General features: G+C 40.2%; 1 protein-coding gene across 5 annotated transcripts; it reads right to left on the reverse strand.

Moving 5' to 3' along the window:
- Nucleotides 1–14,174: 14,174 nt before the first annotated feature.
- On the reverse strand, nt 14,175–94,790 carry LOC149143566 (Calcium-binding EF hand family protein). Of its 5 annotated transcripts, XR_016264154.1 has the most exons (9): nt 93,922–94,790; nt 32,095–32,200; nt 31,851–31,916; nt 16,354–16,536; nt 16,138–16,234; nt 15,367–15,518; nt 15,155–15,272; nt 14,941–15,029; nt 14,175–14,397 (listed from the first exon to the last, which is right to left on the reverse strand). XR_016264154.1 is itself a non-coding variant. In XM_089447097.1 (7 exons), exons 1-6 carry the CDS (start codon nt 94,490–94,492, stop codon nt 15,396–15,398), a joined length of 1,146 nt encoding a protein of 381 aa, XP_089303223.1. In that variant the 5' UTR covers nt 94,493–94,790; the 3' UTR covers nt 14,175–14,397; nt 15,367–15,395. The 5 variants fall into 5 exon arrangements, 2 of the variants coding, with proteins under 2 accessions (XP_089303223.1, XP_089303222.1); XR_016264152.1 differs by lacking the exon at nt 15,155–15,272 and having other exon boundaries at nt 93,922–94,789; XR_016264153.1 differs by lacking the exon at nt 14,175–14,397 and having other exon boundaries at nt 14,486–15,029.
- Nucleotides 94,791–144,179: the final 49,389 nt, after the last annotated feature.

Below are 144,179 nucleotides of genomic sequence, written 5' to 3' on the forward strand. Positions count from 1 at the left end.
AGACAGGTTCTGCAAAGGCCGGTGCCTCCATGTATTATTATTTTTTGTTCCATTAATAGATTTAGTCTTATTTAGAAAAATAAATAAATAAATTCTATTTATTTTATATTTTAATATATATTTATATTCTCTTTTTTTTATATTTTGACTTCTTTTAAATAAGTTTTATATTTCGACTTCTTTTGAATAAGTTTTCACAGTTTCCAATTTATTTTACTTGTCACGATTTTAGGAATCATATTTGCAACGACGGTTATACGATTGTCCCTTAATTGTTTTATTATAATCAGAGGGATTGGGTGTGCAGCTGTGATTAATGTAAATAAATAATAGAGAAGATAGAGAGTCATTGGGAGATGAACTGAATAGTCACTCCCTCTTGTACATAATAATGAACAACCTGAATGAATAATATGAGTTTTGATTTGAGGAGTTACCCCCTGGTCTGACATGGTATCAAAGCAAGCGCCATTTTTTGGCTTCCTTTTTCATTTGTACTCCTATTTTATTTTGCCTTTTTTTTGCATCTTTTGCAGGCTGACATTTCTGTCAAATCCCTACGAAATCTCATTTATCGTTTAATACATTCGTTGAAGTGCATTGCATTGGAACTAGCTGTTGAAGCTGAAGGTGTTGTAATGACTTGGATTTCCTCCTGTTCTAAGTATGGTATGTATACCCTTTCGCATTAAAGAACCATATATCCTTTTTCATATTCACATATATCCTTTTTCGTATTCCCTTGAGCCGGATCTCAAGTATTATAAACCCATATATATAAATATCGTCGGGTCCGCTTTTTAATCGCATATCGCAAATCTCTTGCCCCGATCAATACCGTTGCATGTTTGTGATGCAATCATACCCTTCATTAAACCCACTCGGACACAGTTCCCGAGGTTTCACTTTATCTGGCTTGTTCTCCACCGTTGATCTCAACCTCCAGATCCGACAGCTGACATTGATTTCGAGGGGGACCACTTGCACGGCGGTTACCTACCCGAAAAGTGCCTTTTAATCTCCACCGTTGATCATCACCTCAAAATCCGATGGTTTATAGCGATTTCGGGTGCATTAGTTGCACGAGAGTTACCCACCCGATACGAGCAGTTTTTCTCTCTCCCCTAGTCACTACGTGTCAATCACTTAGTGGAATCGGGCGCTCCCCTCTCAATACCACTTACCGTTTTTTATCCGCCCGAAATCCCGCTTGTAACCCGAAATCCACCTTTAGCCGTGGTTATCGCCCCGACTTGTTTTGCTTGCGATAACCGTTGATCGCTTACCATCAACGGCCCTCCTTCGTTCATCTCCTCCGCTCATCTTTGCCATTCATCTCTTAACACCGTTCATCTCTCCGTCGTTCATCTCTTAAACGTCAAACTCTTGTATACGGGTGAAAGAAGGCAATACCAGGTTGAACGTTGTTGGTATAACGATATGCATTCAATCATATCTATTGTGGGAATAGTTCTTACTGGCAAGGAGAACTATCCTGAGTGGTCCCAGAAGATAAAACACACTCTCATTTTTAATGAGCTATGGAAAGGAGTGTGTGTTTGAGAAGGAGACGAAACGCTAAAACAGCCTACCTCAGACAAGGAGCTCGCAATTTTGGAAAATAAGAACAACAAGGCCTATGCACTGATTGCAACATCCATAAGAGAAGAGGTGAGCCGACATATTTCGTCATTTTCAAATGCTTTCGAAGCCTTACAAAAGCTGAAAGAACTCTATGACTCACACTCTGCACTTGAAGTTGTTCAACTCATGATTAAACTCTTCACCCTTGAATTACAAAATAATGATCCTCTTGCTCTTGCATCCAAAGTAAAATCTATAATGCATGATATCAAAGTCACTAAGGTTGAATTGGATATTCCTCTTATCGCTTTTCTCGAGACACTTTATCCTACTTACTCCAATTATCTTGAGTCATTGCAAGCAAATGGAAATCTCAAAGATATTATCTTTGACTCCCTTGTGAAAAAATTTGTTGAAAGAGAGAAAGCTTTTGGGAAGAAGACAGCGCTTGAATCCTCTGAACAGGTTGTGTGCCTTGCTCATAAAGAAAATAATCTTGCCCAAGATTCTTCCAGAGGAAGAGGTGGTCGAAGAGGAAGAGGAAGAGGAAGATATTTCAGAAACAGGGGGGGCAAACACTCTCAAGGAGAAAAGTCAGATTTGCATTGCATACACTGCAAAATAAATGGATCACATGATGCGCCACATGCAAGTTACCTTGGGACAAAATTGAGCAGCAAAGAAACCAACCCGAAGGTAAAACTAATGACACAGACAAAGGTAAAGCACCTGAATCCGCTCATTATGTTATGGCACAATGTAATATTGGAGTAAATGAAAACTTATTTAATGCTTCACTTGCTTCTTCGAAAAATGATTGGTTGCTTGATTCAGGGGCAACTTGCCACATGACTCATAGAAAAGATTTTTTTGAAGAATTTACTGACAATGTTGATGGAGCAGTATACTTTGCAGACCAATCAAAACTCAAGCCATCAAGGCTTGGCACAATCAAGCTTAAATTGTCTGGTCTTCTAGACTTTCTTCTGCATCATGTTCTATATCTCCCACAGTTGAGGAGAAACTCGCTATCCTTGGTCCACATCCGCCAACAAGGTCACTCCATTCATATGTTTGATGGCAAGCTTGAGGTGAGAAAAGCATCTGGCCACTCACTTGTCATGACAGGGATAGAATAAGAAAGGCTTCTCAAGCTACAGGGTACCTCTGCTCGTGCACAACATTTCTCATACAATTCTCATTATGAAGAAAGTACACTTCCATCAAGTTTATTATGGCATGCTATATTTGGACATTTGAACTATGACAGCCTCCGCTTGTTGAAGAAAACTGGTGTTTTTAATTTGCCTACAATTCCTAGGAAGCTTAAGCAATGTGATGCTTGCGTTCTAGGAAAGCATAGCAAACAGTCCTTTCATGATTCACACTCTAGAGCACATAGAAAACTTGAACTCATTCATCCAGATTTATGTGGTCCAATTCCTGTGTTTTATACAAATGGAAATAAATATATGATGACATTTATTGATGACCACTAGAATGTGTTGGGTTTATTTATTGAAGAACAAATCTGATGCTTTTCAAACATTCAAGAACTTTTATACATGGATTGAAAATGATGCACAGTCTCATATTGACTCTATTTGCATTGATAATGAAAAATAATACACTTCAAATGAATTTGAAAATTATCTTCGCCAACATGGGATCAAACATCAAACAACTCTACCTTATAATCCCCAACAAAACGGTGTAGCTGAAAGAATGAATCGGACAATCTTAAATATGGTACGCTCCATGTTGTTCTTCAAAAATGTAAAAATGATGTTTTGGGTTGATGCAGTTCTATGTGTTGTATATACAAAATAGATGTCCATCTAATGTTATCAGAAACAAGACTCCTTATGAAATGTGATATGGGCACATTTTTTGTAGGTTTTAACCCTGTACAGAAATTACCTGCATACGAATTCTAAAAAACACAGTAAATAAACAATGCGAGAGCATAACACATAAAACACATATATACAGATATTTTCCCACTTGATCCCAAAATCAAGACTACCAGCTTGATTTTTCATTATGTTCCTTTCAATGTTACAATACATATTTATACATGCCGAAGCATCCAATACCATGGAGCGAAAAACCATCACGTCCAAAACCATGGACCGAAAACCATCGCGTCCAAAAACATGTGCGAAAATCATGCACAAAACCATATGTGGGTCCGCCCAACCTAACATAGGGTCCAAAACCAAAATTTTCTGGGTGAGTGGGTTTACGGGTGCCCCTCAAACCCCCTGTGACCTCCCCCCCTCTAACTCCTGGTTAACTACGTGGGCTAATCGTGGAAAGAATATAACACAACCCAACATTCCTTCGATAAAGCATCTCAGGGTCTTTGGTTCCAACTGTTATCCCTTGATACCAAAGATACATAGAAACAAACTTGGTGCAAGAAGTCGTAAGTGTATCTTCTTGGAGTATTCAAACACCTCCAAAGCATACCGTCTCTATGATGAAGTCAACAAAAAGTTTGTTGTATCTACAGATGTAACCTTTCTTAAATCATCCAAAACTGACAATGTTGTTGAAAGACAACTTGATCGCTTGGATAGATTCACAAATACAAAATCATTTCAAGAATTTGATAATCAGATTCCACATCTTGAAGGGGGGATTCTTATACTAGATCAACCTGTGGAATCTTCTTCTGAAGCACTCTCTCCCCTGCATGAAACTCCAACAACGGATGATACTTTGAGTAATGTGATTGACAGAATTGGGAGACTCAATCTTGATTCAATCCCAACTCAATTAACAGAGCAACCTGGACCATCTGGGAAAGGTCCCCCAAAGTGGCTGACAAAGACACTTGAAAGTTTTCATCCTGATGAGGTTGGAAAGACGGGAACTAGAAATTCAAAGCGGCAAAATGGAGGTGATGTAGATGACTCTGATTCACCTGTTGATATGGATGTTTCTTATGATTGTGAATTGAATTTGTCTACAGATTTTGAACCAACTTCCTTCAAAGAAGTTGCTTCTCATGATGACTGGAAAGAAGCGATGCAAAAGGAGTATCATGCCCTGATAAAGAATGGCACTTGGAAGCTGGTTAATCCTCCATTGGGAACCAAACCAATTGGCTGCAAGTGGGTCTACAAGTGATCCGGACTTAAATAGGAACGCAACAAATTACAGAGATAACCATAAACACAGATATGCAGCGGAAATAATACTTCATTTCATTAATGTAAAATACTGAAATATGCTTACAAATAGTAATGGAAACAAACTAGCTAGGGCGTTGGTAGCTTATCTCTGAGAAGAGATGTGGTGGCTACATGCCTCTAAACTGTGTTACAATGAGGCTCGAAGGCCTATTTATTGTTGAGAAACAATGGAAAACCCTTAACATTCCAAAACCTAACCCTAGAAGATGAAACGCCAAACTATGGGCCCCGTTTGGGTAAATTGGTACACCAACTTCCCGGGGTCGTAACTTTGGCATACGATCTCCGTTTGACGCGTACAATAGCTCGTTAGAAATATCTATCCGAGCACTACCACTTTGGGAAGGGCAACATCGGTCCATGGACCCATTTTGCCCCCAGATTTCCCAAAAAACGTCGTTTAGGGCCTCAAAACGGCTCCGGAATTTTAGGACCCGAAAAACTGCTGAAAATAGTAAGTTGTGCTACAATTAAGGAAACTGAAAATGCTGAAAGAAACAATGGTGGGGGTCCAGGTGGACTTGGCAGGTGGCCACCAATATCCACCTGGATCATTCCTCCCCCCTTAGGAAGCAATGGTCCCCATTGCGTTGAGTTCCTCCATGAGATGAGGAAACTTTTGTTGCACTTGTTCCCTAGTGAGCCACTTGCCCTAGTGAAGGAGTTGGCCTGCTTTGACAACTCGATACAGTTGGATATTCTGTTGGCGAGTGTTCTTGATCTGTGTGTCCATGATCCGATGAGTTCCAGCTTGTTCCATGCAATCTGGATTTAATTCTGTGGGTGTGCGCTGTTCTGCAATGTCGGATGTGTCTAGCAATGGTGGAAAGTATGGCCGAAGGCGGTCCACATTGAACACTGGGTGCAGGCCAAGGAATGGGGGAATGCTGAGCTCAAATGCATTGTCTCCCATAGCCTTAGTAATGGTGTAAGGACCATATCGGAGTGGTCTCAGTTTCCGATAGGCTCCAGTAAGGCGTTCCTTTTGCAAATGCAACCAGACTTTATCGTCCACCTGAAACTTGTGTTGCACCCGATGTTGATCATGTCGCTGCTTGTACTTGGCATTTGATTTCTCCAAAATTTCATGGACATACTGGCGAATATGTTGGATGCGCTCAATGAAGTTGGTGGCCTTATCTGTTTCGGACTGGACATGCGCTGAATTTATGTGAGTAGCTGCAAGTGGCATGGCCACATCAATGGGGCATAGTGGCTGGAATCCCAAACCCACCTGAAAAGGGCTATGGCCAGTGGAGCTGTGAAGAGCTCGGTTGTAGCTGTGTTGAACATAGGGGAGGCTCTCGTCCCATGTGCGTGGATGCTTTGAGTTATACATGCGTAGAATGTGCACAATCATCCTATTGACAACCTCTGTCTGGCCATCAGTTTGAGGATGGAAGGTTGTGGACTTCGTGAGTTTGGTGTCCAGCATTGACCAGAGACTGGACCAAAATGTGCTGAGGAACCGACTATCCCGATCTGAGATGATAGACTGTGGGATCCCAAAGTGCACCCAAACTCGTTCAAAGAAGAGTTTAGCAGTGGCTTCTGCTGTGATATTCTTCTTGCAGGCCGCCATAATGGCCATCTTCAAGAACCTGTCGACGACCACAAAAACACAGTCATTTCCATGCTTAGTGGAAGGAAGGCCTGACATGTAATCCATGGAGATGGATTCCCAAGGTCGACTAGGGGTAGGCAACGAGGTATAGAGGTCGTGTTTCTTGATGGTTGGTTTGGCAATGGCACAAGCAGTACATGATCTGATGTACTTCCCAACATCCTGTCGAAGATTCGGCCAATAGAAATAATTTTGCAGTACTGCCACTGTTTTCTTGACCCCGAAATGCCCAATAGCCCGACTGTAGTGTGCTTCCCAAATCATCTTGGCACGCTCACTTGAAGGAACACAAAGGTGACCCAGGTGGCATAACAGGGCATCCTGGAGGTGAAAATCTGGAACATGTCGACCCTCCAAGAGTGTCTGGTATGTGTGGTTGAATTCTGAGTCGCTTTTGTAGAGAAGTGGCCAATCAGAAGTCTCGTGCCCACAAGAGTTGAGCACGGTGGTTAACGCCATGATCGGTGGTCGACTGAGGCAATCTGCAACATTATTTGTGTTGCCATTCTTATACTTGATATTCAAGTGGAACTGTTGCAGGTATGTAGACCACTTCTGATGGCGATCATCTTGCAATTTCCCTTGGGTCTGTATGAACTGCAGGGGTCGGTGGTCTGTGTGGATGACCGTTTCCTTCCCCAAAATGTAATGCTTCCATTGTCGGCAGGCCTGTACAATGGAATACATCTCTTTATCATAAGTGGGGTACTTCCGGACTGTGCCTGAAAGTGTTTCACTATGATATGCCACTGGATGTCCATGTTGAGTAAGGACTGCCCCAATAGCATAGTCAGAGGCATCTGTCTCGACCTCAAATGGTTGTTGTAAATCTGGTAACGCGAGCACTGGTGTCGTGCAAAGGTGATCCTTCAACTCTATGAATGTCTTCTGTTGAGATTCAGACCAAAAGAATTTTGTTTTCGCCCCTCCCTTGGTGACTTGACTCAAGGGCCAAGTAATATGAGAAAACCCCAACACGAACCTGCGGTAGAAGTTGGCAAGACCTAAAAAGTTGCGGAGCTCTGTTAGAGTGGTTGGAGATGGCCAATCCCGAATGACTTGGATCTTGGCTGGATCCACATGCACCCCCTGTTCATCAATGATGTATCCCAGATACTGAACCTGGGTCATGCCAAAAGTGCATTTCTCCAAATTGGCACATAGATTGTGTTGCCGCAGTGTTTGGAAAACCTGTCGGATGTGGTGGAGGTGCTCTTCCCAACTCTGGTTGAAGATCAGAATGTCATCCAAGTATACTACTACAAATGAGTTGGTGAATGGCCGCAAGATGTCATCCATTACCCTCATGAAGGTTGCAGGAGCATTCGTCAATCCGAAAGGCATAACCAACCATTCAAAAAGGCCCTCCTTGGATTTGAAGGCAGTCTTCCACACATCAGAGGATTTGATTGGTACCTGGTGATATCCTAACTTCAGATCGATCTTGCTGAAATATTTCGCCCCCTTTAGTTGGTCCATGAGGTCATCAATCCGCGGGATCGGGTACCTATTATGGACAGTGATCTTGTTCAGCGCCCGATAGTCAATACAGAGTCTCCACGTCCCATCCTTCTTCTGTACCAACACAATCGGGCTCCCACAAGGCGATGAACTCGGACGGATGTGACCTTTCTGCAGGAGCTCCTGAATCTGCCTCTTGATTTCATCGTTCTCCAGAACGGAGCGCCGATAAATTGGTCCATTGGGTAGCGGCGCACCTGGGTCAGATCGATGGAGTGCTTGACCTGACAGCGTAGAGGAACCCCTGCGGGGGAGGTGAAGATGTCCTCGTACTCCTCCATGACCTTGTCCATCTGTAGTTGTCGTGCAAAGGGGCCCTGTCTGGAGGCCGCGGCCACTGTCTTCTTCTTTCCTTGAGGGAGTATCATCAGTAAAACAAATTTCGTGGTTTTGGAAATGAGCTTACTGCATTGTTTTGCAGTAATCAAAGAGATGGTGGTAGGTGGTGCTACCTCTGGTATCCTGTACGACTTATTTCCCAATGTAATAATAACAGCACGGGGCCTTGATTCATACACAGCATGTCGCTTCCACAAGTATGGCTGTCCTAATAATACATCACAAACTTCAAGGGGAGCAATGTCACATAATACCTCATCCGTGAAGGGCTTGATGTTGTATGGAAGGCGACACTGCTGGCTCACGCGAAGATCTCGTCTTTGGTGAAGCCACCCAATGGTGTACAGTTGTGGATGTGTTGTGGTCGGTAAGCCCAACCACTTCACGACCTCTGCCGAAATGAGGTTCTTTTGACTCCCGTTATCAACGATGAACTGTATCGGGGAGCCCTTTACCCACATCTGGGAGTGGAAGAGATGCTCCTCCTCTTCTGGATCTTCGGGTTCATTTTTCTGGATCTTGGCAGTAGCAACAGTGGCGTTGGGATCCGCATCAATGATCTGCTTCCTTTTGTCATTCCCCTTATCGGGTTCTGACTCAGAGTCAGAACATGCATCTGATTCTGAAACCTTTAGCTCGGCCACCAGTGACTGCTTGGCCCGACACTCACTTGTGTTGTGAGTGGAGCTCTTATGGAACTCACAACATTTTCCCGTGTCCTTTTTTGGCTTCGCGGTGTTGTTCTTTGCTTGCAGCTTTGACGGGTTGTCTTGCGCTGCCCCGCCTTGGCTTTGTCCTTTGTTCTGTGGTTTAGGGGCACCTTTCCCCTGCTTTGGATTCGCAGATCCAAAGTCTCGCTTCTTTTGTTTATACTTCTGTTCGACCTTGACGGCATATCGGTATGTTGCGCCAAGCGAGGAGATGTTCAGGAATTGTATTTCTTCCTGGATGTACTTGTGCAGGCAGCCACGGTATTTGAGTATCAAATGTTGCTCTGAATCCTTGATACCCAACTTTGTGTGAAGGGTATAGAAAAGATTGGTGAACTCCGGCACGTCTTGGTCCCTTCCCTGCCACAGCGTGGTCCACTTTATGTATTCATCCTCATAGCTTCCGATAGGGTAGTACTGCTCCTTGATGGCATCCCGGAATGAATTCCAGGTGGGTGCGGCTGAAAATAGTGAGCCAGTACTTTCATCCTTTTGCTCGCAGTAGGTTTCCCACCAGTCCTTGACGTGGGGGGCTGCGTTGAGAAGAGCGAAAATAATATTTTCCCGACTCGAATATTCATGAACAGAAAAATAACCCTCTAGCAGATTTAACCATTTATCTACGGCATCTGCGTCTATCTGACCCTCGAATATGGGGATTTCAAAATTAACTTGTACCTTAAAGGGCGTGGCGTTTCCAGAGTAGCTGCTGGAAGCCGATGCGTCGCTTCTGGGTAGCCGCTGAAGGATCTAGGAAAAGTTGTCCATCATCGCGTTCCGTTGTCGCTCGAGGGCTTCTTCGAGCAAGATTTTGATGGGATCTCCTGCCCCCTCGTCTTTCTTGTCATCCATCATGGGAGGCCGTCGAGATTTGCGATGCTGGTCTTGCAAAGGTTCGACCAGTTCAAGCCCTAACTCCTTATATCCCGACCTTGTTGGGGACATGCAAAGAAAAACAGAGAAAAAGCAAACCGCTCTGATACCACTGATCCAGACTTAAACAGGAACGCAACAAATTACAGAGATAACCATAAACACAGATATGCAGCGGAAATAATACTTCATTTCATTAATGTAAAATACTAAAATATGCTTACAAACAGTAATGGAAACAAACTAGCTAGGGCGTTGGTAGCTTATCTCTGAGAAGAGATGTGGTGGCTACATGCCTCTGAACTGTGTTACAATGAGGCTCGAAGGCCTATTTATTGTTGAGAAACAATGGAAAACCCTTAACATTCCAAAACTTAACCCTAGAAGATGAAACGCCAAACTATGGGCCCCGTTTGGGTAAATTGGTACACCAACTTCCCGGGGTCGTAACTTTGGCATACGATCTCCATTTGACGCGTACAATAGCTCGTTAGAAAGATCTATCCGAGCACTACCACTTTGGGAAGGGAAACATCGGTCCATGGACCCATGTTGCCCCCAGATTTTCCAAAAAACGTTGTTTAGGGCCTCAAAACAGCTCCGGAAGTTTAGGACCCGAAAAACTGCTAAAAATAGTAAGTTGTGTTACAATTAAGGAAACTGAAAATGTTGAGAGAAACAATGGTGGGGGTCCAGGTGGACTTGGCAGGTGGCCACCAATATCCACCTGGATCAACAAGAACAAGTATAAAGCTAATGGCTCACTTGACAAACACAAAGCCAGGGTTGTGGCAAAAGGTTTTGCACAGAAGGAAGGGGTCGATTATGAAGAAACTTTTGCCCCCACAACAAAATGGGCTACCATCCGGACACTCTTTGCCCTAGCAACTCAGAATGGTTGGAAAAATTGCTTTCTTGAATGGAGATCTAAAAGAAAATGTTTTTATGTCCCAACCTAAAGGATTTGCTGTGAAAGGAAATGAACATAAAGTATGCAAACTTGTGAAATCCTTGTATGGCCTCAAACAAACACCACGAGCCTGGTATGAAAAACTGACTAAGCATCTTCTGAAACTCAATTTCAAACATTATGATCTTGATGATGCAACTTTGTTTGTCAAGAAAGTTGGCAAAACAGTTATATATCTTGTGGTATATGTAGATAATCTTTTGATGACACGGAACAATGAAAGCTACATTGCATCCATAAAGAAGGAATTGAAGAAAGGTTTTGAAATGATTGATTTGGGCTATGTTCATTACTATCTTGGTCTTGAAGTAACTCAACATCCAAAATCCATATTCCTTTCTCAAAAGAAGTATATTGGAAATCTGTTGAACAGGTTTGGTATGACTGAATGCAATCCTATGACTACTCCAATGGAACAAAACTTAAAGCTCACATCCATTGAAGGAAAATAATTTGAGGATGCAACAAAGTATAGATAGCTTGTAGGAAGTCTCAACTACCTAACCACTACCAGACCAGACATTTCATTTGTTGTTGGAATCCGCTCCAAATTTATGCAAAAGCCTTGTGAGGGACATTGGTCTACTGCAAAAAGAGTTCTAAAGTACTTTAAGGGAACTCAAGACTTCGGAATCAAGTATACACAGGTGGGCGTCTTCAGCTTGATTGGATACTCTGATTCAAACTTCGATGGAGACAAAGAAACCGGGTTATCTACTTGAGGTTATGCTACAAGTCTTAGATCAAGGGTTGTCTCCTGGAGATCACGCAAACAATCAGTTCCAACAAATTCCACAACAAAGGCAGAATATGTGGCAACAGCTGAGGCAACAAAAGAAATTGTGTGGCTCAGGAAAATTCTTGAAGATTTGTAGGTAAAACAAGTACAATCGACTCCACTCATGATTGACAATACCTCTACAATAAAGTTGGCCAAGAACCTGAAGTTCCATGATCGAACAAAACACATCAATACTAAATATCATCTGATTCGATATCATGTTGAGTCCAAAACAATCCATCTCCGCCATTGTTCCACTAATGAGCAAATTGCAGACATCTTCACCAAAGCACTTGGAAAAGAAAAGCTTAAAAGATTCAGAACGATGATTGGACTCACCAACATCCCTTCAAATTAAGGGGGGAATGTTGACACCTAATCAGAGGGATTGGGTGTACAGTTGTAATTAATGTAAATAAATAATAAAAAAGATAGAGTCATCGGGAGATGAACTGAACAGTCACTCTCTCTTGTATATAATAATGAACAACCTGAATTAATAATATGAGTTTTGATTTGAGGAGTTACCCCCTGGTCTGACAATTTTATTGCTTTAATAAATTATATTTATTTTATTTGTGTTTTTTTCTTCTGTTATTTTTCATATATATATATATATATAATGGTCGAAGGCCTAATGTTAGAATGGAAAACCTCCAAACAAACTTACTATGGCTAAAAGTCTTAATCGCAACTTCTTAACTACAACAAAAACAAAGTGTTGATGGCCAAAAACTGAATCAAAGTGACTCTATGCATCAATTGAGCAGCCATATAGTTGCAACAAAGACAAAGTGTTGATGACCAAAAACTGAATCAAGCAACAAAGACAAAGTATTGATGACCAAAAACTGAATCAAGCAACAAAGACAAAGTGTTGATGACCAAAAACTGAATCAAACTAACTCTATGCAGCAATTGAGCAGCCATATAGTTGAATTGCTCTAATAACAATATAATGAACAAAGTTAATTTATTTATACCTCTTATAACAATAAAACGAACAAAGTTAATTTATTTAAATTTATGCAAATCAAATAGTGCAAAATATTTTGAATATAGTAAAATAATCCATTTTAAGCATAAAAAATATATTTTATAAATGTATGAATGAAGAGTATCTACATTGCAGATGAGGGTTGCTTATATACTAAGCAAGGTACCCTTCCAGAATAGTCATGTCACATGTCTGAAAATAACTCATTATTATTTACTTAATCATTATTAATTTTTTTATATATTATATTCATTACACAATGGATGTGGATTTTGCAAGATCTTGTGATCTGTTTGACCAAATGCTCTCCTTACCCATTCATCCCGACATCCATCATGTGGTCACCCTTCCAGAATAGTCATGTCACATGTCTCTTAATAACTCATTATTATTTACTTAATCATTATTATTATTTTTTTATATATTATATTCATTACACAATGGATGTGGATTTTGCAAGATCTTGTGATCTGTTTGACCAAATGCTCTCCTTACCCATTCATCCCGGCATCCATCATGTGGTCAAAATAGTTATCCCAAGCTTCGTCCAAGCCTGGAAGTAAAGATTGTCCATGTAGGATACTTTTTTGGTACAGTCCATGCAAGGATACTATTTTAAAATTTCAGCCTTCACTTACAATACACTCTTTAACCAGTAAATCACTTTCTAGTTGATTACAAAGGGAAAGCTTTCTCTTACAAGTTAAATAGTTCTAGCAATGCCTTTTTGCATGATAATTCCCTCATTCACAGCAAAAATTGATGATAAGTCCAACAACTGGAATGAACTAATGAGCACTACGAACTTTGAAATATATTTTTGTGCGGTTGTGGTGTATTAATCTTGAATATTACTCCATTCTAAGTCGTAAATTATCTGACATAGGAATAATAGAAATGTTAAATTTCGTGTTTGTTTCCCTACCTGTGGTGAATATGTTTGGTACATTGCAGGTAGACTCTAAAATCTCCCGTAAATAAAGCAGGTGTACTATCGGACTTGTCTCATGGTGAATGTACAGCCTTTCGTACAGTCTGAAACCTATCTATTCCATTTTTACTTCGCATCTTGCTCTTCTCCTTCTGCTCAAATATATATGTGTACACGTTTTGTCTGTTAGCTGACACGTCGGTAGAAAACAATATTACGAATAGGCTATCAATGAATATTTCTCATGCACAACCTTCTGTTGCGTGCTAACTTTTATACATCCCCTCTGCTTGTACAACGAAAATTATCATACATGGATGCTTTCAAGTACATAAGATACTCACATTGCCTCTCCAGAATAGGACATGCCAGTCTTTCGAAACCTGCATGGTGATGGGAAAACTAATATCCAGGAATCCTTTAATTGTTACTCTGATGTGTAGATGCCATCATACAAAACACTCATGTTACTGGGAAAATTAATATACACGGATAAGTTGAAATTCAGCATGTAAAAAAAACTTCAAAATATGTAACCAATAAAACATTTTTATAAAACTGTTCATCAGGAAACATTTCCATTGTATTGATCTGCCTGGCATGGCGCTGTAATGATTGTCATCAAATATATCTACAATATACCATCAGTTAAGATTTAGAGAACACTTATTCTACAGAAACAAGATCAACTTAGATCAAAAATACACTTACAATATCTAAAGATTTCTGATTAATTTATAGAATAACAGATCTACAATAATTATCAAACAAAATCTGAGAAGAGGCATTGGAATGTTAATCCCAGATACAAATCCCCTTCAAGCTTTAATGGAAATGGCATGTTGAAACTTGAAAGTTGAAACTAACCTGCATCAGTAAGAAGGTAGCACATCATCAATTGATTTGCGGAGTGGACATAGATCAATAACACAACAGCAACAGGGCGAATCAAGAATTAATCTTTTGAATCCTTTTTTTCCCCAGTATTGGAATAAATTAAACCGCCATCCACATGTTACACTATGGTGGGTATGCGTAATGGCTACAAGGAATAGGTAAAATATACCTTTGAACTGAGTAAACATTTATTTCAAGTGACAAACACAGGTATGCACGAGGACTAACATGGTGTCTAGGCAAGCAGATACATGTTTACATTTTTCCCAACCATAAGATCGGCTGCCAAAGCCCTCAATAAAAGTGAATAACAATGAGAAATAATATATCAACGTGGCTTCTTATGATAGCCGATAGAAACCACTAACAACTCTACAAAAAGTCAAACTTTGCATGGAAAACCATGTTACAGTGTTACAATTAACCAGCTTCCACTAAATGACTTACTGTGAAAACTGCAACTAAGATTTGGACTATTATTTGCTAAGACGCTAGGTACCTTGGAAACCCTACCCAAAATTGTGCGAAGGAAGATTGATCCCAAGCTAATAGATTGCCTACGTGATCTTCAAATATTGGTACATAACAAAACTTCAGCAGACCTGATGCAAAACATTTAGTATCAGTTATTTTGTGAATGCATTATTCAAAATCATCTTAATATAGGATTACGTTGAGAGCACAAAGGTCACATAGATAGGCCTTGATTGAAGGCAAAGAAGATGACCTTATCAAAATAGATAATAACAATGTTATCTGTAGACTAAGCAATCAAATCACTGCATGGATGGGGTCCCTTGCCCACAAACAAGGGATCTCATACATCAATTTGGTGTTTAGCTAGGCTGTGACATTCAAATTAGACATCATCATCATCATTATTAAAAAAACGAGCGTAACAAATAAATGGCTTTATCTGAAAAGGAAGGAAACTTAAACCTTGAAACTTCCCAATTAGTCCAAAGATTTTAACGGAATTCGTCATGGTAATCATCTTCATCATCTTCATCAGTGAATATGGCACTATAGAAAACATACGGGTGGTCTAGCATCTCTTTCAAACTCAGACGCCCATCTTTGTCAGCATCAGCCTGTCATGGTAGAAATATAAGAAATCAACACAAAAATCCATGTCCAAGAAATTTAAGCCCAGTCCTGCTGGAAAGCAAATCAATAAATGCAAAATAAAACTGCTAATCAAAAGATAATCAAAAAAGAAACTAGTAATATTCAAATGTCAGACTTTAATAGCAAGTAAAAGGGACAAGATTTTAGAATGCAAGGAAAGCTTATTGACAAGATTTTAGAATGCAAGGAAAGCTTAAAATGGAAAAGCTGCAAAATCATCTTGAAAAGGAAACAAAACACATGTACGTATGTATTCAATAGAAATAGGGGGTTGACATTCCATTGATCACATTTTGTCACTAACGCAAAGCTAACACAAGTTCTCAACTTCAGTTAACATTCTTAGAAAAGAGATTCATCTATATAAATTCCTTGTGCCCTTGCATTGCACAGGCACATCAAATCTTGTTATTTTCTGTTTATTCCAATTAGAAAGAACACAAGTGTGAAAAAACAACTTCATATGTATACCTCCTTGAGACAAACAGTAGGAAAGAAAATAGCATGACAAAATTACTGTCACTAATTAAACAAAATATAGGGAGATGACAATGGCAGAGCACTGATCAGGAAAAATCCAACCTGCATTATCATATAATCTGCCTGCTGTTTCGCATAGTATTCCTCTCCTGGATGCAGCCTGTTAATAACAGGCTGCAACTCATTTTCCATCAAAAACCTAGTCATAACATTGCAGCGAGATTAGTAACAAGACAGTACATTACCTTGAATGCAAGAACCATCTAAAATGCAATGTTTGATATCCCAAATTTAAAGCGCTTTTTGTCATAAGCATACCCATCATGATTCTTGTCAAGTTCCGTAAACAACTTCTTTGCTTCTGCCTCTCTCGTGGACTCATAGTCGTGGGAAACATGGGACTCATTGAAAATGTTTTCCCCGTAATTGCTTATGAGGCTGTATAATCCATGATAGAATTCTGGGAAATTCAGCCTCCCATCTTTATCACTATCTCGTTCCCTACAGGGAAATAAAAATTAGAAGGCTTAGATCATTACAATTTATAAAATGGATCCAGATTCGAAGAGAATTCAGAAAGATGTGACAGCAGCAAGATGAAGTTCAATACTAACCAGACCTCAATTTTACTACTATATTATCACTCGTACAAGTATATATGCTTTGTACATATCAGGAGTTGAATGAGTAGACAACCCAATGAAGAAACTTATAGACAATTTCAGTACTACATTTGTCTGTGATATTTGTATAACTTCAATAACTGAAACTTTATATGTATGAGCAATCTAAATAAGTCAAAACCAATGCTAATAATATGTTCATGAAAATCAATAGGCATCAGTTATATGTGAAATTTTCCCTAACCCTAGGTGGCTGCTATCCTAATATTCCATTAATTTAATAACTCAGAAATTAATTTAATTAACAGAAGAAATTAATTTATAAATATTGCAACAATCACACAATAACTGGAAATCATAAACTGCAGATAACTGGAAATAATAAACAGCAGAAGCATAAAACAATTCACACATACAAGTAATTTTTCTCGTTCAAATCTGCTTATCATTCAATTAATAAAATCTTACGAAGCATTACACCTCATATTGTATGAGGTTCCACTTTGTGATGTTCATCACATTGATGGAGATTTGCTCCTGGTTCCCTGGGGGTCTTTGGCTTGGGGGAATCTCACTTCCTGTTTGGATGATTGTGCCAGCTGCTTAGTGGTCTTCTCACATGTGCTTGCTTTGTTGATCATCCTTTATGTAGAATTTCCACGAAATTCTGATCTGCTGATAAGAACAATCTGAAAAACACTTTCTTTTCTTACAAACACAGAATTTATCTACTCAATTTGCAGCGGAATTAGGAACAAAAATAAACCACAGTTACACAATTCAGGACAATTTTTATACTAGGGAACCCAACTGGGGAAACCCTCTCCTTGATGAGAATTTTATTGATAGAAAAACTGACCAATAGATCTTTTACAAAATACAACTGTTTCAGTCTGAAAAACACACTTGTCTCTCCTGCTTGTTCTAAGCTTGAAACCCTTGCAAGATTGCTGATCTCTGCTGCTCTCTACCAACCTGTGCACAAGCTTCTCATGCACACTCTTCCTATCACAAGCTCCACGCACAAATTTGTGTTTCCTATTGCTTGGTCTCATCAACTCGTGGTCACCAAAACAATGATTAAACGTGTGCCTTCGTTCCTTCTTTTAAAGGCAATTTGAATGGTTAAAATTAGTGAGTTTTCTAATTAAGGAATTGAACTGAAGTTTTTCTAGTTAACAAAAGTCAATAGAACTAGTTAACTGGATCCTCCTAAAATTTAGGAGGCTAACTCCGCTTAAGCTTTCAGTTCCCAATTTAACTCACTAGAAGATCAAAACTTGAAATTCAACGTCAACACATCAGTTAACTGCCTTATGCACTCTTAATTTTTAGGGAACTGCTAAATTTTAAGAACTCGACCTTGACTCCTTGGATTAAGGCACAAACCAAGGAATCACTTTTCTCGCTAATTTTCAACACTCCCTCTTAGCGAGGAAGGTGTTCTGGGAGAACCTCATCCACCTAGATCTGTCTTCAACTCTACCAAGTTCTTTGTTGTTGTAGTTGCTCCCTCTGAACTAGAAGGCTTCCCTACTTTCTTTTGCGGAACCTGCTTTGAAGACCTGTTCTTTCCCACCATACTCTGCGAGCACTGCTCCTCCTATTCATCATCCTGCTGGTCAGCCCAACTGCCAACAGCTTTGACTCACTCTGAGATATCGGTTGAAGCTCCATCTTGAGAGCTTTATCCTGCTCTCACTCAACCATCACTTCTCTACTCTGTGCACTTTCTGCCTTGTTGCTCAAAGTTGCTCCCTCTGAAGGCATGCATGTCCAGCACCACAATCTGCCACTATCAATGATCACAGCTCCTTTTGTGTCACTTAACTTTGGCTCACTGATCTGCCCACTAGCAACCTTCTAGCTCCATTAAGAAGTTTGCACATAGGGTCTACTGGATCTTCCCTAAACGAGGACTCCATCAATCTGCCTCCTAACAGCCCATCGCTCCTTTCATGCATATTGTACTTGAGGTCTTCAAGTTGCTGCATACTGTCACTCAGCCCTCCAGATTTTCCCTATCTTTGTGACATATCAATTGCTACTGTCACTCTTCTTAGGGATTTCAGATCTTCTCACACAGTCACTCCTTGACTGATCTACGACTTCTGCAATGAGCACTCTTATCTTTGATTTATCAAACACCAAACTAGTGAACTAGGGCAGCAAGACCAACCCACTTGACTGCTCTTGGTTGCTGCAAAAGCCAATCCTTAGGGTATCAAAATACAGCCCACTTGTTGTGACAAGTCTGCCACTTGTCCACAACACTTAGGGCAACTAGACAACCACTAACAGGCCTCCAACACACTGTACATAGGCTGCTATAGAACTGTTGTTCAATACTCTGAACAACCCTCATCACCTAGCATTCAATCAACATAAAACTTGGAAGCAGAATCACCAACCTAAGATCAAACCTCCTTCTCCTTATGCAAGATGCACTTGTGATGACCCTTAAATTTGTTCCAACTGCTCTGATACCATGATACTCAATTTGCAGCAGAATTAGGAACAGAAATAAAACACAGCCACACAATTCAAGACAACTTTTTTTACTAAGGAACCCAACTGGGAAAACCCTTTGTTTGATGAGCGTTTTATTGATAGAAAAACTGACCAATATATCTCTTACAAAATACAATTGTTTCAATCTGAAAGACACACTTGTCTTTCCTGTTCTAAGCTTGAAATCCTTGCAAGATTGCTGATCTCTATTGCCCTCTACCAACCTGTGCACAAGCTTCTCTTGTACACTCTTCCTCTCACAAGCTCCACGCACAAACTTGTGCTTCCTATTGCTTGGTCTCACCAACTGGTGCTCCCAAAACAATGATTAAACTTGTGCCTTTGTTCCTTCTTTTAAAGGCAATTTTAATGGCTAAAATTAGTGAGTTTTCCAATTAAGGAATTGAACTGGAGCTTTTCTAGTTAACACAAGCCAACAGAATTAGTTAACTAGATCCTCCTAAGATTTAGGATGCTAACTCCACTTAAGCTTTCAGTTCCCAATTTAACTCACACTAAAAGATCAAAACTTGATGTTCCTAATTTTTAGGGAAACTCCTAAATTTTAGGAACTCAACCATGCACAAAAAGGAACTCGACTTTGACTCATTGAATTAAGGCATAAATCAAGGAAACACTTTTCTCGCTAATTTTCAACACTTTAGTTGCACTTATGGATAGTTGTGGAGCATAGTATCTCATTATGTTGTGATTTGAATATGGATGATGGTTCTAGGCTTCTAGTCGCCCAAGGGGTTAGTTGATGGTGTTAGGAGGTAGATGCTGATGACGTTGGTATCACTAGGAGGGTGATCTTTAAACTGCCTTGGACAATTCATCACAACAGATCTGGTAAAATTATGCTTAAAATGTGAAATTTGCACTATGAGAGTTTAATTCTCCTTAGATTTTTGGATCAGTAAATTATTGTTTATTGCATATGCATGCAAATTATAATTTTGCAAATAATAGAGGAGCGAAATAGAACTCACAAACCACAAATTAACACAAAATATAAACTAGGAAACCCTTTCGGGAGAAAACCAAGTTGGAAGGTGAGATTGCTCTGCTCTCTTTCTCTAAATGGAAAATGGATGCAAGTACAAAGAAGCGAGGCTTGTGGCTCGTGCGCTGCTACATGCACAAATCCTCTCTAATTGCCCTCTCCTTATCCATTCTCGGCTACTCTACTCATCCATGGAATAGAATGCACTCTAATAGCATGGAACCCCTTTTCCTCTTAGTGGCCTAGTTATAACCTGTGTTGCACAAGTTTGCGAACCTGTCCCGAGTTCCCATCCCCATGTTCTGGATGCTGGAACGAGTACCTCTAAGACAAACCCTAAGGAAACAAGTTCAGCTCGCAAGAACCCGACACTTCGCATACCTTAGACGGGTCCATCCCATGTAGTGGGTGCGTCGAACCTCGATAATGTGTGCTTGGCAGGTTCATCAGAGGCGGAGGGTGCTAAGACACATGGGACAGCAGCAAGATATGGCAAGGCTAAGGGGACAGCAGCAAGGTATACCATCACTGTTAGGGACAGCAGCTACAGGAATATATATAGGCAGCAGTGGCAAGGGACAACTGAATAGTAAATGGGACAGCAAAGGAATGCTAAGGCAATGTTCAATGGGACAGCGGCATGATGAGACAAAACAATAATGGCACAGCAATGACATTGTGCAGCAGTGGCACAATGGGACAACAATGACATTGTGCAGCAGTGGCACAATCGGACAGAAAGCATGAACAGCAGCAATCATGTGCAGCATGGCAAGCATGGATAGCATGGTGCAGCATGGCAAGCATGGACAGCATGGCAAGCATGGTGCAGCATTGCAAGCATGGACAACATGGATAGCAGTGGCAAGCATGGTGCTGCAAGCACATGAGACAAGATGTATGACAACATGGTTCAACAATGACACATGGGACAGCAGTGCAGCATAAGGTGCAGCAATATGATGTGTACATACTATAGCATGGTCATGAGGTGCAGCATTATGATGATGGGTGCAGCATGGTGCAGCACGGTGAGGTGCAGCGTGATGATGAGATGTAGCACAATGATAGGTGAAGGAGTCACCTTCAAGAATCAGTTGAAGTAGCATGCCTTCAACTGATCTCATGTATCATCTTCTTAGAGATGATCTATGCTCTTATCTAGATAAGTCAAAGTGTTGGCTTCTGTTGTAAATGTACTCTCTCTCTCTATCTCTCTCTCTGTGCTGAACTATTGAAGAACATATAAGAAGAATTGATCAAGGGTTTCCCCACATTGGGGTTTGTCTCTGGCTAGCGCCACATCTTGTGTCCTCTTGTCTTGGCTTGTCACCTGCGATTTATGTCTATGTTCTATCTGCAGTTTACTTTAATGTTGATGTAATTGCTAATCTGGAAAAGATATTGAGCTAACTGTGAAAATTGAAATAAATTGCTCTAAGCATAGAACATACCTAAAATTAACATGGTATGAGAGCTGAGGTGAAGACAAAGCCCAAGCAAGAGTGAAAGACCAATCACCAAAGACAGTTGGGTAAGGACAAAAGGATCAATGGATTCCTCATCCCTCTTCAAATTCACCAAGGGTGAAGTCGAAGCAGTAAATACTAAATATTATTCAAGTGGTGCAGCGGAAGCATCTGATGGCCCACCTAAAGATCACTTCAATGGGAAGTCCGAATCTAAGGGTGGAAGGAAAGACAGATGCCTTGTTTGTAATAAGTTCGACTATTATGCGAAGGAGTGTCCGAGGTAGGGACACATCACTTGATGATGATAACAATCATTCCAGGGACATCTTCAATGATCGGAGGAATGACAAGTAATGCGGGTCATCAAGGAAATAGCCAAATCTTCAAAGAAAACAAGGAACCCCTGGTATGAAGAATCAAATGTTGTTTCTAATAAGATAAAGAAGCATTTTCTTATATTGGCCCTGTCATTCAGACTCTTTGGGAATCTGGCTTATTGATTGTAGTGCTTCAAGGCATTTCATCGGATCGAAGGGTGCTCTCTCTGATTTGGTAGAGATGGAAACAATCGTGGGATGATACTTGGAGTCGATGCCACCTATCCCAGAAAGGGTGTAGGGAATGTTACCCCTCAATTGAATGAGGGTAACTCGATTCATTTACAAAATCTGTTAAATGTACCTGATCACAAGAAGATCCTGGTGTCCATTTCGGCAATGGAAGTCAAAGGTGTCAGGGTGGCATTCATTGATGGAAAGGTACATGTTTGAAAATAGAATTTTCAAAGATGCTTTTGAGTTCAGGGTTGTATCAAGTTGCAAGATGGTCCATTGGGGACCATGTCAATTTACACATCTCATCTATAGCACCGGAGGTCTACTTATAGGGCCCTACCCGATGTGAGTCAAATGGTAACTCGGATGCCTGAATTCAAGAAGAGCATGAAGGCACATGTCTGAGATGTACCGAAAGAAATCTTAAAAGGGGACCATTCCCCTCATGTAGCAGGTCCACAAGTTTGGAACAACCCGAGGGGTTTGAGATTCGTGATCGAAAATCTCATGCATGCAGGTGGAAGTAAGCCCTCTATGGCTTGAAGCAAAATACCCAGACGTAGTATGAGAGGATTGATCGTTGTTTGATGAAGCTAAGATTCGCTAGGAGTGAAGCCGATCCAAACCATTGCTTGAAGGTTGTAGATGATAGACCTCTCATACCGGCACCTTCTGAGGACAACCTCTTTCTGACAGGTGCAGACCCTCCCATTTGCAGAAGTAAGAGGAGTTGGATTCTGGATGTGGAATGGTAAACTGCAAGCCGGTGACTACCTCGAGGATCTTAACTTTCAAAAGTTATGTGGTAGTGATGCCGGACCAGCTTTGGGAAATGCCTCTGAGTTTCATAAACTCATTTGCATTGATGTTCTTGGTGAACTTCCTTCCGGATATATGTTTTGCAATTAGCATGTTGGGCTCATATTTTGTTTGAGCCTCACTAGATTGGTGACAAGAATCTTCTCAGATATCTTCGGGGCACAATCTCTCATGGATTGAGATACACTGCCGGAAATATGAAGTTGCTTGATTATTCGAATGTTGACTGGGCAGGCAATGTGGAGGATCTCAAGAGCACTCCTGAGTGTTGATTCTCTTTGGGTTCTACTCGATATCCTAGATGAGAAAGAAGCAGAAAATAGTTGCTTTGAGCACCGATGAGACCGAATACATAGCTACGAGTATGATCTCGTGTGAAGTTGCCTGGTTGTGGAAGCTCCTTAGTGAGTTGTTTGTATACATGATGGATACCACCGTGATCCTCTGTGTCAACTAGGGGGGGATTTGATTGTTGAGGAATCCCGTATTCTATGATTGCTCTAGTATATAGACATCAGATACTACCTTATCTGGGATATGGTACGTCAATGAGCGAGGAGGCTCTATCGCATTAAGACTGATGTACAGGTCCCAGACATTCTGTCAAAGCCCCGGGAAAAGGTCAAATTTGTGACTTTCCCGAACGACTTGGAGTTGTTGTGAGACCCTCTTATGAGGGTCCTGCATGATGCATGCATTAAGCTCTGGGAGCTCCGGGGGGCTTGGGGTACTTCTTGGAGACCTTCTTATGAGGGTCTTGCATGTTGCATGCATTGAGCTCTGGGAGTTCCAGGGGGCTTGGGGTACTTATTGGAGCAACAAGCGACCATAGGGCGACACACTCTTGTGGTTTGAGTCACTCTCTTCTGATATTGATCTGGGATCAATGAAATTGACTTCGGGTCAGTAGAGAATGGTTTGGATCAGTATGAGTGGTTTGAGTCACTCTCTTGTGATATTGATCTGGGATCAATGAAATTGACTTCGGGTCAGTAAGAGTGGTATGACACACTCTCTTCATATGGAACTGACTTCGGGTCAGTAGAGAATGTTACGAGACATTCTCGATCAATTCTTCTTCTTCATGGTTCAACAGAGTAGAGCAGAGTAGAGCAGAGCAGGGCAGGGCACTGATGGCAAAGATAGTATAGTCAAACAGATGGATCAGCGAATGGAGTTCTCCCTAGTTGAGAGGGAGTGTTAAAATTGGCAACTAGAGCCAAACTCCATGTGGGTCATCTTATTTATGGTAGTTGATATTTGTCTTTAATCCCTCTCATTGGGAGGTGTAGGATTGATCTAAAAATCATCCAATTCCAATAAGTATTCATGGAGTTATGAATTTATTTGTGTTATAAGACAATTCGTCAAAGGTCGGCCAGCGACCAAATAAACCCCACATGTGCTCAATGTTTTAGTATAAAAGGAGATGACTTGAGAGTCATTTCACATACACTTCTATCTTGATTTCTCTCCACTTGTCTTGGGTTTTAGTGGAAGAGAAATCTAGGAGAAGAAGCCCTAGAGTTGGAGGAAAAGAGGCTGCCCTAGCTGCAACAAAGAAGGCAGGCCAACAAAGTGATGGAAGGGTTCTATGCGTGGACCTAAAGGTAGCCCTAAATGTTCTCCTAAAGGCAGCCCTAACGCAGTCCTAAGGTAGCCCTAACGCAGTCCTAAGGCAGCCCTAACGTTGTCCTAAAGGCAACCCTAACGCAGTCCAAGAAGGCAGCCCTAAATGCTATCCTAAGGCAGCCCCAACCTACGCTATCTCAAGGGTATCCTAGCTGTTGTTAAGATGAAGATAGACATTGTCCTAAACATACCAATGGTGCCCTAGCCGCAGGCATATGGTGCCCTAGATGCAAGCCTAATGCGCTAAAAGGGAGGACTGTTTTAAGGCCTAAAACAAGGCACCAAGCAGCTGAAAGGAGGCCGAGGGTAGGCCGAGTTAAAGAAGGGTTGTTTGGGGCAGCGAAAAGGTGGGTTGTAGGTGACAGCGTGGGACTGTGGTAGGCCGCAGTCCTAACCACCTCAAAACAGGGACAGCATGGAGAGTTTGAGGGCTCAAACATGCCCAAGACAACAGTGCTAGTAAATGGGACAGCTGGGCTACATGGTGCTACTAAGACACATGGGACAACAGCAAGGTATGGCAAGGCTAAGGGGACAACAACAAGGGGACAGCAGCAAGGTATAGCATGACTGTTAGGGATAGCAATTACAGCAATATATCTAGGCAGCAGGGGCAAGGGACAGTTGCATAGTAAATGGGGCAGCAAAGGAATGCTAAGGCAATGTTCAATGGGACAGCAGCATGATGAGACAGAACAATAATGGGACAGCGATGACATTGTGCAGCAGTGGCACAATGGGACAGCAATGACATTGTGCAGCGGTGGCACAATGGGACAACAAGCATGGATAGCATGGACAACATGGTGTAGCATGGCAAGCATGGACAGCATGGCAAGCATGTTGTAGCATGGCAACCATGGACAACATGGATAGCAGCGGCAAGCATGGTGCTGCAAGCACATGAAACATGTTGTATGACAACATGGTTCAACAATGACACATGGGACAGCAGTGCAGCATAAGGTGCAGCAATATGATGTACAGCATGGTCATGAGGTCCAGCATTATAATGATGGGTGCAGCACAGTGAGGTGCAGCATGATGATGAGATGCAGCACAATGATCGGTGGAGTCACCTTGGAGAATCAGTTGAAGCAACATGTCTTCAACTGATCTCATGTATCATCCTCTTAGAGATGATCTATGCTCTTATCTAGATAAGTCAAAGTGTTGACTTTTGTTGTAAATGTACTATCTCTCTCTCTCTGCTGAACTATTGAAGAACATATAAGAAGAATTGATCAAGGGTTTCCCCACATTGGGGTTTGTCCCTAGCTAGCACCACATCTTGTGTCCTCTTGTCTTGGCTTGTCTTCTGTGATTTATGTTTATGTTCTATCTGCAGTTTACTTTAATGATGATGTGATTGCTAATCTGGAAAAGATATTGAGCTAACTGTGAAAATTGAAATAAATTGCTCTAAGCATAGAACATACCTAAAATTAACACTATCTCATCTGATACCTCAAAGAGTATCGGATGCCAAATTATTACCCGACCCTCCATTCTATCTTCCCAGGTGAAGACCAGAATGATGTGTCTATCTCTCCCTCTCAATTAGGGAGGACATATCTATCCCAATAAAGGAATGTACTCATTCCTACAGAAGGAATGTACCTAAGCCCCCTCTTGGCTTAGGAATTTTCAAGTTTCTTCCATGTAAGAAATTTCTTTCCAAACTCCCTCTTAATTAGGGACCTACAGTAGCTCCTCAGCTTCTTAAAGAACTCCTTCCTTCGATGTCATGACTTTCTTTGTCACGGAGTCTTCATCTTTTGGGACTTCTTCATAGAGCATAAACCATCCATCACTTTCATCCATGAGTCAGTCAAGTCATCATTCCTCTTATCAAAAAGTGATCTATCAGTCTATTTCTGGCATTGCTCCATGTTATGTTACCTTCATCATGCTTTCTTCTTCGGAATAATCTTGCATCCTTCTACATGGTTCTCTTGGAAGACATCCATAGTTCTTCCCTTTGGTAGCCCTGCATAAGCCCATCCAAATAATAGTTCATAAATAATGAATCACTTAAACCATAATTACCTTTGTGATGGTCTTCATCATGACATCTTCCTGTAGGCATCAGCGTCTAGCGTACATGTTGATACATCTCCTAAAGATATGTATAGTCAAGGGTCTCTATCTTTTCCAAACTTCCATCAAAGTCTTCATATCTTTCTGGGAGATATCATAGTCAAATCTTCTTGGTCTTTCGGATGTTGACTACCTTTACCATTGTTGCTTAGTCCACGATCTCTTCCTTTCTTTCTTCACATATTTCATTCCCAGGAATTATGTAACCTTCTTTGGTACAGCCTGGGCCCTGATCATCCCAAGCTAATTGTTGAAAGGCCACTATATCCATTGGTTTTCCTATCGTGTAACTAAGTTTTACAAGGGGGTGTTCTCTTTGGTCCAAGTCTAGATTGTCATAGGATGTTTTGTTTCATTGTTAAAGTTTAAACATCTTTATTCACTGTGGCATAACAAAATATTTTTCATGCTCGTAGACTTCATAACCTTCCTCCAGAAGGGGAGTGTTCACCATTACAGAGATGTAGGATAGATCCTTTATTAGATGACTTAAACTAGAAGAGCCTAGAAGGATTATTTTTGGTTCAAAGGCAGAGGAACGAGTCATTATTGAAATGGTAGATGAAATTCCACCAGTTAACACCAATCTTCCTTTGACCAATCCTTTTGATTTGGTATTCCTTAGGGTGGGTGATATCTTTTTGTGAACCTTTTTCACTCTTCGATCATTCTCATCAATGTCTGGTGAGGGTGGAGGTTGTAATGTGGGCGAGATTGAATCCTCCTCATTGAGTGTTCTAGGGATTTCCTCTGTGATGTCTTCCTTACCATCGATCAGTGTGATAGGACCAACTTCCTCCACATCTACATCTACAACTCTTTTAGTGTGGCGTATCATCGGTTGTGCTAATAACCACAGTTGGTCTCCCTAGTCTCTTAGTGTCCCTACCCCCAACTGGATTTGTCTTTAGTGCTGGGAAAAATCAAAGCTCGCAACCTGGAGTTGAGTGGTTTATACCAAGCTCTATTGTACCAACAATTAATGTACCTTTATCGAGCATTGGTCAATCATCTTTGTGGGGTGGGGGAGTAGGGAGGTCTATGCATGTTCCTAGCAATGTCAGGTGCAGTAATGTTTTCGAAGGATTTAATAATTCATGGGGAAATCAATCATTAGGAGGAACGTTATTCCCTAGAAGCCCTAATGCATTTGGAAATTGGGAGTAACCATACAGTTGGAGGCAATATCCTCATCAGTGCCTTTTACTCTGAAGATGTCCCTACACCCAGGGGTGCTTTCACTCTTGGGAGTTATGCTCCCATAGCTAGATATGGTCCCATTGGTAGGCCTTTGGGAGTTTCTTTGTCCCTGGGGGAAATCCCTCTAGAGGCAATAATCCTTTTGGTAGTACCTTTGCCCCAAGGCCCCGAAACCCTGGGAGTAATAATCCCGTTGTTAGCCATTAAACCTCTGGAAATCAATCTATGGGAGCACCACATGGTTTGTCTAGGGTGCAATCTCTTCCCCCTAATCCATTTGTTGGATTTTAAGCACAATCATAGGATCTAAGAGTGAAAAAATACTAGACTAGCTACCTCTAAGACAAGAAAGAATAGAGAATGAAACTTCTAAGAAATTGACTAATGAACTAAGGAGACGACTCAAATTACTCATAAAATCTGAAGATGTGTTATTATTGAACATGAATACAATATATAGACTCTTCAAGAGGAAAAACCAATTTGAATTAGGTTGGGGTTCCATGAGCATACACTCAATGAACTACAAAGGCCACTTAAACTACTTGGCAAGTGACTCTAATTTAGACTAGGAGACTCAAAAATAGCAACATATCATAAAATGGAGTAAACTGGAAGTGGAGTTATAAATAAACTAGTGTAGGTTTAAGTTTTTAACCCTATACAAAAATTACTTGCAAATGAATTCTTAAAAACAAAAAATATACAATGGTAAGAACATAAAAATATACACAGAGATTTTCTCCTGGAACCCGAAACCAAGGAAATCAGATTGATTTTTCATTATATGCCTTTCAATGTTACAATACATTATATACATGTTGAAGCGTTCATAAACCCTAACCCATTAACCTTGGATTAGAACATAACTATAGTTCCCTGCTAGCTGCTACAAAGTAGGGAGGAAGTGTGTACTCACTCTAGGAAAGCCTATGCATGCTGCAGTACAGATTAATGGGGTGGAATTATCCATATTATCTTCGAACCAATGTCCAATCAACAACACATGTCATCCTAGGTGGCAACCCCGCTAAAAATAGACCTAATAAAATAAAAATTAAAAATAGAAAATGTACCATATTATAGGGAATGTCTAGTAGTGAATGAAAAATGGTCATATGTGCCCCTAATATATAGAAGAGGGTCTAATGATGGCCAGTGTGCAGGCCCTGTTACCCACCAAAAGAGGGTAACCCATAGGAGGATTTTTTTCTCCTAATTTGACAACCAGCCAGTAGCCTCATGATGGTCAGCACATAGCATGATGCTAGAATTATTCACCTATTTCTAACATTTCTTCTCAAAGGACGGTGGGTCATCTCTCAACAAGTACTCTAACCATTCTTGAAATCAAGTGCTTCCATTTAATGTTATGGGCATATTAATATGGAACATGGGGCAAATTGAATGGTTGACCGATCTCGATTGTATTTTGGTTTCCACACTTTATATGGGAGGTTAGTCTTTGACTCCATTCCAATGGGACCTCCTCTAAGGCCTTAGGGTTTATGGAGTGCACTACTGGGGAGACATTGATTGATCTAGCGTGTCCAAGGTAATCCATACTTACCAGTTTCCATCTCTCCCAGTTATCCATCTCCATCCTTTGGGTTTGTAGTTATTAGTCATTGGGATTAGCACCCTTTATACAAAACCTTGAGTCAAGGCCCAAAAACTTAGCCCTCGAGGTTGATGCGGCGAAAAGAAGGTTAAAAACATATAAAACCACTATGAATGAAAATGTAAAATGCAAATATGGTTGGGACAGTATTTAGCACGTGGAAGAAAGCCATGCATGAACTCTACCCGCTTATTAGACATCGCCCAATTCCTCAAAGCATTTAATGCTTCATCTCAAATAAATGAACTCTTGAATGTCCCAACTCCAATGAGCAAGAAACTACTACATCTTGAAGGGGTATTGGAAAAATATAAAAGCAAGCTTGGGCTCCTGAGCTATGCACTAAGTAAATGTAAATCATTAAACTAAAAGGCGCACCAGAGGAGTGGAAAAAGCATGATGAAGAAAGGGGAAGATCATGCCACCATGATTGCTCCCTCCTTCCATCATTACACTTGGGATGTTGGACACCCCATTAGTTGGTCTCATTGTTGTGGCACCTGCCTTGAAGTCTCTCCCACTCCATGACCATTATTATCACACACACCTATGGATTCATGGACTGACTTGGGACTTGTCACTCCCCTTGCGGGTTGGAAACATTTAATAGAGTTGTTGATCTTATCATCCCTAACATAAGTGGAGTAACTTGTTTACAAATCTTGATCTAGTTAGACATTTGAAGGTGAATTTTTGTGAAGAATTATTGTGCCCTTAAAATTAGATATGGTTCACTATGATGTTTTACTGGTATTATGTCCCTAATGAAGTTGGTCTCACTTGATCTTGAAAGGTTTTGTTTAGGTGGTATCACATATGCAGCAAAGATCCCTTAAGGGATACAGCTCCATTCTTTTTTAGCACCTTCCAGTGGGTTCTTTGCTTCTTTTAGAGAGAATACATGACTTTGGGCCCCAATATTGGCCCTCCGAAGAAGAGCATTGCGCATTGAGGTGATTCCACATGATGCTACATCACTTGATGAACCTCCAGATGCTGAGCCTAAAGGCTTGGGCATTCAACTGTTTGATGGTGTGCCACAAAACCAAAAACCTCCAATGTCACCACAAAGAAACACACCCAAACCAAATATGCAAGATGTAGCCAAGCACACCCAACTTTCCTAATTCCTCTTTGAATGCAAAGGAAAGAAGTACTAATCACTCAGCCAAATCAAACAGCAAACACTCAGGAACCTGTTTAGATCACCGCTCACCAAATAGTACACTTAAGCAAACAAGACAACAAAAATGAAACCAAAGGCCCACCCAAGAGACAACTAAATTCACTAATCCTTCAGAGATCTGAGAATAAGAGAAAGTTTTAAGACTAATCACAGAGAAATCAAGTCCTCAAGGGGCTCCTAGATCTAGATCAGTCCAAACAGAGAAGAAAAATGCCAAAATCATAGAAGAACACTCAATCTCTTGTTTTTAACATTCAGTAATCCTAGTTTCCTATATTGCTTAATCTCTCCCTAGCACCTCTTTTTGGCAGGATTTGCCCATCTAGTCTCATGGGTCTTCAGCGCCTTTAAGAAACATTCACAAGTGTACATTTTCATTGAACCATAGAGTCCCTTTTATCTACCTGCCAAATCATTCCCAGATAATTCAACTGTCTATTTGTTAGTAGTTGACATGACATTTTTGTCTGCTTCCTGATTCCATTCTCAAATTCCCTATAGTTTTACTAGATTTTTTATTTTTATTCTTGATGCAACTGCATATCATGACCTTCCCTCAAGAGTATGACATTTTCTTAAATAGAGAGAAAAATGAAGGAGCATCTTGACTCTTGAGAGAGCATAAGAATGAAGGCATAATGAACATAGTCCATAAAAACTTCGAAGTGGCATCAATAAGATCTAAACGATATTGATTAGACATAACAAGAAAACTTTACAGAGTGAGTCTCTAGGGTATTGAAACGATAAAAAATCAAATCCAAATGAGAGTTTCCAAGTTGTTGCTTACGAGAGAAAAACTCTTACAACATTTATTATGCTTACTGACATGCACACTTGCATGGAAGTTGTCTTAAGTTAAAGATAGTATGAAGCTAAGAAACAAAAAAGCATCTCATGCATAAACCATGGATTCTCCTTTATTGTTGTTTCACTAAAATAAACAAAAAAGCATCTCAAGCATAAACCATGGATTCTCCTTTATTGTTGTTTCATTAAAATAATCACTACCAATAGCATACTCTACCCTGAGAGCAAATAGCGAACTCTAATAATGAGCAACATTTTAATGTTATACAATAAAAGCATACCTCACTTCCTCTTTGCATAACCATTCAATCAACTTTGGGTTGATACTATCTGCTGGATGTAAGAAGCTGCAAATAGAAACCATCATATCAGGATACAAAATGTCCAAGCTAAATTAAATATTTATTATATCAATAGAAGTAACAAGTTGACTTCTATGAGACCACAGCAGTCAATGTCATTTATATTGTATACAAATCAGATAGTAGAAAGTAATGTCTTCCAAAACTGAGTCACTTTACACACTTGTTAAATTCTGAACGATTTAAAAGGCCATCCCCATCCTCATCGGAAGCATTGAAATGCTCCTCCATCCACCATCCATTCTCAATACCATAAGTACTAATGTTCCCTGCCAATAACATCACCAAAAACAGGTAAATAAGATTCTTAACGTAGTCACTGATTTATAGCCCAACAGGAATTCTTAACGTAGTAACTGATAGAAACCCTACATAGGCAATATGATCACCTTACTCGTGCCAATCTTACAGAGAAGATTAATTTAACAAGAAGAAGATACAGCATGCAACAATCAAGAATAATACCTTGCACATCACAAGATACGACCATTACTAAAATAATAATACCCCATGTCGGGGTCCCCTGGTATGCAGAAATGTTTATGTTGTGTTGTGATGTAATCAAACAGATAGGAGCTCATCAGTAAAGGCCCCTTATTAGAAATTATTTCATAAGAGACTTTATGATTTAATGTTGTAATAGAAGGGAAAAACCCATGTGACAAAAATATAAGCAAAATGACTTCCTCAGAGGGAAGGAACATGGGGGAGGGCCTATCTGTGATAAGTGGCAAGAAAAAACTCCATATAATTAAACCATTCTAAATGTGGAAAGAATATGCAATCGCATTCTCTTGCCTTTCAGTACAGGAGCTCTCACACTTCAGTGTTAGCATTCTTGGAGAGCCAGCTTTTGCATATTTCAGCCTTGGTCTTGCAGGGTGTTGGTTCTGTTGTCGCCTAAAGCGTACACCTAAGGCACAACGCTCAGAGTAGGGGTTCTCACTCTGATCCCTACTCACTCTGTTTAGACTCTCTCCTATCTAAGTCAAGGGAGGTAGTCCCTAAGGATGATTAATGAAGGAAAACTTGTTGAAGCAACAAGTCTAGGAGATTTAAGGGCAATGCAATAATTATTAGTTTAACTTGATTATTAATTAGAGCAAGCATAAGAGTTTATGAGTAATGTATATTAAGACAAACACAATTGAGATCAATAAGGCAGATGCAAGATATAAATGTGGTAGACCAGTGCCTTCAACAATGCTCGATGTAGATGAAAGTACTTGCAAGGAGATAGATACTTCAAGTCACAAAAATAGCAATGCTGCAAGAAAAGTTAGCACAATGAAAGATGGTTTCTATTGCAAGTAAGATATAATGCCCACAATGATAGTTATGCCACAAGAGATGAAAAGTTAGAAGGATGGAATGCAAAACTAAACTAGGTGGAATGCAAGATCTTGGTTACTTTTAGTTAAATGCCTAATCTAGATGAATCCTTCTCAATTGTTTTGAAGTTAGTCACAAACACAAGTTGTAGAGAGAAGGTCTGGGGAAGAAAGCTAGGGCTTTATTAATGATACCTCCCCTTGCTTCTAACTACCCAAGTGCCTCTGGCGCTACAGGGACTGTGGCCCTGATGACTGCAAGGTCACCTGTGTTAACCATGAATGAGGGTCTAACTTCTCAAATTAGATGAAAAAGGTGGCCCTAAAACTTTCTATCAACCAAGCTTAGGCTTGGAGGTAAATTTTATGATGCAGCTCTAAAATTTAATATGCAAAATACAGATGCAATTGCTTCAATTAGGAAAATATGCTTCAATAACAAAAATGCTTAAGACCAAAATATATGCAATAGCACTTAAAACACAAGATAATTAGCTTACAATAAAGACCAACGAAGCAAACCAAACGTGATTCAATGAAGCAAAATATGCAATTAGATTTAGAGCAATGTCTCAAATGCCTTAGATTGACAATGTTCCTCAATATTTTCTTTACTTATTAGACAGTTGAACAAGCAGAGAAATATAGAGAAACTTACAATTATTAGATGGCAAATGAGATTGCTAACAGTGATTTTGAGAGACTACTTAAAAATCTTTGAATGCAAATGAAGCAAGAGAGTAAGTATCTCAATGCAATTTAACCAAGTAGCAAGGCAATGCAATGCAGAGAAATGATTTTAGGATGCAATGCAAGAGGGACTAATTAGAGTTAGTATGTTAGTTCTCCCTTTTAAATAAGGAGATGTGGGATACCAGGGGAACTAAATCCCAAGCTCGCTAAAAAAAGGAACTTTTATTAATGAGGTTTACAAAGAGGATGCCCTCTATACAGAGGAGAAGGAGTCTTACAACAGGAATGAACAAAGATTTCCTCAAGAACAAATACCCTTCTTGAGATGCTTCAGAAATTTTCCATCGGACAGACTTCAAAGTGCTTTGGTTCTCCAACAAAAATAATGACAGTGAAAAGTTCTCGGCTTAGGGAGAAGATCTCAAAGTTTTCTTCAATGCAATGATTCACAATTATGATGAATTTATGCTGCAAGGAAGGCTTGTCACTTCAATGATGGATAACCCTGCAAAACAAAGATTAGACTTCTGAAAAACACCAGTGACTAGACCTTCTTAACTTGCTGCCTATACAGAAATGAACTCAAGAATGAATAATGAGTTTGGTCACAGGGTAACTTGAAATATTCAGTGAAAGATCTTTCAAAAATCGATGGATCAATCCCCAAGTATTATGTTTTCTTCAGGTCTGAAGTAGCTAGTTGCCAAGCCAAGATAGGTAACAGAATTCCTGCAAACGATGGATTTAAGGCTGCAAAAACACCAAGGATTGGTCTATTCATCTTATACATCAATTTCAAGACCCTTAAATTTTATTATTGATGAAGAAGAAGCCCTTGAAGGAAACAAGAAAGGTTCTTCCAATAAACGCTTGAAGGCTACAGAATATGATGGCACTTTAATAACAACAACTCCTCAAGCTACTGAATACCAAAGAGGAAAGGCACAAGGTTATATACTTCAGTAGTGAACGCTTGCACTAGACCTTCCAAAAGCCCAGGGACTTGATGATTCAGTTCACAAAATACGCGGCCAAGCAAGGAAAGAAGGCTAGAAAAATTAGTTAATTTTATATGACAATTTAGATGTGTATTCAAGCCTTTTAATGCCTCAAACCAATGTGTAAAACTTCCTGATATATATATATATCAAATCAGAGGGTGTGCGGCCTTCTAAAAAGGTTAGTCATTAAATCCAGCCTTTAAAAAATAACCCTTTGTCCAAAATTTATGATGAATCCCTGCCAAACAATGATTAGATCTTGCTGCAAAAAGAGGGTTAGTTGGTCTTAAACCAAAGCAAATGAAATAAGCTTGAAAACCCCACAGCCTAGCTCTAGAAGGCAGAGAAATGCTTGCGGCCTTGTAAAAGAAATTTGCAAATTAATTATTTGAGCCACAAAAATTTGAAACACTAATTTTCTAAAGCTAGAATAATCCTCTGAGGGCTAGCGGCCTTACAAAATAAATTTAAAATAATCAAAACACCAAGTGAAACCTTAGAACAATTTGCAAAAAAATTAGGAGGCCAAACCCTTGGAAAAAAAATTAAATTTGCAAGTGGAAATAGCCCTGAAAACCCCTGAAATATCTTTCAAATAAATGATTTATCTCTGCAAAACAAGTCAGTGTTAGAATTTCAAATAAACAGCAAAATTTAAATCCTTTGAAAAATCAATTTTTACACCACAGATCTGTGAAGAAAACCCTCTTAAAAATTTAATGAGACACGTGCAAAAGAAAAGGGTTAGCAGAGATAATTAAATAACAAGGAGAAGAGGCCTGTAGAGCCTGCGGCCTATAAGAAAGAGTAATTTTCAGACCCTTGTCAAAGCTTGTGGCTGCCAAAAAATGATGTCAAAATAACTTCAAGACACAAATTTATAATAAAACCCTTACGACCCTCAGAAAAAAGGCCAGACGACCTCTAAGAATAACTCGTTTACTTCACTTGCTTTCTTCGAAATCGCAAATGGAGATACCTGCAAACAAGAAAAATAAAACCATATGCTATCCTAGTCCTAGATCTGCGAAAGATAACAAAGTTAGCCTACAAGGACTATAAAGATCTATGCACAAATCATTTACAAATTTACAAATATTTATAATGATATAAGCTCTTTAAGTAGCAAAATATATCAAATATAGCTCTTAGATTTTGATGAATAAATAAAATAGATGATTTTCCTCAAGCCCAGATCTAGAAACCCTACAACAAAATCTTTAAGGAAAATGGAGTGGGTTCTTCCACTTCAATGCTCAAGAGTGGGATGGTTTAGCCGGAAACGTTCCCTCACGCTTGAGATTTATTTCAAAATATTTTCTACACAATTTTAAATAATTTTGTTAGATCCATATGAGGAGAAAAATGCATTGGAAGGAAATTCTAATAACTTAACCAAAAGATGCTAGCCACATCCAATCCTAAGGCACTTTCCCGATCCAATCACCAATGTAAGATAGCTATACATTAATAATTCTATAAAAGCAGATGAACATAACAAATGTAAGCACAAGTAGAAATTAAAGGCTCAGTGAAATAATATTACCATATCCGTGAACAAACACCACAATAATAACCTCAAAGAATTTTGCTTTATCAAAAAAAAGAGAGCTTCAAGAGCTGATAGCCAAAGTACAGAGATCCAAAGATCAAAGATGTTACAATAAGGAGCCTCAGGCTCAATTTATACAAAAAGAGAGAGATCTAGAATCCCCTCCAAGTGGAAAACGGCTAGGTCCAAAAAGTTGCAAAATTTTGACTTGATCCTGGAGAGTAACAACTGCTAGATGCTTGATCCATGTCAAAATTAAATCTTGTCCTTTGATCTTGATGAAGAAATTCGAATTCCATAATAATTCCCTTTTTTCCTGGTCCAAAAAATATTATTTTGACATTTTTCCTCAAAAAATCACTTGACTTAACCACCTTGGTCCATAAGTTCTTTTTTTGTTATAAATTTGATTTTTTCCTCGATGGAGGACCTTGAAAATTTGACTTCTTTTGGACCCACGAATTTTCTTCAACTAATTGGACCCAGAAAAAATAATTTTCTTGAAAAAATAATTCTTTTCTGGCCCCAAAGAATTTCTTGTGGTTTTTTCTACCTTGGAATTGAGTTTGTCAATTTAATTCTTCCTTGAGAAAGACCACCTTCTCTAAAAAATCGTTTTTCCACTTGGAGAGAAAATTTTTTCTCTCAATTTTAATTTTTTGGCTAATTTTTTGCCAGAAAACAAAAAATAAAAATAATTTGAGGGGAAAAACATAATTTCAACCCTCAAAAGGTGTCTAAACACAAAGTTGAGGTGTAGAGGTTCTAATTATGAGTACTCTACCCCCTTCAACTTTTACAATCATTTGATTTTACAATTTACATCCAAATTATTAAATTTCCTAACCAGTTGGAAATTTAATAATTAAAAATAGACACTTAGACTCAACCAAATTCTGCAAGACTCAAGACATGATCTAGTATGATGAAAATACATAGACTCGATACACTAGGACTCACTTAAGATATCACCATCAAGCCCCACTCTAACTTTGCAGTATATTTGGGAGAAAAAACTCTATTAATTATTTCATGTTTAGAATAACAAAATAATTAATGAGGTTATAAAACTCCCTAGGATGAAACTCGTTAGCAAAAATTATTAAGTTTACCTAGGTGTTTTACATGGCTTTATAGACATACTAGAATTATTTTTACAATGGCCACCGGACTGCAGAGTTTGGAGTTACAACTTTGATAAACTGATAAATGACGATGATGATTTTTGGATATCTGATTGCTCGAACATGATGGAATTCCTTTGAAAAAATGTGTACTGCTATAGGGTGATTGACACGGAGTGGTCAACAAGTTCTATCATTCACATGGAGGGTACATGGCAAAAAATTAAAGAAAGGCAATTTGCTTAAGCAGTAAGCACTAGTCTCAATCTCTATTGTGCTTGTAGCTAGCAGGGAAAACCTGTGATCCAGTTGGGGTTGGCTAGGCACATCCGATACTGTAGTTATGAATGTGTTCTTATGGATAAACTAAGTCCTGATTACTCTACTCTAATTTGAGTGGGGGTTAACAAAGTTATTTTGGCTAGATTGTCTTTTATGTGAACTGACTGGGGCCATGGTAAAGTATTGTGTTATGGTGTGAATTTGGAGATTGTTGTTATTGAATTTATGGGTTTATCTTACGCAATGGCATATGATTGTTTATAGAAGTCTGATAAACTTTATTGTTTTACCAATCCATGCACATTATATTCATAGTTGTGTGTAGAAATTGTGGGTTCTCATCCAATCCACTATTATGAAGAATAAGAGCATATTCCTCCCTTGATTATTTCCTTTGTTGTAACAAAAGACAAACAAATAATCCTTGTAGGAAAATTCAGATTTGGAAACCAATACTTGAGAAATGGGTAATAGGTGCATTAGAGAGTGATCGTGGAGACTCAATGATATAAAATGGATCACTGTGAGACACCTAATCCTTAGGGATTTGATGAATTGTGAATATTTTTTAAATATGTAAATAGGAGAAATTTGAACCGTTAGAATAGGAAGAGACATTGAACCTTAGAAGTTGAAACCAAGGGTCATGACATCATTGTATGTATATGTATGCTTCAATCAACGGAAATGAATGAAGGTTGCAGTATCCCTCTGATCAATCTCCAACAGTAGTATCAGAACTGGTGTAACTCTCTTCATTCAAGACTGTTCCCCTGCCATATTCCCTACATATGCCTGAAATCCACAGGTCTCCATTTTTGGAAACTATTTCTCTATCATTTTGCTTTGCATGCCACTTGTCATCCTCGAGTCCCATGTCATCTTGTTAAAATTGGCAACCAGGGCAAAACTTCATGTGGGTCATCTTATTCATGGCTAATAATATTTTTATTAGATTCCTCTCGTCGAGAGGTGTAGGATTGATATAAAGATCATCCAATTCCGATAAGTATTCATGGAGATATGAATTTATTTTGATTATGGAATTATTATCAAGCCAACCTACAACTCATGTAGGCTCAGAAGCCCAACAGTCGCATCTATTCACCCACCAACGTTGTGTATAAATATAAGAGGACTTTTCCTCATTTGGACTCACTCATCTCATCACATCTCTCTCTCTACTGCGTAGATATGAGTCTCTTCTCTACTGCATTGAAATGGGTCTCTCTCTCACACACATGTGAAGCCGGAAGCTGTTGAATTTGAAGCTGCAACTGCAGAAGTAAAGATTGACTTGCGTGGCCTAGAAGATCTCCTCTTCGGAACTGCGTTGTAGGTTCATCTGAAACTCCTTTGAAAGCCGCAACTTTTGGTGGAGGAATGAAGTCAATCCGACGAATGGTTTGCAAGATATCGACTGCCCTAGTTTGAAGCCGGAAACTGCTGAAACTGAAGCTGCAACTGCAGAAGTAAAGATTGACTTGCATGGCCTAGAAGATCTCCTCTTTGGAACTGCGTTGTAGGTTCATCTGAACCTCCTTTGAAAGCCGCAACTTTTGGTGGTGGAATGAAGTCAATCCGACGAACGGTTTGCAAGATATCGACTGCCCTAGTTTGAAGCCGGAAACTGCTGAAACTGAAGATGCAACTGCAGAAGTAAAGATTGACTTGCGTGGCCTAGAAGATCTCCTCTTTGGAACTACGCTGTAGGTTCATCTGAACCTCCTCTGGAAGCCGAAACTTTTGGTGGTGGAATGAAGTCAATCCGACTGTCGGTTTGTGAGATATGGTCTGCCCTAGTTTGATAATGAAGCCGCTAATGCTGATGCTACTGATCTAGGGTTTGCTACTGCTAATATGAATCAGATTTATTGTACTGTTTCTCTCTGCTGAATTATTGAAGATCAAAGAAGATTTGATCAAAGGGTTTCCCCACACATTGTGGGGTTTGTCCCTGGCTAGCCGCCACATCTTGTGTCTCTTGTCTTGGCTTGTTTTCTGTTGATCGTTTAATGTTCTATCTGCACTTTACTTTATGTACATGTGATTGCTAATCGGTGGAATATAATAAGAAAAAGAAGTAAACTGTTATAAGCATAGAACATACCATAACTTAACATGGTATCGGAGCCGAGGTGAAGACAAAGCCCGAACAAGAGCAAGAGCAATCATTGAAGAGAAGATTGGCAAGGCTATCCTAAAAGAACTATGGGGTCCTCAACACTCTTTCCTGCCGAAGACAAGCTCCGTGAGAAAGCTGACTATCACGGATGGAAGATGTCTATCGATTTAACCCTTGAAGATCAAGGAGTGCTGGACCATGTAAGAGGCAATATTGTTGAGCCTTCATCAAATGCATCTGTTGTTGCCTGGAACAAATGGAAAAATGGAGAAGTCAAAACAAAGAAGATCATCCGGGACTCTATCGACAAGCGCTTGGTGGCCTACATCTCTGATCTAGACACCTCCAAGGAAATCTACGACAGACTAGTGAGTTTATTTAAAGTTAATGATGCAAATCAAGTTTTGTTTCTTAGAAATAAGTTGAGGAAAATCAAGAAGGGTAAAGATGAACGTATGCAAGCATACTTCTTAAGAATCACCGAGATCAAGAACGATCTCCTATCTATTGGGGAAACCATTACTGACAGAGAAATGGCACTCACAACTCTCGGAGGATTACCATCTGAATGGTATGTGTTCAGGACTACTCTTCTGAACAATAATTCCTAGTTTCGAGGAATTAATGGCTAGATGCATTCAAGAACAAACAAGGGTAGAAGAGCAGGAAATGCCCTTGCCTAAAGGTCCTCCCGCTGCTTTTTCTTCTCATGCTAAGAAAAGAAATAATTCTGGGTCTAAATCGAAAAGAAAGGCTGGATTTAAGGGTGGAAGAAAAGGACGATGTTTCATTTGCAATAAAGCAGGTCACTATGCAAGGGAATGCCCTGATAGAAAGGACTCTCATCGTGACGATGATCAAAATCCCTCTCATGGTAATCGAAGGAATGACAAATTCAACAGTAAAGGTAAGAGGGGAGCTGGGAATCAAGGAAGAGGACAAGCATTCAAGAAGGCTAGAAATTCTAGGATGTATTAAATGCACCTGACCTCAAAAGGAACCTAGTGTCCATCTTGGCAATGGAAGACAGAGGCTACAAGGTAAGATGCCTTTCCTCTTGGGTTTAGTGTTGATTCATTATACCGAGTCGATGGAAGTCCGCTAGGTGTCATGTCTTGTGACACAACTCTTTAGTCCGAACTTTGGCATCGGAGGTTTGCCCACCTTCATTACAAAGCTCTACCCGATGTAAGACAGATGGTAACAGGGATGCCCGAATTCCAAGTAGAGAAAGAAGGTGTATGTCTGGGATGTGCCAAAGGAAAGCTCAAAAGGGGACCATTCCCCTCAAGCCAAAGCAAGACCTTCGATATATTACAATTGGTTTACTCAGGCATACCTGAGGTTGGCATTAAGAGGGAGACTACTACACCACATACTCCTGAGCATAATGGTGTGGTGGGAAGGAAGAACCACACGATGATGGAAGCTGTCCGGGCCATGCTACATGATCAAAGACTTCCAAAGTTTCTATGGGCTGAAACTACAATCACCGCCGTATATGTACAAAATCGATGCCCTCATCAAGCATTGGGTTCCTAAACTCCTGAAGAAATGTTCACCACCGGTCAAAGGGAAGTCGTGATTAGTCATGATGTCACCTTTGACAAAGATATGGCTCTCAGCAAGGTGGACAATCTGTTGACTTTGAGTAGCTCTCAAGAAGCCGACACCAGGGAACCGAAAGAAAAGGATGATGAATCAATGCCTGATGTAGACGAACCCATGGATCCAATTGATCCTCATCCACATGAGCCTTCCTCTTCTAGGAAGAGGCCTTCATGGCTTAGGGGGATACTTGATGATGCTGAAGGACATGCTGCACCCTGAGGAACCTTCCATCAAAGTAAGACAAAGCAGAACAGGCAAAATAGAGCAGAGCAGGGCAAGGGTCAGGCTGTACAAGGCAGTGCATTTGATGGATGAATAGTAACGACCAATAGACAGATTGCAGATGAAATTCTCCATGGTTGAGAGGGAGTGTTAAAATTGGCAACCAGAGCAAAACTTCATGTGGGTCATCTTATTCATGGCTAATAATATTTTTATTAGATTCCTCTCGTCGAGAGGTGTAGGATTGATATAAAGATCATCCAATTCCGATAAGTATTCATGGAGATATGAATTTATTTTGATTATGGAATTATTATCAAGCCGACCTACAACTCATGTAGGCTCAGAAACCCAACAGTCGCATCTATTCACCCACCAACATTGTGTATAAATATAAGAGGACTTTTCCACATTTCGACTCACTCATCTCATCACATCTCTCTCTCTACTGCGCAGATATGAGTCTCTTCTCTACTGCGCTGAAATGGGTCTCTCTCTCTCACACATGTGAAGCCGGAAGCTGTTGAATTTGAAGCTGCAACTGCAGAAGTAAAGATTGACCTGCGTGGCCTAGAAGATCTCCTCTTTGGAACTGCGATGTAGGTTCATCTGAACCTCCTTTGAAAGCCGCAATTTTTGGTGGAGGAATGAAGTCAATCCGACGAACGGTTTGCAAGATATCGACTACCCTAGTTTGAAGCCGGAAACTGCTGAAACTGAAGCTGCAACTGCAGAAGTAAAGATTGACTTGCGTGGCCTAGAAGATCTCCTCTTTGGAACTGCGTTGTAGGTTCATCTGAACCTCCTTTGAACGCCGTAACTTTTGGTGGTGGAATAAAGTCAATCCGACGAACGGTTTGCAAGATATCGACTGCCCTAGTTTGAAGCCGGAAACTGCTGAAACTGAAGCTGCAACTGCAGAAGTAAAGATTGACTTGCGTGGCCTAGAAGATCTCCTCTTTGGAATTGCGCTATAGGTTCATCTGAACCTCCTCTGGAAGCCGAAACTTTTGGTGGTAGAATGAAGTCAATCCGACTGTCGGTTTGTGAGATATGGTCTGCCCTAGTTTGATAATGAAGCCGCTAATGCTGATGCTACTGATCTAGGGTTTGCTACTGCTAATATGAATCAGATTTATTGTACTGTTTCTCTCTGCTGAATTATTGAAGATAAAAGAAGATTTGATCAAAGGGTTTCCCCACACATTGTGGGGTTTGTCCCTGGCTAGCCGCCACATCTTGTGTCTCTTGTCTTGGCTTGTTTTCTGTCGATCGTTTAATGTTCTATCTGCACTTTACTTTATGTACATGTGATTGCTAATCGGTGGAATATAATAAGAAAAAGAAGTAAACTGTTATAAGCATAGAACATACCATAACTTAACACATATCCTCCGCAACATCGCTCAGACCTACTCACCCTGCCATCAAAGTCTCCTACTATGTTTATGTCCGTTGGTACCTGTCCTCCTCCCCACTCTCCTTCAAGTTTGCTCTAGTCAACAAAATTTCTCTTCAATTGTTACTGAGCCATTCTCCACACAGGAAAACGTCACATTGAGTCATTTCCCAAGCCCTCAACAAACTTGATTGGTTCTTCTCATTTAGAGTCCCAATTGGCACTGTGACTATATCCGAGGGTTCTTCCACCGAGGTTCGAGTCACATGAAGCAGATTCTCAGTTAACCTAGTCAGCTCAGAAGCTCCACGATTTGCTGCAATTGCAAATCCAAATTGCCTTAAATTTATTGAACTTGTTGACCCATTTCCAGTTTCCAAGATTGGAGTCCATGAAAGGTTCTTATTCTTTGTCCCACGGCCGGGTTTGCTTATTATTAGAAACATGAGGCAGATTCTCAGTTAACCCTAGTCAGCTCAGAAGCTCCATGATTTGTTGCAATTACAAATCCAAATTGCCTTAAAATTATTGAACTTGTTGACCCATTTCAAGTTTCCAAGATTGGAGTCCATGAAAGGTTCTTATTCTTTGTCCCACGGCCAGGTTTTGCTAATTATTAGAAACTCCAGGTCTCAAGTTCAATTAAAGAAAGATTTTTGGTATAAATTTATTTGGAGGTTTTGGCATCTATTGTTGTGATTCTTGGCAGCCGTAGGTGTCAAGGTTCAAATCTGGGGTTGATTTGTTGTTTCTTCAGTTCTGCCCATTGTTGTTTGAAGTTGTAGATCTTGCTAGAAGTATGCACATGTGATATCATGTGTAGCATCCTGTGGGTGCTGCCATCGTTAATCCTTTCTTTTGTTCATCATCTTTGGTACGCCTCCTCTCCACCACAAAGGCCAAAGGGTAGAGGAGATTCAAGCTTATGAGATACACAAGATATTTTTGTTCCAGAGCAATTCAATGAACAAAGTCTAAGACAAAGTTTCTTTCTTTAAGTTCGCAGATTTGGAAAGTGTTACTCCATTTTTTCTAGTACCGTTATTGTGTTTCTTTGTGGTTTGTTACCACTCAAACTAGCAGGGGTCCTAGGAGGGAATCCTAAAGGGACAATTGTTAGGTCAAGGGCAACAATGGAGCAATACCCCACTGTCACCTCAGCTAAATCTCCCTACTCTTTACGGACTTTCACTGATGGGAGGAAACCTGGTATGATAAGGATCACAAAGATGAATAGATCAAAGATAAGATGAAGGGTGATCCTAGAAGCCTATTCACAAGAGAGGCTCAAGATTGTGGCTTGCTTGTCTTGGAAGACAAGATGGAAGGCTCTCTAGGAAGGGCTTAGGAAGAACTTCAAGGGTTGGGTTTTGAGTATGTGTCTTATAAAGGAGATCCCTAAGCCCTAGAATTCTTGCGGAAACTTGGGTTTAATGTTATCTTTGAAGAATTAAACTTGATAAATTGATAATGCATGGGACCACATGAGACCAAGTGGACACAGTCTAGGGTATAAGGAAGGAATGTAGCAACCAATGATATTTTGACCCTAGACAAGGTTAAAGAAAAAAAATACTCAAAGATGTTGGTTTGACCCTTGGAAGTGTTAGCCTTGGTGATGGCAAAGCAAGTTTTGGTCCCAGAGCTAGGGCTTGGCTTTTCTCCCAATTCCACCATCAGAATGTCTTCAAATTTGGAGGGCTAGAGGAAAGGCCAGCACAGGAGACCCTAGGAGATCGAATTTTTTAAGTGGCTAGCTTGTCGAGAATTGATGCCCTATGCACCCCAATGTGGCTAGACTTGGGAGAGGGTGAAAGGATGTTTTGGTGACCACCCTTGGTAGATCAGTGCCTTAATCCTTGGGAGAATGGAATCTGTGTTGATTTTGTGCAAGATTTCTTGGTTCCCAAGCAAGGAGGCCTCAAAATTACTTCAGCGTTTATACTTCAAATGCACAAGAGGAATGGCTTATCAAAGTCTGATTTTACCCCTGGGAGATTTCGTTCACATTACATGGCCCATACATGGCGATAACGTTATAGTAGAGACAATCCCACTGTCAGACCAGGTGGTAACTCCTCAAATCAATTCATTGATATTCATTCAAGTTGGTCTTTATTATATACATGAGGGAGAGACTGTTCATTTCATCTCCTGGTGACTATTCATATTTTATATTATTTATTTACATCAATTTCAGTTATTCACCCTGTTGACCTCTACTGGTCAACTACCCATGCAGTGCATCCCGTTTTTCTTGACAGAAAGTAGCAGCACCTGATCAGCATGTCCGTGCCATCCTGCCATCATCAGCAGCTTGATCATTTTTGTTGTAAACCCAGTCTGCATGTATAAGTTGTAAATAATCTAAGCAGATCAGAGTCATGTATGTAAAGTTGCCTAGGTGGACCTAACTTTCTAATGATGATCTGCGTCCCGGGAGGTTTTTCGTCTCACCGATCTACGATCGGCAGAGTTTTCCTTCAAACCTGACCCCAAAGCCGGGATGGATTTCGTCATCAGAACTTTAGGAGAATCTTATATGTTAATCTGCTAGATTATAGTTGTGTCGCAGAACTGGGTGTTCTATGAGGGTCTGTATTAAGTGGGTTCATCCCTTTGAGATGTAAATTGTAAAAATCATGATGAAATGTGTCTTGAGGGTTGAAAATGTTGTAAATCCCCTCATGAGTCCTAGGTCCTAGATCCTAGGTGATGTTTCCAACGGCTTAGTTTGATGATCCATCTTAAAATGAATAAAATTAATAAAATTAAAAAATAAATAAAAAATTAAAAAATAATAAATAATAAAAAAATTAAAAAAACATAAAGCAAAAACCCTAAGCAATAAAATAATAATATTTTTGTGAATGCATGCAAAAATAGCTTTTTTAAATAAAATCGACGGATGAGATTAAGGGATGTGTTAACCCTCATCGACGGTCGAGATCGCTTCAGCATGGATCACCCAAAACTAGCCGTTGGGATCATTTCCTTTATATAGGGTCTTAGGGGGTCATTTTAGAGGTTTATCTGATCTGTGAGTCTGTACTGAGAAAGCTCTCTTGTAATCTGATTTTCTGATTAATAAAAAAGACTTTGGGGTTCAAAACTGGCTGGTGTTACTCTCCGGAATTGCTGTGAGATGATTGTTTTTTTCTGCATATTTTAGTTTTCAGCAGTTAATAATAGCTGGTTTTCAGAGTATTGTGAGTACAGGTATCTTGCTCACGTGCTAGGGTTTGAATGTTGTAGGGTTTCTGGAATAATGGCAGGTATCTCCATTATTCCTTGAAATCTAGCAGCATTTCTTGCCCTCTTTACTGATGTTTGCTTGAGGTGTGCAGGAGATCTTTAGGTGAAAGGTACAGGTGGGCGTTTGGGGAAGTTCTAGGCTGAACCAGCCGACTCCCACAGGCTCTTCTGTGCAGAGCCCAGCTGATTGTGCCCTGGGTTAATCATTAAGAGTTTCTTTTCTGTTTTACATTGAGAGATTTTCTTTTTGTTCACAGTGAAGTTCAAAATTTCTGATATTTTCAAAATATTACTGCAATTATTGTCAAATCTAGCTGTCCAGAGCTGTAAATTTTTGTGATTCTAGGTTAATTGTGAAGGGTTTTACTTTTAGGTTTTGCATATTATCTGCCGAGTTTTCTGTTTTTTTTTCTTGCAGGTACAATGTTGGCAGGAAAGTTAAATTGTCATTGGGATCATAAGCTTTCTACCAGTTTTCTGTAGCTTCAGCATTCCGTGCATTGAAAGGAACACAGTCCGGTTAATGGGTTTCAACTAAATTTCGGAGGAAACGCTGTTCCAGAATAGAGATCAAGGAGTCTGATTTAAAATTTGCAAGCATTTGAAAGACGCAGGATATCTGTCATTAGGTGAGGTTGCAGTTCGATCTTCAGTGACCAGGTAATCTCTGCGTATCATCATCTCCAGGTTTTTTTTTTAAAACCCCGCCTTCACCATTCCTTATATCGAAATTTCTCTGCGTATTCAGTCTTTGAGCTTTTCTGGTGGGTGTCTGGAAAATTTGCTTGGGTTTCGATATATGCGTTGGCAATTAAAGCCCTCCAAAACGAAGTCTTTGCTGCCTTACACATCCTCGGAGACCCTGGCAAGAAATTGTAGAAGGAAGAAAAACGCGTTATCTTAGCCCTCACGCCGAGCTCGCATTTCTATCCACTTGACTCTGCCTGTCGATTTTTTTTATTTTTTTTTATCCACGCATTCGGTCATTTCTTCGTTTTATGCTGAGCCAGGATTTCGATTTTCAGTGTCTAGCAATGCTTTCATTCCGGATTTGTTTCTGAATATCATTGCGGGTTGTCCGGTGCGTGCTTCAAGCTGTTGCATTTCCCTCTGCCGTCAGTCTTGATCCCATTACATTGCGTTTTTCATCGAGCCTGTTGTGGTTACGCCCGTTTAAGTATTTCTGAGTTATTCATCTGGTTTCGCTGCCATTGATATCCGTTTGCTCCCATTGTGACTGCGTTTTTTGGGGCTGAGCCTGAGGCCGCGTTTCACCAGGTTCTCATTCCAGGTTTGAACGTGCTGAATATCCCGTCCGTCGTCTCAGTCCCAGTTTCGTTCTTCCTCCGTGACTGCATTGTCTTTGCTTGTGGTTTGAGCTGCGGTTTTCGCTTTGAGCCGTTTTCCATTCGATTTTTAGTGCCCAGGTCTGAAATACGCCCCGCCGTCTTGATTTCGGTTTATTGATTTTCCCGTTGAGCCATTACGCAGACCCTTGTTCTCTCTGCGGTTTTTCGTTTTCCGAGTGCTGGAGTCTCACCGTAGCAGCGTTCCCTTTGGGTTTCAATTTTTGCATAGGTGTTAGATCTGAAAGCTAGACGTAGGTTGGATTTTAAATTTACGCTTCCTTTCAATTAGTTTTCAAATGAATTCTGGTTTGACTTTGTGCGGTAGCGTAGTGGTAGGTTAGCGTAATTGTAGTTTAGGATATAGCCTATGTTTTCTTTTCTTTTTTTAATTTTATTTCTTTGTAAACTTTTTAATTGTGAAAGGTAGCGTATAGTTTTGTAGTAATTAGATTTTAGTTTCTTTAATTTTAGTTTAGATTTATTAGAATTTATTTTATTTAAATTTTCATATAGTTTTAGATTTTCATAATTTATATTGTTGTAGTTTTTTTTTTTAAGTTAATGTTTTAGATTTTTTAGGCTTTTAGATTTTAGATTTAAAGAAAAAAAAAAAAAAAAAAATTAGGATTGGCTTTTAGCTGGAAAATTTGGCCTTAAATCTTTTTGCTTGAAAATATTGTGGAAATGTCTTTTTGTCAAAATTCAGTCATTTGAAGAAATTTTTATGCTGAGATTTTAAGTTTTTGATGTGGAATGAATGCTTTACATGAATGATTATCTTGATGTGGTATCTGGTTAACAATTGATGGTTTATAACTGAGTTATCTTTCTCCTAATTACCTGATATCGTTATTGATTTCCTTGATCTTTGTGGTTTTACTGAATATTTAAGCGTTGTTCAGGCTATTTGATGGTAAGTGATTGTTGTTCATGGTTTTACATTCTATATCATCTAACAAGTAATCGCTTTAAAGGCACTGGTCCGCTAAATCAAATCATCTTAGTGTTTGCCATATCGTGTCTCCCACCCAACTAGTCGATAGTTGGTCTCCTTCACCTTGTAGGGTCTACCCCCCTTAGCCGCAGGAGACAGGCTTAAACGGAGAGACCGAGGATCAGAGTGACAGCCCCCGGTCTGAGCGTTGTCGTGTCAATCCGCGCGACAACATTTTTTGGCGCCGTTGCCGGGGACACTTTGTTCTCGGTGTTTCAAACGACAATCATTCATCTTCTCATCTTTCTCATCTCTCAGTTGAGCTGGCAGATTCAATATTTTGGCATCTTTTCATCATATATCAGCAGCTCCTCTTGGGTTTGTTTCCTGTTTGGGTGGCGACTCCACTTTCTCATTTTTCCCAGACAAGAAGCTTTCCTCATATCTGCTTGTGGTTACTTTTTGGATCCTAGAATCAGATTTATTGTTCAAGTGGCGACTCCACTTCTCTCATCTCTTAATTTTCTTGAGCAGAAATCTCTTTCTATCATCCATTTGATCCCTTACTGTTCATCATGGATTATTCATGTAAGCCATGTCATTTTACTAATAATCTCCATGATCTTCCGAAAGAGGCCATTTATAAATTATTTAAGTTCTCGGGTGATGATCCGGTCGCTGTTAAACATCCTTTAAACATGTTTACTTGTGTAAAGATCTTATATTGTAGATTTCCTCAATATAATCATGAAGACTTCAAGATGCGTCTATTTGTCCATTCTTTAGAGGGTGATGCCTTGAATTGGTTTAATAATTTTCCTAATGATTTTTTCACTTCTTTACAAGACATTCTCGATGCTTTTAAAGATAGATATGATAGTCCAAACAGCTTGCCTTCTACCTCTAAAACTGTGCAAAAAGAAGAAAGTAATCATATTAAAGGTCAAGCTGTTGAAGAAAGTTTTCAGGAACAGAATGTGTCATCCACCGGAAATATTGTAGATCAAGTTCATGATAGTGAAAAATCAGGGACAAATAATAGTGAAAGGGAAGAACAAAAGCAAATTATACAAGATCTAATGATGCTGGTAAGAAACATGGAAAGCAATCAAACTAGTCTTATCAATGATGTTAAAACTTTAGGCACCCACCTGGAAAAACGTAATAGGGAGTTGGAGGTCACGCAAAATCAACATGCTAAGGAAATTGAGGCCATGAAAATTAGATATGAAACAGAAATTAGAAGCATGCAAAGCAAGATGTCAGTCTTAGAGGAAAATATGGTGACCATGAAAGCTGATCATGATAGGGAAATTGACTCTATGACATTCAATCATAACAATCAGTTGGCTGACATGCAAGCGAATCATAAAGAAGAAATAAATTTCATGCAACATTGCTTGATGGACATAGAGGAAAAGAATGATAAAGTAATAAAACACATGCAAGAACACCATGCCATGCAAATCAGCGCTATAAGGGATGAATGCTCTAGTCAGATGGATGCCATTAGAATACAAGTTCAAAAGATTCAACAAGGGTCAGATGATAAGAGAAACCAGGAGCCTTCTCATTTGCCGCAACAAGTTCCATCTTACTATGAGGAGGTCATTAGGTGGATAATTGAAGGTGATCCAGATAAGCTTAAAAACGATAAAAATCAGATGCAAGACACAAAAGGACTTAGCATGCATATCTTACACACTTCATCTGATAGTTTCGAAACAGAAAGTTCTAGATCATCAGTAATTCATCCTGCCAGAAAAAAGAAGCGCAAGAGGAAGAAGATTAGACGAAAATTTGATGCATCAGACGGCCGTGAGCAGCTTGATTTTCGGATAGGAAGGAGTCCTACCATATGCAAAATTGGACATGGCACATCCGACAAGCAGCCGACAGATTTGCCTGAAAGCAGGCAAATGCTCAGTATGCACTATATTGAACACATCTGATGCCGTGAGGCATTTTTTGTATTGTATTTCTAACTCTACTCCTTGTCTTTTCAGCATTTCATTTCTGTTTTAGGATTAGATTTACTTTTCATGTTATTAGATAGTTAATAAATGAAGAGCTTTTATCTTTCCTGTGCTTAATGTATATGCTGATTTTTTGGGATGGACGCTACTTATTTTTGTGTTGTATGGATGCAGATTCTGGATTCTCACATTCCTGCAAGCAGCAACGTGTCCCCAAGTAGAGCCAGATGTTGACCTCTACTGGTCAACTACCCATGCAGTGCATCCCGTTTTTCTTGACAGAAAGAAGCAGCACCTGATCAGCATGTCCGTGCCATCCTGCCATCATCAGCAGCTTGATCATTTTTGTTGTAAACCCAGTCTGCATGTATAAGTTGTAAATAATCTAAGCAGATCAGAGTCATGTATGTAAAGTTGCTTAGGTGGACCTAACTTTCTAATGATGATCTGCGTCCCGGGAGGTTTTTCGTCTCACCGATCTACGATCGGCAAAGTTTTCCTTCAAACCTGACCCCAAAGCCGGGATGGATTTCGTCATCAGAACTTTAGGAGAATCTTATATGTTAATCTGCTAGATTATAGTTGTGTCGCAGAACTGGGTGTTCTATGAGGGTCTGTATTAAGTGGGTTCATCCCTTTGAGATGTAAATTGTAAAAATCATGATGAAATGTGTCTTGAGGGTTGAAAATGTTGTAAATCCCCTCATGAGTCCTAGGTCCTAGGTCCTAGGTGATGTTTCCAACGGCTTAGTTTGATGATCCATCTTAAAATGAATAAAATTAATAAAATTAAAAAATAAATAAAAAATTAAAAAATAATAAATAATAAAAAAATTAAAAAAACATAAAGCAAAAACCCTAAGCAATAAAATAATAATATTTTTGTGAATGCATGCAAAAATAGCTTTTTTAAATAAAATCGACGGATGAGATTAAGGGATGTCTTAACCCTCATCGACGGTCGAGATCGCTTCAGCATGGATCACCCAAAACTAGCCGTTGGGATCATTTCCTTTATATAGGGTCTTAGGGGGTCATTTTAGAGGTTTATCTGATCTGTGAGTCTGTACTGAGAAAGCTCTCTTGTAATCTGATTTTCTGATTAATAAAAAAGACTTTGGGGTTCAAAACTGGCTGGTGTTACTCTCCGGAATTGCTGTGAGATGATTGTTTTTTTCTGCATATTTCAGTTTTCAGCAGTTAATAATAGCTGGTTTTCAGAGTATTGTGAGTACAGGTATCTTGCTCACGTGCTAGGGTTTGAATGTTGTAGGGTTTCTAAAATAATGGCAGGTATCTCCATTATTCCTTGAAATCTAGCAGCATTTCTTGCCCTCTTTACTGATGTTTGCTTGAGGTGTGCAGGAGATCTTTAGGTAAAAGGTACAGGTGGGCGTTTGGGGAAGTTCTAGGCTGAACCAGCCGACTCCCACAGGCTCTTCTGTGCAGAGCCCAGCTAATTGTGCCCTGGGTTAATCATTAAGAGTTTCTTTTCTGTTTTACATTGAGAGATTTTCTTTCTGTTCACAGTGAAGTTCAAAATTTCTGATATTTTCAAAATATTACTGCAATTATTGTCAAATCTAGCTGTCCAGAGCTGTAAATTTTTGTGATTCTAGGTTAATTGTGAAGGGTTTTACTTTTAGGTTTTGCATATTATCTGCCAAGTTTTCTGTTTTTTTTTCTTGCAGGTACAATGTTGGCAGGAAAGTTAAATTGTCATTGGGATCATAAGCTTTCTACCAGTTTTCTGTAGCTTCAGCATTCCGTGCACTGAAAGGAACACAGTCCGGTTAAAGGGTTTCAACTAAATTTCGGAGGAAACGCTGTTCCAGAATAGAGATCAAGGAGTCTGATTTAAAATTTGCAAGCATTTGAAAGACACAGGATATCTGTCATTAGGTGAGGTTGCAGTTCGATCTTCAGTGACCAGGTAATCTCTGCGTATCATCATCTCCAGGTATTTTTTTTTAAAACCCCGCCTTCACCATTCCTTATATCGAAATTTCTCTGCGTATTCAGTCTTTGAGCTTTTCTGGTGGGTGTCTGGAAAATTTGCTTGGGTTTCGATATATGCGTTGGCAATTAAAACCCTCCAAAACGAAGTCTTTGCTGCCTTACACATCCTCGGAGACCCTGGCAAGAAATTGTAGAAGGAAGAAAAACGCGTTATCTTAGCCCTCACACCGAGCTCGCATTTTCTATCCGCTTGACTCTGCCTGTCGAAATTTTTTTTTATCCACGCCTTCGGTCTTTTCTTCGTTTTATGCTGAGCCGGGATTTCGATTTTCAGTGTCTAGCAATGCTTTCATTCCGGATTTGTTTCTGAATATCATTGCGGGTTGTCCGGTGCGTGCTTCAAGCTGTTGCATTTCCCTCTGCCGTCAGTCTTGATCCCATTGCATTGCGTTTTTCATCGAGCCTGTTGTGGTTACGCCCATTTAAATATTTCTGAGTTATTCATCTGGTTTGGCTGCCATTGATATTCGTTTGCTCCCATTGTGACTGCGTTTTTTGGGGCTGAGCCTGAGGCCGCGTTTCACCAAGTTCTTATTCCAGGTTTGAACGTGCTGAATATCCCGTCCGTCGTCTCAGTCCCAGTTTCGTTCTTCCTCCGTGACTGCATTGTCTTTGCTTGTGGTTTGAGCTGCGGTTTTCGCTTTGAGCCGTTTTCCATTCGATTTTTAGTGCCCAGGTCTGAAATACGCCCCGCCGTCTTGATTTCGGTTTATTGATTTTCCCGTTGAGCCATTACGCAGACCCTTGTTCTCTCTGCGGTTTTTCGTTTTCCGAGTGCTGGAGTCTCACCGTAGCAGCGTTCCCTTTGGGTTTCAATTTTTGCATAGGTGTTAGATCTGAAAGCTAGACGTAGGTTGGATTTTAAATTTACGCTTCCTTTCAATTAGTTTTCAAATGAATTCTGGTTTGACTTTGTGCGGTAGCGTAGTGGTAGGTTAGCGTAATTGTAGTTTAGGATATAGCCTATGTTTTCTTTTCTTTTTTTTAATTTTATTTCTTTGTAAACTTTTTAATTGTGAAAGGTAGCGTATAGTTTTGTAGTAATTAGATTTTAGTTTCTTTAATTTTAGTTTAGATTTATTAGAATTTATTTTATTTAAATTTTCATATAGTTTTAGATTTTCATAATTTATATTGTTGTAGTTTTTTTTTTTAAGTTAATGTTTTAGATTTTTTAGGCTTTTAGATTTTAGATTTAAAGAAAAAAAAAAAAAATTAGGATTGGCTCTTAGCTGGAAAATTTGGCCTTAAATCTTTTTGCTTGAAAATATTGTGGAATGTCTTTTTGTCAAAATTCAGTCGTTTGAAGAAATTTTTATGCTGAGATTTTAAGTTTTTTTTGATGTGGAATGAAAGCTTTACATGAATGAATATCTTGATGTGGTATCTGGTTAACAATTGACGGTTTATAACTGAGTTATCTTTCTCCTAATTACCTGATATCGTTATTGATTTCCTTGATCTTTGTGGTTTTACTGAATATTTAAGCATTGTTCAGGCTATTTGATGTTAAGTGATTGTTGTTCATGGTTTTACATTCTATATCATCTAACAAGTAATCGCTTTAAAGGCACTGGTCCGCTAAATCAAATCATCTTAGTGTTTGCCATATCGTGTCTCCCACCCAACTAGTCGATAGTTGGTCTCCTTCACCTTGTAGGGTCTACCCCCCTTAGCCGCAGGAGACAGGCTTAAACGGAGAGACCGGGGATCAGAGTGACAGCCCCCGGTCTGAGCGTTGTCGTGTCAATCCGCGCGACAACACACCCAATCCTGATGATCAGGTGTCAACATTCCCCCCCTTAATCTGAAGGGATGTTAGTGAGTCCAAGCATCGTTCTGAATCTTTCAAGCTTTTCTCTTCCAAACGCTTTTGTGAAGATGTCTGCAATTTGCTCATTAGTGGAACAATGGCGGAGATAGATTGTTTTGGCCCCAACATGATGTCGAATCAGATGATATTTAGTATTGATGTGCTTCATTCGATCATGGAACTTTGGGTTCTTGGCCAACTTTATTGCCGAGGTATTGTCAATCATGAGTGGAGTCGATTGTACTTGTTTTACCTACAATCTTCAACAATTTTCCTGAGCCACACAATTTCTTTGTTGCCTCAGCTGCTGCCACAAATTCTGCTTTTGTTGTGGAATCTGCTAGAACTGATTGTTTGCGTGATCTCCAAGAGACAGCGACTGATCCAAGACTCATAGCATAACCTGAAGTAGATACCCCAGTTTCTTTGTCTCCGTCGAAGTCTAAATCAGAGTATCTAATCACGCTGAAGTCGTCCACCTGTGTATACTTGATTCCAAAGTCTTAAGTTCCCTTCAAGTACCTTAGAACTCATTTTGCAGCAGACCAATGTCCCTCACAAGGCTTTTGCATAAACCTGGAGAGGATTCCAACAACAAATGAAATGTCTGGTCTGGTAGTAGTTAGGTAGTTGAGACTTCCTACAAGTTGTCTATACTTTGTTGCATCCTCAAATTATTTTCGTTCAATGGATGTGAGCTTTAAGTTTTGTTCCATTGGAGTAGTAAGAGGATTGCATTATGTCATGCCAAACCTGTTCAATAGATCTCCAATGTACTTCTTTTGAGAAAGGAATATGAACTTCAGATGTTGAGTTACTTCAATACCAAGATAGTAATGAACATAGCCCAAATCAGTCATTTCAAAACCTTTCCTCAATTCCTTCTTTATGAATGCAATGTAGCTTTCATTGTTCCCTGTCATCAAAAGATCATCTACCTATACCACAAGATATACAATTGTTTTGCCAACTTTCTTGACAAATAAAGTTGCATCATCAAGATCATAATGTTTGAAATTGAGTTTCAGAAGATGCTCAATTAGTTTTTCATACCAAGCTCGCAGTGCTTGTTTGAGGCCATACAAGGATTTCACAAGTTTGCATACTTTATGTTCATGTCCTTTCACAACAAATCCTTCAGGTTGAGACATAAAAATATTCTCTTTTAGATTTCCATTCAAGAAAGCAGTTTTTACATCCATTTGATGGACTTTCCAACCATTCTAAGCTGCTAGGGTAAAGAGTGTCCGGATGGTAGCCCATTTTGCTGTGGGGGGCAAAAGTCTTCTCATAATCGACCCCTTCCTTCTGTGCAAAACCTTTTGCCACAAGCCTGGCTTTGTGCTTGTCAAGTGAGCCATCGGCTTTATACTTGTTCTTGTAGACCCACTTGCCACTTGCAGCCAATTGGTTTGGTTCGTAATAGAGGATCAACCAACTTCCAAGTGCCATTCTTTATCAGGGCATCATACTCCTTTTGTATCGCTTCTTTCCATTCATCGTGAGAAGCAGCTTCTTTGAAGGAAGTTGGTTCGAAATCTGTAGAAAAGTTCAATTCACAATCATAAGAAACATCCATACCAACAAGTGAATCAGAGTCATCTACATCACCTCCATTTTGCCGATTTGAATTTCTAGTTCCTGTCTTTCCAACCTCATCAGGATGAACACTTTCAAGTGTCTTTGTCAGCCACTTTGGGGGACCTTTCTCAGATGGTCCAAGCTACTCCATTGATTGAGTTGGCACTAAATCAAAATTGAGTCTCCCAATTCTATCAATCACATCACTTAAAGTATCATCCGTTGTTGGAGTTTCATGTGGGGGAGAGAGTACTTCAGAAGAAGATTCCACAGGTTGATCTAGTATAGGAATCCCCCTTCAAGATGTGGAATCTGATTATCAAATTCTTGAAATGATTTTGCATTTGCGAATCTATCCAAGCAATCAAGTTGTCGCCCAACAACATTGTCAGTTTTGGATGTTTCAAGAAAGATTACATCTCTAGATGCAACAAACTTTTTATTGACTTCATCATAGAGATGGTATGCTTTGGAGGTGTTTGAATACCCTAGGAAGATACACTTAAAACTTCTTGCACCAAGTTTGTTTCTATATACCTTTGGTATCAAGGCATAACAGGTGGAACCAAAGACCTTGAGATGCTTTACCGAAGGAATGTGCCCATACCACATTTCATAGGGAGTCTTGTTTCTGATAGCATTAGATGGACATCTATTCTTTATATATACAGCACATAGAACTGCATCAGCCCAAAACATCAATTTTACATTTTTGAAAAACATCATGGAGCGCACCATATTTAAGATTGTCCTATTCATTCTTTCAGCTACATCGTTCTGTTGGGGATTATAAGGCACAATTGTTTGATGTTTGATCCCATGTTGGCGAAGATAGTTTTCAAATTCATTTGAAGTGTATCCTTTTCCATTATCAGTGCGAATAGAGCCAATATTAGATTGTGCATCATTTTAAATCCATGTACGAAAGTTCTTGAATGTTTGAAAAGCATCAGATCTGTTTTTCAATAAATAAACCCAACACATTCTGGTGTAGTCATCAATAAATATCATCATATATTTATTTCCATTTGTAGAAGGAACAGGCATTGGACAACATAAATCTAAATGAATGAGTTCAAGTTTTCTATGTGCTCTTGAATGTGAATCATGAAAAGACTGTTTGCTATGCTTTCCTAGAATGCAAGCATCACATTGCTTAAGTTTCCTACGAATTGTAGGCAAACCAGTAACACCATTTTTCTTCAACAAGCGGAGGTTGTCATAGTTCAAATGTCCAAATCTAGCATGCCATAATAAACTTGATGGAAGTGTACCTTATTCATAATGAGAGTTGTATGAGAAATGTTGTGCACGAGCAGAAGTACCCTGCAGCTTGAGAAGCCTTTCTTCTTCTATCCCCCTCATGATAAGTGAGTGGTCAGATGCTTTTCTCACCTCAAGCTTGCCATCAAACATATGAACGGAGTGACCTTGCTGGCGGATGTGGACCAAGGACAGCAAGTTTCTCTTCAGCTGTGGGAGATATAGAACATGATGCAGAAGGAAGTCTGGAAGACCAGGCAATTTTAGCTGATTGTGCCAAGCCCTGATGGCTTGAGTTTTGATTGGTCTGCAAAGTATACTACTCCATCAACATTGTCAGTACATTCTTCAAAAAAATCTTTTCTATAAGTCATGTGACAAATTGCTCCTTAATCAAGCAACCAATCATTTTTCCAAGAAGCAAGTGAAGCATTAAATAAGTCTTCATTTACTCCGATATTACATTGTGCCACAACATAATGAGCGGATTCAAGTGCTTTACCTTTGTCTGTGTCATTAGTTTTACCTTTGGGTTGGTTTCTTTGCTGCTCAATTTTGTCCCAAGGTAACCTGCATGTAGAAGCATCATTTGATCCATTTCTTTTGCAGCGTATGCAGTGCAAATCTGACTTTTCTCCTTGAGAGTGTCTGCCCCCCCTGTCTCTGAAATATCTTCCTCTTCCTCTTCGACCACCTCTTCCTCTAGAAGAATCTTGGGCAAGATTCTTTTCTTTATGAGCAAGGCACACAGCGTCTTCAGAAGATTCAGGGGTTGTCTGCTTTCCAAAAGCTTTCTCTCTTTCAACAAATTTTTCACAAGAGAGTCAAAGGTAATATCTTTGAGATTTCCATTTGTTTGCAATGACTCAAGATAATTGGAGTAAGTAGGATAAAGTGCCTTGAGAAAAGCTATCAGAGGAATATCCAATTCAACATTAGTGACTTTGATATCATGCATTATAGATTTTACTTCTGATGCAGGAGCAAGAGGATCATTGTTTTGTAATTCAAGAGTGAAGAGTTTAATCATGAGTTGAACAACTTCAAGTGCAGAGTGTGAGTCATAGAGTTCTTTCAGCTTTTGTAAGGCTTCGAAAGCAGTTGAGAATGGCGAAATATGACGACTCACCTCTTCACTTACAGATGCTACAATTAATGCATAGGATTTGTTGTTCTTATTTTCCCAAATGGCAAACTCCTTGTCTCAGGTAGGTTGTTCTGGCTCTTTGTCTCCATCTCCAACACACACTCCTTTCCACAACTCATTGAAAATGAGGATGTGTTTTATCTTCCGGGACCACTCAGGATAGTTCTTGCCAGTGTGAACTGCTCCCACAATAGATATGATTGAATGCATTGTAAAAATCTGTGTACTGTAAAAAAAAAAAACTTCTGGTGGCAAACTCTGTTTAAATTTGAAAAAAAATAATGAGGGATAATATATCAGAGTTATTAAGCAATAATTTGCATGTGACAATTAGCCCCAAAACAACAAAAATCCCAATCCAGCATATATGACAGAAGTAACAAGAATAACATCAAAATTTTGTACTTAAATGCAGTGGATTACATCCAACCATTCACAAATGACAATAGAGAAGCTCCAAGAGAAGATAGACCAATAAACATACATCAAAATTCATCCATAAATGCTCCAATTCATCCTCGAGAAAAAAGTATGAAATTCTCTAAAGAGAGAGATCCAATCCAAAGTGATGATGCTAAAATGAATTCACATCACTTGTATTCATACACTTCTAATGAGTTTGATTTAGCTAATTAGGCCTACATTAGCCCCTACAAAAAATTATGTGCAAAATAATTCAACCTTTGGTGATATGCCCACCAAACTAGCTCATAAATGAAAAAGTAAGCCTTTCAAGAGGTCAAATAATAATCTATGCATGTCGTAGGGCCCTCTAAGAGGCCTAATGAGGTCCATGGGTGCCACAATGAAGAATAGGACCCTCAAAAGCAGTGGACAAAGGGTTGGCCCCTTGTAATAACCTGTGGTGTTCCAAATTCCAAATGACATGTGGGGCACACAAGTGTCCTCATGGGTCTCCAAACAAATCAAAGATGCTTGTAGATCACTTGCAAGGGCTAGGATGATAGTGTAGGTGATGCCACATCATTGTGCAAGCCCTGGTTCATCTGCCAAGTGTAGATCTATGGCCAGTTGGGCATGATGGGTCAGGTGCATCTTTCTTGTCCAATAAGTGAACCACGAGCAATCTCTTAATGGCTGTGGGGATCCATGGAGTGTCGTTTACTGTTGTGGAAGCCCATGGCTCTCAACGCACACCCTACAAGTGCCAATGTAGCCCTTTGAAGGATTAGGGCCCCGTATAGGTAGACCAAACCCAAAATGGAGACCATCTGCAATCCTACATAAGATCCAATGCATCCCCTAGCCTTCCAGTACAACAAGTCATTAGAGAAATCGAGTTAATGAGCTTACCAAATCAAGGACCACAAGTGGGGACTTCATAATGGCCTGCCCTTCAATAATGGGCTTCAGGATGTGTCAATTCTTCTAAAGTCCAAATGGGGTTAACTAATAACCCTATTAGGTGGTTTCTACTTCTAAAGGAGATAATATAGTCAAGGTACATCCTTCAAAAGGTGGTGGCATGTGGCAGATAGGTAAATGAAGTAGGGAATGAGAAGGGGCAGCCCAGGGTCACATGTTGGGGTAGAAGGGTAGCTAATAAGAGGGAAGCCCAAACTTGGGTTTATAATGTATAGGCGAGAGAAATTGTGGTACATAAGGTACCCCGACCTTGATTTTCCCACCCTTCTTCATATGCCTTTTGCCTTTTATGATTTTCTTTTATTAACTGCTCGGGGCTCAGGGGAGAAGAGCATGATGTATAAGATATAGCAGTGAATACCCCCTTTTAAGGTGGGGCGGTTCATTGCCCACCGCGGGTTGGGACAATCATGGGCTCCTATATGATGGAGGGTCATAGAACTTGTAGGAACCAGGGTGATGGCCATGATGATGGGGTAGAGCTCATATATTGGCTTTTGCCCACGTGCTAAATGTGTTTGTCCGGGCCATCTTTTGCATTTTGTGGTACATTTTCCTGTTGAATGTGGCCATATATGCTTTTATCTTTTTTAGTTGCATCAACCTCTGGGATTTTTTCCAGGCCATGACCTAAGGTGTGGGCAAGGGGAAGGGGCGTGCTAACCCTATGTGGACGCGGGTGGGAGAAATGATGAATGGGGTAATGATGAATGGAAAGAGGGTAATATAAGCAGATAAGGGAGCGGGACCACGCAACCAAAATCAAGGTTTCCCATGAAATACCATCCCTAAAGCCAAATGGTCAATAAAAGAGATCCCATGAGACTAGAATGCAAGGTTAATATCCAAAAGGGGCCTATGGGACAAGGGCACAGACCTAACCAATTCTTTCGGCCGAATCCCCCCATTAATCCACACCCAGAAGTGTCCATGACAAGCAAACTGCAATACTCAATTACCAAATGACAAGGCATACCTTTAGGTTCAGGAGGCCCACCTTCAAACATATGATCATGGCAGATGGGTGAAGGACCACATGGCTGGCTCAGGTGGCGGAGAAATGGTACAATGAGCTAGCTAGTGGCTGCAAGGGGCTGCTAGCTACTGGCTGAGGACCATCTTGGAGAAAAAAATTCTCCTAGGGATATCACCCACAAAATGGTGGGTAACATGGCACACAAAATCCTGCTCTTATTCCTTCCTATTCCCAAGACCTAGCCCAAAACGCTAGTGGCAAAGATGCATTCTCTCACCTCTATTTGATCTGAATTGGATCATTATATTGTTCGTCATCCAACTCGATGCATTTGGAGTGGAAAAAGAGAATGAATCAGAGCACGGGACCGTATTTACCGGCGGGACCCAATTTGGCGAAATGGGGTTTGAAACCTTCCGGGAGCGTTTTGAGGCATCAAATGACTTTTTTTGGGGTAAAACTTTGTCGCATAACTGTCGCACCGTTACATGCTATTCTACACACAAAAAGCTTTCTAAAGGCGCAAGAATCACGTCAATCGGAGTCCGTATGCAAAAGTTATGCCACTCATAAGTTGACATTTCTATTTTCACACCTATAGTTCGAGAGGATGTCGCATCAGCCCCCATTATTCATGGAAAATGGGCTACTCACGTGTTTATGATGTAAAAGACTCTAGAAGAGTCTATTTTGTAACTCTATTTAAGAGTTGATGTAGTCAAAATTAACCACTAGTAGGCTATCGGGTTGTGTTATAATCAGGCCACTGGGAGGAAGAGGCATTCCATTCTTTCAAGAACATTTGTTCCATATAGATGAGCAAAGATAGCCAAGAGAGAAAGGAGGTAGAGCACACAAAGAGGGTTTGTGCACTGTAGCAGTCCACATGCCACAGACATTACTTCTTTGTATCTGCAGTCATATTTCCAGACAAAGAAAGAGAGCGAAGCAGCCTCACCTTCTAGCTGGGTTTTCTCCTGAAAAGGTTTCCCAGAGAGCATATCTTGTGTATTATGTGTGTGTATGCTTATTTTGTTGTTCTCTTCTTTTCTGCATAATTTACTTTTACATGCATGCACTAATTACAGTAAAATCTACAGATCTAGAAATTAAATAAATTTGTAAGAGTGTCGAATCTCAGATTTTTAATATAATATTATTAAATCTGTTGTGACGAACTGTCCAGTGGAATATCCATGACAGTTTATGGATCATTTGGTATCAAAGCAGGTTTAATTGGATATTTTGTGGAGATTGTAGGGATCTAAATTGGCGAGGCCGAAAATTGTAAAACCCTAATCATGGTCAATGAATCTGTAAACGAACCTCCTGATCCTGCAGAGGAGAGGTTTTCGCGGCTCGAAGAACAAGCCGCAGATATAAACCGCAATGTAAACCTCCTCATGGCAGCCCTAAGCAATAAGCTGGGGATATTTGGAGAAGGGGATTTGTATAGATTACAGGGTGTTGAATAAAATCACACTCAAGAACAGATACACCCTGCCCAGGATAGACGATTTGCTAGATCAGTTGCAGCAAGCAAAGTATTTCACCAAGCTGGACTTGAAGTTTGGATATCACCAAGTTTGAGTCAAAGAAGAAGATACATGGAAGACCACCTTCAAAACCAAGCAAGGTTTGTATGAGTGGTTAGTTATGCCATTTGGCCTATGTAATGCACCAACTACATTTATGAGATTAATGAATGATGTACTGTGGCCTTTTATAGATTCATTTGGTATTGTCTATTTGGATGATATACCGGTATATAGAGCTACCTAGGAGAAGCATATTTCACATTTGACGCATGTGCTGGAAACATTGAAGAAGCCCCAATTGCTAGCAAATCTCAAGTGTGAGTTTGCGCAACAGTCCTTGGTGTATTTGGGATATGTGACTGGTAGTGGAGAATTGAAGATAGATCCTTCCAAGACAGAGGCCATCATGAAATGGTCGGTGCCTACTAATGTTACTGAGGTTAGGAGTTTCATTGGAGCAGCACAGTACCTAAGGAAATTCATAGCCTCGTTTTCAGCGGTAGAAGCACCGCTCCACGCCATAATAGCAAGTGGCAAGAGTTTCCAGTGGAGAAAACGGCGGCAAAAGGCTTTCGATGAGTTAAAGAAGAAGATCAGTGAAGCACCAATTCTAGCATTACCAAACTTACAATGACCCTTTGAAGTGGAGACAGATGCGAGTGGGTATGCTATGGGAGTTGTCTTGATGCAAGGAGGAAGGCCTGTTTGCTACCATTCTAAAGTATTTCATGGGGCAGTTCTTAACTACCCTACCTACGATAAGGAGCTTTATGCCATGGTGCAAGCTGTGAAGAAGTGGAAGCACTATCTGATGGGAAAGAAGACAATAATCCACACAGATCACCAGTCGTTACAGTACTTGCAGGCCCAGAATAAGCTACAATAGACCAAGCATTACAAGTGGATGAGGTTTTTATAGCAAATTCATTTAGTGATCAAATATAAGAAGGGCAACACAAACAAGTTGGTCGATATGCTTTCAAGGCCACCCACATCAAAGATTACAACTTTGGGGACTCTTATCCACATGGAGCCATTCACCCATGATACATACAGAGAGGCATATTCAGAAGATGAGGACTTCAAGGAGGTGTATCAGCAATTACAGAGTCGAAGTCATGTGCACGATGGCGACAGCATCGTTGACCACCATCTCCAGGATGGGTTACTCTACAAGCTGGATAAGCTATGTGTTCCTAAAGGTGAGCGTTTGCAGTTGATAAGAGAGGCTCACACCTCCAAGGTTGCAAGGCACTTTGGTGTAGGCAAAACCGTGGCTAACTAGCAGAGGTATGTGTAATGGCCAAAGATGCAAGAACAAGTAGCTAAGTTCATAAGAGGATGCATGCTTTATTGTACCGGCAAGCCTAGCAACAAGAAACAGGGTCTGTATCATCCCTTACCTGTACCTACTCGTCCTTGGGAAAGCATTTCTATGGACTTTGTGGGAGGTTTACCAACAACCAGGAAGGGACATGACTACTTGTTCGTGGTAGTTGACAGGTTCAGCAAGATGTGTGTTCTAATGCCCTATAAGAAGACCATCAGCGGACAAGAAGCAGCAAATTTGTTCTTTGGGCAGGTCTGGGTACACTTTGGGATACCAAGGAGCATCATTTCAAACAGAGATACAAGATTTCTCAATTCATTCTGGACTACATTGTGGAAGAAGATGGACACGAAATTGAAGAGATCTACAGCATTCCATCCACAAACAAATGTGCAGACAAAAGTAGTCAACAGGACTTTGGTGTAGCTTCTGAGGAGTTACAACCAGAAGCATCTGAAGACCTAGGATGAGAATCTGGTATATATACAACATTCTTATAACAGAGGGGTCCACACTTCTACAAGAAAATCCCCATTTGAAACTTGTTTTGGATATTTGCCACCTTCACCTTTAGATATTGCATATGGGCAGCAAGGAGGAGTGAAGGAAAATCTTACAGGAGATGCTTTGAGGGCTGAAAAATTTATAGAGAAGATCAGGCAGATCCATCTACAGGTACAGGAAACACTGCAAGATCAGAAAGAGGAACATGTCCTACCTTCTATGGAGGATTTGGCACCAAATGCTCAGGCAGAGTTGACAGTTGACAGAAGACATAGTTTTGAAGAAGAGGTCTAGAACTACAAGACAGGGGCAACATGACCTTTGGCAGATTGGGTTGAACGAACAACTTCCAGGCAAAGCTAAATGGTACACCAGAGAGAAGGTGGAGGAAAAATTTCCTCACCTTATCAAGTAACAGCTTTTGGGGGCCAAAAGCCTCCCAAAATGGAGAGGTGTGATCCAAATTGGATCGTTATATTGTTTGTCATCCATCTCGATGCATTTGGAGTGGAAAAAGTGGAGGAATCAACTCACGGGATTGTTTTTACTGGCGGGACCCAGTTTGGCGAAACAGGGTCTAAAACCTTCCGGGAGCGTTTTGAGGCATCAAACGACGCTTTTTGGGGTAAAACTTTGCCGCTTAAGCGCACATCTTTTCATGATATTATACACACAGAAATATTTCTAATAGTGCAATGATTGCGTCAATCGGAGTCCATATGCAAAAGTTATGCCACTCAAAAGTTGACCTTCTTGTTTTCACACCTATAGTTCGGGAGGATGCCGCATCAGCCCCCATTATTCATGGAAAATGGGCTACTCATGTGTTTATGATGTAAAAGACTCTAGAAGAGTCTATTTTGTAACTCTAGTTAAGAGTTGATGTAGTCAAACTTAACCACTAGTAGGCTATCGGGTTATGTTATAATCGAGCCTCTAGGAGGAAGAGGCATTCCATTCTTTCGAGAGCATTTGTTCCATAGATGAACAAAGATAGCCAAGAGAGATAGGAGATAGAGCACACAGCAAGGATCTATGCACTGTAGCAGCCCACGGGCGACAGACATTACTTATTTGTATCTGCAGCCATATTTCCAGACAAAGAAAGAGAGCTAAGCGGCGTCACCTTTCAACTGGGTTTTCTCTCGAAAGGGTTTTCTAGAGAGCATATCTTGTGTATTATGTGTGTGTGCTTATTTTGTCCTTCTCTTCTTTTTTGCATAATTGACTTTTACATGCATGCACTAATTACAGTAAGATCTGCAGATCTAGAAATTAAATAAAACTGTAATAGTGTAGAATCTCATATTTTTAATATAATATTATCAGATCTGTTGTGACGAACTGTCCAGTGGAATATCCACGGCAGTTTACAGATCACTATTGTTAGTGTGGTGTTGATCGGCAAAGAAAACTACTCATAATGGTTCAAAAAGATCAAAATCACATTGATTTTTAATGATTTATGGGATGGGATCTATGAAGGAGATGTTGAAGAAGGAACTGAAGGAGAAGCACAACAAAAGTTGAGTGGTCCTACGAAGCCTATATCAGCTAAAAAGCTTGACATTTGGAAGAACAAAGACAAGAAAGATTATGCTCTAGTTTCTAAGACAGTAAGTGGAGAGGTAAGCCACCATATTGTTCACATTTATGATTCGTATGGAGCCTTAATGAAGATAAAGGACTTGTATGACTCTCACTCAGAACTGGAACTTTTACAACTGTTGGTGAAGCTCTTCAACCTACAATTGAAGAATAATGAACTCATGAGTTTAGCCTCTAAGATCAAAGTCATCATGCATGACATAGATGCCATTTGAGTGAAGATAGACATGCCTCTCACAGCATTCATCAAGGCTTTCTACCCTATATATACTATCTTGAATCCCTGCAAACTAGTGGCCAAATAAAGTCCATCTTATTTGACTCCCTAGTAGAGAAAGTAGCAAAACATGAGAAAGCTTTTGGAGCAAAGAACACAACTCAGCCCACTAGAGAAACTATGTCAGGCTCAAAAAAGGAAGAATCAATCAAATGACTCTTTTGGAGGAGAAGTAAAAGAAGAAAGAGATTTGATCTTCACTATGACCAGTGTGGCAGAAATGGACATGAGGCGAAGACATGCCGAATCCCTTGGGAGAAGATCAAGGACAAACAAAGTCAAAAAGAAGATGGAGACAACGCATCAGACCTGGCAAATGATAAAGCATCAAAGTCTGCTAATACATTGTTTCCCATTGTAAATTTGGAATGTCAGACTCAAAGATGTAGGCAGAGCCATAGTCCATCACCATTTTGTTTGTGGTCATCCTTAACCCACCACTCCTTAAAAGACATAAGGCTTTTGTGAGATATCAGTTTATGCTCATATTTAAACCATCATCTAGTAGAAGACATCAACTTTTGTCAGCCATCTGGTTTGTGGTCATCCCCAAAACCACTAAATTCAGAGAACACATTCAACCATTGGTAGTTGTCCATCATCTCTCTACGTCAACTCACAAAAACCTCTTCGGATTAAGTAGGGGAATGTTAGACACCTAATCCTTAGGTTTGGTGAATTGTGAATATTTTGTAAATATATAAATCGGAGAAATCTAAACCGTTAGAATAGGTAGAGACATCGAACTTTGAATGTTGAAACCAAAGGCCATGACATCATTGTATATATGTATGCTTGGATAAATGGAAACAAATGAAGGTTGTAGTTTTCCTCTAATCCATCTCCAACAATCACTATATAATTTGTCATCCATTTTGGAACTTTCCGAGTGGAAAAGTGAAGCCATAGACTTGTAGGGCCCATTTTAGGAGCAAAACCTATGTTGGTGATTTGGGATCCTAAAACCTTTGGAGCCCATTTCATGCATTAAATGGTCAGTTTTGGGGATCAAGCCTTTGTGAATGAAATTACTATCCTTTGTCAAAATCTTTGCAACAGCCCAAAGATCACCTCAATTAAAGCCTATATGAGGAAGTTATGCCTTCCACAAGTTGACCTATGGTTGAACCACCACAATACCAAGCGGATGCCACATTAGCTCCTATTACTCACACATGTGGAGCTAGTCATGTGTGGATTTTTTAGAAGATCTATAGGATCCAAAACCCTAATCCTAGCATCTTGTGTTCATTGCCTGGATGGTGTGGTGATGTTCTTCCTATAGTTTTTTTTTTATATTCTCCGTTTATTTCAATGTTTTTAGCACTATGCTTAGAATATTACATTTAATCATAAGTACACACTGCATAATAGAGGATAGCCTTAACATATTTTGTAGTAGATTGAAAGATATGTTGCGACAAACTGCCCAGTGGAATATCCAGATTCCATAGCAAGAGTTTTGTAGCCTTGAATGGGCTAATCAATGGGAAAAAGTGGCTAAAAAATATTCTACATAAAAGAAAACAGAGATTACAAAGGGTGTTGTCAGTTGACAAAAGGAAACTGGTTGCTATTATGAAGAATTGCATTCATTGACCAAGGGCGTTTGTTGTTTCAGTCAAGAATTTTCCAGTATCCAAAAGAAATTTGGTTGTTGTTGAAACCCCATGCTGCTGAAAAGAACTCATTACTCAACAGAAGAAATTTCTCTCATTGTCCATTCAGATGCTTAATCATCTCTTAATGAACTCTCCTTGTTCTGGGAAAACCATTTTTAAATAATGGTGGTTTTGCAAAAACAAGGCAAGGAAGGAAAACAAAAATCAAAATACTAGGAACATGTAGCAGAAACAACAATGTCACTTCCCTAGCAAGATCTCCAATTCAAACCTCGTGAAGTAGCTTTTGAGGCTTACTTTACTTTAGCAAAATTGTGCTGTGTTAAAAATATCAGCAAATTGAGATTTCACACAGTCCAATAAAGTCCCAAGTTTTCAAGATGGCATTTGCCAAAATCCAAAAAAATTGTTAGCTGTTGAGGGAATTTGGCACTTCAATAAGAAGGGGTTCAGTAAGTGAAATTTTGACAACAGTCCATAAGTTGCCAAAATGGAAAATTGTCAAAACCAAAAGTGGGCTAAGTACTAAGACGTCTAGAAGTTCAACGAGATGGGGTTTACAAAAGTCAATTATTTGATGAAAACCTAAGCTTTGGAACTTGATTATCAAGGCTACAAGTGGTGTCAGAGCTTTCTGTACATCAGGTCATAGGTGAGACATGGTACTAAATTTCAAATGACAATAATGCATGAAAGATATCAAACAATGCCAATAAACAGAGAGAGCTTTCCAAAAATTGGTCACAATAGAAATTCTAAGAAGTGTCGGGAGAGTTACAACCTATTAAAGTGATCCTTTTGAAACCGCCAAGTTTGCAAGGAGAAATAATATCCTAACTTGTGGCAAGCATATCCCCCAGCACAACCATCCTTTTCAAGCGCTTCAAAAAAATTTGAAAGATAATAAAGAGAAGCATCTGCAACTAAAATTTCAGCCCATTTGAACTAGTGGTATTAAAGATAAGAAGATTTTGTTAACCTTTTCTCTCTTAATCCTTAACCCATTTACTATCTTTAATTGCATTTTGGGATATAGTCTTTATCCCAATTGTTATGAACATATTTTTGTTTTGACATTATATCATTATAAGGTCGTTATTGGTATGCACTGTATTTGTGAATACAATATTGATTTGGCTTTGAGCCTTTCCACCACTTCTTGTTTTTCTCATTCTTTATTGTGTCTTTCAATTGGTCTCAGAGCATGCTTATGATCTAATGGGACCCAGAGGGTGCATTATTAGAGTGTTTATGATCTTCAAGGCTTGTGATCCCTGATCAAGTTGAAGCCATTTGAAGATGGTGGAGAGAGGTATGTGATTTATCCATGGGAATGAAGCTTCAGAGTTTTGATCAAACCTATCAGAGGCATGGAATGTCTATGTGCATCATCTGCCTTGAAATCAACAAATGAAATCAATAGATTATTTTAGCTTTATAAGTATACCTCCATGATATTTTCCACTGGCAACACTGCATTGTGTCCCAGACCTACCTGATATCAAAAGAGGGGTCTAAGGCACAGTGTGAGCCCTTTGGTGACTTTTGGTGCATGGTGATAATGCTGTTGCAGTTTGTGTATATTGCTCTTTTCTATAAACAAACACACAAATGGAAAGCAACCTCAAGCACTCTGATCTAAAGAAGGCAAGCAAAGGCACTTCAAGACAATCTTTGCATGATAAGGAAGGTCACATGCAATTGTTATTCTGTTAGGTCTTGGTTTTCTTTAAGTCAAGGTTGCTTGTGTGAATCCATTCATATCCAAGTTTTTGAATCAAACATGACATAATTGGGTCCATCGAAATTCCATGTCAATCTTTAGTTTTGTCTCATTAAGGATGTGCAAACCCCAACTTAGAACTTGTTGGGCACATTGTTGCTCAATGTTGTTATCTTGCCTTGTTCAGTATGACCTAAGTTGCAGGAAACGTGGGCAGAGGGTCCGTTTCCGTATGGAAACAAAACAAAAACGGGGAAACCCGTACGATACGGCCCAGAAACGTGTTCCCGGCCGTATTGGCCCATTTCTTGAGGAGGAAACGTGGCCAGTACAGCCGGAAACATGTTTCCGGGCCGTACGTCGAAGTTTCCTCTTGTAACTTGACTTTTTCTTGTATTTTTTTTTTTTTTCGCTTCTAATTTTTTATTGGGCGACTCAAATATCCTCTAGATGCTTCTAGATGTCTCTCAAGTTATAAAAAAAGGAGTTTTTTGAGTGGGGCAGCCGAATGTTCAAGCCTATGGCCCTAGTGTTGATAAGCAGTTCATGGTAATGTTAAATTTTTAAAGTAAAAGAGAATATCACTTTTACTTAAATTTTTAACATTACCATGAAATGACTCAAGATGTTTGAGAGTGGTTTCGCCCTCATTGGATTTCACATGGAGAAAGTAGAATTTTAGATCTCACTCAAAATCCAGCAGACTTATCTGTTTTTCAGGATTTCAGGATTGGGGGGATTGCAATGTTTCCATTGGATTTTATCATGTACTAGGGTATGGAACTTGTATTTAATCAAGAAAACCAAGCCCTCTATGCAGGGAAGACTCCCAATAATCAAGAGCATGTAGGGTACTAGGCTATGAAACTTGTATTTAATCAAGAGCACTAAGGTCATTCGACTATGTAGGAGGAGACTCCCAATCAAGCACGAGACAAGAACTTAGAAATTTCTCGTGGCTGATTTTGGATATTTCTATTTTCATTATGTGATCATTCATGAGTAAATGTGATGTAAATTTAGATACTTATAGTTTATGCATTGACAATTGACAATTTTATCATAATGTAATAAATTAGAATGTATCATATATGCTTTATGATTGCACATATTTCTTAAATGTCCTATATATATATATATATATATATATATATATATATATATTCGTGTTTCCCCATTTCCAAAAGGGGGGTCACGTTTCGTACCCATGCCCGTTTCGGAAACTCGTACCCGTTTCCCTGTTTCGTGCAACTTAGAGTATGACTAATTTGAATATTTTTTCTGACCTAAGAAGAGTTAGAAGCACAAGGGTGGAGTTGCAAGAAGCCTTTTTTCACATCAATTGGGAGATCCAACAAATTGTATTTGGAGTTACAAGGCTTTCTTTTTGGAATTTTGTATTGGCGTGATTGTGTCCCTTTGGGATTTGTTCGCATATTTGTTTGGTGATCTGGCCCAAAATTGAATAGGGCAATCAAAGGTGCCTGGTGATGCTTGTGACATCACTTGTTTGGTGACCCGTTGCAGCAATTACAATGAGTGTTTAATATTTTTTTTACACTTTCACTTGGTGATTATTTTTGGTGTTACAACACTTTGGTCTTTGATTGTGATGCTTGGAGTAATTCATTTGTTTTTGTGGCTGGACGCATTCTAATCAAGCTGGCAAGTAATAACAATTTGTTCAATCTTCTGCACATATTGATCGCCACTACCCAAGGAACAACTATTTAAATCAGCAAAACTTCACTAAGTATTGTCACCACGTGTCTGCACGTCATACACAGAAAGGTTGATATTCTCAAAATTCAAAACAGGATGTTAATCAAAGAATTGAGAATCCTTAGACATAAAGTATTGTTCCAACATTCTGATCCCAGACTTTTTCAACATAAACCATTAATTGGATTAACAATTGTTGAAAATGGACAAGAGGGCATCAAGCATCATACAGCTATGAATCAGACAGGGGAATTTGATGAAGACACAAAGGAGACAGAAGATGAATTGGATGAAGACATGAAGGAGGATGAGGATAAGTTCTAGAATAAAGATAAAGTTATCATACCATGAAAAAAGTCGCAATTCAAGAGGAACACATTTGGCTAAGATAAGATAATTTCATTAATGCCCAACAAATGACCACAAAGAGGACAATGGGAACAATGTGTAGTACAAAGTGGGAGCATGGAAGCTGCTCCTAGAAAAGCATAAAAGATCATATCTAATCTATATTAAATGAGACATATAATCTTAACCAACGAGCATAATACAAACCAATGCCACAAATACATGTAAGGACCGCTAAGAACAAAAACCAAGAGAACCATCAACTCCTGTGGGGGATGCCTTACCTAGGGGACTTGTATCAAAACCCCTTGAAGCAGCCTATTAAGGGTGAAGAAGGGGAGGGGCAACTTCCCTTCCCCGAGTGGTTTGTGGACCACTTCATGATCAACCTTATGCATTGTGACGATAATCCTGTATCAAGTGTTGATAATTATAGCTCAAACAGGGACTTCCGCACATGTTTAGTGTGAACATGTGAGAAGTAGTTCGAGACATTTTCAAAAAAGTTATTTTTGAAAAGTAATAATAATTTTAGATAAGTAATTATATTTTGTAATTCACTTTAGTAAAAAATGAGAATCTTATTTTCAGCAGTTGAATCTAAACCTATACTTAGACTAGGAGTAATTTTAAAAATAGATTCTCCACTAAAATTATAAAGATAGGAGAAGGTAGAAGCTTTTACACACACACTTGAGCAGTTAAGTGTCGAAAATTGGCAACGCAGGGATGAATTGCCTTAAATAAAATTTCATTTCTGACAATTCTGGAGTGACTTTCTAAAAATAGAAAGTCATGTCTAGCATCTCAAGTATGACTTTCCAAAAATAGTAAATCATCTTGTATCAATTGGTAATCAAGTATAGTTGATAGAAAATCACTTAACTTATCATTAATCAATCATAATAGTTCAATTTTGACTCAATCATCAATATTATCATTACTAATGTCATTATCCTTATTATATTATTATCAAAAAGAAATTCCAGCCACCTTACCTTCATACTTCACACCCCTCTCTCCTTAATGTATCTCATGACTCTATGTTACACTCTCTCATTAAAGACTTGCCATATTCCTCTTACACACTCATTGAAGGCATGTCATAAAAGACTCCTCTTATGCACTCTTTAAAGCATATGTTACACTCTCTCTTAAATGCATAAGTTACAAAGGCATGTGTACCTCTCCTTAAATGGCATTTGTTACCCCCTCTCCTTAATGTCATGAGTTACACTTCCTAAAAGGGCATGAATTACACTTGTCAAGGCATGCGAGATTCCTCCTATGAAAGCATGTGTTGCCTCTCTCCATAATGGCTTAAATTACTCTTCCCTATTTGGCATAGGGGTTATGTTAAATTATGGTATGTTCTATGCTTAGAGTAGTTTACTTCTTTTCTTCTTATTAGCCACAGATTAGCAATCACATATACATTAAGTAAAATGCAGATAGAACATTAAACGATCAACAAAAAACAAGCCAAGACAAGAGACACAAGATGTGGCGGCTAGCCAGGGACAAACCCCAATGCAAGGAAACCCTTTGATCAAATCTTCTTTTATCTTCAATAGTTCAGCAGAGAGAAATAGTACAAAATCAGAATTCTGTAATTTTATATCAGCAGCAGCAAACCCTATATCAGCAAAGTCAAACTTGGTCAAACGAGTTAAAATTGACCTCCAATATGCTTGGTCAATTTCCGGTCAACTAGCCCTCAATCAGCTTGAAGAAACAACCCTTGAACAGCCCCAAAAACACAGTCAAACTATTGTTGACTGAAGTCAACCTGCTGCCCAAAACTAGGGCAGTCAACGCTGATCAAACATGTGGATGAATTGCCTCGATTTTTGTGCCAAAATCTGTGGCCTGCCTGGGAGAGGCAGCCACACCAAAACCAAACCCTTGATAAGTCAACGCTTGGTCAACGCAAGTTAAAGATGCCTTCAGCTGCCTCAGTCAAACTCGGTCAACGCAGTCAACAATTCCTGCTTCCTCTTTCAGCCTGCGTCTTCTTGCTTCCCACGTGTGAAAGATCCTCTTCCTTGTGTATACCCAATCATACAAGGAGAGAGAGAAGAATGAGAGATGATGAGATGATTTGAAATGAATCAATCTCCCTTGTATTTATATGATTTGTGCCACACATTTAGTCGCTGGCCGACCTTGACAATTTGTCAAATAATTACAAATAAATTCATATCTCCATAAATACTTGTCGGAATCAGATGATATTTAGATCAATCCTACACCTCTCGACAAGAGGAATCTAGGAAAAATATCCGCTGCCATAAATGAGGTGACCCACATGGAGTTTGGCCCTAGTTGCCAATTTTAACAAGTTACTCTAAGGCATGCTCCTCCTTTATGGCATGAATTCAGTGCTCCTATATATGTGTGTGTGTGTGTGTGTGTGTGTGTGCCTCATATCTTCTCCCCTCGCTATTTGTGCATTGCGAAAGAAGGATTCAAAATTGAGAGAGAGAGTTGGAGAGACTTGAAGAAGATTGTGAGGAAGAGAGACTTGGAGAGTAAGAGTAGAACTTGAAGGTTTATTCAGCGTTTGCATCAGTTGTTGCTATCAGTGATCTTCATGCTATAGCTTGTTCAGATTTGGGTGAACTTACTATTTCTCTTGATCTCTCATTGTACTTTGTATCTCTGCTAAACAATTGATATCTAACAGAAAAAAGCATCTGGTTGGGTTTTCCCCTTGTGGGTTTTGCCCTAGTCATTGGGCCTAAATTCTCTATGTCTCATTCTATTCTTGGTTGTCTTCCATTGTGCATTTGGTTTATCTACAATTGCTTAACTGATATTGCAGCACAAAGAAGTTTTGTAATAAGTGATTGTTACAGCATAGAACATCAAAATTTTAACATTAAGCGGTAGAGAGCAGGAAAGAGGTTTTCCAGGTTATACTATGTATGAAAATTTGTATCGTCGTACAAATAGATCCCTACGAGTCGTACAGTCATTCAAACATACCGTACAAACTGTCTTGTAGGTTGTACAACAATTTTCTGTTGTTCCTAGATTTTCTAGCAAGATGTACAAGCTTAGTTCAAGGTGTTTTTTGGTATCCGAGCATGTTTTCTTAGGTTGCGGGCAACATGTGAAGGTTTCCTTGTATGTTTTTTTTCAAATAAATGAAAAGTTGATTTGGAGTAATTACCATTGTGTATGTGAAATTAATGTTTATGCTTTCATTGTTTAATTTCTAGCTATGTGTGGTTGATGTTATGGTCTGCAATTTAATTTCAACATTAATTGAATTTAGTAATCTACTTGTTTGATTGTGACCATAAGGACATTAGTCATCTAGGACTTGAAATTCTAACATGCTACCAAAACATGATCTTTGATTGAGATTCTCTAGGATTTGCAGCTTTAAATTTATTACTTGGAAGAAGGACCACCAGTGAGAGAATTTCAAAGCTCTTTTGATTTGAGAGTTTGTGCAATAAATCTTAGAGATGGCAACAACGAACCCCATGTCTGAGGGTAGATTGGATGGTGCCTCAAACTTCATAGCATGTAAAGTGAGAGTTACACTCTTACTAAAAGAGAATTATTGCTATGATTGTCAAGGATGTTGTGACTTTGCCTACAGATCCGCAAGACTTAGCAGTTCACAACAAAAAGGAAGTGAAGGCCAACCAAATGATCTTGGACTCCATAAAAGGCCATCTAATCCCTCATGTATCCAAAAAGACTAGAGCAAAGGAGATGTTCAATGCCCCAATTAGTCTTTTTCAGAATCAAAATATAAACAAGAAGATGATATTGCAAAACAAACTCAAATCCATAGAGATGACCAGATCAAACATAGTCACCAGTTAACTTATGAGGATCACACAAATTCGTGATCAACTTGCAGCAGTTGAGGATAAGGTTGTAGATGCAAAGCTAGTGAACATGGCACAAAATGGTCTCCCAGCTTCATGGGAACCATTTTCCAAAGGTATTTGTGCTCGAGAAAACAATCTGACTTTGAAAAGCTTTGGGATGATTGTATCTAGGAGGAGACTCAAATGGAGTCAAAGACTAGCAAAAATGGTGTTGATGAGAACCTCATTCTATTTGATCAGTCAAATAAGAGCATAGGTAAAGGACGCAGCAAGGGTAAGGAAAAGAGTGAGTAGTCAACCATACAGTCAAGGAAGAAGAACTTTGAGTAAAATCAACCACTCCATTTGCCATAAACAAGGTCATTATGCATCACAATGTCCAACGAAGCAGAAGGGTAAATGGAAGTAGCAGAAGCAGGTAGTAGTCTTTGCATAAACTCCAATGAATGAATTTGCCATCAAGTTCAAGAAGGACTTCTCAGTGATATATTGTCTTTCTACTAGCACGATTCTAAGCAATGCATGGTAAAGGGAAGCAACATAAGCAAGTAGTAGTCTTTGCATAAACTCAAATGAATGAGTTTGCTACCAAGTTTGAGAAGGACTTCTCGATGATATCTTTCCTTTCTACTAGCACATTTCTAAGGGATGCATAGTATGTAGACAGTGGGGTGTCTCAACATATGATATCAACCTGACAATTGTTTTCTAGTATGAAGATGCAAAACTTGAGAGTGCAAGTTGAGCTTGGATATGATGCCAAGTACCTAATCACAGGAGTTGGTACTATTCCCTTCTAGCTCAAGTGAGGTAATTATTTAGATTTTGGCATGTGTTATTTGTTCCAAGTCTCAAGAAAAAATTGCTTTTAATTTTGGTCATGGTGGATTGTTAAAATTGGCAACTAGGGCCAAACTCCATGTGGGTCATCTTATTTATGGCAGCTGATATTTTTCTTGGATCCCTCTCATTGAAAGGTGTAGGATTGATCTAAAGATCATTCAATTCCAATAAGTATTCATGGAGTTATGAATTTATTTGTGTTATAAGACAATTCGTCAAGGTCGGCCAACAACCAAATAACCCCCACATGTGCTCAACGTTTTAGTATAAAAGGAGATGACTTGAGAGTCATTTCACACACACTTCTCTCTTGATTTTCTCTCCACTCACTTTGGGTTTTAGTGGAAGAGAAATCTAAGGAAAGGATGCTTGGCCGCAGTCCTAAAGTGGATGATCTAGCTGCAGTCCAAGGAAGAAGACCCTTGATTCTATATGATGTGCAACCTGCCTCTATGCTGCCTAAAGGAGAGACATAGCACGGTGAAGAAGACCTATTCACACTGCCCAAATACGCAAATCTATCCTGCCCTAGCCGCAGTAAGGAAGACCGAACAGCGTGGGTTTTTGGAGGTTGTTTCAGGGTCATATGTGAAGGCCAAGTTGCTGTTAGGAGGGCCGAGATATCTTCCTAGAGGGTCGAGGCAGAGGAGGGTTGTTTGGGTTTGATGTGTGGGCCGTAAGCTACAGCAAAGATACATGGGACAGCGTGGGTTGTTTTGGGGTCATGTTATACTCTCATCTTCAGCATGGAGGCAGAGGATTTACACTAGCATAGGCCGCATTTCATGAGGGCAATTCTGGGCCATATTTGAGGACGGTTAGGGACTGTTGTGTGCCCTAACCAGTCCCAAAAATTACAGCAATAATGAAGTGACAATCAATAGCGTTTATATGGTGTGTTGGCAGCAAGGAAGATAGGACAGCAAGGTCACATGGTGTAGCAAGGGAAAATTGGGACAGCAGCTATGGCATGGCACAATTGGGACAGCAATTATGGCATGGCACAATTGGGACAGCAACTGTGTTGGGACAACAGCAATACAATTGGGACAGCAGTACGGTAAGCAAGGTACAGCAAGCACATGGTGGCAAGCATGACGCTGCAAGTACATGGGACAGTAGTATGGTAACATGGTACAGCATGCCACATGGGACAACAATGTGGCAACACGGTGCAGCAATGGCACATGGGACAACAATGGTACATGATGCAGTACAGTGAGGTATAGTATGAGGCAGCACTGGTGAGTGCAGCAAGATGATAAGGTACAGCAAGATGTTGCAGTACAGGAAGGTGCAGCATAAGGTACAACAGTATGGTAATGAGATCCAACATAGTGATGATGGGTGCAGCATGGTGCAACACAATGAGGTGGAGCGTGATGACGATGTACAGCACAATGCATGTTGATGGAGTCACCTGGGAGAATCAGATGAAGCAGCATGTCTTCAACTAAGTTCAGCTACCTCATGTATCATCTACTTAGAGATGATCTATGCTCTTACTTAGATAAGTCAAAGTGTTGACTTCTGTTGTATATGTACTATCTCTCTCTCTCTCTCTATTGAACTATTGAAGAACATATAAGAAGAATTGATCAAGGATTTCCCCACATTGGGGTTCGTCCCTGGCTAGCGCCACATCTTGTGTCCTCTTGTCTTGGCTTGTCTTCTGCAATCTATGTTTATGTTCTATCTGCAATTTACTTTAATGCTGATGTGATTGATAATCTGGAAAAGATATTGAGCTCACTGTGAAAATTGAAATAAATTGCTCTAAGCATAGAACATATACCTAAAATTAACATGGTATCGGAGCTGAGGTGAAGACAAAGCCCAAGCAAGAGTGAAAGAGCAATCCCCAAAGACAGTTGGGAAAAGACAATAGGATCAGTGGATTACTCATCCCTCTTCAAATTCACCAAGGGTGAAGTCGAAGCAGAGAATATTATCAAAATTCCACAACGGAAGCTTATGATGGCCTACCTAAAGATCACTTCATTGGGAAGTCCAGATCTATGGGTGGAAGGAGTGTCTGAGGTAGGGAAACATCACTTGGTGATGATAAAAATCATTCCAAGGACATCTTCAAATGATCAGAGGAATGACAGGTAATGCAGGGCATCAAGGAAAAGACCAACTCTTCAAAGAAAGCAAGGAACCCCAAGTATGAAGAATCAAATGTTGTTTCTGATAAGATAAAGAAGCGTTATCTTATATTGGACCTCTCCTTCACACTCTTTGGGAATCTGGATTATTGATTGTAGTGCTTCAAGGCACTTCATCGGATAGAAAGGTGCTCTCTCTAATTTGGTAGAGATGGAAACAATCATGGGATTATAATTGGAGTCGATGCCACCTATCCCAGAAAGGGTGTAGGGAATGTTACCCCTTAATTAAATGAGAGTAACTCGATTCATTTACAAGAATCTCTTTTATGTACCTAATCGCAAGAAGAACCTGGTGTCCATTTCAGCAATGGATGTCAAAGGTTACAAGGTCGCATTCATCGATGGAAAGGTACGTGTTTGAAAATGAAATTTTCAAAGATGATTTTACTCATGGGTTCAGGGTTGGCAATTGGTGTCAAGTTGCAGGAAGTCCATTGGGGACCATGTCAGTTGTCACATCTCATCTATAGCACCAGAGGTCTACTTATTATGGGGCCCTACCTGATATGAGTGACTGGGATGCCTGAATTCAAAAGGAGCATGAAGGTACATGTCTGAGATGTACCGAAGGAAAATCTTACAAGAGGACCATTCCCCTCATGTAGCAAGTCCACAGGTTTGGAACAACACGAGGGATTTGAGATTCATGATCGGGAATCTCATGTATGCAGGTGGAAGAAAGCCTTCTATGGCTTGAAGCAAACACCCCGGGCTTAGTATGAGAGGATTGATAGTTGTCTGATGAAGTTGAGATTCACTAGGAGTAAAGCCGATCCAAACCATTGCTCGAAGGTTGTGGATGATATACCTCTCATACCGGCACCTTCTGAGGACGACCTCTTTCTGACAAGTGCAGACCCTCTCATTTGCAGAAGTAAGAGGGAGTTAGATTCTGGATTTAGAATGATGAACTGCAAGCCCATGACTACCTCGATGGATCTTAACTTTCAAAAGTTATGTGGTAGGAATGTCGGACCGGTTTTGGGAAATGCCTCTGAGTTTCACAAACTCAAACTAGCATTGATGTTCTTGGTGAACTCCCATTCGAATATATGTTTTGCAATTAGCATGTTGGGCTCATATTTGGTTGAGCCTCACTGGATTGATGCCAAGAATCACTTGAGATATCTTCAGGGCACAATCTCTCATGAATTGAGATACACTGCCAAAAATGTGAAGCTGCATGATTATTCGAATACTGACAGAGCAAGCAGTGTGGAGGATCTCAAGAGCACTGATTCTCTTTGGGTTCTGCGCGATATCCTGGATGAGCAGGAAGCAGAAGACGGATTGCTTTGAGCACTGCTGAGACCGAATACATAGCTACGAGTATGACCTCGTGTGAAGCTACCTAGTTGCGGAAGCTCTTTAGTGAGCTGTTTGTACACATGATGGATACCACCGTGATATTATGTGTCAACCAGAAGGGGATTCAATAATTCAAGAATATTGTATTCTATGATTGCTCCAGCATATAGACATCAAATACTACCTTATCTGGGATATGGTACGTTGATGGGCGAGGAGGCTCCATCGCATTGAGACTGATGTATAGGTCACAGACATTTTGTCAAAGCCCCGGAGAAAGGTCAAATTTGTGACTTTCCCGAACGACTTGGAGTTGTTGTGAGACCCTCTTATGAGGGTCCTGCATGATGCATGCATTAAGCTTTGGGAGCTTCGGGGGGCTTGGGGTACTTCTTGGAGCAACAAGCGACCATAGGGCGACTCACCCTCCCCAAATGGTGTGTTGTGTACAGGGTGAATGGTTCAACCTTCCCCTGTGATAACCCGTGGCGACTTATGTACAGGATGAGTGGTTCTCCTGTCGAGGCATCCTACCCATGCAGTCTGGGACTCATGGGAAGTACCTCTCATCTGGCCAATGAGCAGGGAAATGGGGTTAGGGACCATAGTAGTACTATCAATGGACGCATCGTTATATCTACCATACTCCGTATGCTAGGATGACCTCCATTGATCTAGGATCAATATGAGTGGTTTGAGACACTCTCTTTTGATATTGATCTGGGATCAATTGGAACTAACTTCGGGTCAGTAAGAGTTACATAACTCACTCTCTTGGAACTGATCTAAGATCAGTAAGAGTGTTATGACACACTCTCTTCATATGGAACTGACTTCGAGTTAGTAGAGAATGGTATGAGACATTTTCGATCAATTCTTCTTCTTCATGGTTCAGCAAAGCAAAGCGGTGCAGGGCACTTGATGGCAGAGATAGTACAATCTGGCAAATGGATCAGCGGATGGAGTTCTCCCTAGTTGAGAGGGAGTGTTAAAATTGGCAGCTAGGGCCAAACTCCATGTGGGTCATCTTATTTATGGCAGCTGATATTTTTCTTGGATCCCTCTCATCGAAAGGTGTAGGATTAATCTAAAGATCATCCGATTTCGATAAGCATTCATGGAGTTATGAATTTATTTGTGTTATAAGACCATTCGTCAAGGTCGGCCAACAACCAAATAACCCCCACATGTGCTCAACATTTTAGTATAAAAAGAGATGACTTGAGAGTCATTTCACACACACTCCTCTCTTGATTTTCTCTCCACTTGCTTTGGGTTTTAGTGGAAGAGAAATCTAGGAGAAGGATGCCCTAGCCGCAATCCTAAAGGATGCCCTAGCTGCAGTCCTAAAGTGGATGATCTAGCCGCAATCCAAGGAAGAAGACCCCTGATTCTAGAATCTATACACTACCCAACCTACCCTCTACGTTGCCTAAAGGAGAGACATAGCATGGTGAAGAAGACCTATTCACGCTGCCCAAAAACTCAAATCTATCCTGCCCTAGCCGCAGTAAGGAAGAACGAACAACGTGGGTTTTTGGAGGTTGTTTCAGGGTCATATGTGAAGGCCGAATTGTTGTTAGGAGGGTCGAGATATCTTCCTAGAGGGCCGAGGTAGAGGAGGGTTGTTTGGGTTTGATGTGTGGGTCGTAACCTATAGCAAAGATACATGGGACAGCGTGGGCTATTTTGGGGTCATGTTATACTCTCATCTTCAGCATGGAGGCAGAGGGTTTACACTAGCATAGGCCGCATTTCACGAGGGCAATTCTGGGCCAGATTTGAGGAAGGATAGGGACTGTTGTGTGCCCTAACCAGTCCCAGAAATTACAGCAGTAATGAAGTGACAATCACAGCGTTTGTATGGTGTGTTGGCAACAAGGAAGATATGACAGCAAGGTCACAAGGTGCAGCAAGGGAAGATGGGACAGCAGCTATGGCATGGCACAATTGGGACAACAGTTATGGCATGGCACAATTGGGACAGCAGCAATACAATTGGAACAACAACTATGGCATGGCACAATTGGGACAGCAACTGTGATGGGACAGCAGCAATACAATTGGGACAGCAATATAGTAAGCAAGGTACAGTGTTAATTTGAGGTATGTTCTATGCTTAGAGCAATTTATTTCAATTTTCACAGTTAGCTCCATATCTTTTCCAAATTAGCAATCACATCAGCATTAAAGTAAACTGCAGATAGAACATAAACATAAATCGCAGAAGACAAGCCAAGACAAGAGGCCACAAGATGTGGCGCTAACCAGGGACAAACCCCAATGTGGGAAACCTTTGATCAATTCTTCTTATATGTTCTTCAATAGTTCTGCAGAGAGAGAGAGAGAGAGAGAGATAGTATGTTTACAACAGAAGTCAACACTTTGACTTATCTAGACAAGAGCATAGATCATCTCTAAGAAGATGATACATGAGATCAGTTGAAGACATGCTGCTTCAACTGATTCTCCAATATGACTCCTTCACCTATCATTGTGTTGCATTTCGTCATCATGCTACACCTCACCGCGCTGCACCATGCTGCACCCATCATCACTATGCTGCATCTCATCATGCTTCATTAATCATGACTATACCCATCACTGTACTGCATTATGTGCCATTGTTGCACCATGTTGCCATCCTAACCTATGTGTTGGTTGCACTTTGCTTGCGTGTTGTCCCTTGCTTTCCCTAGCATGCTTGTTGTCCTTATCATGCTTGTTGTTGCATGCTAGTTGTCCCTTGCATGCTAGTTGTAACATTGCATGCTTGGTGTATTTGCTGTTAAGTACCATACAACTGTCCCAATGTTAGTTAGTTGTCCCTTGCATGTTGCTCTCCATTGGAGACAGATGCTCCGGCAGTTTTCGCAGTTCCGGCTGTTCCCGGCAATTCCCGGCAGTCCCGACAATTCCGGCTTTTCCAGCAGTTCCAGCATTTCATGCTTTTCCGGCTTTTCCAGCTTTTCCGGCTTTTCCGGCTGTTACAGCAATTCCGACTTTTCCAACAATTTTGGCTTTCTGCCCTCTGGATCAAGGCAACGTTATTCCTTAGGATCTCTCCTCCTACTAAAACCCAAAGACAAGTAGAGAGAGGAAGAGATCCCAAGTGTGTGTTGAAATGACTTGAAGGCCACCTCTATTTATACTAAAACGTTGAGCGCATGTGGGGTTTATTTGGTTGTTGGCCGACCTTGACGAATTGTCTTATAACGCAAATAAATTCATAACTCCATGAATACTTATCGAAATCGGATGACCTTTAGATCAATCCTACACCTCTCGATGAGAGGGATCCAAGAAAAATATTCGTTGCCATATATAAGATGACCCACATGGAGTTTGGCCCTAGTTGCCAATTTTAACACTCCCTCTCAACTAGGGAGAACTCCATCTGTTGATCCATATGTCCCACTGTACTATCTCTACCATCAGTGCCCTGCACTGCTATGCTCTGCTCTGATCTGTTGAACCATGAAGAAGAATAATTGATCGAGAATGTCTCATACCATTCTCTACTGACCCGACGTCAGTTTCATCTGAAGAGAGTGTGTCACATCACTCTTACTGACCTGAAGTCGATTTTATTGATCCCAGATCAATATCACAAGAGAGTGACTCAAAACACTCATACTGATCCCAGATCAATGTCACAAGAGAGTGTCTCAAACCACTCATACTGATCCCAGATCAATGGAGGTCATCCTAGCATAGGGAGTACGGTAGATACAGCGATGCGTCCATCGATAGTACTACTATGGTCCCTATCCTCATTTCCCTACTCATCGATCAGATGAGAGGTACTTCCCATAAGTCCCAGACTGCATGGGTAGGATGCCTTGACAAGAGAACTAATCATCCTATCCATAGGAGAACGAATCATCCTGTCAATGGATGCCACGGAGAACTAATCATCCTGGCCCACAGGAGAACTAATCATCCTGTTCCAGTCGCCACGGAGAACAAATCATCCTAGCCCACGGGAGAACTAATCATCCTATTCCATAGTCGCCACGGAGAACAAATCACCCTGGCCCACAGGAGAACTAATCATCTTGTTCCACAATTTCCACAAGAGAACTAATCATCCGGGCCCACAGGAGAACTAATCATCCTGTTCCACAGTTGCCACAGGAGAACTAATCATCCCGGCCCGCAGAAGAACTAATCTTCTTGTTCATAGCGCACCACCAAGGGAGGGTGAGTCGCCCTGTGGTCGTATGTTGCTCCAGTAAGTACCCCAAGCCCCCCAGAGCTCCCAGAGCTCAATGCATGCAACATGCAGGACCCTTATAAGAAGGTCTCTCAACAACTCCAAATCGTTCGGGAAAGTCACAGATTTGACATTTCCCTGAGACTTTGACAAAATGTCTGTGACTTGTACATCAATCTCAATGCGATGGAGCCTCCTCGCTCATCGACTTACCATATCCCAGATAAGGCAGTATCTGATGTTATATGTTGGAGCAATCATCGAATATGGGCTTCCTCAATAATCGAATCCCCCCTCTGGTTGTCACAGAGAATCACAGTGGTATTCATCATGTGTACAAACAGCTCACTTAAGAGCTTCTACAACCATGGAGCTTCACACGAGATCATACCCGTAGCTATGTATTCGGTCTCGGCGGTGCTTATAGCAACCGACTTCTGCTTCTTGCTCATCCATGATATCAAAGCAGAATCCAAAGAGAACCAGCACTGAGAAGTGCTCTAGTGATCCTCCACACTGCCTACCCAGTCAACATTCGAATAATCATGAAGTTTCATATTTCTGGCAGTGTATCTCAATCCATGAGAGAATGTGCCCCGAAGATATCTCAGAAGATTCTTGGCACCAATCAAGTGAGACTCAACCAAATATGAGCTCACCATGCTAATTGCAAAACACATGTCCGGACAGAAGTTCACCAAGAACATCAACGCGAATTGAGTTTATGAAACTCAGAGGCATTTCCCAAATCTGGTGCGACATCACTACCATATAACTTCTGAAAGTTAAAATCCTCGAGGTAGTCACAGCCTTGCAGTTTATCATTCCACATCCGGAATCCAACTCCCTCTTCTGCAAATGAAAGGGTCTGCACCTGTCAAAAATAGGTCGTCCTCATAAGGTGTCGGTATGAGAGGTCTATCATCCACAACCTTCGGGTAATGGTTTGGATCGGTTTCACTCCTAGTGAATCTCAGCTTCATCAGACAACTATCAATCCTCTCATACTACGCTTGGGGTGTTTTGCTTCAAGCCATAGAGGGCTTTCTTCCACCTGTATACATGAGATTCCCGATCATGAATCTCAAACTCCTTGGGTTGTTCCAAACCTGTGGACCTACTGCATGAGGGGAATGGTCCCCTTATAAGATTTTCCTTCAGTACATCTCAGACATGTACCTTCATGCTCTTCTTGAATTCAAGCATCCCTATCACCATCTGACTCACATCGAATAGGGCCCCATAGGTAGACCTCCGGTGCTATTGATGCGATATGTCAATTGATGTGATCCCCAATGGACCACCCTGCAACTTGATACAAATTGCCAACCCTAAACCCATGAGAAAAAGCACCTTTGAAAATTCTATTTTTTAACACATACCTTTCCATCGATGACTGCCACCCTGAAACCTTTGACTTCCATTTCCGAGATGGACACTAGGTTCTTTTTGCGATCAGGCACATAAAAGAGATTTTGTAAATGAATCGAGTTACCCTCATTCAATTGAGGGGTAACATTCCCTACACCCTTTCCGGGATAGGTGGCATCGGCTCCAAGTATAATCCCACGATTGTTTCCATCTTTACCAAATTAGAGAGTGCACCCATCTATCCGATGAAGTGCCTTGAAGCACTACAATCTATAAGTCAGATTCCCAAAGAATCTGAAGGAGAGGGCCAATACAAGATAACACTTCTTTATCTTATCAGAAACAACATTTGATTCTTCATACCTGGGGTTCCTTGCTTTCTATGAAGAGTCGGCCATTTCCTTGATGGCCTGCATTACCTGTCATTCCTTTGATCATTGAAGATGTCCCTGGAATGATTATTATCCTCATCAAGAGATGTGTCTCTGCCATTCGGACACTCCTTTGCAACCAAGGCATCTGCCTTTCCTTCCACCCTTAGATCCGGACTTCCCAATCAAGTGATCTTTAGGTAGGCCATCAGAAACTTCCACTGCGCCATTCTGATAATATTCTCTGCTTCGACTTCACCCTTGGTGAATTTGAAGAGGGACGAGGAATCCACTGATCCGTTTGTCCTTTCCCAACTGTCTTCAGTGATTGCTCTTTCACTCTTGCTTGGCCATTGTCTTCACCTCAGCTCTGATACCATGTTAATTTGAGGTATGATCTATGCTTTGAGCAATTTATTTCAATTTTCACAGTTAGCTCCATATCTTTTCCAAATTAGCAATCACATCAGCATTAAAGTAAACTGCAAATAGAACATAAACATAAATCGCAGAAGACAAGCCAAGACAAGAGGACAGAAGATGTGGCGCTAAACAGGGACAAACCCCAATGTGGGGAAACACTTGATCACTTCTTCTTATATGTTCTTCAATAGTTCAGCGGAGAGAGAGAGAGAGTACGTTTACAACAGAAGTCAACACTTTGACTTATCTAGATAAAAGCATAGATCATCTCTAAGAAGATGATACATATTCTCCAAAGTGACTCCTTCACCTATCATTGTGCTGCATTTCGTCATCATGCTGCACCTCACCGCGTTGCACCATGCTGCACCCATCATCACTATGCTGCATCTCATCATGCTTCATTAATCATGATTGTACCCATCACTGTACTGCATTATGTGCCATTGTTGCACCATGTTGTCATCCTGACCTATGTGTTGGCTACACCTTGCTTGCGTGTTGTCCCTTGCTTGCTTGTTGTCCCTAGCATGCTTGTTGTCCTTAGCATGCTTGTTGTTGCATACTAGTTGTCCCTTGCATGCTAGCTGTAACATTGCATGCTTGGTGTATTTACTGCTAAGTACCATACAACTGTCCCAATGTTAGTTAGTTGTCCCTTGCATGCTGCTCTCCTTCGGAGACAGATGCTCCGGCAGTTTCGGCAGTTCCCGACAGTTCTAGCTGTTCCAGTTGTTCCCGGCAGTTCCGGCAGTCCCGGCAGTTCCGTCTTTTCCGGTAGTTCTAGCTTTTCCGGCTTTTCCGACTTTTCCGGCAATTCCAGCTTTTCTGACAGTTTCGGCTTTCTACCCTCTGGATCAGGGCAACATTATTCCTTAGGATCTCTCCTCCTACTAAAACCCAAAGACAAGTAGAGAGAGGAAGAGATCCCAAGTGTGTGTTGAAATGACTTGAAAGCCACCTCTATTTATACTAAAACGTTGAGCACATGTGGGCTTTATTTGGTTGTTGGCCGACCTTGACGAATTGTCTTATAACGCAAATAAATTCATAACTCCATGAATACTTATCGGAATTGGATGATCTTTAGATCAATCCTACACCTCTTGATGACAGGGATCCAAGAAAAATATCAGCTGCCATAAATAAGATGACCCACATGGAGTTTGGCCCTAGTTGCCAATTTTAACATACAGCAAGCACATGGTGGCAAGCATGATGTTGCAAGTACATGGGGCAGCAGTATGGTAACATGGGACAGTAGTATGGTAACATGGTACAGCATGCCACATGGGACAACAATGTGGCAACATGGTACAGCAATGGTACATGATGCAGTACAGTGAGGTACAGTATGAGGCAGCACTGGTGAGTGCAGCAAGATGATAAGGGACAGCAAGATGTTGCAGTATAGGAAGGTGCAGCATAACGTACTGCAGTAGGGTAATGAGGTCCAGCATAGTGATGATGGGTGCAGCATGGTGCAACACAGTGAGGTGGAGCGTGATGACGATGTACATCACAATGCATGGTGATGGAGTCACTTGGGAGAATCAATTGAAGTAGCATGTCTTCAACTGAGTTCAACTACCTCATGTATCATCTACTTAGAGATGATCTACGCTCTTACTTAGACAAGTCAAAGTGGTGACCTCTGTTATATATGTACTATCTCTCTCTCTCTGTGTGTTGAACTATTGAAGAACATATAAGAAGAATTGATCGAGGGTTTCCCCACATTGGGGTTTGTCTCTGGCTAGCGCCACATCTTGTGTTCTCTTGTCTTGGCTTGTCTTCTGCAATCTATGTTTATGTTCTATCTGCAATTTACTTTAATGTTGATGTGATTGCTAATCTGGAAAAGATATTGAGCTAACTGTGAAAATTGAAATAAATTGCTCTAAGCATAGAACATACCTAAAATTAACATGGATAAGGGCTTTGCAATGCAATTCAAGAACTAGCAAGTCTTCATCAGGCCAAAGGATTCTAGCCGAGGTGCAGCTCAAGTGATAAGGGTTAGAGAAGGTAATTTGTACAAGTTGCAAGGTGAACCTATTCAAGAATTGGTACATAACAATGACATATTGTGCGAGTTATGGCACAAGAGGATGGGACATCCGCATCACAGGGTGTTGCCTATTCTGAGAGAGACAGTGACAACTCTTCCAAAGTTCACTGTTAAGCAACATGGTGTCTATAGAGGGTGCACACTCTATAAGCATGTTAAGGTTGCTATCCCAAGCAACAAATATAGGTTTAAGGGGATTCTAGACCTAGTACATTTAGATGTTTGTGGATTAATGTCAGTAGTGTCAATAACAAGAAGCATTTATTATGTTTCCTTTATGAATGATTTTTCTCACAAAACTTGAATCTACCTATGAAAGACAAAGGTGAAGGTCTTTGGCAAATTTCAAGAGTTCAAAGCTCTGGTTGAAAACCAGACAAGGAAAAAGATCAAAGTCTTGAGGTCAAACAATGGGGAAGAGTATACATCTACAGAGTTCAAGAGTTTTTGCAAGGAGGCAGGAATCAAGAGGGAGTATGAAGTTCCACACAATGGTTTTACAGAGCAAAATAATTGATTCATCATAAAGGCTACTAAGGCCATGATACATGACCAAGACTTCTCGAAGTTTCTTTGGGCAGAGGCATGCAACACACCAATCCACATCCAAAATTGGTGTCCTCATAGGATCTTGGAGGATAAGACACCAAAGTAAGCATTCAATGATGTAAAGCCAAAGGTGAGTCATTTTTGCATCTTTGGTTATCAAGTTTATATCAATGTGTTGATAGAGAAGAGGACCAAGTTGGAGCCCCCAACATCAAGGCTTTGCTTGTGGGTAGCCGTAAACCAATCAAACTGGCCAATTCATTAGGCCGCGCCATCAAATCGGTTGAAAAACTGAGTCATCTAGGGATGGGAGGTGTTTTTTGGGTATGAACAGCCTTAAACAAGCTAGTTTATGAGAAAACCAGTCGACTTTCCCATAAACTAGTCGGTTTATTGCTAGGCCAATCGTGGACCCCACGAAAGGTTGTTTCTTGGTTTTTCAAGAGGATTTATGGGAAACTAGGGGTTGTTCCCATCCAAAAACAACCCATCCAATCCTTTAAAAAGATGTCTCCCCTCTCATTTGCCTCACATATCTCACTTGGATTTTTTGTGAGCTTCATTGTGAGTTTGGAGAGTGTTGAGATTTTGCTAGAGTAGTGGAACAATAAAGAATTTGGGCTGAGTAGTAGCCACCATGCCTCGAAAAGCCAAGGACACTGCATGGGCTCATTGTGATATGATTGATGACAAAATGATCTGCAAATATTGCTAAAAATCTAATGAAGGAGGGGGTATTTACAGGTTAAAACAACACTTGGTTGGGATAGGAGGCCATGTAAAGCCATGTAGAGCACCAAATGAAGTAATTGGGCATATTAGGGCAGAGCACCTTCATAAGTTTGAGACTCAAGTCACTCAATTAGCTAGGAAGTTTGTGACTCAAGGAGTTGAAAAGTTTGAGAGTCAAGACTCAACCAACTGAGTTTGATCATCATGAGAAATGATCATGTTGATCACTAATATATAGACTTGTAGTAGACCAGTGGTCCCATAGCTTGTAGCATTGTTTAAGGAATACTTTGCAACTAGGAGTCCCATGAGCCTATTCCAATTGCAGAAGATAAGGAGTAGGAAGCTTTGAAGGTTGAGCCAAGGTCACCTTTGATTTCCAAAACATTATAATAGCCTTTAGGAGAAGAAAGGAATACAAGAGCCCCATCTAGTTTTATCAAGAAACCCCGATGGTTCAATCAAGAATTGCGAGATGCTCAAAAGCATGTTGAGACTCCTAGGAGTACTTTCAGAGAGAGCAACTTCCGAAGAAGTTTCTAGACTATATGGAAGTGATGAGCAACATTCTAGATTCCAAGCCTTCCAATTTCTAGAAGGTAGAAAACTAGCAGGTTTGCCAAATGCAATGGTGGAGAAGTACAACTCCATCATGAAGAATGATGTTTGAGGCGTAGTAACAAGTCTAACGGCAAAGTTAGTTGTGAGTTCTAGGTGGCTCTACAAGATCAAGCATGCCATAGATAGTAGCATTAAGAAGTTCAAATCAAGGTTTTTGGCAAGAGGGTTCTCTTACAGAGGGAGTGGACTACGAGGAGACATTTTCTCTAGTCACTAGATACACTTCTATTAGAGTTGTTATGTCCTTGTTTCATTTATGGGGTGGAGGATACTTCAATGGATGTGAAAACAACTTTCCTCAATGGGATCACTGAGGAAGAAGTGTACATAGAGCAACCTCAGGTCTTTAAGGTACATGGGAAGGAGTCCCATGTGTGTAGGCTTAAGAAATCCTTGTATGGACTCAAGTAAGGACTAAGAGCATGGTATTTCAGGACTATTGGATATGTACAGAGTACGGGTTTCACTAAAAGCAAAGTAGATTCTAATTTATATTATATATTTGTTCAAACTTCATATTGATCTACTTATTTTGGTGCTATATGTAAATGACCTAATTTTGACAATTGTAAAGAAGTTCGTTACTGGGTGCAAAGCAAACATGGCAACAAAATTCGAGATGAAGGACATCAACTTGATGCATATTTCTTGGGGTTAGAGATTTGGTAGAGACCAAAGGATATTTTCCTTAGGTAGGATAAGTATGCAGTTAAAGAGGTTTCAAATGAAGGATTGCAAACTTATGGCCACACCTATAATCACTAATTTGAAGAGGGGTCCAGCTTCAAATTCAAAGTTAGTGGAACCCATGGTGTACAACTAGTTGACAAGTTCCTTGACGTATTTGGTCAACACCAAGCCAAATATATGTTTTGTAGTGAACACCTTGAGTCAGATCATAGTGGAACCAAGACAAGAGCATAGGGTAGCAGCAAAACATGTGCTCATATATTTGAGGGGCACAATGGAATATTGTTTGAGATATCATGGAGATGGTGAAGAAATTGCAGGGTTATTCAGACTCAAATTGAGTAGGCCTAAGATCAACAATGGTGTTAAATTTCCACGAAACTCTACAACTACATAGATGAACAATCTAAAACTAACTTTCATTCACCAAGACACGAAATTTCTTAACACAAGTAAGCAGCGGAATAAACATAGATAAAAACATAATCACACAAATTGACACACTTATTTTTCTCTGGAAACCCAACACGAAAAAACCCGTCTCTGTGATGTGGTCTTTTATTGATTGTTCTTGAACAATTGAATCAATTACAAAATAATTTGTCCCTCTGAGAATATACTTGTTCTCCTGCTGATCTAGCTTGGACTTGCCTTGCCAACCCTTGATCCCAGCTCCCAAATCCTAGTGCACTTGTGATCTCCTATTACTTAAGGCATAAGCTAGCTACGCTCTCCACTGGCTCTCTCACGACCTATGAGCTCTATCTTGTCACAAACCTTTGTGCACAAAACTTGTGTATTCCTTGTGCCTTTGTCCTCCTCTTTTATAGATTCGATCCATGCTAAATTAGGCGAGTACAAATTTAGAACTTGAGTTGTGATTGACAAGTTAACTGAGTCAAACTGGTTCTCTCTCCAATCATCACTGGAGTTATATATCGTCCTTCCTTCAATCAATCAATGAAGTCCCAACTCGTCCTAAACTAAACTCAATTTGCCAACCAATCCTGTAGTCAAACTAATGAAGGCTTCCACTTAACTGAAGCATGAACTCGTGATGATTATTCCCATAAACTAGAAATTAACTCACCACAACTAGAGTCTATCTCCTGAGGACAACTCGAGGTCTTCACTGGCTAAGGCACAAGCTAGAAGACCTTGCACGCTACATTTTCAACAAATGGTATCATGGTTCGTAGGAAGTAAACTTCAGTGGCACTTAGCTCAGCATAAGTGGAATACATGGCAATTAGTAGTGCTAGTTGTGAGACATTTTGGCTTTGCAAGTTACTTGCATAATTGTTTGATCGAGAGTTGGAGCTGAAATTCATTTACCATGATAATCAAAGTTGTATCAAATTCTCTACGAATCCAATGTTTCATGACAGGTCCAAGCATATAAAGATCATATATCACTTGATACAAGACAAGATTCAAAAGGGAACAATGAAAGTTGAAACTCTAGCATATTCCCACGAATCAGAATGTAATTGATATTCTAAATTTCTAACCAAGCCCTTGGCAAAAGGGATGTTTGAGGTGTTTAGAGACAACTCAGATAAGTGTAAATTCCTTCTTCGCTAAGAGGGAGTGTTGAGAATTATAGCTCGGATAGGAACTTCCAGACATGTTCAATGACATGCGAGAAATAGTTCGAGATATTTTCAAAAGAGTTATCTTTGAAAAGAAATAATAATATTAGAAAAGAAAATATATTTTGTAATTGACTTTAGTAAAAGATTAAGTCTTATTTTTAGCAGTTGAGTCTAAAATTGCACTTATACTAGCAGTAATCTCAAAAATAGATTCTCCACTAAAACTATAAAGACAGGACAAGGCAGAGGTTTTTACACACACACTTGAGCAGTTGAACAGCAGAGAGAGAGCGCAAGCAGCTAAGGAAGAGGCTTTCCAGGGCAGCACACAGTTTTAACTTCAAGACAGCAGTCCATACATTTCCATACAGCCCATATGGAAGTTTGTACCATCATACAGACAGATCTATACAAGCCATACAGTTACACAAACAGATCAGTACAACCCATACAAACTGTCGCACAGTTTGTACATTTTCTGCTATTTATGAATTTTTCATACTGTACAAGCTCAGTTTTAGGGTGTTTTTTCGGTATCCATATAAGTTGTTTTCTTGGGAAGCATGTGGAGGCTTCCTTGTAAGTTTTTTCGAATGAATGAAGACCTGATTTGAAGGAGTAATTACCTATGTGTATGGAAATTAATTTTTATGCCTCCAATGTTTAATTTCTAGCTATGTTTGATTGATGCTATGGTCTGAAATTTAATTTCAGTATTACTTAAATTCAGGAATCTACTTGTTTAATTGAGATCATAAGGACATTAGCCACCTAGGGCTTCAAAATCTAACAGGGAGTTAGTTGGTTAATCCCATGGAAGAGGCAGAAGTGAGCATTGTAATGTACATGAACCTCCTGGACCTCATACCAAAAACGACAAGCTTTAATCTCCCATGTTGGAGAGCGATGTCAATATCTGTGGTTAGGATGCCATAGGTGGTGAAGGTTAACATAGTTTGGTTAATCCTCCTTTCATTGATCAGGTTAAGTGAGCAGTTGGCAATCTCTTGCTCCTGAACAATATTTAGCCTTTTTGTGAGAGGTAATATAGCAGTGGTTGAAATTTTGCGGTCCGTCGCGCCTTGAATCCTATTTTTTCTATTGGTAAAGTGGCATCGATTTTAGTACAAAGATATTTTTCTCATTTTTTGCTATTAAGTGATTATTGATGGTTTAAGCTGGGCAACGACGAAATGGTAGCGTTCCTCCTGGGGATCACCCAACTATTTTGTTGCAATGGTTGTGATTATTTTTATTAGGTCATTTAACAGATGGAAAGAGATAAAATGGGGGGAGGGGGGCATACGAGCTGTATCATTTCTTATGATTCCTGAGATCCAATTCAAAAGAAAAGCACGACATTTAGCTAACTGGTCTGTGGTTTGGTTGTGGTTTGGTTTCTAGTAGAAATAAAGAGCATTTGGTGGTAAACAAATCTGTTTTGGCGAATAATAAAAGAATGCATACCTGAATCATGAACCCAAGATGGAGGGTGATACTCTTGGGGAGAAACAAGACCATCCTTATTCTTATCATACTTTTCCATCTCTCGATCCGTCCGGTGCATTATCTCGCTAAGAGCTTGCGCTAGATGCCAATCTTTAAGCTCCTGGAGACTCAGAAACCCGTCGGCGGGGTTGACATCCACTTTAGGAAACAATGTGATTAACCTGTAGGAGACATTGAAGCGATCCTCGTCATTGACATAATCCTCTGCGTTCATGTACTCTTCCCATTCCGGCTGAGACTCGGCCGCAGGAGCCGGCTTATGCTGCCATTGCTGTTGCTCGAGATAATGCCTTTCCCACTCTTTGTCGTCCCTGCGGCGTTCGATTTCCGCGATCAAGGGATCGAATGCGACAGGTTCATGCTTGCTGCTGATATTGTTGTGGGAAACTGAAAAAGAGGATCGGAGCTTGATGCGCCTGCCAGGTCCTACTCGGCGGTGTAAGCTGTGGTCCGAGAATCCGCGAGGGCCCTTGCAGATGAGGACGAGTCCGACCGCTGCGATGAACAGATAGAAATAAATGGCCTTCATCGGAATTCGATGCTTGATCTCTCGCTGTTCTTCAACTGACACCAGCAATTTTAGTCTCTCGTTCTTCTTCAGCTGTCACTAGCGAAATTACGGGCCAGCACTTGTATTATTTATAGTCATCAGGTGGAGACGGTAGACATGGCTGCTGCTGAATGAAGCCCATTTGCCTTATTACGATACGGGTTTGACGCCTGTCCAAATTTGGCAAGCATGTGCCTTTGCCTTCGTTTTCTTTCCTTTCACACTGGAAAATACTTCAAAATTCCTCCAATTCAACTGGATCTTTATGTGGGGTTTTGCGTGTCTTCTTGTACATTGCTAATCCTGTAAGAAAAGCATTTATGCTCTTATATAAAAAGTGCTTTAGGATAAAAATAGCCATGTCAAAATAGATGGTAATGTCTTTTTCAAATAAATGTAATGTGAATAAAAAATAATATAAATTTAATAGCGTGATGAGGGTTGGAATCAAACCTTTTGATCTTTCTAAATGTGCTAAAGCAATTAATGGTGTTAGAATCTCTTTCATTTTCAAATAAATGTAATGTGAATAAAAAATAATATAAATTTAACAGCATGGTGAAGGTAGGAATCAATTTTTTTTAAATGTTTATAACCTTTAATGGTGTTAAAATTTGCTTTTATTTTTAATAAGTTTGGATTGATAGCCGAGAGGCCATTTTTTTCAATTTTTAATAAGTTTGAATTGATTATTATTATTATCTAATTTTAAGGTTATAGCTAAGTCAGAGACTAAATTGGTGTATGAGACCACTCCTTTTTCTGTGGGACAAGGGACCTACCTCCGCACAATTTTTTGTTTGTGGGACATGTTAAGTCTTCGAAGGCATGCATACTCTACCTTTCTAGTTTTGAACCTATGACCTCTTAGAAAGGAAGGAAAGAAGGAAGCAATAAAAGGTAACCTAATAATTTGGAGGACATCTTCATAAGTTTCTCGCTTAAATTGATATAAAGGGAAGAAGCAATAAAGGATAACTTAATAATTTGGAGGTTGAGATTTCTAAGTTAGATATCATTTTATACATATTACAAAGTAATTAAAGTAGTTGATATAACCTATGGCATATATCATACAAATTTTGATTTAGTTACTTGGTTATAAATGAAGGGTTAAAATTGTATAACAAATATATGACAAGTAGTATGAATAACAATATGAATAAATATGAATAACTGTGGAAGTCTCTCATCACTCAAGTAGTATGAATTTAGAGTTAAAATATAAGATATGGTACCTTAAAAAGTGAGTAGCTTGTAAATTATTTATGTTGGTAATGTGAATTATTTTAATTACTAACTTAGATTTTATCTTAATTCTTGATCTACCAAGTAGAGGGATCAAATCTCTTTTCCCTCTAAAAGAGGTTTGCATCTCAAGAGATTTGATCCTCTCAGAGCTTGGGAGATCTAGAGTTAAGATGGATCTAGGTTGGTTTAATTTCCCAATTTAAATTTGATCCTCTCAGAGCTTGGGAGATCTAGAGTTAAGATGGATCTAGGTTGGTTTAATTTCCCTCTTTAAATTGGCTATATTCCACATCAACACCATGAGTCAATACTGTGGGTTCTCAATACCATGGGCCATTTTTATTTTTATCATTGTTATTTTTTTAGAAATTATTTTTATTTTGTTACTTTTTATTTTTATTTTTTTATTTTATTTTGCTTTATTTAAAAGGTTTACATTCCATTACATTAATCTTTTAATTTAATTTAAAATTTGTTTATTTATTTATTTTTATGTAATTTGACTTAGTCAAAATGTTAAATATTACATTACAACATATCTACCATATCTATCATATTCTGATAAATAAGATATATGTGTATACATTTCTTTTTATTTTGTTAATGACTTTGTGGGTATTGTTTAGTGGTGAAGATGGTGGCATGTTGTGCCACCTATTATGGTTCAATAAGCTAGAGGGGCAAGGTGTAAGTTTAAGGTGATTTTGACAAAGTTTATTCCTCTTAATTGTGAGGCTTTTATAGCCCAACATTATGAGATATCCTTTTTCTACATTAAATATGTAATTATAGTCATTCAACTATGCTTAATAACCCATAAGCATCATTTACTAGGGACCATTTAGCACTCATTAAGGTAATGATTCAATGTGTAGATGCACCCAGAGAGACCATATTAATAGTTTTGTGACTTGTACACACAGAAATGGATCAAACACCATGCCCATGTCCTCCTTTTCAAAAAATCCCCTGAGGCACAACACAATAGGTGATAGTTGTGTTATGAAGTATTATATAAACTATGAGATTCGAGGTTCAAATCCCCTCAATTAATCCATGTATATGGAAGGGGTGTATAGAGGCACCTAAAACAAATTGAACATTTAGCACTCAATACATCAAGTGGTGCCCCCTTCTTATATTAGTTGAGCCAATGGAAGTGTTCAATTATGTGACCTCTAAAGTCATTTTGCCCATGTATCTAGGTCACTTATGCTACTCAACCTTTTCAACTAATTATAATGCTTCTCTTGAGCTTAAATTAAACACCTTCAATAAATAAATAAATAAATTATACTTGATTACATAAATGGAGATGACAATCTAGTTAGTTATCGTGGAACCATCCATTTATTTATGGAATTTGTGGTGATAAATTTGTTTTTATGATTGTTGTAACACCCTCCTCCCATTTCTACCCAAGTAACCAACCAACTAGGGTAAACATGCGACGAGAGGATACTATGATTAGATTTGACCTCCTGTGTGACCTTAAGGAAGTGGAATCGACGGAAACATAACACATTGACATTCAACATTAGCTGCAGGACCTCATGAACAAATCCAACACTTCAAATAGCTTGCCCTTGGGTCCTAATGAAGTTTTGACCATCTTAAGCCTCATTCACTCTCATGCTATAGGCATGACAGCGTCTAGAAACCCAAAGTCACTCTCACAGGCTTGCCTGCCTGCATCTAGAGACTCATTTTTCCAGTTATGTGCCAGTGTCCCTGGGATTTGAGACACTTTTTCAGGCCTAGAGCCCATGTCATTGCCCGGAATGGAATGATAAGTTAGGAGCAGTAAAAGAACAGGGTATAATGATGCAAAAGAAATAAGTTAAACAAGACCTTAACCAAACCCCTACTAGCCATGACAGGCATTTTGTCAAACATATCATCAACATGTAACCTACAGGTGTAAACAACATAATTAAGTGTAGGGACCTCATACTTATCTGAGAATCACTATGAACCATTGTTCCCTCATGTCATTTGTTGCATTATCATCTATTAAGTCATAGATACATTATCCATTCATTTATAAGTAAAAACATGATGAGAGCCATACATAGTTGTTGTCATAAAACATACATATACCCAACATAGTAACAACAGAAATACCATGAATATATCATCCATAAAATCCAAATATACATTAGTACAGTTACACATGAGAACCCAAGGAATGAATGTAATAAACCAACCAGAGATAGGATTACCACGTTCCACCTGACCATAGATTTGCTAAGCCAAGTCTCTCTTCAGACAATCACAGTCGTGCCATATTCCAAGCATGAATGTGGGACTCATAGAACACACCAAAGAAAACACCAAACGAGCACGGATGCCACTGGAGTTCTCCACCTACACCATGAGGAATTTGAGTGCCTCCTAGTCTCTCACGCCTTACCGTAATCCACGGTCTGATCAAGGGATCACTAGGCCCTACACCAAGACACACTCTCTAGGCTTTACCGTACATCCCATCCCAGGACTACTAGGCCCAACGAAGAGAAATCCACCTCTTGGCTTTACGTATATCCCACCATTCATCAGTAAGGATTCCTAGGCCCATCGAGGCACACAATCCTGGCTTTACCTCAACCCACAGTCTGGTTCAGGGTTTACTAAGCCAATGGCTTACCATGATCCATAGTCTGGTTCAGGGACCACTAGGCCATGTGTTTGTCATTTCGGAGATCCACCCCACTCAACTTCGAATCCATTTGACCATCCCACATCAACCGAAGTATAAGAACCCATCTCATCAAGGCTATCGGGAAATGGAAAGGCTAGGCTAAAGAAAAATTGTCACACCAGGCAAAAGCCATGCCATGATAGAAAAGAACCACATGCAATACCATGCATGTCAAATCTAGCAAGGAAAATACACATGCAAGTCGATACACACAATGAAGCTTGTTGTGGTTGCTTGATCTTTGCTTCTATTGCCTTCTTTGCCTTTCTTTCTCCGATGCCAAAGTGCTCCAAGAAACTCTAAGTGTCTAAGAGTGAGGGAGAGAGAGAATAATGAGAGAGCTCCAAAACTCAACTGACAAAAGGTTACCAACTAATCCTCAGAAGCATTTTTATGAATGAGGACTCTATTTTCTTCATTTTACATTATTTTCCTTCATTTTCCTCCTCACGTGCAACCTATGACCTTTCACCTCCTTTTTCTCCTAATTTCCATTATTTTCATAAATAAATGTGCCAAAAATGCCATTTTGCCTTTCCAAATCCTTAGTCATTGCCTTTGCCAATTTCCTTAGTCATAACAACCAAATGAACACCCCCCTAGGATGTCTTGCCCAACATTTAGCTTGGAATAAATGTCTCATCAATCGTGGTTATTATTTTTAACTTTTATTACATGGAATTTTCACTAAGGTTGTTACAGAACCCTCCCCCTTGGGGGACACTATCCCCGGTGTTCAATCACACATATACCTCGACAAACTACAAGAAAGAAGACATATTACTCATGGAGCTTTATAACATAGCTTGATGCAGTGTTTACAATGATCACCCTGTTGAGTTCCAACCCACCATAACCACATGATAACATAACAACATGACAATCATTATGACATGACACCCATACCACTTATTGGAGCTTTATAACTTAGCTCATGGTGGTATTTACATCCATATACATATGTGCATATAGCAAGATGACCAGAACATACATCCAAACATATACCAATACACCATATCAAAACATATACCAAAACACCATATCAAAACATATACCAACACCATATCAAAATATATACCAAAACACCATAACAAAACATGTACCAAAACACCATATCAAAACATATACCAAAACACCATCTCAAGACTGCTTTACTTCAATTGGAAAACAAGGAAGGATACATAGCCTGCATCTGATCCGCCATCTCCCATGTAACTTCATCGGGCCCAAAGAGCTTCGATTGCGCTTTAACTTGCTTGATTGCTCAGTTCCAAAGCATGAACACCTTTTTTGCAATATACACTGAGGCTCCAGCTGGAATTCTCCATCTGGTTCCACCTACAATACAGAATAGTCAATCACATGATCAACATCTTTAACATACTTTTAAGCAATGATACATGGAAAACATCATGGACTTTCATTGTTAAAGGCAGTGCAAGTCGATAGGCTACTAGCCCAATCCTATCAACAATACTGAAGGGTCCACAAAACTGTGGTGCCAACTTGATGCATGATCCAATCCACAAGGAGATCTTCTTCGGTTTTATGCACAAGTACACCTATTCCCCAACCTGGAACTCCTTGAACAACCTGTTCTGATCTGGATAACTCTCCTGATGTTGGCTTGTAGGGGCCTAACTCCGGTTCAGAGGTGATTTAGCCAAACAAATCCTAGTACTACTGGCCCTTTTGGCAACAGTCCGCGAAGCGCGAACTGAGGTCTCACCCAAAGTAGTATGGGAGGGTGCTAGAACCAGGTTTCCGCACCCTAGAGATGTCTAATGATGGCAAGTGGTTCGTGGTTTGACCCTACGCACACGTCTCTATGCGCACCTATTTGTACCTTGTAGCCTACGATGTTGCCTTTGCGCAACCCTACCTGGGCCCCGAACAGTGTTATTAGCCAAATCCTTATTAGTACCCGTTATTAGTTGATCAACTTCGCTTATATGTATGTGTTTAGTTTTACTTAACAGTGTTTAGCATTCATACACGTGCGCGCAATAAAGAAAACAATATAATTGTAGAAGATATCAACCATATGATAATTCAAAATAGATACACAAGATTTGGAATCAAACTTCTCTTTATTATCTCCTTCTCTGGTTACAGACTCGACTCTACCCTGCGCACTTAGCTATGGACTTTACTAGGTCTCTGCGCACTCAGCTACAGAGCCTCTTCCTACTACTACAACCCAAAGCACTTAGACTCTTAATCTATGCCTACTATCTTCTAAATTCCCTTTGTTTTCTCCATGTCTCTCTAATTCTCTTTACGACTTAGAGCCTTGCTCTATTTATACAATCCCATGGTCCACGGACGATGGGTAGGCCGACACTACATTCAAAACTTAGGGCGGACAACCCTATGACTCTAACATACAATCTGCGCTCCGCGCCTGCAATTTGCAGAATCTTTACAATAATAGTACTCAAAACATGGGCTTTGAGCCCCAAAACATGCTATGGGGGAATTCCATGCCCAACAGGCCCCCAACACAAACATCGTGACTTGTCCTCGAGTCACTCGATCGGCGTGGCGATCTTGGCACGGAGTCCCTCCAGCTGGTCCCGAACAGTCTGGATGTCTACAGCACACTGAGCTGCTGCTTGTTGAACCTGTTGCATTCTTCCTTCTGAACCCTCTGTAACTAAATTGTTCCCATACATCCGTGCTGATATGTATTTATAGTCCCACACCCTTGTCCGGTCTGAAGCGCGAAGACTGTACTGCTGTCGGCTAGTCAGATAGTCGGCCCACCTTTGTAAGGCTTCAAGCGGCTGCCGTTCACTTTTCCTGGGAAGGGTTCTCCATTTAATTTGACGAGCTGGACCGCGCCCCTATCTATGATGTCCTTAACCACATATGGTCCTAGCCAATGCATTTTGAATTTGCCCGGAAATTTTTCAAACTTACTGTCGTATAGCAGTACTAAGTCATTTACTTTGAATGTGCACAACTTAATATGTCGGTCATGCCAAGCTTTTTCACGCTGTTTCTGAACCTCTTGATGAAAACCTGCCAAGAATTATTCCTCCTCAAGTTCCTCCAATTGTGTAAGTCTTTCTTCCAGAGCTTCGCGGTCCAACATCCCTGTGAGTGTTGTTATTCGCAGACTAGGTACGATATATTCCATTGGCATGACAGCTTCCACGCCATAGACTAACTGGAAAGGGGTTTGTCCCGTTAGTTTCTTGCACGTTGTTCTGTAAGCCCATAGTACTATAGGGATGCGCAGGTCCCAATCGCTTTGCTACGCGTTGCACACTTTGGTCAACGCAGTTTCCAGTATTTTGTTGAATGCCTCTACTGTCCCATTCGCTTGTGGGTGATATGGTGTACTCTTCTGATGATATACCTGGAATTCTTCCATGAGCGTGCTGATGGTTTCGTTCAGGAAATGTGTTCCGCGATCACTCATTAAGATTTTCGGACAACCAAAGCGGGTTAATACGTTTTCAAACAAAAAGTTTGCAATCGTAGCAGCCGTGCAGTCTTTGACCAGTTGCGCTTCCACCCATCGTGTCAGATACTTTGTTGCGGTGATGATGTAGCATGCGCCCGTCTTTCCCTGAGGTTTGATTGGTCCTACAAAGTCGATTGCCCATTTCTCGAACGGCTGTAGTGTCATCTATGGATTTAATGGCATCTCGTCCCTCCGGGATGGTTTTCTAGTCCTTTGACATATATCGCAGGCCTTACAATGCGCTTTCGAATCCTAGTGCAGGGTTGGCCACCACAATCCTGAGTGGAGAATATTTTATGCAGTTGCTCGTCCTGCATAGTGTCCTCCTGCAGCGCCCTCATGTGCTTCCGCGAGGATCTGACCTCTTTCAAATTCAGATACGTATCTTCGCAATATCTCATCATTTCCCATTTTATATAGGTGCCCCATGATGACAGAAAAATCGCCACGCGCACCACCAATTCCTTCTTCTGTTGGACGAAATATTCCTTTGGCACAATCCCTGTTGTCAGAAAATGGATTATATCTTCGAAGTGCCTGTCCGCGACGCGCACCGAAAAGAGCTGTGCATCAGGTAATCCTTCCTCCAAATTAGTGGGTTCCTCACCCGTCTCAATGCGCGATAAATGATCTGGTCCTGTGTTCAGGCGTCCCAACTTGACTACAACCTTGAAATCATATTCCTGGAACAATAACAACCACCTGCATATGTGCCCCCCCAACACAGGCTTATTGAAATGTCCTCCTAACAAATAATGTCGGTATTTTTGGAGAGCATACACCATTGTCAACTCCTCATGCTCGGTGGTGGAATAGTTCTTCTCAGCTTTAGACAATCTTCAACTTGCAAACATGATAGGGTGATCCACGCCCTCCGCGCCCTCCTGTGTGAGTACTACTCCCAGCGCAATACACGATGCATCAACATGTACATGAAACTCCACATCCCATTTTGGGAAGACCAGGATTGGAGCGAAGGCCAATTTTCCCTTCAGGACATCCAAACTCTTCATGCAATCGTCATTCCAACAAAATGTAACATCCTTTTTCAATAGCTTTTCCATCGGCATTGTTATTTGGGCATAGCTTTTGATGAACTTCCTATAGTACCTTGTATGTCCCAAGGTAGTGCACAACTGTTTAACACTTCATGGTGCTTCCAAATTTAGAATAACAACAATCTTCGCAGGGTCGACCATTAGCCCTTGTTTGTAGACCACATGTCCCAACAGGTTCCCAAAGGGAACCAAAAATGTGCACTTTTTAAGGTTCAGCGCAATCTAGTGTCATCGACAAGTATCCAACATCAAGCGTAAGCTTGCTACGTGGTGCTTAACCAATCCAAAGACTGTCCAGTCATCCAGATAGACCTCCAAGAATTTGTGGATGTATTCTTTGAACGCGGCAACGACGATGCGCGAAAAGATGGCTGGCGCGTTCTTTAATCCAAACGACATGACGGTATATTGAAAGCATCCCCATTCTATTGTGAAGGTTGTTTTGCTCCTATCCTCTGACGCGATCTTGATCTGGTGATACCCCGAGAACCCATCCGTGAACGAGTAGGCTTCTTGTCCGCCAACATTTTCCAACACCTCATCTGTGAATGGTGTTGGGAATGGATCGTGTACACAGGCATCATTTAGCTTCTTGAGGTCCACGCATATTCTTATTTCACCCTTCTGTTTTTTTTCACCTGTACTACCATAGGACTCAACCAGTCAGATTCTTCCACTGGCTCAATAATTCTTGCGGCGAGCATTTTGTCTAACTCTACGCGGACCTTTTCCTTGTACTTAGGATTCAAGTGGTAAGGCCTTTGTTTGACCAACTTCGCGTCGAGTTTTAGAGTGATCTTCATCATTCCTAAGTCGCCAAGGATCCCTTTTAAGTCCGTAATTTTGGTCGGGAATAAATCTTGATATTCACAAAGTAACTCCGTGACCTTATCTACCATGGCATCATCCCAATAATCTCCAAGCGTTGCATACTTTGGTTCCGCCTTCGTTCCAATGTTTACCTGTTTTGTTTTTAGCGGCGCGGTGATGTCGAGGTCCTCAATCAATGGTCCTCAAACCTCATGACAACCTTCCGTTTCTGGGATGCTAATATTTCATGGGTCCTTATCATCCTCCTCAATGTTTACATTGTAACACTCTAGCGCGCAACTCAGCTGTGTCGCCCATTCTCATTGAAGTACTTTTAGTGGCTCCTAGGGTGTTTTGAAGCTAACTACTTTTACTGCTTGTAGCGCATCATCAACAGTATCCCACCAACGATCTCCAAACGTGAAAGTTAATAGAAATCCTTCGCGCAAAATATCCCGTTCGCTCGTACCGTGGCGGAGTTCTATCTTAGTATACCAATTCATGGGTATGACAGAACAAATGAACCCATTCAGGCTGTGGCTCGTCCCCATAGACCCTGGTCCATTTCGCGAGGTGTGTTCGTGGATCATCTTGCTCATCATATTTACCTACTAGTCGCATCTGTGGTTTCCCAAATCGTAGGTGCATCATCCTTCTGCATTCGCGCCAATCCTCGAAACTTTGCTGGTGCATACCCCACCATCTTGCGGGCGTAGCACGCAGTGCCCATTTCAGAGCGTCGAAATGTTGTTATTCCTGTACTTCGCTCTCAAATTTGTTCAAAAATTCATCCACTGTTATCAACCCATCATACCTCGGCAGATCCCTTATCTCCATTTTCATGCAGCGCAGTGATCTTATCATCATGTTACAATTGAGCCTTGTTACTTCGTGCAGTCAATTCTGTCATCGTTCTATTTCTTTGTCCAAATCCGAAGTGCAGGAACTTTCGCTCTCCCACGAAATCCTACCATCCGCTGTTGGATTCACCCAATCCTGTTCTCGCACAGTTATCTTGTAGATAAAATCGAGATCGTCATCACTATTATCGTTGCGCACCGGTTCAGTGTATCACGCTCCTTCGGCCGGATCTAGCGGTACTATTATGCGTACTGGCTTTTTTTTCTCAAAAATCATTTTGCGCTTCTTCAGATTTTGTTTTTTTATTTCTTTTTTTTTTTTGCCCTTCTCAAAAACCATTTTGCGCTTCTTCAGCTTTATGATTCTGTTCATATTAGTGGCCCAATCTATGCCCAGTAGCATGGGATAACAATTGCTATCATCGACAATCTCTATTACTTCGAAATCCGCTAGTGCGCTCGCACCTTCAATATCCACCGTTACTCCTTGCAATCTTCCCATGGGTAAGATCTTCTGTTGGTTTTCCATTCACAATTGAATAAGAGACCATTGGAGCCCGGGTCTACCCATGCATTCCCATGTTTGTTTCGGCAGTACATTCGCGTCTGATTCGAGATCCAAAATTACCTTATCCATTTCATACTCTTCGATTTGCACAATCAATCTCATTTCCTTCCTGTGCGCAATGCATACTTTCCAAGTTTCCAGACCATGCACGGTTCTCCTGACCCCGCGCACGTAGTGATGAGTTCCTGTAGTCCTTTTATAGCCTTGCTGTCGCACAACAGTTTCATGCATGTCTCTAGAAAGGTAGTGAGAAATGAAGGATCAATCCCTGGTTCTAGTTGATCCTTACTACCTGAAGTGGAAGGCTCTGTGAAGCTCTTCTTAGCTTCCATGAATGTCTCCTTTGTGCGCTCCAAATCAAATTCAAGTTCCTTTGTAGGGGCCTTGCGAACCCACGCACTTTCTTCTAACTGCTTACCTTTATCATCACCAGTTGTGATACCACTTCTGAGCACTATGTTTACATTCGGGTCTTCTTTGTGTGGCTCAGACCTCATCATTTGCAGAATCTGAGTTGGGGGAGGCTGGAGTACCCCTTTTTTCGCGCAACCTCGCTATCAATGTAGGGCAGTCTTCTGCCTCATGATAAAACTGAGTACAGTATAAACATGATGTTCTCGTCGGGTTCATACAATCACAGGCATAGTGTCCTGGTCCTCTGTAATTGTAACAAATTAGTTGTCCGCAACCCCTTCCTGGTCCCATTCCACCTCGACCTTGTCCGCGCCCCTGAAATCCAGCGCGCGCCATTCCTACATTTGCGTCAAGATCTCGCAATTCGGTCTGTACTCTGTAGGTGGGAGTTCGATCCATCATTAATTCGTAGCTTCTGCAGGTGCACTCATCATGGCCTACCAACCTGCAGAAATTACAAAACAATTGTTGGGACGTCTACGTATACTTTTGCAATAGATGACAATTATTCGTAGTGTGTTTCTCTCCTATCTGACAGATCGCACACCACAATGTAGGCACCGTGCTCGGTTCTGCTTGTGCCTCAGGTCTTAACGGCATCAACCCTCCTCCCGCCAAGTAATTCGCGAAAATTGAACAGTGGTCCTTGTCATGCCCCTGGACTTTTCATTTTATGCACCATATCTCCTCGTGCGCCTCTTGCCCAGATGTCTTGTCTTGTTTCAAACTCTTCATTTCCAAACACAAATTTTGCAACTGCGTGTGGATTTGTTGGACTCCCATACTAGGATCTTGTATAGGGGTCTCATGAAATCTCATTGCCATCTCGAAAGCTTCGGCCTGGGTGGAAAGCTTTTGTCACAATAGCGCCATCCTTAAATGCGGTGTTAGTGACGCTACAAACCATGCGCGGTGCTGTCCATTCGTCAAGGTCATGTTGGCTTCGCGAATCATACTCTTTAGTCTCTGGTCCAGATCCCAGGGGGTCTCGCCCAGGAGCATCGCGATTTCCTTAAACTCGATAATTGATTGTGTCTCTGATTTTGGCCTGCTAAATTCCCTGTTCAGCACAGCCTGGATTTCTGCGATTCCTGTGTTTGGATGGTCATTATAATGCTTAATGTACCATGATAATGCGTGATCCTACAACGCGCATACTAGCGTAGCCTTCTTTATATTTTCATCCACGATTCCTTGTGCCTCCCATACCGCCCTTACAACAAACCAAAATTGGTTTGGATCTTCGTTCCCTACTCCTCTGAATATCGGCAGTTTGATTGTGCTTGCCATATTGAACTATGGTGGTGGCAGAGGTGGGGTGGGCAGAGATGGAGGTGAAGATGGTGAGACTGGTGGCGGTGTAGATGGAAGTGGTGAGCGCGGAATTCGTTGCCTTATCAGACTGACTGTGCTTTTCGGAGAAACTTTCGCGAGCTCTTCCTCGCTTTCCCGCGAGGGTGAAATTAAGGGACTATTTCTACTTCTTCACTCCTTTCGTTTCTGTAGATCTTCCCACTTCACGTAGTCCCAAACATTAATTTATTCGCATAACCCGTTTTTCACACAATAGCATCTTAATCCAAGTGTTCAAAGATTTAATATACTTACCTCGCGGTCCTTTGAGGAAGCATCGTTCCGCCTCACTGTAGCTGACGGTCGTATCTACCGCGAACTCAGTGATAAATCCTCCTATAATTCGATCAAGCCAATGGTCCACGGCTTGCGCGATCCTATCTTTTGATGCTTCTAGTCTGCGCACTAATTCTGGAGTCCACACGGTAGGTTTGTCGAGCCTACACCTTCCCTGACTGTCTGTTGTCTTCACGATCCACTCATACAGCTTAGAAAGAAAGGATGCAAAGAAAATTTCGCGGATTTCCGTATATAAGTAGTGCTCCAACCATTGTTCCTTAGATACTCGTGGATTCCTATTTCCATGAGCCATGAACTCGTGAATCTTCTTGTCCAACCACCCTTAAATTTCTTTCTTTGTTGGATTCCAGTGACACAACATCAGACATCCCTTATGCAAATCCTGGTCCCGGTAATGGAACTATTTGTTGGCTTCTAGGGGCCTGACCCAGGTTCAGAGGTGATTTAGCCAAACAAATCCTGGTATTACTGGCCCTTTTGGCAACAATCCACGGAGCATGGACTGAGGTCTCACCCGAAGTAGTATGGGAGGGTCCTAGAACCAGGTTTCCACACCCTAGAGATGTCTAATGATGTCAAATGGTCTGCAGTTTGACCCTACGCACACATCACCACACGCACTTATCTGTACCTCGCAGCCTACGATGCTGCCTTTGCGCAACCCTACCCTGGGCCCGAACAACGTTATTACCCAAATCCTTATTATTACCAGATATTAGTTGATCAACTTAGCTTATCTGTATGTGTTTAGTTATACTTAACAGTGTTCAACATTCATACAAGTGCGCGCGATAAATAAAACAGTATAATTGCAGAAGATATCAACCATATGATAATTCAAAATAGATACACAAGATTTGGAATCAAACTTCTCTTTATTATCTCCTTCTCTAGTTACAGACTCGACTCTACCCTGCGCACTCAGCTGCAGGGGTCTGCGCACTCAGCTACGGACTCTACTAGGCCTCTACGCACTCAGCTGCAGAGCCTCTTCCTACTACTACGACCCAAAGCACTTAGACTCTTACTCTATGTCTGTTATCTTCTAAATTCCTTTTTTTTCTCCATGCCTCTCTAATTCTCTTTACGACTTAGAACCTCACTCTATTTATACAAACCTATGGTCCGCAGACCATGGGTAGGCCGACACTACATTCAAAATTTAGGGCGGACAACCCTATGACTCTAACATACAATCTGCGCTCCGCGCTCGCAATTTGTGGAATCTTTACACAATAGTACTCAAAACTTGCGCTTTGAGCCCAAAAACATGTTGTGAGGGAATTCCATGCCCAACACCTACCTATCCTCTGTTGCCTTTACATTCTTCTTAATCACTTGTATTTCTTGTTCCATGTCTGGTCCAATCAACACCCTGTTAACCAGATCACTCCAACTGATAGGAGTATTGCAACTTCGCCCATACAATGCCTCAAAAGGACTCATCCTCAATGACTCTTGATAACCATTGTTGTATGCCAACTCAACCAAAGGAAGATACTTCTCCCACTTCCACTGCCGATGCATCACATACATCCTCAACATGTCCTCCAATATCCTATTGACCCTCTTTGTTTGTCCATCTGTCTGTGGATGATAAGTTGTGATGAATGTTGATTTGGGGTAGCATCAAATGTGCTCTAAGTCTCAAATTTTGCAGGGAGGCTTGGGCACATGCATTCCAAAGAACCCGGAAACTGTTTTGTGAAATTCCACCCATATAAGATTATATTAAAATAATTAATATTTTTAATGGGGTTCCTAAGTCTAAACTTAGGAAAATTAAAATATTGATGGGTATTAATATAATCATGGGCGAGTCTTCTAGACAAAGCAGAGATCAAGTCAAAACGATCTGAGCCTTTTATTAGGAGTTAATCTAGGTCGTTGGTTATCCAACGGGAAGATATAAGAAGGGGCTTGAGGGTCATTTGGAAAACACACCACGCAGATACTCAGTTGCCCGAGTAAAATCATTTTTCTCAATTAGTCGAAGTTCAGCAAGAGAAAATCGATTAAGAGGGAGAGTTGCAAGTGGAGGAGAGATAAAGAAGGTCCAACATCAGTCAGATAAACATGGTCAAAGACGCAGAGCAATAGAAGGGACAACGTTGGGCATATTGATGCTGGGAGAGGCAAAATTGGGCATATTGACCCTGGGAGAGGCAATGTTGGGCATATTAACGCTGGGAGAGGCAGCGCTGGCTTGGGTGACGTAGGCATTGCACAGGCCAGTCTAGGTGCCAGAAAGACGCAGAGGGTGGAGGAACTTCTCTCTAGGGTTAGATGCTTGTTCAGGAACATCTGTAAATGTTTCTCAAAAAGCCTTGTTCTATACTACTGGGTGTAATTTGTACATGAAGATTTTTGTTGACGAATAATAAGAATAATTGTCCAAAAACAACTGTGTCATTGTGATTCCCCGGATGCGGGTGTTAGTTAGGATGGGACGGGAGTATGCCGCAGGCCACATGCCGGCCATATGCCATCACGTGGCAGACGTCGGGGCTAATGCTGGCACAGGCGTAAATGGTAGCTGGTATAAGTCTATTCAGCAGAGCAGAGTAAATGCCCTGCACGGCTATTCGGCTCGCTTGGAGGTTGCAGTTATGGCGGGCGCGTTCCAAGGTGAGGTAGCTGAGGCTATAAACCATGTCACTGCGTCAGGTCAGGGAATGTTGCTGGTTCTTCCTTCTGGCAGGTCTCTGCAACCTCAGATGCCCTGCCTCTCCGTCTCCGCTGGGATCGTCACGCTGTCTGTTTGGGTTATTCCGCAGTCTGTTCCTCACGCTGTCTGTTTGGGTTATTCCGCTGTCTGTTTGGATCTCTTCCCCTCGATCCCTGCAAGGATGGTGAGACCTCGACAGCGCATGCTTAGCCGTCGAGGCACCTCCAGGGGAGGAACCTCTCGCACTCCCGTTGTTGATACTTCCGCCCACTGTTGTCATTGCCATAGCATTCGCTCCACTGGAGCTAATCCCCTTCATTCAAGTCAATTCATGGACGCTGGTGCTTCGAGCTCGGCTTCCTTGCCCGCCTTCGGCTCTGCTATTTTTAACTTTAGCAGTTCCATGAACAGCCCCCAGATCAGTGCGCACGTTTCGGTTCTGTTCATTGAAACTTCCCAGGAAGACAATGACTCTCTGGACGAACGTGGGCAGGGGAAAGCTGACAGCACGGTGCAAGAAACAAAGGATCCTGATACTGGCCCGGAGAAAGAAATAAAGGATCCTGCCACAGACCTGGAGAATGTCTCGAAAAGCATGTTGGATCAGAGGGCGAGGACCAGCGAAGCAGAAGATATCCATATGGACACTGCCCCCACTGCTGCGGAGAGGGAGGCATACGGTTGGTGCCGGGTAGAGGAGGTGCAACTGGAAGAATAGCGATGCCCGAGCTCAAGGTCTACATGGCTCTTTTGTCTGGTCTTTTGGTCTCTAATGCTGTCTGTATTAGCTTAGTTTTGGCATCTGTGCTTTTTTTTTGTGTCCTAGAAACTTTGTTGATGGGCTGGATAATGTCAGTCTCCCCTGCGTGGGATAATTTAGATTTCTGGTTGGCGCCCTTGCGTGGGCTAGCTCTTTTGAATGGTCTAGATTTTCTGTTTGGCGCCCCTGCGTGGGCTAGCTCTTTTGATTGGCCTCAGCTGCTCCAGGATGATATTCCCGGTGCTTGGTTCTCTCTGTTTTGATCCGATGTAAATTTTGTCTTCTGTACATAATATATTAGCATAGTTTTACCGAGAAAAAAAAAAAAAAAACTGTGTCATTGTGATTGTATTTGTGCCATCATTTTAATTACATTTACTTTCTGCAATATTTTAATTGTGAAGGTTGCAATAGAATATATTTCGATATTTGTCGTAAGAATACAATAGATAACTTATTTATGAGGTAATAAATAGAAGAAATAATATTAATCATAGCAGTAGGATTTCTATTTAGAAATTTTCACATGGTATCAGAGCACAGGGAAGTAGAAGAGAGACGTCGAAGGATCCAGTGCTGAGAAGAGAAGGGAATTCGAAATTCCTGCAAGGGAAGAAATTCGAATTTCCCAGAGAATTGCGCAGTTCAAACCAAGGAGATTGGATTTCATGGGAAAACTATCTCTGAGTGAGCCGGCAAAGAGGTAAGTCTTTTTCAGTCGAAATTTATCAGTAGTAGAAGGGACAACGCAGTAGAAAATTCAGCAAGGAGGATTATCTTAGGTGGGATGCAGTTTCTCCTACAATAGTTGCTAGGATAGGTTGGAATTAGAAATTGACACAATATGGATACTCAAAGTGTCTCAGATTTATCTATCAAATTAGATGAAGAATTCGCATGCCTAGCTAATTCAGCATCAGCGTATGTTTGGTACATTGATAGCAAGGCTTTAGTTCATATGAATGGAGTACGAGAACACTTCTCGAGCTATCAAGAAGAACAAATGGACTTCAAAATAACTATGGGAAACATAACAAAATGTACTCCAGTAGGGAGAGGCACCATAGATTTTCAGACAGAAGCAGCGACCAACATCCGAGCCATCAATGTTCTGCATGTGCCAAGATTAGGAATGAATTCAATTTCAATGTCCCAATTACAGGACAAGGGATATGATGTATACTTCATCAAGAAGAAAGTATACGTTAAGCATCTAGGATGGAAGAAGAAAAAGCAAATTGGGGTTTGAAGCAACAAGTTGTATAGGTTGCAGCTCGAATTGCCAATGGCATTGATAGGCAACACCTATAATGGTGAGAAGGAGCGAAATGAATTATGGCACAGGTGAATGGGGCACTTACATCATGGAGCACTGAGGATGCTGAGAGAGACTGTTACAGGGGTACCAACCCTTAGTAGTAAACATGATGACTTGTGCAGAGGATGTGTGCTAGGAAAGTACGCTAAAGTAGCTTTTTCTAGAAGTAATAATATAGTAGAGTGTGTATTAGGATTGATACACTCAGATATCAGTGGTCCTATGTCCATAATGGCTCTTAGTAGTGGCAAATACTTTGTCACTTTTATCGATGATTGCTCCAAAAAAACCTGGATCTATTTCTTAAAGACCAAGGATGAGGTCTTTGATCATTTCTGATAGTTTAAGGCTCTTGTTGAAAATATGACAGGGAAAAAGATAGAGGTATTGCATTTAGATAATGGTAGAAAATATACAGACAAAGACAAAGATTTCACAAAGTCTGTGCAAAGGAGGGCATCAAAAGAAAGTGGACAACTCCATATAATCCAGAGCAGAATGGAGTGGAAGAACAAAAGAACTGAACTATTGTTGGGGCAACCAAAGCCATGTTGTATGATCAGGATCTACCTAATTATCTATGGGCGGAATCTTGCAACACGGTAGTATATATCTAGAATAGAACTCCTCATAGATCATTGGGGAAGAGAACGCTCGAAGGAGTATTCACAGGGAAGAAGTCAGAAGTCATTCATCTTAGGATATTCGGAAGCATAGCTTATTGCCACATTCCAGATGAGAAGCGCAAAAAACTGGATCAAATTACAGAGAAGGGGTATCTCATAGGCTACAATGGGACCTCAAAGGCATATAGAATCTACATTCCTGGTAGCAGGAAGATTGTAGTAAGGCAGAATGCAAAGTTCATGGAAGATATAGCTTTCAGGAAATCTCATGAAATGCTTGTAGAAGATCATTCAGGAGGTGTTCCGTTAGTACAAGAGCAAAAGGGGCAGCAAGAAGGACAGGCAAGAGAGCATACACCTGGGTTGAGTACAGTGACCAACAACAATATCTCCTCAGAGGGAGGAAATGCAAATGCTTCTCAACAGACAAAACGACAAGATCAGGAGGAAGAGTTGGTTGAGCCTCCCACCACTAGTGGTAGAATGAGTAGAGAAGTGTGGCAGACACTGAGGGACACAGAGGAGTTTGTTGGAGCCCCTAGAGCCAAGAAGAGGCAGTGTAGACAACCAGATAGGTACCGAGCATTGGTAGCTCAGGATGAAGAACCATCTATCTTTCAGGAAGCTGTTCAACGCCAAGTATGGGTGGATTCAATGGTGGAAGAGAACAACTCCATCATGATGAACGATGTCTAGGAAGTAGTACCTTGACCATAAAACAGATCAAATGTAGGATCATGATGGATCTACAAGATCAAGTATGTTTCATATGACATCATAGAGAAGTACAAGGAAAGGTTCGTAGCAAAGGGGTATGCTTAGAAAGAAGGAATAGACTATGAAGAGACCTTCGCCCCAGTTGCTCGATACACCTCTATCAAATTTGTTATATCCTAACAAATCAAATGGGATGGGAGATTCACAAGATGGATGCCAAGACAACATTCTTGAATAGAGTGATAGGAGAGGAGGTGTATATAGAACAACCCGAAGGCTTCGAAACTCATGAGAAGAAATCTCATGTTTGCAGGTTAAGGAAATCCATGTACGGGCTCAAGCAGGAACCCAGGGCATGGTATGGTCGGATTGATAGTTACTTGTAGCAGTTGGGATTTGTCAAGAGTGATGTTGATCCCAATCTCTACTATTTACTGGTAGAGAATGAGTCACTTATTATGGTACTATATGTAGATGACATGCTCCTAACTGGGTCATCTAGGCTCATCTAGGACTGCAAAAAAAATCTTGAAGTTGAATTCGAAATGAAGGACTTGGGATTGATGCATTATTTTCTGGGGTTGGAAGTTTGGCAAAAGAATTGGGAGATATTACTTGGACAAGGAAGATATGCTACAAAAATTCTGAAGAGATTCAGAATGTAGGATTTTCGTCCCATGGCTACTCCCATGATCACCAACTGGAAGAAAATAGATGCATTAGAGGACAAATAAGTAGTTCCCACCTTGTACAAGCAGCTCATTGGGTCGCTTATGTATCTGATCAACACTAAGCCAGACATCTGTTTTGTTGTCAACACTCTTAGTCTGTTCATGGTGGAACCAAAAAGGGTGCATTGGGCAGCAGTAAGACAGATACTTAGGTATGTACGTGGAATAATTGAATATGGGTTGAAGTACTCTAGAGGGGAGGACATCAATTTGAATGGGTTCACTGATGCAGATTGGGCAGGTAATTCAGTAGACCGAAAAAGTACCTCATGGTACTACTTCAGTGTTGGATCAGGGATGATATCTTGGTGCAGGAGGAAGAAGAAATCGTTAGACTGAGTTTAGCAGAAGCAGAATATATGGCAGCCAGCACAGCTACGTGCGAAACCATATGGCTCAAAAAATTGCTTGTGAGCCTATTCAGGAAAAAGGATGGAAGCGACAAATGTTTACTACGATAATTAGAGTTGGATCAAACTCTTTGAGAATCCAGTATTTCATGATTGGCCGAAACATATAGATATCCGTTGTCACTTTGTCAAAGACTATGTTCAGCGTGGGGCAGTACAGCTACAGTATGTTACCATAGGAGAGTAGGTGGTCAATATACTCACAGAGGCTCTTGAAGTGCTAAGTTCACTAAGTTTAGAGAGCATTTGGGTATGGTTGAAAATAAATTTCAGTAGCAACAACAGTTTGTAGTGCAGGGACAGTTGGCAATGGTAGTGCCAGGAGCAACACAAATCATAAATTTAGAGGGAGTTGTAGAACAGATATAGCATTGGCAGTGTCAAAGGCAGCAGTACAGTTGCAGCAACAACACAGTAGTGATGGACAGCATGTCAGACATCAGCGACGCAAAGGACGATGCTTTAGAGTCAGAGCAGTATGCAGTAGTAGTGTATTGCTAGAGAAAATTCCTCGCTAAGAGGGAGTGTTAATTTGGGGTAGCATCGAATATGCTCTAAGCCTCAAATTTTGTAGGGAGGCTTGGGTACATGCATTCCAAAGAACCCAGAAAATGTTTTGGGAAATTCCACCTAGAGACGATTATATTAAAATAATTAATATGTTTAATGGGGTTCCTAAGTCTAAACTTAGGAAAATTAAAATATTAGTGGGTATTAATCTAATCGTGGGTGAATCTTCTAGATAAAGCAGAGATTAAGTTAAAACAATCTTAGCCTTTGACTAAGAGTTAATCTGGGCCGTTGGTTATCCAACAGGAAGATATATAAAGGAGCTTGAGGGTCATTTGGAAAACACACCAGGCAGATACTCAGTTGCCCAAGTAAAATCGATTTTCTCAACTAGTCGAAGTTCAGCAAGAGAAAATCGATTCATAGGGAGAGTTGTAGGTGGAGGAGAGACAAAGAGGGTCCAACATCAGTCAAAGAGGCAGGAACAAAGACACAGAGCAGTAGAAGGGACATCGTTGGGCATATTGATGCTGGGAGAGGCAGCGCTAGCTTGGGTGATACAGGCATTGCGTAGGCCAATCCAAGGGCGAGAGAAAGTGACGTTGGGCAAGCTAGAGAGACGCAGAGGGTGGAGAAACTTCTCTATCGAGTTAGATACTTGTTCAGGAACATCTATAATTTTTTCTCAGAAATCCTTGTTCTATACTGCTAGGTATAATTTGTACATGAAGAATTTTACTGAAGAATAATAAAACCCTCATCTGTTGCACCGGTTTTCCCGCATTGGGTTTTTCTGGGGACAATTGTCCAAAAAAAATTGTGTCATTTTGATTATATTTCTGCCATCATTTTACTTACATTTACTTTCTGCAATATTTTAATTGTGAAGGCTGCAGTAGAATATATTTCGATATTTTCCGTAAGAATACAGTAGATAACTTATTTATGAGGTAATAAGTAGAAGAAATAATATTAATCACTGCAATAGGATTTCTATTTAGAAATTTTCACACTGAAGGCCCACTCTATGCCCAAACCTGCAAACAACTCCTTCCAAAACTTGGAAGTGAACTTTGCATCCTTGTCTGACACAATTTTTTTTTCTGAACACCATGCAACCTAACCACATCTCTAATGGAATGAAGTGTGCAACCTTTGTCAACCTGTCCACAACAACCATGATGTAAACATGTTGTCTCACTGTCCTCGGCAACCCTATGATGAAGTCCATGGAAATGACTTCCCATTTCCATTCTTGAATCACGATCAGTTGTAGCCATCCACCTAGATTTTTTACACTCTACCTTTACTCGCTAAAAATCAAAACACTTGGCCACAAACTCTGCTACATCCCTCTTCAGATTCAGCCAATAATAAAATTTCTTCATTACGGTCAATGTATTCTGATAACCTGGTGACCTGAATAAGGTTTCGCATGAAACTCTCTCAAGATCACCTTCTTGAGCTCCCTGTTATCTGGCACATATATCTTGTCTCTGAATCTAACCAATCCATCCGCTGTAAGACAATAATCCACATCTTGTGCACCTGCACCTGTACCTGTACTTGTACATGTATTATCACATGTACTTGTATCTGTACTAGCACCTATAGTTGTACCACTACTTGTACCTGTACATGTACCACTATTTTTACATGTACATGTACCTATACCTATACCATCACATGTACATGTACTTGTGCTCTGCTGTAACCTGTGCAAAATCTCCATATATCTAACATCCCGCTAACATGGATGCAAGATCATATCTTGTAGATTTGTCCCATAGGAGCTCATAGTTTCCAAGTTAATTACCTATACCCATCTACTGAGAGCATCTTCCACCCTATTCTCTTTACCTTTGATGTACTTAATCTCGAAATCAAACTCATTGATCGTGGCCAACCATCTAGCTTGCCTGGCGTTTAGATTCAACTGGTCAAACAATACCTCAACCCAATATGATCACTCATTAGTACAAACCTCCTGCGAAGAAGATAGTGCCTCCACATCTTCAATGCATGTATGATCGCTGCTAACTCAAGATCATGTGTTGGTTAGTTCTGCTTGTGCTCATTTAGTTTCCATGACTCATAGCATACCACCTATCCATCCTACATAAGGACTCCACCAAGTCCTCTCTTGCAAGCATTTGTGCATACTACAAACTCTTTGTCCGGATCTGCAATCTGTAGCACTGGTGCATGTGTCAACAACTACTTAAGCTGATCAAAACTAGCCTCCCACTCTTATTTCCATTCGAACTTCTTACCTTTCCTCTGCAATGATGTGATAGGATAAGCAATCTACGAGAAGTTCTCGATGAACCTCCTATAATAGCCTGCCCACCCCATGAAAGATATCACCTCATCCATACTCTTAGGAGCTACCCATTCTATGATGGCCCTTATCTTCTGTGTGTCTACCGCAATGCCCTCCCTGGAGACAACATCTCCCAGGTAGTGTACCTTAGTATAAAAGAAGCTACACTTGATGAGCTTAGCATACAATTGATGCTCCCTTAACAACCTCAACACTTCTGCTAAATGCTCGGCATGCTCTTCCTCATTTTTAGAATATACCAGTATCTCATCAATGAACACAATAACAAACTTATCCAAATACAGATGCAACACACTATTCATCAAACACATAAATGTAGCTGGAGCATTAGTTAAGCCAAATGGAACTACAACAAACTCATAATGCCCGTACCTGGTCTGGAAATTTGTCTTGTAAATGTCCTCCTCTTTGATGTGTACCTAATGGTATCCGGATCTTAGATCGATCTTTGAGAACATGTTGCTCCCTTCAGCTGATCGAACAAGTCATTAATCCTCGGTAAAGGGTACATGTTCTTGATGGTCACTTTGTTCAACTGCCTGTAGTCAATGCATAATCTGAGGGTTCCATCTTTCTTCTTTACGAACAACACTGGTGCGCCCCAAGGTGATACACTTGGCCTAATGTATCCCTTGTCCAACATTTCCTTCAACTACAACTTTAACTCGACCAACTCAGGTGTGCTCATCCTGTAAGGTGATTTAGATGTTGGAGCTACCCCTGGCACTAACTTAATAGAAAAGTCTACCTCCCTGTGGGGTAGAAACTCTTAAATATCCTCAGGAAATACATTCTAAAACTATTGCAAAATTGGGTACCTACTCAACACATCTGTATCCTCAACCTCCTTACCCTTATCACTAGAAATGTGCACTGCAGATAACATACACCCTTTCCTGCAACTACACTTTGCTTGCATAGTTGTTACCATCCTAACTAATGTGGCTTTCTTCTTACCCCACAAGAATCTTGGTTCCCCATTGTCATTAACACACTTAATGGCTTTGTCATAATATTATACCTTGATTATGTGAAGATACAACCAATCCATGCCCAATAACATACTGTATGATCCCAACGGTAATACATTCAGATGTGTTGTGGTAGGCATACCATTTAAATCAAATGCACAAGCTCTTACCCAATGGTGAACTCACTTCTTTATACCCATAGCCAACTGCACTAACCAAGATTCTGCATACAATTCTTTACTCAAACCACACTTATCCACCAAGTTAGGACTAACATAGCTATAATTAGATCTAGGGTCAATCAAAATAGAAATAACTTGATCACAAAGCTTACCATCCATCTCAATAATAGATGCATGGTGCTTTGCCTGCGTGTTGTCCACTGCTGCATAGATATGAGGAATACTCTACCCCACATCTCCAACAGTGTGCACCTCCTGTGCACTATATATCTTAGGCCTACCACCTTGATGCTATGAACAATCTCTCCTAAGGTGCTCCTCTCCACATGTCCAACACTCCAACCAACCAATGACCTCACCTCTATGCTACTGCTATGACCCATGTCCCTATCTAGTTGCATTGAACTTCTTTTATGGTGCCATATTTTCTTTCCCATCTGCATTCTGAGGCCTTGTTCTCTTAGGCTGCCATTTACCTTTACCTTTATCTTTCCCTTTCCATCCTTGCTGAGATTCATTCTTACGCTTTAACTGTTCATAACAATGCTTCAATTTCCCAATGACTTCCTCAAGTGACTGAGGCTCATCATACTCAATCTGATCTCTAAATGCTAATGGAAAACCACTAACAAATCTTTGAACTTTAGCCTTCTCATCTGTAAGATACGGTACATACCTCAATAGCTCCAGAAACTTGGTCATGTACTCTTCGTTTGTCATTGACCCATCTTTAGCTCATAGAATTCTTTAGCCTTACTATCGTAGTACCTCTCTGATAAGTACTTCTTCCTAAAAATCCTCTTGAACTCCCGCCAACTCAATTCATATGTCCTGATGTCTCTGACCTGCTTAACATCTTCCCACCAAATGTCTGCTTTACCTTTCAAGCTGAAGATAATGATTCTGGTATTCATGTTATCCATGTACTCATGCAACTCAAAGAATTTGTTCATCCTAAGTATCCAAGCCTCTGCATCTTCCGAATTCTTCACATCTCCATCAAAAGTAGGTGGCTTTGCTTTCTTAAACTCATCTGGAAAGTATCCCCTATCATTCCTCCTATAGGGATGATAACGATGAAGATCATGATGTCTGTTAGAACCAGAACTAGAATAGTACATGTACTCATTGCCCCTCCTATTCGGAGTGTCCAACAACCTGCCATCTCTCACCATATCAGATCTATCTGACATGTGTTTACCAGGAGACCTACTGCCATATGATCCATTAGTTTTGTCCTCCTGTCTATGGTTGATCTGAAGTGGCCCTTGTCATTACAATTCTGGAAAACTCTGAAGAAGTATAGCGTTAACCTTTGCTTGTTTCTCTTGTGCCTGTATGATCCTGTCACTATCCTCCTTACAACTCATTATTTATTCCTTTAAGCTTCTTAGTGCAACTGCCAAATCATAAGAGTTCTCAACACCATACTTCTCTTCAGATTCATAGGGAGAGTCTTTGTAGTCAACCATCTTGCTAGCCATTTGATATTTCTTTCCTGCAATGCATAATATGTCAAACCAAATCACAATAAATCAACGTACCTTAGTATAATGTGGGAAAGTTACCTCATCAGCAAGATCAACAAATCAGAATGATAGATGTATAACATAAACATAACAACATATAGACATGCACAAATAAATGCATCAACACATAAACATCAGTCTAGGTAGGGTCGAGTCATCAATGCAAGGCCATATCAACCATGCATGTTATGACCTCATGCATGACAACAACCATGACTCCATTTTACCCATTTCCAAATGCAACTTTTAACATGCATAAGCAATGCCTAATCAACTACACATATGCATAAAAAGATGTAGTCGAGCATAAGTGATCAACTCATGTAACCAAACCTACAAGTTTGATACCTGTACTCAAACATACAAGAATGCAAACTAACATACAAGGATGTAATCAAGTGACATTTAACAAAATGTAAGTGACATATAACAATATGTAACCAGTCATATACTCATAACGATGCATTCCACAAAATCAATCATCAAGTTCCTCATGCCAACCTTACTACAACCATGATCAACATTATTCAATGCAACAAACACATGGAATGCAAGTGTCAAAGACACACATGCAATTGACATGCATGCATGACCAACACATAGCCCATCAATCTCGAGGGGTGAACCATGCTCTGATACCACTTTGTAAGACCCTCCTCCCACATCTACCTAAGTAAACAGCCAATCGGAGTAAACATGCGACGAGAGGCTACTACGATTGAATTTGACCTCGTATGTGAGCCTAAGGAAGTGGAATCGACCAAAACATAACATAAAAACATTCAACATTGCTTCAGGACCCTCAAGAACTAATCCAACACTTCAAACAACTTGCCATTGGGTCCTACTGAAGTTTTGACCATCTTAAGCCTTAGTCTTTCTCAGGATATAGGCATGATAGCATCCAGAAACCCAAAGTCGCTCTCACAGGCTTGCCTGCCAGCATCCAAAGACTCATTTTTCCAGTTTTGTGCCAGTGTCCTTGGGATTTGAGCCACTTTTTTAGGCCTAGGTCACTGCCCATAATGGAATGATAATTTAGGATCAGTAAAAGAACATGGAAACAATGATGCAAAAGCAATAAGTTAAACAAGACCTTAACCAGACCCCTACTTGCCATGACAGACATTTCGTCAAACATATCATCAACATGCGATCTAAAGGTGTAAACAACATAATTAAGTGTAGGGATCTCATACTTATCTAAGAATCGCTATGAACCATTGTTCCCTCATTCCATTTGCTGCATTATCATCTATTAGGTCATAGATACATTATCCATTCATTTACAAGTAAAAACATGTTGAGATCCATACATAGTTGTTGTCATAAAACATACATATAACCAGCATAGTAACAACAGAAATACCATGAATATATCAGCCATAAAATCCACATATAAATCAGTACAATTACACATGAAAACCTAGGGAATGAATTTCTCATTAATGAATGCAATAAACCAACCGGAGATGGGACTACCATGTTCCACCCAACCATAGGTTGGCTGGGCCAAGTCTCTCTTTGTCCAATCACACTTGTGCCATATTCCAAGCATGAATGTGAGACTCATAGAACACACCAAAGAAAACACCAAACAAGCACGGATGCAGCCAGAGTTCTCCACCTACACCATGAGGAATTTGAGTGCCTCTTAGTCTCTCAGGCTTTACTGTAATCCACAGTCTGATCCAGGGATCACTGGGCCCTACACTGAGACACACTCTCCAGGCTTTACTATACGTCCCATCCCGGGACTACTAGGCCCAATGGAGAGAAATCCACCTCTTTACTTTACCATATATCTCGCCATTCACCAACAAGGATTCCTAGGCCCACCAAGGCACACAATCTTGGCTTTACTGCAACCCACAGTCTGTCTCAGGGGTTACTAGGCTAGTGGCTTTACCGTGATCTATGGTCTGGTTCAGGGATCACTGGGCCATATGTTTGTCACTTCAGAGATCCACCCCACTCAACTTCGAATCCATCCGGCCATCCCACATCAACCGAAGTACGGAAACCCATCTCATCAAGGCTATTAGGAAATGACAAGGCTAGGTTGAAGAACAACTGTCATAACTGGAAAAACCCATGGCATGATAGAAAAGAACCACATGCAATACCATGCATTCCAAATATAGCAAGGAAAATACACATGAAAGTCAATACTTGCAATGAAGCCTGTTGTAGCTGCTTGATCCTACCTTTCCCTGCTTGATCTTTGTTTCCTCTTGGCTTTTTTGCCTTTCTTTCTCCAATGCCAAAGTGCTCCAAGAAACTCTAAGTGTCCAAGGGTGAGAGAGAGAGAGAGATAATAATGAGAGAGCTCCAAAAATTAATTGACAAAAGGTTACCAACTGATCCTCAGAAGCCTTTTTATGAATGAGGACTCTATTTTCTTCATTTTCCATCATTTTCCTTCATTTTCCTCCTCACATGCAACCTGCGACCTTTCACCTCCTTTTTCTCCTAATTTCCATTATTTTCATAAATAAATGTGCCAAAAACTCCATTTTCTTTTCAAGGCCTTAGCCACTACCTTTACCAATTTCCTTAGTCATAACAACCAAATAAACACCCCCTAGAATGTCTTCCCCAACATTCAACTTGGAATAAGTGTCCCATAAACCTTGGTTATTATTTTTTACTTTTATTACATGGAATTTTCACCAAGGTTGTTACAATTGTTGAGTAATGTTTTATTGTCTCTGTGTCACTTACTCGAATGCCTAACTAACCATTAGGTTCTCCAAATGAAAAAATCCTCTCTTATCGAGCCTTTTGAACCACAAGTGGGAGAGCACCCAACCTATTATTCACTACTACTAGGGTATCTCATCAACTTCCTTTACAAGCTTGTGTGCATGGTCATGCATGTTTTCCCTTTCCTTTCTTTCCTTTCTCATTTTATACATATTCCAAAGTAATTAAAGTAGTTGAGGTAACATATGGCATATATCATATAAACTTTGATTTAGTTAGGGTCAAAAATTTATAACAAATATATGATGAGAATTATGAATTCAAGGTTAAAATATAAGATATGGAACCCTAAAAAAGTGGGGTAGCTTGTAAATTATTTAAGTTGATAATGTGAATTATTTTAATTACCAAAATAAGGTACATGCATATATATTTCTTTTTATTTTGTTAATGGCTTTGCTCAATAAGATGAGAAGGGAAAAGTGTAAGTTTAAGGTGATTTTAACAAAGTTTATTCATTTTAATCATGAGGCTTTTATAGTCCAACATTATGAGATACATTTTTCTATATCAACTATATATTTAGAGTCATTCAACTACGATTAATAAACCACAAGCATCCTTTACTAGGGACCATTTAGCACTCATTAAGGTAGTGGTCAAATGCGTAGATGCACTTAGAGAGACCATATTAATGGTTTCGTGACTCATGCACACATAAATGGATCAAACCCTGCCCCCATGTCGTCCTTTTAAAAAACATACCTCGAGGTGCAACACAATTGGTGATAGTCGTGTTATGAAGTATTATGTAAACTATGAGATTTGAGGTTCAAGTCCCCCCAAATAACCCATGTCTATGGAAGGGGTGTACATAGGCACCTAAGAAAAAATTACTTTTAGGACTCATTACATCGAGTGGTGCTCCCTTCTCATATTAGTTGAGCCAATGGAAGTGTTTAATGGTGTGACCCTCTAAAGTCATTTTTCCCACGTATCTAGGCCACTTGTGTTGCTCAACCTTTTAAACTAATTATTATGCTTCTCTTGATCTTAAATTAAATACCTTCAATAAATAAATAAATAAATAACTTATATTTGGTTACATAAATGGAGATGACAATCTAGTTAGTTATATTGGACACATCCATTTATTTATGTAATTTGTGGTGATAAATTTGTTTTTCTGATTATTGAGTTGTCGAGTAACGGTTTTTTGTCTTTGTGTCACATGCTCGAATTCCTAACTAACCCTTAGGGTATCCAAATGCAAAAAATCCTTTGTTATTGAGCCTTTTGAACCACAAGTGGGAGAGTATCGAACCTATTATTCATTACTCCTAGGGTATCTCATCAAGTTCCTTTACAAGCCTATTGTTGAGCCCTGAAACTACATCTCTTCTACACACTTTTCTAGACTTTTTCCCCTCACCAGTGCCTCACAACCTATCAAAGATCATTACATATTGAATTTGAGAGTGCATTTAAGTGGTTTTCTAACTATGTTTTTGTGTTTGCTATTTGACTTAGATTTTTCTCATCAGCTGCGGAATGCAGCCACTTTCCATAGCTGACTTAAGATTCCGCAGCTGTTTTTGTTGATCTTTAGGTTGCAGGTGTCAGCAAGCAAAACAAGGCACGTGGGCAGTTTAGAAATGATCTGGACATGGACCAGGTCCTACCAGTTTAGCCAGATTCGTAGAGGAAAGCCTTGGTCAAACGGTGGTCAAGTGAGGAGTTCTACGGCAAACAGGTCTCTATTTTTCAACACGTGAAGGGTCCGAGACCGTTCCTAGATCCATGGATTCATTTTGACAGCTGTAGACTGCCTCCACGACGCAAATCCAACAAACATCTTTTGGTATATTGAATGATCATGGAAACCAACAAGCTAAGCTCACGGGTGCTGTCTTTTTACGTGTCTTTTGCTGAAGGAGTTCCATGGGAAAAACAGTTATGTAATTTCCTTTATAAATAACGCGTTTGCAAACGCATGTAGCTAGTTTTTTTTTTTATGTAGTCTTGCTGTTAGTTCATGTACTGTGCTGAGACACTGGTCCTGCTGTTGTAACGAGAGGATCCTTCCTCTGTTTTGCAATATAGTGAGACTTTGTTTTATATGACTATGTGAACGTAATATCGGACTAACAACGTGTTAACCAAGGTTGTGCAGAGGGCCCCTGCTGGCTAAGGTTTTGTTTCTTTATTTTTGTAAAGTTTTCATATGTTCTTGTCTTATTTCCATTGTAGATATTTCATCGTTTGTTCACTTGTGTATATTTCATATTTTAGTTATGATGTTAATGTTTCATTCCTGTACATGATTTTCCAAGCATTGTACAATTTTGCTAACACTGATCAGTGTGCTTCAGGATAGGCTAGGCTCGAGCATTTTCATACAATTTTTGCAATAAATAGTGACATGAGATTGGCCTCTCTACTGACTTTGTTTTTCTTAGCTTTCAATTTCAGTTATGCTTTGATTTCAGTCTTATTCATTTGCTGTTGATAGTTAGTTTAGATATCAAATTCTTCATGTCATTTAATGTTATCTCCAGAGCCATGGCTTAACCCCGAAAAGCTACTTGGCGAGCTATCGGATTATGAGTGAGGTGATTTGATTTTACTTTCATTTCTGCAATTAGATATCAGGTTCTTCATGTTATTGACGTTATCTCTAGAGCCATGGCTTAACCCGGAAAATCTACTTGGCGAGCTATTGGATTATAAGTGAAGAGACTTGATTTTATTTTCATTTGCAAGTAGATAATTTAGATATCAATTCCTCATGTTATTGACGTTATCTCCAGAGCCATGGCTTAACCCCGAAAAGCTACTTGGTGAGCTATTGGACTATAAGTGAAGTGAGTTGGTTTTATTTTCATTTTCAAGTAGATAATTTAGATATCAATTCCTCATGTTATTGACGTTATCTCCAGAGCCATGGCTTAACCCCGAAAAGCTACTTGGCGAGCTATCGGACTGTGAATGAAGTGAATTGGTTTTACTTTTATTAGTTTGCAGTTTTTGATTTGTTTGAGTGCAATAGCTTAACTTTTATTTCTGTATTTAGATGAGCAGCAGAGATAATGATTTGATGATCAGTAGTTTATTATATGTTTGATTTGAATAGCTGCACATTTACATTCTTGTTCAAGTACTAATTTCATCACTAGCATGTTTTGAGATCCTCTGAAGTGTTAAGTTCTGGAAGTCATCATAAAGGACATAATTGCCTTAAAATATATATCCATACTTGCCTTCTAAAGTATTCTTAAAACTTAGGAATAGGATTTCCATTTGCATTAGGAGACAAATCAAGATAAAACCCCCAAAAACAAAACAAAATTGAAAACAATAAAAAGTAAGAAAGAGGTTGTCTTGCACATATAGTGTGCCACACTTCATCAGTTTACGACTCCCAGATTGATAATTAATGTAGCAATTTAGGACATACTAAATTGACTAAACACCTATGTGCATGGTCATGTATGTTTTCCCTTTCCTTTCTTTATATTCTTGCCCTTATTTCTTTTCCTTTCCCTTTCCTTTACCTTGTTCCTTCTCTTTATTTTAAAGTCTTATTGGCCTTACAATATTGCCACATTGAAACCTTTAATTGGATAGAAGGGACTTAGTGGTATAGGTTAATCCTCGAGCTTCTATACCATAGGGATATTCCCCATCATTGACCACATAACTAATCCATGGTCATAATTGCCCTGGGTCTAAAGAACCCCCATCCTTTGGGGCACAAGTTTATAACGCACACCAATCATTAAGTGTTGAGTGTCTCATTAGGTGTCAACTGAAAGGTGGTAACCATCAACCTAATTCTTAGTGGATTAAACCCTAACCATTAACCACATATCTTATCCACTGCCTAGATCTATACAAATTATGAGATCCCCACCATAATAGTGCATAACTTTAAAACCCACACCAATGAAGAACAACCACATATTCCTCCACCAGCCATTAAAGGTCCAACATTATGTTGCAATGAAATCTCAATGTTCTAATGGCCCAAATTAACATTAGGTCTAATAGAACCCTTGGTCATGTAACACTAACTTCCATGCAACTTTCCCCAAGATTTTATTCCTTTTAAAATTTAAATTATGATCAATGGTATAGATTCCTACAAGTTCAAACCACTCGTCCATATCAACACATAATTTTATAACCCACACCAATGATGAGGTGACATGCTTCCACTTTCCTCTACGATCACGAAAGATTAAACACCCTACAACTTTCCCCATAATTCTTCCCACACCAACAATCATAGATGTAACATCCCTTTTTCTAATCCACCAAGTTTTGTAATGTAATTAAAGGATGATAATGTTGGAGAGCCAACATGGCTATATCGCCAGCGTATTTGATGTAAATATTTTTGTTGATATAAATTATAAATGGTTGAAGCTAAAGATGAGGACATGCTTATAAGAATCTCAATGTCTTAAAGGATAGCTTGCTTATGAAGCCCATGAGGTGGATTGGGAAGTTTTCCAATCTATTGTGCAGACCCCCCCTAATGTGTTGGTTGAAATACCAACTACCACAAGTACTTACGAGGAATGGGGAAAGTGGTACAAGAGTTTCCCATACCTAAGTTGTGCACCTCATGGTAGCCAAGGTTAAATCTAATCCCCGAGAAAGGAACTTTAAACCCCTACTTGAAGCCAATGCTCATAAGGAAGGTGGCAAGTGCAGAAAAAAGTTTAGAAGTGGAGGAGTTCATTTTGGAAGCCAGAGCGAGGAGTATTGCAAAGATTTTGGAGACAAAGAACAATGTGTAGCCCATACTATTGAGAACCCTATGAACTTGTAACCTGTGTGTGAAAAACTGGAACATAAATTCCATGTTTGACTAGTGATAGTTAGTTAAACCATTGGGAGAATCCCTCTAATTAAGTCAAGTTGCAAAGAGGAACGTTTTTGTGTTATTGTATTGTGCACGTGAGGCATTGGAAGATGGAAGACTACTAAGGGATGGTAAGAGGGGAGAAGGGGTATCCCTTTCTGTTGTGCAAACTATAGTGGCCATACTTGTTGTGTATTGAGCCTTGACCCAAATCTTGAGAGATGGCATCCTTGTTTCCTAGCCTTTGAAGGAGATTGGCCTTCAATCTCTACCCAGAATTGAGCTTTGATGTACTATTTTATGTGAAGCATCCTTCAGACATTGAATCTGGTTCTGGGGTGGCCTGTTGCAAGAAATTTGCAGTTTGGTTGTGGATATTAGTGTCCACCCACCTATTCCACATAGAACCCCATTTTGTTTCATCTGTTGCCTTGTTCATTTCAGCATTTACTATTTTTAGCAGTTTTTCGGGTCGTGAACTTCCGGAGCAGATTTGACCCCCTAAACGACATTTTTTTGGGGTCCGCGACAGGTTTGTTACCTTGAGTAGGGGCCTCCGACGAAACTTGTAGTACTCAGCGAGACCTTTCCAGCAAGGTATTGTATGCACCAAACAAAGATAATATGGCTAAGTTATGACCCCGAGAAGTTGGTTGCCCAACTAACCCCAACGGGGCCCACAAACTCTTGGTGTTACATCTCTTGGGGTTATGGTTTTGGTTGTTTAGGGTTTTCTCATCTCTTCCAATAATAAATAGGCCCTTGAGCCTTATTGTAACATAGTGCAAAGACATGTAGCCTCCACGTCTCTTCTTAGAGATAAGCTACCATCACCTGAGCTATCTTATTTCCATTCTGTTTGTAAGCATAGTTCAATATTTTTCTATTAATGAAATGAAGTGTTTTTTTGCTGCATATCTGTCTTTATGATTATGTTTGTAAGTTGTTGCATTCTTGTTTAATTTCGGATTAGCGGTATCAGAGTAGTCTGCTCTTTCTCTATTTTTATTTGTATTTCCCCAACGAGGTCAGGGTATAAGGAGTCATGGCTCGATTGGTTGAACCATTGCAGGATCAACCTCACAAAACCCGACGACCTACCATGGTGGAAGAAAATAAAGATGATGGGGTAGGGGATCCTTTCAAAATGTTGCTCGAGGAAGCCCTCGAGCGACAGAGGGACGCTATGATGGATAACTTGGCCTAGATCCTTCGACGACTACCCACAGGCGATGCATCTTCATCTAGCAACCACTCTGGAGGCGCCACTCCTTTTAAGGTACAAGTTAAATTCAATATTCCCATATTTTAAGGCCTGATAGATGTAGACATCGTAGATAAATGGTTAAATCTGTTGGAAGGATATATTTTAGCTCATGACTTTTCCAATCGGGAAAAGATGAAACCTACTGTGAACAAAAGGATGAGAGTGAACCTTCACTATTTTCAGCCACACCCACTTGGAATTCTTTCTGAGACATCATCAAGGAACAATATTACCCTGTTGGGAGCTATGAAGATAAATACATAAAGTGGACCACGCTACGATAGGGAAGGGACAAAGATGTGACGGAGTTCACAAATAATTTCCATACCCTTTGCATGAAGATGGGTATTAAGGATACTGAGTGGCATTTGGTGCTCAAGGATCGTGGTTGTCTACACAAGTACATCCAACACGAGATGGAGTTCCTGGAAATTTCCTTGCTCGGTACGATGTATCGGTACGCTGTCAAGATTAAACAGAAGTTTAAATAGAAGAAGCGAGACTTTGGATCTGCGAATCCAAAGAAAGGAAAAGGCGCCCCCAAACCACAGAACAAAGGACCAAGCCAATGTGAGGCTATCCAGGACAAACTGTCAAAGACGAAGAAAGATACGAGAAAATGGTGTGAGTTCCATAAGAGCTCCACTCACAATACAAGTGAGTGTCAGGACAAGCAATCACTTGTGGCCAAGTTGAAGGCTTTTGAATCAGACACAAGTTCTGACTCTGAATCCTAACAAAGGGAAGCAAATCATTGATGTAGAGCCCAATGCCACCATGGCCACCACAAAGATCTAGAAAATTGAGTCAGAAGATCCAAAGGAGGGGGGACGCCTCTTACACTCACAGATGTGGGTGAAGGGTTCTCCGCTGCAATTCATTATCGACAACGGGAGCCAAAAGAACCTTATTTCAGTAGAGGTCGTGAAGCTGCTGGGCTTAAAGACTACAATACATCCACAACCATCTACCATTAGGTGGCTTCACCAAGGACAAGATTTTAGTGTCATCCAGCAGTGTTGCCTTCCCTACATCATCAAGCCCTTCACGGATGAGGTACTATGTGACATTGCTCCTCTTGAAGTTTGTGATGTATTATTAGGACAACCATACTTGTGGAAGTGACATGTTGTATATGAGTCTAGACCTCACTTTGTGATTATTACTTTGTCTAATAAGTTGTATAGGATACCAAAGGTAGCCCCACCTACCGCCATCTCTTTGATCACTGCAAATAAATGCAGTAAGATCATTTCTTAGACCAGGAAATTTGTTTTCCTTATGATTCGTTGTAGTTTTTAACCCCGTATAGAAATTACCTGCATATGAATTCTAAAACACAGAAAATAAACAATGCGAGAGCATAACACATAAAACACATATACACAGAGATTTTCCCCTGGATCCCAAAACCGAGACTACCTGTTTTATTTTTCATTATATTCCTTTCAATGTTACAATACATATTTATACATGCCGAAGCATCCAATACCATGGACCAAAAACCATCGCGTCTAAAACCATGGACTAAAAACCATCGCGTCCAAAACCATGTGTGAAAATCATGCACAAAACAATAGGTAGGTCCGCCCAACCTAATATAGGGTCCAAATTTTTTTTTTCCCAGGGTGCTGCCCCGAACCCCGTAGAGGGCGGCTACCCACCCCCTTCAAACCCCGCGGACAGGGGGGGCTGTCGCTCCCCCGTGATCCCCCTGTTGCGCAATCGGTGCAATGAAGGGGGGTCTCCACCCCTCCTCTAACCCCCCGGTTCACTACGTGGGCTAGTCATGGAAAGAATATAACACAACCCAACATTCTCCCACTTGTTGTTTTCTTTCCAAAGGGGTCCACAGGAGAGCTTAGTCATTTATCCATCCCTGCAATGCCCATAGTTTCTCTACACCAAGAGAACTTCTTAGAGCTCACAGATTTTATCAATGCATCTGCGATATTCTTCAAAGTGTCCACCTTTACCAGCAACACCTTTTGTCTTCTATCATATACCTCACAAAGTGATACTTAACATCAATGTGCTTTGTCTTTGAATGGTAAGCAAGGTTCTTTGCCAAGAAAATTTCACTTTGGCTGTCACAGTCTATCCTTATAGCTCCCTGTACTAACCCCATCCTTGAACACAATCTCTACAACCAAACTGCTTCCTTGCTTGCATGAGTGGCTGCCATGTATTCTGCATTTGTGGTTGATAGTGCCACTACAGATTGTTTCTTACTCATCCAACTGACAGCACCTCCAAATAGGCTAAACACATACCCACTTGTAGATCTTCTCTGATCCAGATCTCCAGCCCAGTCTGCATAAAAAAAGCCACGGATATCCAAAACTCTGTCCAATATTGGTCTTCCTTGGCAGCACAAAGCATAATCACTAGTGCCATGCAAATACCTAAAACCTCGCTTCACTATTATCCAATGCTTCTTCCCTGGTTTTGACATAAACCTGCTCAATACTCCCACTGCATGTGCAATGTCTGGTCTAGTACAAACCATCACATACATCAGGCTACTGACTGCACTTACATATGGAACACAGGACATATCCTCTTCCTCTTCTTGTGTCTTGGGACACTGTTCAACAGATAACTTTACACCTACAAGAATAGAAACCTTCACCGGTTTACTATCCTGCATATTAAACCTCTGCAATATTGTCTCGACATACTTCCTCTGGTTTAACCAGAGCTTCCTTTTTGCTCGATCTCTTTTAATTTCCATGCCCAAAATATAGTTTGCAACACCAAGATCTTTCATGTCGAATTTGGAGGAAAATTGGGTCTTCAAATCCTGGATAATTTCTTTGTTATTTCCAACCAGCAACATATCATCCACATACAAGACCAGATAAATAACACGGTCACCAACTAATTTAAAATACACACAGTGATTTGCTTTGCTTCTGGTAAAGTCAAGTCCCCATATAAATGTATCAAATTTCTGATACCACATCCTTGGTGACTGTTTTAACCGATACAAAGACTTCTTTAACTTGCATACTAGTTCTTTCTTACCCTTCACCGCAAAACCATTAGGTTGCTTCATGTAGGTCTCCTCTTCCAGGTTCCCGCGAAGAAATGTTGTCTTCACATCCATCTGTTCTACCTCAAAATCAAAAGCAGTAGCAACAGATAAAAGTAATCTAATAGAAGTTACCTTGGCAACAGTAGAAAAAATATCACCAAAATCAATTCCCGGCACCTGGGAATAACCTTTTGCTACCAACCAAGCTTTGTATTTCTCCACCTTTCCTTCTACATTTGTCTTCTTCTTGAACGCCCATTTGCTGCCAATGAGTTTCCTTCCAGCCGGCAACTCCACCAGATCCCAAGCCTCATTTTTGTGCAAAGATGCCATTTCATCAACCATGGCCTCTTTCTAGAGTTTTCCATCCTCTAAATCCATTGCTTCCTTCACAGTTCTAGGATCATCATTAGTAATAGATAAAGCAAAATTTGAACAGAAAGCAGATGGACTATAACTTTCTGGCTACCTTCTTTCTCGAACTGATCTTCTCACACCCGGAGTTTTTGGCTCTTCATCTTCTGATTCCTCCTCTGCTGTAGAGTCTGATTCTTCCTCCTTTAGCTCAAACTCTATCTTCTCAGGTTCCTTTGGTTGGACTTCATGTTTAATAACATCTTTCACCTCTCTGAACACCACATCTCAGATGTACACAACCTTCCTTCTTACTGGGTTCCAAAGCTTATAACCCTTTAAACCATCCTTATACCCAATAAAGATGCACTTTTCAAATTTACTATCCAACTTGGTTCGTTTCTCCTTTGGAACATGTACATATGAATCACATCCAAATACCCTCAGATGTGAAAGATAGGGTTTCTTACCAATCCATACCTCTTGTGGAGTCTTATCCTCCAAAGCTGATGAAGGTGATCTATTGACCAGGTAACATGCTATCTCCACCGCCTTTGCCCAGAATTCCTGTCCTAACCCGACACCATTGAGCATGCTTCTTGCCCTTTCCATCAACGTCTTGTTCATTCTTTCTGCAACTCCATTTTGCTGATGTGTATATGGAGTAGTCTTCTACTGTGCTATACCACACTTCTTACAGAATTCTTCAAATTCCTTATTGCAAAACTCTCGACCGTTATCTGTCCTCAACACCTTTATTTTCTTCTCTGTCTGGTTTTCCACCAGAGCCTTAAATTATTTAAACTTGTCAAATACTTCAGATTTCTTCTTAAGGAAATATTCCATGTATTCCTTGAGAAGTCATCTATAAATGATAGATAGTACATAGACTTACCTAGTGATGGAACCTTCACAGGTCCAAACACATCACTGTGCACAAGCTCTAATATTTGTTTCGCCCTCTTACCACCTAAGGGGAAACTCACTCGATTCTGCTTCCCATATACACAGTTTTCACAGAAATCAAAATCCAAAGAGCTATTACTCATACCTTCTACCATACCTTTACCATGAAGTATTCGTAGGCCCTTCTCTCCAATATGTCCAAGCCTTTGATGCCATAACATGGTCTTATCTTCAGAGACCACTAGATTTTTTGCTCCACTTTTAGGAACCACAAAACTGTTGCACCCATCAACAACAGTGCTACCTTGCAGCTTGTACAGAGTTCCAATCCGAACTCCCTGCATCAATACCAGTGCTCCCCGAACCATCTTGCAGGTATCCTTCTCAAACACTGTTTTTAAACCTGCATCATCCAACTTGCTTACATAAATCCGATTTCTAGTTAATGCGGGAATATGTAGAACCCCCGGAAGTGTTCTAACCCTTACACCTTGCAACTTCAATTTTACTTTTTCGTGACCAACGATTCTAGCCTTCCTGTCATCCCCCAAGAATACATCACCACCGTCATATTTCTCATACTCGCAGAACCACTCTCTTTGGGGAGTGAAGTGAAAGGATGCACCTGAGACAATCAACCATGCCTCATTATCTACACGTGTACTTGAAGAAGCCAAGTACACATACCCACCTTCATCTGAGGTGGTTTTCGCCTCTGCAGAAGGAGCATCATCAGATCCCTTTCCTTTGTTAGGAGCTTTAGATTTACAGTCCCTTTTGTAGTGCCCTTCCTTTCCGCATTTCCAGCACACCACCTTTACAGGTTTTCCTGGAGATTTAGATCTCGCTCTAGATTTAGATCTCCCACTCGATGACTTATTTTTGTTTCTGTTCTGGGACCGTCTTCGTACAGACAAGGCATCACCATTCTAGCTCTCCATATTTTTCGGTCTCATCTCCTCCGTCAACAAGGATGAGACTATTTCATCAAACTGCAAGGCAGTTGCATTGCTACCTATTGCAATAACCAGACTTTCCCACGAATTTGGTAGAGAACACAACAAACTAATGCAATTATCTTCATTTGAAATTTTGATATCAACAGACGATAATTGAATTACCACAGTATTAAACGCATTCAAATGCTCTGTCACCGAGTCTCCATCTTTCATCCTCAGGTTATACATCTTTTTCCGTAGGAACAGTTTATTCACCAGAGACTTAGATTGGTACAAAGTCCCTAACTTGTCCCACAAAGCCTTCGCCATAGCTTCCCCTGATACATTCAACAATACTGAATATGAGACACACAATCGTATTGTGCTCTTTGCCTTTCGATCCAATTTCTTCCATTCTTCATCAGACACTCCCGTTGGTTTAGAACCCGGATCTACCATGATCCACTGATCTTTATCCACCAACATATCCTCCATCTTGAGTTTCCACAACTCAAAACTCTGACCATTAAATTTCTCGATCTCTATCTTTTCACTGCTCGCCATATTCTTTCACCACCAGAATTGATCCCGTAGATCTCCTACTGAACAGGGTCTACCACAGGCCCGAGCAAAACCTCTCAGTAGCAAAGGCGTCCCCTTGAGGCCAAAACAACTCTGATACCAAATGTAGGTTTTAACCTCGTACAGAAATTACCTGCATATGAATTCTAAAACACAGAAAATAAACAATGCGAGAGCATAACACATAAAACACATATGCCCAGAGATTTTTCCTTGGATCCCAAAACCGAGACTACCAACTTGATTTTTCATTATATTCCTTTCAATGTTAAAATACATATTTATACCTGTCGAAGCATCCAATGCATCGCGTCCAAAACCGTGTGCGAAAATCATGCACAAAACCATAGGTAGGTTTGCCCAACCTAATATAGGGTCCAAAAACAGTTTTCCTGGGGTGCTGCCCCGAACCCCGTAGAGGGGGGCTACCCGCCCCCCTCAAACCCTCTGGATAGGGGGGCTGCCGCCCCCCTCTGACCCCCCCACTACACAATCGGCGCAACGAAGGGGGGGTTCTGCCCCCCCTCTAACCCCCTGGTTCACTACATGGGCTAGTCATGGAAAGAACATAACACAACCCAACATTTGCCCCCAAGGAAAGAAGAAGGTTGTGGCCACAACTTCTAGGCAGGGCTCCTCCTCAAAACATCAACAAATGGGAAAGGGTGTGGAGGAGTACAAGGATATTTTCGCCTCACCCATAGGGGTACCTCTACACTGTCAAGTCAAGCACTCCATCGATCTGACATCGGGTGCACTGCTGCCTAATGGATCGATCTATCGATGCTTTGTTCTAGAGAATGATGAGATCAAGAGGCAGATTCAGGAACTACTACAGAAAGGGCACATCAAGCGAAGCTCATCACTCTGTGGGAGCTCGATTGTATTGGTACAAAAGAAGGATGGAACCTGGAAGCTCTGTATTGACTATCGAGCGCTAAATAAGATCACTGTTTGGAATAGGTACCCAGTCCCACAGATTGATGACGTTATGGACCAGCTCAAGGGGGCCAAATATTTTAGCAAGATTGACTTGAAATCAGGTTATCACCAAGTGCATATCAAAGCCTCCGATGTGTGGAAGTTTGCCTTCAAATCAAAGGAGGGCCTTTTCGAATGGTTGGTCATGCCGTTCGGATTGACAAACACCCTTGCAACCTTCATGAGACTGATGGACGACATCTTGCGACCCTTCACCAATGCATTCATGGTGGTGTATTTAGATTGCATCTTGATCTTCAACCAGAGTTGGGAAGAGCACCTCCACCATATTTGATAGGTCCTTCAAAACTTGCGACAACACAAGCTGTGTGCTAACTTGGAGAAATGCACCTTTGGCCTGACCCAGGTTCAATATATGGGGTACTTCATTGATGTGTAGGGTGTACATGTGGACCCATCCAAGATACAAGTCATTCAGGATTGGTCATCCCCAACCGCTCTAACAGAGCTCCACAACTTTTTGGGTCTTGCCAATTTCTACCGTAGGTTCATGTTGGGGTTCTCTCATATCACTTGGCCTTTACGTAAAATCACCAAGGGCGGAGTGAAAGAAAAGTTATCTTGGTCAGAAACCCAACATCAAGCATTCTCCTAGTTGAAGAATCACCTCTGTTCTGCACTAGTGCTAACATTATCAGACTTGCAACAACCATTTGAGTTTGAGACAGATGCCTCCGACTATGCTATTGGTGCGGTTCTTACTCAAGATGGGAATCTAGTGGCTTAACACAATGAGACACTTTCAGACACAGTCTGAAAGTACCCGACTTAAGACAAAGAAATGTATTCCATTGTGCAGGTCTGCCATCAATGGAAGCATTACATTCTCGGGAAGGAAACTATCATCCACACAGACCATCGACCTCTACAGTTCATACAGACACAAGGGAAGTTGCAGAATGATCGCCATCAATAATGGTTTACCTATCTGCAATAGTTCCATTTGAACATTAAGTATAAGAAGGGAAGTACCAATAATGTCGTTGATTGCCTCAGCTGACCACCAGTCATGGCACTGATCACTGTGCTCGACTCCTATGGACACGAGACATTGTGGTGGCCGCATCTTTACAAGAGCTATCCAAAATTCGACAACGTATACCAGACACTCCTGGAAGGGAAGCAAATTCCAATTTTTCACCTTCAAGATGCAATGTTATGCCACTTGGGACACATCTGTGTTCCTTCAAGTGAGCGTGCTAAGATGATTTGGGAGGCACACTACAGTCAGATCGTTGGACATTTCAGAGTAGAGAAAATAGTGGCGGTATTGCAGAAGTATTTTTATTGGCTGAAACTTCATTAGGATGTTGGGAAGTACATTAGATCCTACACCTCCTGTGCCATTGCCAAACCAACCATCAAGAAGAAAGGCTTGTATACTCCTCTACCTACTCCTAGTCGGCCTTGGGAATTTGTCTCCATGGATTACATGTCGGGCCTTCCTTCCATTAAGCACATAAATGATTGCATTTTCATGGTTGTCGACAGATTCTCTAAGATGGCCATCATGGTGCCCTACAAAAAGAGTATCACAACAGAGGCCATTGCTAAGCTCTTCTTTGAGTGAGTGTGGGTACACTTTGGGATCCCACAGTCCATTGTCTCAGATCGGGACAACAGATTCCTGAGTGCATTTTGGTCAAGTCTCTGGTCAATGCTGGATACAAAACTTACTAAGTCCACAACTTTCCATCCCCAAACTAATGGCCAAACAGAGGTTGTCAACAGGATGATTGTACACATTTTGCGCATGTACAACTCAAAGCATCCATGCACGTGGGATGAAAGTATCCCCTATGTCCAACACAACTACAATAGAGCTCTCCAAAGCTCAACAGGCCACAAACTGTTTCAGGTAGGGCCAGGATTTCAGCCATTATGCCCCATTGATGTGGCCATACCATTTGCAACAACTCAGGTAGATTCAACTCACGTTTAGTTCGAAGCTGAAAGGGCTAACAACTTCATTGAGCGCATTCAACACATTTATTAGTAGGTCCATTATATATTGGAAAGAGCCAATGTTGAGTACAAGCAATGCCATGATCAACATTGAGTGTCACACAAGTTCTAGATGGGCAACAAAGTTTAGCTACATTTATAGAGGGAGCGCCTCGCTGGACCCACCGCAAGCTTCGCCCGCTCTGATATGGGCCATACACCATCACCAAGACCATCGGTGACAATGCCTTCGAGCTCAGCATCCCACCATTCCTTGGTCTGCACCCAATGTTCAATGTAGACTGCCTTCAAGCGTACTTTCCACCATTGTTGGACACATCTAAGGTTACATAACAACTCACACCAACAAAGCTCAACCCAGATAGCATGGAACATGACACAACTGATCAAATCATGGACACACAAATCAAGAACACTCTCCAACAGAGAATACAACTATTTCGAGTTGTCAAATCAGGCCAACTCCTTCACCAGGGCAAGTGGTTCACCACGGACCAGGTTCAACAGAAATTTCCTCAACTCATGGAGGCTTTGCACGCAATGGGGACCATTGCTTCCTAAGGGGGGAGGAATGAAATGATCCAAGTGGATATTGGCGGAAACTCGCCTATTCCACCTAGACCCCTCATTCAGTTTCATCTATTTCCTTGTTCATTTCATCATTTACTATTTTTAGCAGTTTTTCGGGTCCTGAACTTCCAAAGCAGTTTTGACCCCCTAAACGACATTTTTTTGGGGTCTGTGGCAGGCCCAAAGGTATTGGAAAGGGCTTGTAGTGAAACCTAAAGTACTTGGCGATACCTTTCCAACAATGTATCATACGCGTCAAATGGAGATAAAACGACCAAGTTGCGACCCTAGGAAGTTGGCTGCCCAACTAACCCCAACGGGCCCACAAACTCTTAGTGTTACATCTCCTAAGGTTAGGGTTTTGGTTGTTTAGGGTTTTCTCATGTCTTCCAATGATAAATAGGCCCTTGATCCTCATTGTAACACAGTTCAGAGGCATGTAGCCGCCACATCTCTTCTCAGAGATAAGCTACCATCGCTTGAGTTATCTTATTTCCATTATGTTTGAAAGAATAGTTCAATATTTTTCTATTAATGAAATGAAGTATTTTTCTGCTACATCTTTGTGTTTATGATTATATCTGTAAGTTTTTGCGTTTGTGTTTAAGTTCGACCAATGGTATCAAAGTGGTCTCCTCTTTCTATGTTTTTCTTTGCATGTCCCCAACGAGGTCAAGGTATAAGGAGTTAGGGCTCGATTTGGTTGAACCATTGCAGGACCAACCTTGTAAAACCCGACGATCTCCCATGGCGGAAGAAAAGAAAGACAAGGGGGAAGGAGATCCTTTCAAAATGTTGCTCGAGGAAGCCCTCAAGCAATGGAGGGACGCGATGATGGATAACTTTGCCTAGATCCTTCAACGACTACCCACATGTGATGCATCTTCATCCAGTAGCCACACTGGAGGCACCACTCCTTTTAAGGTACACGTTAACCTTGATATTCCCATATTCAAAGGCCTGATAGATGTAGGCGTCGTAGATAAATGGTTAAATCTGTTGGAAGGATATTTTTTCAGTTCATGACTTTTCCAATCAGAAAAAGATTACTTTTGCACTTCTCAAAGCCACCCCACACGTTAAGGACTGGTGGGAAACCTATTGTAAACAAAAGGATGAGAGTGAACCCTCACTATTTTCAGTTGCACACATCAAAGTTTTGATAGACACCCACCCATGTGTACAAGAAAAAGTCCCTCAGGAAGGCTTACCAGCTCTTGGTTATCTTTGCCTATAGAATCTATGGTCAAGAGAGCACTAAACCCTTTATTGAAGGGTGGGACGTCTTATTAGACCAGTTGGTGGATGATGGGAGGTCGTTCAACGGGTTGGATCTGTTGGCTCAACAATTGATGGCCAATGTAGCATAGGCTCGGAATCCGCCCAAGGGTTAGCGAGCAAGATTTTATATGTTTGCATACTTACTAGATGCAATCTGTGTGCAACAACAGTTCCCTGGCATGAATTGGACATGGACACTGTGAAAGACCGTGGTGAACATCTATTGCAAGTTGCTTTTAGAATGCAGTTATTAAGGAGTAATGGAATGGCTAACAGAGCACTTTATCATCCCACTATACTATCTTACCTTTGAATAAGATCCACCTTGCATGTCACGAGGAGCAATGGAGGTGATAACAAACATTGCAAATTGGTATGCCTCACTAGGTGGCACCTTCATTAGAGTGTTTGGCAGAGAGAAGCCTATGCATGTCATACCAAGGTATGCCAATGAAAAACTGATCATGTAAGAAGTATCATACCATCTCTCTATAACGGTGTCAACAACATTACACAGGAAGAAGGAAGCACCATGGCCCAATAATCCTTTGCAGATCAAATTATACGAGATAAAGAGCTTGAACGTCATAGATGTTGAGGCTAAGGAGATATTGAAATTTGAATTTGACACTAAGGACTTTATTTGTAAAGAGCTTGAACGTCATAGATGTTGAGGCTAAGGAGATATTGAAATTTGAATTTGACACTAAGGACTTTATTTGTATGATCCCCACAATATTTTCAAGGACAGATGTGCAAGAGTTTACTTTTCGTGGATCGACGGGGTATTTCATTGGCCAGAGGAGGATCCCTGGAGGTACTGCTACAATGCCTCCAGACTCAATGAGCCGGTCAGTTTAGAAAGGACTTCACAGGCTGTTCCATAGATAGTAGTAGCTCCATAAGCAACAAAAACAAAAGGCAGAAATCCCATGCAAGACAAGGGAGAGAGGAAGATTGTTGATAGTTTAGAGGGAGAGAAAAGCTGTAAAATGAAAGCAAATCCTCTTATCAAGAAAGTGACTTTGGAAGCAGGAGACAGAGAAGATTTTGAAGGAAGAACATGAGTTGAGAAGGAGAGAACGAGAAGAGAAACAAAAGAAGGAAGAGGAACAAAGGTAAGGCACAATGATAGAGGAAACAACACCGATACAGGTTGAAGAACTGGAACAACCAACAACTAAGGAGGAAGGTGAATAGATACAGGATTAGGAGCTTGTTCAACAGATTGAGCAACTAAATGAAGTGACAAACATGGAGTTGGAACAGGAGCCGCAACATGAATATGTTGACCTGATGTCGAGAGAACCATAGATCATCCCTGAGTCTCCACCACCTCCAGCAACAGAGCCAACCCCGAGCAAGCAAGGAGATATTGTTCTCCTTGATGATGATCCGATCATGGATGTATACAATCTATCATTCAATGAGTTCTAAAAGAGGATTGTACAAGCATGGAGGAAGCACTTTCTGGATGATCACACTTCACCTACATTCATTAGAGAAAGGGTGATACTGTCAGACACCAGGCAACATCCAAATGCCATTGCCAAAGCCAGCTTGGCCTATGTAGGAGCAACAAGATCAAATGTTCAGTATTTGACGACCGAGAATGAGCAATTAACACAAAACTTGCAGGTTGCCAGGAAAGTGGCAGAACAACAGCGCAAAATGCAGTTTCCGTATTGGGGGAGATGAGAGCAATGATACTTGCTGAAGTATCAACACTTAGGGAAACCATGCGGAAGCTATATGACATGTTTGTCACCTTACATAAAGTAGTTGTCGTTTGCATGGCTTACAATAGTATAGCAAAGAGTTTGTTAAAACCCTCCAAAACATACAAGTTGCCATCGCCTATGTACAAGAGTGGACAATGTGGTACAAAGGGGCCCTGCTTGACTTAATGAAGAAAATGAAGCCACCAGAGCTGGAGAAAGCGAAGGTTCAATTTTTAATTCAGAACAAACAACGTAAACTTTGAAACGTGAACTGATACTATTACCTGCTTCGTAGAGGTAGCAAAAAAGTGACCCGATTTTGAAAAGGGGCGATGCAAAACCCACATAGTTTTTTTAGAGCATAGTTTTTGGCATTTTAAATAACCGATACGATTACCCATTTCCTAGGGGTAGTAAAAACGTGACCCTATTTTGAAAAGTGGTGATCCAGAAATGTCTTTGTTGAGAATGGTTATAGTAAGTACCTGGGTCAGAAAGCTTTCCTCAAAGCTGCCAAAAATTCATTAACTAAAAGAGAACTGAAAGAGTGGGTCCCAGGTGTCCATCTTCCGTTTGTGCAGGGGACTACTAATAAGATTGCTAGGGTTCTTAAGAAACATAATGTCCCCTCGACCTTTAGACCCCTCAACACCATTCGTAAATCCCTAAGAACTGTGAAGGATACTATTGCCCCAAAGGACATGAAAGGGGTTTATATTATTCCTTGTTCCTATGGGACCCCCTATATTGGTGAGACTGGTCGTTCCATTAATCAAAGGATTAGTGAGCACGCAGTTGATCTCAAGCATAGGAGAACCAAGTCTTCCACTTTAGCTGAGCATGCAAAGAGTACCAAGCATCATGTATGTATCGAGGAGGCGAGTGTTATTGCTAAGGTTTCGCAATTCCATCACCACAAATTTAGGGAAGCCCTTGAGATTGAGAAAAGACCGAACAATCTCAATAGAGAAGACGGATGGAAGATCAGTAGTTGTTGGATCCCAACCCTCTCTTCCTAGTCGTTTTCTTCCCTTCCTCCCCTCCCTCCTTTTTTAGCTTGTTATCCCGTATCCTTCTCTCATGGGCCTTTAGTCTTTGATGAGATTTTGCATTAGTTATGGGTCCCGACCCTCGCCTCTTAATCGCTCTTCAGGGTTATGTTATTTATTATAAGGAAATTTAGGTTATAAGTATATGTCTTTATTAATAAATTTATTAAATATTATTATGATAACACTATTATATTGATAATAACAATACAATTAATCCTTTCAAAACTCTAATAATAATTCTATACCTTGAAATCGATCTATGATAATATAACCCTTAATTAAACTTTTAATTAATTAAAAAAAATAAAAATTTTATTCTTTCTAACCCCCTAAAATTTTCTATAATATCTATCAATAACTACTAATTTAAAAATAATTTTATTTTATAATTAATTAATTTTAATATATAAAATAAGTCCCTTTATCTTTAATATATATATAACTATGTATATTCATTACTCTATTTAATAACTTTTTAACTAACTATTAATTTAAGTTAATTAATTTATTTTATGATATATTCGTTTGTAGTCATTTTAACCTAGATTTTAATAAAAATATAACTAACTAACAATTTGATATTTATTTGAATTAACTTAATTATTAAAATAAAGGTCATGCCCTTAATCCTGTCCAACTAACTGTCTACTGGTCAAATTTAGCTGTTAATCAATATAATTGTTGCTTGGTCAAGAAATATAGCCGTTGGATGTTCTGCTCTGTCTATTTAATATGCAAAGCTAGATCTGATTCTTCAACTTTTCCTGACGATGAACCACACTGGTTGGTTTGAAACGCGTCGACAAATGAAATTTCATGTGATTTACGCCGAAAAATCTCTCATGGATTTGATATGGATCACAGAAGCCTCAATTCAACAACTTTAAATTTTCTTATGTATCAAATATAAATATTTGTTTTTAAATGTCAGTGATTCTCATGCTGATTTTGAAACGTGTTGATGCAGCATACCTTTTTTTAGAGGACTTATTTTTCAGACTTTAAAATTTATTATGTCCATTTAATTTTTTTGAAATTATGATTACTTAACGAATTTTCAAGTTGTTGTTGTTGTTTTTTTTTTTTTAAATGTTGATTACTTAAAAAAAGCAAATATAAATATATATATAAAAAAAGACAAAAAAATGTTAAAAAAAAATTATCTCATAAACCATAAAAGAATTTGGAAAAAAAAAAACCTTAAAAAAAATATATATAAAATTATGTAAGTAAAAATAGAAAAATTTAAAAAAATGTTAACAAAAACTAGAAAAAAAATTTAAAAGCAAACTAGATTAAAAAAAAAAATAGAAAATTAACAAAACAAAAAAATAAAAAAACTAGTAAAATTAATATTAAAAAAATAAAAAAAAAAACTAAAAAAACAAAAATAAATTCAAATTATATATATATATATATATATATATATATATATATGGAAATTTTAAAAATATATATATCTTTTCAAATTAAAAAAAAATAATAAAAAAACATTTAAAGTTTAAAAAGAAATATGAATTTTTGATGTAAAAAAGAAATAAAATTAATTTTTATTGGAGTTGCCTTTAGTGCGACTTTTTGGAGATTCTGGTGACGGAATCCGGCGGAAAAAATTGAGGTTAAATCTTGATTTGTATTATTTAAAATGGTTTTTTAACTGCATATTTGGATTCAACACCATGAAAAACCCCTGGGACGCTTTGATTGTGTAGAAATTAGCTATCAAACTTGCGATTCGTGCTGTCGGATTTTGACTGGAAAAACTCACCGGAAAAGCTTCCAAAAAGTCTCTTTAAAGACAACTCCATTTTTATTAAGCTCTAACTTTTTTATTTAAAGACAAAAAAAAATAAAAATTAAAC

The sequence above is a fragment of the Pinus tabuliformis genome, chromosome X, assembly GCF_031772625.1.
Source record: "Pinus tabuliformis cultivar Carrire ecotype Pingquan chromosome X, CPIR1, whole genome shotgun sequence".
In the NCBI taxonomy this organism is placed as follows: domain Eukaryota; kingdom Viridiplantae; phylum Streptophyta; class Pinopsida; order Pinales; family Pinaceae; genus Pinus; species Pinus tabuliformis.

Bases quoted from the DNA above. Each gene is read 5' to 3' on its own strand.
- LOC149143566 (XM_089447097.1), bottom strand. From the start codon at position 94,492: ATGAAGGCCATTTATTTCTATCTGTTCATCGCAGCGGTCGGACTCGTC. The intron at 32,201-93,921 runs GTATGCATTCTT...TGTTATTGGCAG, and splicing joins ATCTTGGGTTCATGATTCAG to GGAACATTAGTACTTATGGT. The intron at 31,917-32,094 runs GTGTGTAAAGTG...TTCTATTTGCAG, and splicing joins AATCGTTCAGAATTTAACAA to CTTCTTACATCCAGCAGATA.